This window comes from Malania oleifera, chromosome 4, assembly GCF_029873635.1.
Source record: "Malania oleifera isolate guangnan ecotype guangnan chromosome 4, ASM2987363v1, whole genome shotgun sequence".
Classification (NCBI taxonomy): Eukaryota; Viridiplantae; Streptophyta; class Magnoliopsida; order Santalales; family Ximeniaceae; genus Malania; species Malania oleifera.
The window spans coordinates 14,179,247-14,323,425 of record NC_080420.1 but is presented as its reverse complement, the minus strand read 5'-3'; the positions used below and the strand labels follow the sequence as shown (position 1 = coordinate 14,323,425).

The window sequence follows — 144,179 nt, the reverse complement described above, 5'->3', positions numbered from 1 at the left end:
CATCCTCTCAGTTCTTCAAAGATTGGGAGACTACAATCTCCAGCGGCAGTACCTTCAGATCGGGTTTCTTCAGTTCTGCAAATTCCACCAATCTCTATACTGGAACCTATTACAATCAGGTTTCAGTAATCATTTCTTATGGGTAAGTAACGAAGATAAACCTTTAGGATTCTTCTAGAATTCTGAATGTTTGTGAAGGTCGTTGTCTTGTGGTTTTGGATGGAAATTGAGAGGTTATTTCGTTATCAAATGGTACAAACTCTGGTAATAATTCAATTGTACGGCCTTTTTAGACACTGGAAACCTTGTTTTGATGTTGGTATCCAACTTGTCCTTGCGAAACAAGAAATCATGGGGAAGGTAACAGCTAACATCCTAGAAAAGCCCTATGGATCCATCCACAGGTGTAGACACTCCATTTTGGCGCATTAGCAAAATGTTGAATCACATTCTCATTGTGTTCGAAGGAGGCCAGCATGGATGTTGGATTATGAGGTAACCGGAATTGATCAATTTGAAGACCGAATCACTCCTTTTGCTCTATTTTCAAATTGTGATCCTACAATGTTTGAAAGTGCTGTCAAAGAATCAAAATGACGGAAGGCTATGGATGCTGAAACTGCAGTCATCGAAAAGAATGACACTTAGGAGTTATCTGATCTTCCAGAAGGGCACAAAACAATTGGCGTGAAGTGGGTTTACAAGACAAAGCTGAAGGAGAATGGTGAAGTAGACAAGTACAAGGTACGCTTGGTGGCCAAGGGCTACAAGCAAGAGTGCGGTGTTGATTATAAAGAATTCTTTGCTCTAGTTGCAAGACATGATGCAATCAAATTGGTGATCGCATTAGCAGCTCAGAACTCATGGCCTATCTTTCAGCTGGACATGAAGTCGGCATTCCTCCATGGAAATTTGACAGAACTAGTATTTATCAATCAACCTCCTAGTTATGTGAAACTTGGAAATGAGCATAAGGTGTATAGACTAGAGAGGACTTTGTATGGATTAAAACAAACCCCACGAGCTTGATATAATCGTATATAAACTTATTTTTTGAAGGAAGGATTTCAAAAATGTCCTTATGAACATACACTTTTCATAAAAGTTGAGGATGGAGGGAAAATGCTCATTGTTTGCTTATATGTAGATGATCTAATCTATACTAAAAGTAATACAAGCATGTTTGGAAGTTTTAAGAAATCCATGATGGCTGAATTTGAAATGTCTAATCTTGGCATGATGCATTACTTTCTTGGCATAGAAGTGTTGCAGTCTTCTACCGGCATTCTTATTTCTCAGAAGAAGTATGTGGGAAAAATCTTGGACAGGTTTCAGACGAAGGAATGTAATCCTATGAATACACCATCTGAGTTTGGTTTGAAGCTAAACAAAGATGATGGAGGAAAGGAGGTTAACAGTATTCTGTAAAAGCAAATTATGGGGAGCCTAATGTACTTGCAACAAGGACGGATATAATGCATGCTGTAAGTGTCATTAGTAGATACATGAAGTGTCAAATAGAGATTCATCTTTTGGCTGCAAAAAGAATTCTTAGGTACTTGAGAGGTACTAAGGGGTTTGAGTTGTTCTTCAAAAAGGGAGAAAAGTCAGATTTGTTTAGCTTTACAGATAGTGATTATGCAGGATATTCTGATGATCGTAAAAGCACATCTTGGTATGTTTTCATGTTGGGAACAGGAGTTGTTTCATGGTCATCAAAGAAGCAGCCAATCGTCACATTGTCAACCATTGAAGTTGAATTTGTTGCAGCAATAGCTTGTTCTTGTCAAGCTATTTGGTTGAAAAAGATTCTTGAAGAGATGTAGTTCAAAGAAGATGGGCCTACTCTCATTTACTATGACAATAGTTCAGCAATATAGCTCTCAAAGAATCTTGTTCTACATGGTCAAAGCAAGCATATAGATGTGAAGTATCATTTCTTGAGAGATCTCACAAATGATGGAGTTATTAATTTGGTTTACTACAAAAGTGAAGACCAAATTGCTGATATTCTAACAAAGCCTCTCAAATTTCCAGTATTTTAGAAGTTTAGGGAGTTACTTGGTGTTTGCAGTTCAAAGGACTTTATCTGAGGGATGACGCTATAAAGTTTAAGTCTTATTAAACTGATGTAATGTATGGAACATTAGTTTAAAGGAGAGTTTGTTGAAAAAATTAATAGCAGCAAATGTGTTTTATTTTCTGCCTAGTTTGTAGGAGTTAGTTAACATGATGTTAGTGGTGCCTAGAAGTTGTTTAGCATGATGTTAGTGGTGCCTAAGAGTTGTTATCATGATGTTAGTGGTGCTTATTTTTGTGCTTGTAACCATTTTTTTTTAGCCTATATAATGACCATTTCCTTATCAATGAAGTAGAAGAGTTTTCAATCCAATTTTGTTTCCTCTTGTTTTTAAATTTATTGTTTTCTTCTTCCATTTTACATCAAGATAGGCCCTGAGTTTTGAGCTGCTAATGCAATCACCAATCTGGTTGTGTCATTCCTTTCAACTAGAGCAAAGGCTTCTTTATAATAACACCGCACTCTTACTTATAGCCCTTGGCCACCAAGTGTGTCTTGTACTTGTCTACTTTACCATTCTCCGTCAGCTTTGTCTTGTAAACCCACTTCATGCCAATTGTTTTGTGCTCTTCTGGAAGATCAGATAACTCCCAAGTGTCATCCTTTCGTTGGCTGCAATTTCAACATTCATAGCCTTTCGCCATTTTGATTCTTTGACAACACTTTCAAACACTGTAGGATCAAAATCTGAAAATATAGCAAAATAAGTTATTTGGTCTTCAGATTGATCAATTATGGTTACCTCGTAATCTGACATCCATGCTGGCCTACTTCAAACACGATGAGAACATGATTCAGCTACTGCTTCTGGTGCTGTTGGAGTGACTTCAGAGGCTGCAGGAGTTTCATTTTGAGGATTCTCAAATGCATCAGTTGCTGGACCAAGGTGTTTCTGTGGCTGGTTTGCTTCATCACCATCTTCTCCATCAAAACTAGTTGGAATTGGATCTCAAACTTCATTTTTGCTCCATTCCCAGATATGATCTTCATAAAAAACAAAGTCTCAACTGATAAGTATTTTCTTAGTGTTAATATTATAAAGTTTCTAAGCTTTTGACTGATCACTAATACCAAGAAAAATACATTTTTCTCCCTTGTCATCCACTTCTTCCTCTTTTGATTTGGAATATGGGCATATGCAACACAACCAAAAATTCTGAAGTGATCAACAGCTAGTTTCCGTCCGCTCCATGCTTTCTCTAGTGTCTTATTTTGAACAGCAAGTGTGGGACTTTTATTCAATATATGAATGCTCTAGTTAACTGCTTCAGGCCACAAGCTCTTCGGAATACAGCTCCATATTAAAAGACTTATCACCATATTTAGAATAATACGATTCTTCCTTTTACAAACGTCATTTTGTTGGGGCGTATAAATTGCTGTAAGCTACCTCTTGATTCCATGAGTCTTACAGAAAGTTGCAAATTCATGCGAGTTATATTCTCCATCACGATCTATGTGAAGAATTTTTATGGGACTGCCAACTTCTTTCTCAACCAGCACTTTATAGCTTTTAAAGGCTAGAAAGACTTCAGACTTCTCTTGCAAAAAATAAACCCAGCTTTTACTACTAAAATCATCAATGAAAGTAAGTATATACCTCTTACCTCCATTAGAGCATGGAGTTATTGGCCCGCAAATGTCAGAATGAACAAGCTCCAGTGTAGTCTTTGCCCTCCATGATTTCCCTTGTGGGAATTTATTACAATGTTGTTTGCTAACAACGCATTCTTCACAAACTTTAGAAGGAGCTATAATTTGAGGAAGACCTGTCACCATATTCTTTTGTTGTAAAGTCTTCAACCCACCAAAGCTAAGATGCCTATAGCAAAAATGCCATAACCATTCCTTCTCTCCCAATCGTACAAAAAGACTTAAGTGAGCGGTGTCATGGAGATACAATGGAAACATTCGATTGGCTGTCATGTTGACTTTAGATATCAAGCCCAACTTCTCATCTTCAATTCTGCAGACTCCACTTTTTATCGAGATTCCATATCCTTTTTCTTGTAGCTAACCAACACTGAGTAAGTTTGTTCTCAAATCAGGAACAAAAGGAACGTTAGAAATAGTTTGAATAGAATTTTTGTTGGTTTGAATTGCTACCTTTCCCTTTCCCATAACAAAGATTGTAGAGCCATCACCGAACTTCACAACATCACGAAAAGCTTCATCCAATTCAAAAAATACATACTTCTCTCCACTCATATGGTTGCTGCAGCCAGTGTTTAAGTACCACAAGAATTTCTTGTGGGTTTCCTCCTTCATGTGACAAGCCATCAACAAAGACACTTCTTCTTCTTTCTAAGCAAAATTAGACTGCTTTCCACCTTCTCTCCTTAGATTAGTACGACACTCTGACTTGTAGTGGCCAAACTTGTGACACCTGTAGCATTCAACTCTTGATTTGTCTACTGACTTTGACTTGGAAGGTATTAAATGATTGTTGTGTTGTCATGGCCTTTTCCTCTCCCTTAAGAATCAGAATCTTCAGATTTCTGATTGGAGTGTCTACCATCATTGCCACCTCTGCCTCTGCCTCTTCCTCATCCATGACCTTCTCCTTTTGATGCCGAGGCTTGTAATGCTTGCTCCTCCTTGTTTTGCTGATTCATTTTCTGCTCATGAACCAACAAAGAACTCTACAATTCATCAATTGACATGCTGTCAATGTCTTTAGATTCCTCAATCAAACAAACAACATAGTTGAATTTTTTTGTCATCGAACGAAGAATCTTCTCAATGATAGTGAGATCTTTCATTTGGTCGCCATGGATTCTCATCTTATTTGCAATTGACATCGTCTTGGAGAAGTAATCTATCACCGATTCTCCATACTACATGTGTAAAGTTTCGAAATCACCTCGAAGTGCTTGCAGTTGTGCTCTCTTTGCCTTTGCTGTGCCCTCATCTTCTTCTTCATAGAGTCCCAGATTTGCTTGGAAGTTTCTTTACGAAGAATGATTTCTAGGATGAAACGATCAATTGCCTGGAAGAGATAATTCTTTGCATTGAGATCCTTCAACTTCTTCCCTACAAGTTCCACCATCTGTGCATCTGTCAGCACAACACCTGTTGCTGGTTCTGCTACTCTAGAAACAACAACTGTCCAATATTCTTTGGACCTCAAAAATTTTTCCATGAGCATGCTCCAATGGTTATATTGACCATCAAAGCATGGAATGGCTAGCTGTACAAAAGTTTCAGAAGCCATTGTGGAACTCTAACTTGGCTATGATACCACTAATGTAAAATGGAACAATAAAACGATAAATTTAAAAACATGGGGAAACAAAGTTGGATTGAAAATTCTACTACTTCATTGATAAGGAAATGGCGATTATGTTGGCTAAAAATGAAAGGTTACAAGCACAAAACTAGACACCACTAACATCATGCTAAACAACTCCTAGACATCACTAACATCATGCTAAACAACTTCTAGGCACCACTAACATCATGCTAGACGTGAAGTTGGCATTCCTCCATGGAGATTTGAAGGATCTGGTATTTATCAATCAACGTCCTGGTTATGTGAAATCTGGAAATGAGCATAAAGTGTATAGACTAAAAAGGCTCTATATGGATTAAAACCCCATGAGCTTGGTATTATTATATAGAAACTTATTTTTTGAAGGAAGGATTTCAAAAATGTCCTTATGAACATACACTTTTCATAAAAGTTGAGGATGGAGGGAAAATGCTCATTGTTTGCTTATATGTAGATGATCTAATCTATACTGGAAGTAATACAACCATGTTTAAGAAATCCATGATGACTGAATTTGAAATGTCTGATCTTGGCATGATGCATTACTTTCTTGGCAGAAATATGTGGGAAAAATCTTGGACAAGTTTTAGATGAAGGATTGTAATCCTGTGAATACACCATCTCAGTTTGGTTTGAAGCTAAACAAAGATGATGGAGGAAAGAAGGTTAACAGTACTCTTTACAAGCAAATTATAGGGAGCTTAATGTATCTGACTGCAACAAGACCTGATATAATGCATACTATAAGTGTCATTAGTAGATACATGGAGTGTCCAACAGAGATTCATCTTTTGGTTGCAGAAAGAATTCTTAGGTACTTGTAAGGTGCTAAGGAGTTTGAGTTGTTCTTCAAAAAGGGAGAAAAGTCAGATTTGTTTGGCTTTACAGATAGTAATTATCCAGGAGATTCTTATGATCGTAAAAGTACATTTGATATGTTTTCATGTTGGGAACAGGAGCTGTTTCATGGTCATCAAAGAAGCAGCCAATCGTCACATTGTTAACCACTGAAGCTGAATTTGTTGCAGCAATAGCTTGTGCTTGTCAAGCTATTTGGCTGAAGAAGATTCTTGAAGAGCTGCAGTTCAAAGAAGATGAGCCTACTCTCATTTACTGTGGCAACAATTCAGCAATAAAGCTCTCAAAGAATCTTGTTTTACATGGTCGAAGAAAGCATATAGATGTGATCATTTCTCGAGAGATCTCACAAATGATGGAGTTATTAATCTGGTTTACTGCATAAGTGAAGACCAGATTGCTGATATTTTGACAAAGCCTCTCAAATTTCCAGCATTTTAGAAGCTCAGAGAGTTACTTGGTGTTTGCAGTTCAAAGGACTTTATCTGAGGGATGACGTTTTAAAGTTTAAGCCTTATTAAACTGATGTTATGTATGGAACATTAGTTTAAGGGAGAGTTTGTTGAATAAATTAATAGCAGCAAATGTGTTTTATTTTTTGCCTAGTTTGTAGGAGTTAGTTAGCATGATATTAGTGGTGCCTAAAAGTTGTTAAGCATGATGTTAGTGGTGCCTAGGAGTATTTAGCATGATGTTAGTGGTAGCATGATGTTAGTGGTGCCTATTTTTGTGCTTGTAACCGTTTGTTTTTAGCCTATATAATGGTCATTTTCTTACCAATGAAGTAGTGGAGTTTTTAATCTAACTTTGTTTCCCCTTGTTTTAAATTTATCGTTTTCTTCTTTCATTTTACATCATTCTCTGCCAGATTCATTCATAGATTCATAGATGTACGAGGCAAGTAATATTTTGTTAGATGAAGAGCCTAATTGAGAAATTTTAGACTTTGGCATCGCTAGGATGCTTGGAGGCAATCAAGGTCAAGGCAATAAGATGAGGGTTTCAGGACCTAGTAAGTAACCACTTCTTGTAGATTTGCTTCATTCTGTTAGCCCATGTTCATCAATGAGAAAGCAAACTAAATAGTATAATTTTTATTATTCGCTTTCCAGTGCTTCTGATCTGTATATGAAATGATGAATATAGTGGGGGTATATGTCTCCTCAGTCCTGAATATGCAATGGGAGGCACTTTTCTAAGAAATCTGATGTCGTCAGCCTTGGCATCCTTGTATTAGAGATTATGAATGGAAGAAGACCTGCTGACTTTGACAATGATGTGCAGTCTTTGAACCGTAGAGGACTGGTAAGTTTGATTGTTCTATTGCCTCTTGTAATCTATGGTTACATTTATTTCTTAGTAGCAATGGAGCTTTTTTTTTTTTTTTTTGAATTATGCACCAGGTTTCCACGTGTCCGTTTTACGGTTCACGTGATTAATCCTGCGCCCCTTGAAGTCGACCCTATAACTCTAAAGGGAGGTAAATTTCAGGAATCCAGGGGCGGAAACGAACCCGGGAGGGTTTGAACACTTGACCTCGTGAGAAGCACCCCTGCAACCCGCACTACCACCTGAACCACACCCTAGGGGTCAGCAATAGAGCTTTTTTGTTTTTTTTGGATATCATCGGGTGTCCACGTCCATTTTACGGTTTGTGACTAATCCCACGCCTCGTGATACTGGCCCCACAACACCATGAGTATGTAAATTTAGGAGCCCAGAGGAAGACTCGAACCTGGGAGGCGCAAAGTCTGACCTCGTGAGAGGCATTCCCAGAGGACGAGCTTACCACTTGAACCACGCCCTGGGGGCTAGCAATGGAGCTTATTTATACATATAGAAAGGGGATTTCCACTCTTTTGGTGTTTATTTATTTATTTATTTATTTTAAATGGAAGCTAATGACAATATCTACAGGACAATATTAATTATCTCATGACTAATTCATAACTAATTGCTAATTTGTAATCATCTATAACTCTTTGTTGTCTACCTCTTAACATCCTAAAGTATTCTTATCCAAATTCTAAGTTTCAATAAAAAATTTATGGTCACTTGATTACATTTGTCCAACAGCATACAATAATTCAAGAGGACTAGAGATTGATTGTTGACTTAAAAGAAGAATTTAATTAAATTATAAAATTTACAAAATAAAAAGGTGTAGATTTGCTTAATTTTTTTAGGAAAAATAAAATGTGAAATGTTACATGTGCCTTTTTCGTATGCTTGATGGCGGGTAATTTTGAATTTCCAATATTTCATTCTATTGGTTGATTACATAGTCCTTTTCCAAGATTCTGTCTAGATTAAAGAATTTGTAGTAGAAGGAAAGGAGAAAATAAGAATGAAAATAGAATTTCATTCTTATTAAATACAGAATGAAAATTGACAATTTGAGATGCGGGTATTGTTTGGCAAGAATCTGTGTAAGAATTTTCCGCTATTTGTCAATGTGATTTTCGAAAAACAACGTTTGGTTCAATGGTTGGATTTAATTTGGTTTAGTCCATGGTTAAAAGACCCATTGTAGGAATTGAACAAGGGAAGATAACTATTTGTGTTCTTTTTTGGCCATGTATTTTGTTTTTTTCAAAATGATTTGTTATCAAATGGAAACACTTGGAAATGGGAAATTAATTATATATGCGTCAAAACGGATAATATTGAGAATAAAAATAATGGGCTGGTGACCAATATTTATAGCATTTTCTAAATCATGGCGACCAATATATTTTCACCAGCCCATTATTTTTATTTTATATATATATATATATATATATATATATATATTTATAGCATTTTCTAAATCATGGCGACCAATATATTTTCACCAGCCCATTATTTTTATTGTAAGAACTTTTAAAATCAAAATAAGAATGACTGATCATTGGAAATCTATAGCTATTCATAATAAGAATCTGCTTATCCTCAATGATACAAGAATTAGGTTTACTTATATATATATATAAAAAATGTCTAGGCCTTTCAAAGATTTTTTTATGCTCTCTTAGAATTTTAAAGAGAACTTACTCAACCACACATGAGGAATGCAACAGATGAGAGAATATTCTCAGTAAACATGTGTCATTTGATCCATAAATTGTGGAAAGCTGTTATTTGAATTTTGTGTTTATATAAGTTTGTATTTTGGCTCAATACATTGTGTAAGAAAATTCTGAATCAATGTAGATTCTTTGAGGCACTTTGTCAAACACTTGCTTTGCATTTTGTTATTTCTCCAATTGACCAGACACCAGACCATTGTGTCAAGTGTACTACAAACCTAGACATACCACCCTCTTTTGCTACCATAGATTTAATCAGAGTTATCAAGCACCAGCTCCATCTTCTTTGACAGCCATTTTTACGTTCGTGCCTATACCAGCACCTTAGTACAATGCTTGGTTCCTAGATACGGATGCTACTAATCACTTCACAACAGACTTCAACAACCTCCATTTGGACTCTTCTTCTTATCAAGGATCTAACCAAGTCAGTATTGGAGATGGTTCATCATTGTCAATTCAACACATGGGTTTAGCTCATCTTCGCTCCTCAATTGGCGATTTTCTTCTTTATCATATTCTTCATGTTCCTTCCATTGCTAAAAACTTACTCTCCGTTCGTCAATTCTGTCTTGATAATTCTGTTTACTTTGAATTTCACTCCAATTGTTTCTTTGTGAAGGATTTACACAACTAAAAGCACCATTGAAAATGGCTTGTATGTCCTGCCTCATGATGCCACGACCTCAACCCCTGCTCCTCCTCAAGCCTTCCTTGGTGAAACAACAAGCTCTCAAACATGGCATATGCGTCTTGGTTATCCCTAAAAAAAGATTACCTCTCTCACAACCCATCGGTTTCAACTCCTTGTGACTACTCCCAACACTGATCACTCGTGTGCATCATGTTTGCAATCTAAACCACATGCCTTACCTCACCCTTTATCGGCTTCTAGATCTACGAAATTGTTTGCATTACTTTTTCTTGATGTTTGGGGCCCTCCTCGTGTTATCCACAACTGAGTGTCGGTTATACTTATCCATTGTAGATGATTTTACCAAATTCATATGGTTATTTCCACTTCAATCAAAATATGATGTGTCTAATTTTTTCTTAGCCTTTTTATGTTATGTTAGTAATTATTTTTCAATAGATGTCTTGGCCGTGCAATCTGATTAGGGAGGGGAATTTTTCCCTCTTCAAAAATTACTTCAATCACATGGCATTGTTCATCACATTACATGTCCTTGTTCTTATGCCCAAAATGGAAGTGTAGAACGCTGTCAACGCCATATTGTTGAGACTGGCCTCTCACTTTTAACATAGGCATCAATGCCATCTCAATATTGGTCCGAGGAATTTCAAACAGTTGTATTTCTCATTAATCGAATGCCCACTCCAATTCTCAATCATAACTCACCTTTTCAAACTCTCTTTTGTCAACCACCTGATTACAAGTTCCTTCGCACATTTGGCTCGGCCTGTTGGCCCAACTTAAGGCCTTTCAACCGTCATAAAATGGATTTGCGATCCAAACTCTGTGTGTTTATGGGCTACAGTCCATACCACAAAGGCTATCATTGCCTTCATGTTTTGTCAAGCCATGTCTATGTCTCCCGAGATGTGCAATTCAATAAGGCCCATTTCCCCTTTGCTTCGCCCTGACCAGCTACTATTTCACAAACTGCCTATTCGAGCCTTCACATTCCTTCTTGGTCCACATCCACATGACCCATCTCCCCTCAATTGCCCATACCATGTGCTATGTCTTCTTTCAATCCCTCACATCCCGAGTCTAGCCCACCTACACCTACCCACTTCTCGTCAACTCCTTCCACCTCGTCACATTCACCCACTCAAATTTCAGAGTCTTTGACTTCATCTTCTAGGTCTGGGTCTTCATCGCCTCGCCATGATCGCTCATCTTCTACTGCCCCAACGTAGAATAATCACCCCATGGTTACCTGGTCTAAGTTAAATACTCACTGTCCCCTTACTTGCATAGATGGCACAACCCCTTGGCCCTTTAGTAAACCCTCCCTTGCTCTTACCACCTCCACAATTCTAGAAGAACCACAATCTTACACTGAAGCTTCCAAATGTCATGAATGGTGTGAAGCCATGAAAATTAAATTTCAAGCCTTGTTACAAAATCATACTTGAGATCTAGTCCCTCATTCATCTTCCTTCAATGTTTTGGGACCCAAGCGGATCCTCAAAACAAAAAGAAAGGCTGATGGTTCCTTGGAAGGGCGCAAGGCTCACCTTGTAGCCAAAGGTTTCCATCAGCAAGGAGGCCTAAACTACAATGAAACTTTTCCCCTGTTGTCAAACCAGTTACTATTCGGATTCTGCCCTCACTTGCTATTTCCTCAAACCGGTCGTTACATCAACTGGACACAAAAAAATGCCTTTTTACATGGTGATCTAGAGGAGGCCGTGTATATGCAACAACCACAAGGTTTTGTAAATCCTGACTTCCCCATTTATCTATGCAAATTGAAAACAGAAATTTCGGATCAAATTCTGCAATTGATTGAGATTTGAGAGAGAGAGAGAGAGAGAGAGAGAGAGAGAGAGAGAGAGAGAGAGAGAGAGAGAGAGAGAGAGAGAACGGGAGAGGAAGAAGGGAGGTTGATAAACAAAGTGAGATGACAAAAACCCAAGTTGCTTTCTTGCTCCCTCTCTTTCTTTCTTATCATTCATTTAATATAAAGCTATGAAACGGTATATGTGTGGCATGAACATTATTTTATGTGAAGTGAATCATGATATGAATGATTTTACGAGTAAAACATGTTTTCAGGTATTATGAAAAGATGAGTTATGTTGTGATGATTTTGACGAATATATGATAAATGATTTATTTTCAGAGCATATATATATATATATATATATATATATATATATATATATATATATATATATATATACCTGAAATGATGTTGGCGCGAGGCCATGTGTTTTATGTTATCGGCACGAGGGCATATTTATGTTTTGGCGCGAGGCCATATTTATGTTATCGGCGTGAGGCTGTACTTACGATTTTTGGCACGAGGCCAAATTTACTATGATTTCGGCATAAGGCCGTATGTATGATTTTGGGGCGAGGCCGTATTTATAAAATGTTCGGCACGAGGCCGTGTTTACGAAATTATGTACCATATGTTATCAGAACCCGGATGTTAGTTTAGTTCAGTTCAGGAGCTCGGTACCGTAGTTATATTGTAGATCAAATATCTACGTCAGATTAGTGCTAACCATCCCACGAGGAGATGAGAGATGGATAGTCGATGTAGCTTTCAGTAGAGTGTGGACGTCCACCTGGCAGTCCGGACTAGGGTGTGGCGGGCCCATCGTACTTACAGACATATTTGATTCGGCAGTGGTCTGCCAGCCATTGTCGGGTCCCGCCTTCGGGCTGCACAACCTGTCATGGGGGGTAATACATGACATTAGCTAGCTATTCGTCCTGGGTATGTTTTCAGTACTATTCATCTATAACAGATGTTTTATGTATGATATAACTTATTAGAAAATATGGAAGCATATGATTATTCAGTATGATATGATAAATTTTATAAAATATGAAATGCACTGTATATGTATAATTGCCTTAAATGTTCATGTTGCCACAGAGCTGTATTTAGTTTATTTTCCCTTACTGAGAAGTGTCTCACCCCCAAACTTAATTAATTTTTTAGGAGCCCCTAAGAGACCGGCGGGTCAAGGCCGCCATTAAGCTAGTAAGCTTACCCTATGAAAAGGGTAAGATTTTGTAATAGGGTCTGAGTTATTTTGTGTTCGACCCTAGAGATATTTTGATGTATATGAGAATGTATAGAAGTACAATTTTATAATGTTATAGAAAGCTATGGTATTATGCTTTATGGATGGATGTTCGGATTTTATGTTTACTGCTGCGTAGAATTCCGCTGTGTTTGACAGGTATCCCCGTTACCCACGGGTTCGGGTTGACCATTTTATCTATTATGTGACATTTTATATTTTGAAATTGAGGGACGTTACACGGTAAGGATTGTGTAAAGGTTGGGGTTAGCCTTGTGAATTTGACCTAGGGTCTTCTCCGCCCCGCAAGGAGAATTTGTAAAGGTTGAGATCAGTTTTGTGCTAATTGACCTGGTTGTAATTGGTGCCGCTCCACCCGTTAAGTGAGCATTAGTGGATCCCTCAGGCTTGCGAGCTAGAGGTGGAGACGTAGGCACAGTTGGCCAAACCCTGATAACATATCTTGTGTCGACTCTCTGTTTCCCTATACTCTTTATATTTCTGCAATTTAATTTATGCACATGTATGTTTATATTTGAATTTTTATATGAATGTTGTGCATGTTTTAAATAATTTGAATTGATTGGGAAATATTGAGTCTACAGCATCTGTTTTATATGTCTGCTCAGTATTATTTTGTTGGGGTATTGGTATGTGCTTAGACAGACCCTAGGTTGAGTAATACTTTTGTTAGATTAGTTGAACTTAGGAGATAATTTTTAAATACCCAATTCACCCCCTCTTGGGAATACACCAAAACTAACATAGGTGAAGCAAATTTATGATTTGAAAAGTTTAGGAAACGTCCCAAAACCCACGTAAGTGAGTTATTTTGAAGTTTTTGTGTTAAATATAGTTATTTAAAGCCTAGGAAACATTAAATGAGTATTTTTCTAAGATTTGAGTAAGTTAAGATTTTTTGGAATACAGGGTCTCATGTTTGTTCGATTTTAGGTAGAATCCTGAGGAGCAAGTAAGGGGAAATACTTTAAAACAATATTTTTATTAATTTTAAATATGCTAATTTTGGGTATAAATTCTATATATATTTAGGTATAATTTTATGAACAGTGCAGGTATTCTAAATATTGTTTTCGATTAAATATTATATTGAAAAAATCGTGTGGTATGAAAACAACTTTGACAATCAAATGGTTGCGAATACTGCAGAATTATGTTTTATTGTGTGTTTGCAATTGGGAGACATAGAAGTCAACAATGTTGTGATTATGAATGTGTTTTCTTGGCTGCTATTGATAGTGAAATGCAATTGTATGTATATTTTGTAATTATATTAAACACTTCAGCCATACACTGTTGTAACTTATTTCTTCATTACTGGGAGGTATCTCACCCCGTCGATTATTTAATCTTTTCAGGTCTTCTAGATGATCGAGCTTAGATAGCTCCAAGGCGAGGTTAGTTTTTGTGAGTGGATACTAGAATGGATATGTGTTTAGTTTTATGTTTAATATATTTTGTCCTAGTTATGTAATATAAAGACTAGATGTACCTTTTTATGGGTTTGCATATGTAAATATAGAACTTTGGTATTTTTTTAGGTTATTTAATTAATTCTACTACGTGAATGGTATCAGAGATGCATGATTGGTCTTACAACACTTCGGACCCCACGTAGCGGGTCTAAGGCATTATAGTTGGTATCAGAGCATAATAGTCTCACAGGCTTTAGGAGAATTAACATCAGAGTATAGGTTTGAGTTGGATAAGGGTAGGAATGGGTAGATTAGGGTGTTAACAAGAGTTTGAATTTGTTTCATAGCCTGGAGGTAGACATTCTTTGAAGGACTTCTGTGATTTTCTAAATCAGTCAACGGTTTTAGAAAACCACGGTAAATCCATCGACGGTGATGTTTCCAAGCGGAGAAACTGAAATTTGGAATTCGAATTTGAAGGTTAAAATGATTGTGGATAATTGAATATCGGATGTTTAATTTAGGATTTTAATATTAAAATGATTTCTTATTTTATGATTTTTGTCTGTTATATTAAGATGTAGAGATATTAAACTTACCTTTGTTATATATATATTCAGGGATGGATCCTAGAGGCAAAGGAGTTGATAAAGGAGGAGGAAGCGAGTTAGGAGCTTCCAGCAGGGATGAGATTGACATCTCTTGACTGTTGCGAGGAATAGCTCGTTGGGTTAGGGAAGAAATGAGACGGGACTTCAGGGGATCAAGCTACGCACCAGTGAATCAGGGTTGCACGATTGATCAATTCACTCGTCTGAAACCCTCATCTTTTGAGGGTGGTACTAACCCGATCAAGGCTAAAACGTGGATACAAGAGATGGAGAAGATAATGGCAGTGTTGAACTACACCGAGGAACAAAAGGTTCTTTTCGGCACTTTCAAGCTGGATGGAAAAGCTGAACGGTGGTGGCACGCAGTGAAGCTACTGGAAGAACAGCGAGTAGTACCTATAGCAATGACCTAGGGTTGTTTCGAGAAGGTCTTCTACGGCTGATACTTTCTTGCCACCACAGGAATGCTAAGGTGGAAGAATTTTTCAACCTGACTCAAGGGCGTCTCACTGTTCAGAAGTATGCTACTAGGTTCCTAGAACTATCTCGCTTTGCACCTTCCATGGTTCTAGATGAATAACAAAATGCGAGATGATTTGAAAGAGGTCTAAATCAAAGGATTCATGAACATATGGTGTGTTTGCAGATTCAGGATTTTGCAGAATTGGTGGAAAAAGCCAATGTTGCAAAGTCGAGTCTATAGAGAGGTGCGGAGGTGTCAGAACGAAGGAAAAGGCATGTGTCTCCTTGCTCCCAAGAAAATGTCAAACAAGGGTCGTGGAGGGGAGACAAAGATGTTATAGGTCAAGGGTTGGAAAAGAATGATCAAGGATGATAGGGCGATTCATCATACCCCCACTGCCCTAGATGTAACCAGCGACATTAGGGAGAATGTCAAAGTAGGGGTATTGTATGTTATTGATGTGGCAAATATGATCATATAGCCCCGGAATGTCAAGAACCGCCAAACAATGCACCAGCACCGAATCAGAACCAGAAGAACAACCCGGTGCCTCGCGGTGGTGATGCCCTAACACGTGTTTATATGTTGGGTACACCTGAGGAGGACAATGCTAAATGCGCAGGTAATTTGTCTACATTAGCATGAGTTTTAATTTTGTTTGAATTCACATAATTCAATTTTGCATATGTTTGAATTGATTGAAATGTATGAATGTGGTTAGTTAGTCTTTTTTTAGTTGTGAAAATGAGTGATTAATGAATTTTGAGAACGAAATTCTTTTAAGGAGAGGAAAATGTAACGACCTAGAAAATTTTAACTATTTAAAATTATAAGAAAGATAATAAAAGAAAAAAAGGAAATAGAAGAAAGGGAAAATAAATTTTAAAGGGTAATAAGCATACGCTCGTCGATGAACTTGATTTTCTCGTCGACAAGCGATCTTCTAAGCCTCATCACCGAGTATGCATGTCTCGTCGACGAGGGTTTACCAAGAGAGGTTCTCATATTTCTGAATTTTATCAACGAGCTCCTAGTTTCGTCCACGAACCGTGTTCTTGGGCTTGTCAACGAGCCCAGATATCTCGTCGATGAGGCCACGTGGGAAGTTGCCTATAAATAGGCAAAAATCAGAATTTTAGTGGAAGAATTCATTTTCCTTTTTGTTTCTCACTCTAAAAACGGCCTCTCTACTTTCTTTCTTCAAATCCGGCCCGGTTTTAGTCCGATTCGACGATCAGAAACTACCACGAGACTCTTGGGAAGATTCTCTACAACATAAACGAAGCAGAATTTTGATTTAAAAAGTTTGGGAAAGATCCCAAAACCAGAGTAAGTGAGTTATTTTGGAGTTTTTGTGTTAAATATAGTTATTTGGAGCCTAGGAAACATTAAATGAGTGTTTTTCTAATATTTGAGTAAGTTGGGATTTTTTGGAATACATGGTCTCGTGTTTGTTCGATTTTAGGCAGAATCCCGAGGAGCAGGTAAGGGGAAATACTTTATAAAAACATTTTTATTAATTTTAAACCGGCTAATTTTGGGTATAAATTCTATATATATTTAGGTATAATTTTCTGAACAGTGTGGGTATTGAAAATACTGTTTTCAATTATATATTATATTGGGAAAAAATATGTGGTTTGAAAACAACTTTGACAATCAAATGGTTGTGAATATTGCAGAATTATGTTTTATTGTGTGATTTTGAAAACTTTTTGGACTGCAAATTTTGTTTCGTTGAAAATACTGGTTGGTTGTGGATATAGTTTGATTGTGTATACTGCGAAAGATGTGTGGATATGCTTGAGTGGTTGGATTTGCTATTGATTCATGCTGTGGTTCATGTAAATTGCAATATAGCATTGACAGTGGTGTGAGGAGGTCGTTATATCGTACCTGATATAATCATCATATAATGTTAACAGTGGTATGAGGATGTCGTTATATGGACATTTATATTGGGGGGTAAATATTGGCAGTGGTATGAGGAGGTTGTTTTACCTATTTACCATGAATAGGGTGGTATGTGTTGTAATCTGTGTGATGATTAGTCATGTGTGGACCCTGTAACCTATGTGGTTGATTAGTCCTATGTGGACTAGTCCTGTGTGGATGTTGCATTCTGTGTGGATATGAACCCTGTGTGGGTGTGAATGAAAACTGTATAGATTATCCTGTGTGGATTGGTTGTGGTATGTGTATATGTTTGATACTCCGTAAAATGACGACACTAGATATGTGTAACTTTAATTACTTAACTGTTAGAAAAGGTGTATTCCTAAGAGGGGGGGGGTGAATTGGAAATTTTAAAATTTTCTCCAAGGTTAAGTCAGAAGTTAATATGATTTGGTAACCTAGGGTTTTTTTACACAATTCCAAATGTGTTGATAAATAAAATACGTGAAATTTAAATCAAGCACATCATTCATACTATAACATATACGTGTGGTAAATATAAAGTGCTGAAATGTAAATAGACACACGATATATTATCCAGGTTCAGCCAACTATGCCTACGTCCCCGCCTCTAACTCGCAAGCCAGAGGATTCCACTAATAGCTCACTTAAGGGTGGAGCGACACTGATTACAACTAGGTCAAATTAACACAGGGCTAACCTCAACCTTAACTAGGTCAATTAGCGGGGCTGACCTCAATTTACATGCCTTAACAGGACGACGCACCTAACTTTCCTAACTGAGTTTAAGCCAATTCGGGACTATTCCAGGGCTAGTCTCCCTCTTCAAGCACGTGCCTAGAAATACAACAAGTATGTATTTAAGATACAATCAAATGGTACAATGAGTATGCTTTCAAGTAAAGCAGATATGTACCCAAATACGCGCAATAACATACACAACAACATGATTCAATATGTAGCCTCGGTGTGGTCTAGATAGTTCAACTCTCAAAAGATGTTTTCTATCAGTGTAATACTTACATGAGAGTGTCAAAAAAGTATTCTTTATATCACAAGATATTTTCAATCTAATAGTTTACACAAAGATACTAGTAAGACAGTATATATAAATGTATATTTCAATGAGCGAGTTTTCTTAATCATATGATGCTCCAGTAATATATATATATATATATGTTCGATTTGCAAAAGATATTTAATCTTTGTATTTTGTAAAGGATATGTGAGTTGATGAATATTGCAACAAAGATTTTATCACACAAGCAAATATCTCTTTAAATGTTTTTCAAGATAAAAGCACAATAGATATTTGAAAATGTTTGAGAAGTTTTTGCAATCCAAAACAAATACAAACTTCTCGAGATATTTGCAATGAGTGTGCAATACTCAGAAGTTTTATAAAAGCCTTCTTAGGAGAGACTTATTAACAAAGTCTCCTAAGAATACTAAGGTTTAGCTCTCAATAAAATCAGATCAATCAAACAAAGTAAGGAAAGCAAACCTATGAAAACAAACACTCAATCCACTTACAAATGATGTAGGCACTAATAAATGATAAGCATGAGTGAATGAGGCCAAAAAATGAGGAGTATAGGCTTTTGAGTTTTCAGAGAATTCTCCCCTAATCAAAGTGGCTAATTTTTGCTAATTTGCACAAATGATCTCATATATATAGGCATAGGAGAAAATATGACCGTTGGGGGATCTATTAGGTATTATTAGGGAAGTTTAATGATGTTTAAACCATTTTAACCCTGTTTAAAAAATATTTAACTGCGGTAAAAATCAGGGCAACCCGAGAGGTCCGGTCGACTAGAAATGTTTCGGTCGACCAAGTCTCATATGGTATGGTCGACCAGGGTAATTTTGAATTAAGGGCTCGGTCGACCAGGAGAAGACAATTTCTCAATTTTTCGAGGTTTGGTCGACGAAGCCATTTTGAACTGACTAGTTCGGTCGACCAAACCGCTGGGATTTTTCTCAAGGACCCTCGGTCGACCAGGTAGTTGGAGTTTATTTTTGTCTCGATCGACCAGACGGTCAAATATTTGACCCCAAGGGGTTTCAGTCGACCAGGGCTTTTTGAACTATCTGGTTTGATCGACCAGGGCCTTGGTCAAATGTTGACCCAGGCCTAATTCGGTCGACCAGGGCAGAATGAACTGCCTGGTTAGGTCAACCGAAAGTGCACCAAGTATGCATTTCGATCCCATTTCCAAACATACAAATCCTATTCAACTGTCTAACAAATATATGTGCAAATGTGTGTGTCCTAGGGTCACTTGGGGTCCAATTTGAAGACATCGAAAAAGTTCGGTGTCGGTCAGCCTTCGGTTGACCGAAGGGAAAATCCTAAGGTCTTTCTAAGGTCATTTCTCATTCATGATTTTTTTGAGCTTATGAAATAAATCCTACATATGATATGTGTGAGCTTATTACAAACCAGAACCCTACTTACTATTACAGACCAATTTTCACAAATGAGTTATATTACAATTAAGATCGATAATCAGTCTTCAATCTTTACTTGCTTTGTGCCCATCTTGATCTTAACAATCTTAGTTCTTACACAAAACCTCAAATACTCATTAGATACAATGAGCATTTGTCATAATCAAAACCGAGCATGACCAATAAGGTCAACATTAATTATTTATGGTAAAGTAGAACACTCCACCCGAGAGCTTGCTGAGGAAGGCGGGTGCTCTGGTAATTATTTGTGGACACCAAAGTAGAGGGAAACCACTTGTATAGGCGGGTGACCTTCCCTATTTTCGGAGACTTTACTTGGATACATAACCCGAGGGCTTACTGAAATTGGAATAAGTTCCCAAAAGGGGGGGTGAATTGGGATTTAAAAATTTTATTCCCCTTTGTCTTATTTCTTTTGAGATATAACAATAATCAAAACTTAAACACAATCACAAAATTTATCTAGAGTAATTACAATCAAAACAATATAATCAATCACGCAATCCTTGTAACAATAGCCCTATAATAATATGAAAATTTGCTAAACTTGTATAAGCCCTATAACACAATTATACTTCTTCCCAATGTTCAGCTTTTAAATAAACTTTAAGATTAATGAGTCAAGGATGATCAACCAACGTAGTCCCTTTCGGTTTCCGCAATCAATGCTGATCAATCCAAAACAAATTACCTTCCGATCTATTTAACAACCAAACACTAAGAATTTATTAATTTTAAAACAACCACACAGATTATAACTTTTGCTGAAAAGTAAAGAGTAGGGAAGAGAAAGAAGGACACAGGGTTTTATGAGGTTCGGCTTCAACACAGCATATGTCCTCGCCCTTGGAAAAACCACTAAAGGATTCACTATCACCGTTCTTTTACCAGGTGAAACAATACCAATTACAACACTCCTTGGGTAAGGCTAGAGCCCGCCTTCTCCAAACAATATCCCCTTGTTTGGTCCAACGATTCAGCACTAGAACCATCAATCAATCTATTACAAAGATATAAAACAAGACGTACAAGAACTTGCTCCTCAAAGAGTTGATTAGTACAAATTGAAAAACTATGTACTTCATTAAATTCAGAATATGAATTTCAGAATAAAGCTCTAGAAATTTATCACCGTAGGTATCTTTCAATAGATGAAAGAATCAACAATTGATGCACAATATAGTGAGAAAACTCAGCAAGACTTCAAAGATTTTCCTGAGTGATGAGAGCAATAGAGAGCTTTCAGAATTTCAATAAGCTTTGAGAGAGTATGATAGCTGAATTGATTTCTTGGTGTCTAAATTAATGAACCTTGAGGGTATTTGTAGATGTTGAAAGACTTCTTGCTTGTTCCCCAAGTTTATTTGGAGTAGGGTCCAAGTTGTATATTTGTTTGGGCTTCAAATAATTTAAATTTCAAAAATATGCCCGTTGGAAATTTTAAAATCTGCCGCAAGCCAGACGACTGTGTAGTCACTGGCAATCGGCTGTCCATGTATTACAATTATAAAATTCACAAACAGAGAGGTGGTAGTCACCTGTTCTCAGGTTGGCAATCGTCTGTTATCAGAATAACTCAGTTTTAAAACAACTCAGAAGGGTGGTAGTCGGCTGGTAGAACACACACAGATGACTCACTGGTCACCGACAATCGCCTGTCAATTTGTTGACAGTCGTCTGTCAGGCTTCTGTTCTTCTTAGTTTAGGTCGTTTAACTTGCTAGTCGTCTGTCAGCTAGCTGTAAGTCATTTTTGATATCTCCCTCTTTTGTTTAATTAACCTTGGAATTTTAACTTGTTTTAACTTTTGAAAAACATGTTCCAAGATTTTAAAACTTCAGATTTCTAAGTGTCTTTGCCTAATTAACTTCAATATAAAAATTCATTTTTGAATAAACTTAGAGTACTTACAAAGCTTTGTTCTAAAAAAACAAATTTAACACTTCCTTGCTTTGAGTCCTTTTGTTGCTGCTCTTTAATCTTCCAGACTTCTATGTGCTTTCATTTTGGATCTCTGGTATTTATGTGTGACTTTTCTTGTTCTTTGATCCTTGTAAGCTTTCATGTCAGGGTATATGAATTTTGATCAAATCATCTTTGCCTGGAATAATATCACTTGAAAACACATGAGATAACTTTACTTTGTTATCATCAAAATCAAGAGTTTGTAAGCCTAACTAGGCCAACACTTACTAAGAAAGGTGAGTGCCCTAGTGTTAGCACTCTTGTATGGGTAGGTAGACTTCCCTATTCTTAGGAATTATTAGTAAAAATAATTATGTTTGTGTGTTTGTGATTGGGAGATAAAGAAGTCAACAATGTTGTGATTATGAATGTGTTTTCTTGGATGCTATTGATAGTGAAATGCTATTGTATGTATATTTTGTAATTATATTAAACACTTCAGCCATACACTATTGTAACTTAGTTCTTCCTTACTGAGAGGTGTCTCACCCCATCGATTATTTAATCTTTTCAAGTCTTCAAAGTGATCGAGCTTAGATAGCTCCAAAACGGGGTTAGTTTTTATGAGTGGATACTAGAACGGATATGCGTTTAGTTTTATGTTTAATATATTTTTTCCTGGTTATGTAATATAAAGAATGGATGTACCTTTTTTATGGGTTTGCATATGTAAATATAGAACTTTGGTATTTTGTTTGAGGTTATTTAATTAATTCTGCTACGTGAATGATATCAGAGACTATGATTGGTCTCATAACACTCCGGGCCCCACGTGGCGGGTCCGGGGCATTATTGCCCTACCTCGGGATTGTACTATATTTGTATTGAAAAATAATCAACAAATTTGAGTTTTTTCCCGGTTTGTGATTATTTTAAAATAATTTATTAAATAATAACCTATTTGGAAAAATATTTCCCAGAATGACGCCGACGTAATCTCGCTGCTTGGTCCAACAAGATTTAAACGAATCTCGCTGGACAAAGCAATGAGATTTACCACAGGCAGGGCTTCGGTGATGATGCGTGGCATTGTCTTCCTACAAATCTCGTTGGACGAAACAACGAGTTTTTCTTTGCAAATAATTCGTGAGCTGACATGTGGCAAATCTCGCTAGACGAAGCAACGAGTTTTGCTTCTGCCCTTCAACAACCCTTTCTTTGTCACTTTTGTGCGTGAACAGAGAGCAGAGGGCTAAGCAGACAGACGCAAAGAGACAGAGAGGATTGTACGTGAATGTTGCTGAAGGCAGAGGGTAAATTGCAGAGATCGGACATGTGGCAGGTGACAGTTGCTCATCGAACGGTCCTCGTGAACGTTCAGGAGGAGTCTTGTGATTATTTTAAAATAATATATTAAATAATACCATGTTCGGAAAAATATTTCCCAGAATGACACTAACATAATCTCTCTACTTGGTCCAGTGAGATTCTGCAGGTCATTTGCATAAAAACCAACCTCATCTAACAACACATGGTAATGTCTAGGCATTGTGGTCCCCTATAAATTAAGGCAAGTGATAAAATAATAACAATTGACATATATGGTTGAAAGGCGTAAATAAATCTAATTATCCCACCTCATTCACATGTGGAAAAGTAACTGGGATTCTGGATCATTAAATACCCAGTTTAAGAATTTGTTTATATCTCACTACCCACAAGACCCTAGAAGATGGAATAAGAAAGAAATAGTGGTGTTTTAGCTAGGGAGAGGTGTTCACATTTGAAAACATGGTATCTATAGCTACAACATTCCTTTAGACTATAGCAGAGTCCTCCCGAGTACATTTCATGTGGAGAAGACGTAGTTGATCTCACAGATAAAACATGGAAGGGCTTAAGATGCATTGATTTTAGTATTAATTAGAACCAATCCAACTAGTAGGTCAATATGAGAGGGGAAGATAAATGAAAACTGACGAGATAGTTCCTGTAAATTGGCAAGCTTTGTTGTCTATGACAGTTCCTGTAAAGTGAAAAACCAAAACAAAAAAAGAAACAAAATGAGGGACATGTATGCGCAATGTTGTAACGAATTTTCTAGCTAGAGCTTATAGAGTAGCTTACTAGGAGGATTGTCTGGACACCCACAAGGTTGGAAGAACTTGGTGTGATGATTCTTCTGAGCAACAATTACTACAAATTTGGGACATCACTTCTCATCAAGGAACTTACATGCCTACACATATGAAACATTGTTAAAAAAAATTTATGACCACAGATATATGTTAAATTAATCCAATGAAATAGTGGGGGTAATAAGTGTAAAAAAAGGACTTGTATAAACACAAACACCTCTATAATTTGATCTAACTCAATGCTTAAAACTTGGTTGAATTGGGATTCGCTAACCCCATCCCTGAATCAAACAGTTAATTAACTAATGAATGAAGATTAATCTAAGATAAATGAAGAAAATAATTGATAAGCAAATCATCTTTTTAATACTTGATATCATTAATACTTTGGATCCAAAAATATGGATATTGATGTTATCAAGTATTAAAAGCCATATTTTTGTTTCTATTTAGACGAATGATTCAAGCAACAAAGGGAATTTTTTTTGGGGATTTCCACATGTTAGTAAGGCCAAAAGATTATCTTTGTACAATGCTACAACTTCTCTAATATTTGCAAGATAGTAAATGAATCATGTAACGACCCGAAAAATAATGGTATTTAAATAATAAAATAAGGAAAATAGAAACATGAACAGAAGGAGGCAGTCAACGACATTGCATTTTGGATGGCATAATCCCGAGTAATTTTTCAGCTCCTTGTTGACGAACACATGGGACTCGTCGACAAGGATATAAGAGGAGCTCGTCGACGAGGACAAGATTCGTCGATGAGAAGATACCGAAAGAGAATTTAAGGAAACCTGAAATTCGTTGATGAGGGTTGAAATTCGTCGACGAACTTTCTATAAGACTCGTTAACGAGGTGATATGACTCGTCGACGAATCCTGTAGTATAAATAGAGTTAAACAATAATTTTCAGTCATTTTCCTGTGCCTAATCTCTCTCTCTCTCTCCTCATACGGTTTCTCCTCCTTCTCATTAAGATTTTGGGTTGGAGGTTGGATGTCTGCCAGTTCGACGATCTGAAGCCACCATGATGCTCCTGGGAAAGTTCTCTGCAAGTCTGCCAAAGCGGATTGTCGGTGGGGGCTGAGTTGGAAATCATCCCAAATCCAGGGTAAGAATTTCTACTCAGTATTTGGTTATTTGACAGTTGTAGGAAGTATTATACGCATAAAAATACTGAACTTTAGTTCTGAGGAATGTTGTTTCCGGGGTGTTGAGTTGGAAACCCTATGAGTGCGGGACAAATTTTCATAGGGGCTTTTCAAGAATCAAGTAAGGGGATAAACTAAGTTAGTATTTTATAAAAAATATGTATATTGTTATAGCATTTGATTTCAGGAAAATAAATATATTTATATATGATTTATATTTGGGAAAATACTGTTAAAAATGATGGTGTGTTAAATATGCGGAAAACCTGCTAGTGTGGCATGTGTAGAAATGGTTATGAAATATTGTTTTATGGGAATGTGTTAATGACACAGACTTTTATAATGGAAAATCGGCATACGGGCCGAGATTTTTATATGTTTTGCTAGCATACGAGACGTGCTATGTGTATGATTTGCTAGTGTACGAGCGGAGCTATGTATATGATTTGCCGGTGTACGGGCCGAGCTACGGATGTGATTTGCCAGTGTACGGGCTCTGCTATGATATGATTTACCAACGCACGGGCCGATGATTTTCATGATATACGTATATGTGCAAAATGATATGATTGATTTGATAATTAATGATATGAAATATCCATATATCACAGTTGCAATATATGTTATATGATATCAAAACTTGGTTGGTTTGGTCTAGACTAGCACTTGCACGGTACTGTTACTATGTGTCTATGGTCATCATGATCATGATATTTGTGTTAACGTCATTGTACGGAGTGGTGTGAGATTGGATGGTCGATGTGGTTTTTAAGAAGTGTGTGAGCGCCCCTGTTATGTGGACCAGGTCAGGCAGACCCATCAGACTTACAGACTGTACTTTTGACTTGACAGTGATCGGCAAACTATTGTCAGGTCTCGCCTTCAGGCCACACAACCCAGTTATGTGGGGGTAATGCATGACAACAACCAACTAACCTACCAGGAATATTTTTGTATTATTATTATATGAGATGAAATATGTTTATGAAAATGCAGTATGTTCTGCCATGTTTTGATGATATATATGTTTTCCCAAATTTGACAAAATAGTTACTGAATATGTTCTGTATGATATATGTATAACATGGAATACTCATGTTACTACACACTGGTATTAGTTTATTTCCCTTACTGAGAGGTGTCTCACCCCAAAATTTTATAAACTTTTTAGGAGCCCTAAATAGGAGAGCAGGAAAAGCCATGCTGATCTAGAGCTGTTTATCTGCCCTATTTGAAGGGTAAGTTTTAGTAGGGACAGTTGGATTTTGTGGGAAATGTCCCTAGATCTTGTTTTTGGGATGTATATACTGAAATACAGTGGATATAATGACTCTAATATTTATGATAATGTGATGGATGTCTTCGTATTTATAATATTATGATTGTATGTTTCCTACTGTTTAGGCTCCCGTTATGTGTTCTGATGTATCCCTAGTACCCGTGGGTCCAGGTGGATTATGATCTGCTGAGTTGAGGGTTGTGATTTTGTAATATGGAAAAAAAAAATGTGGAAATTAAGCAAGTCGTCACAAATCGTACAAGCCAAAGAGAAAAAAAAAAAAAAAAATCTCATACACACATGGCGTACAAATATAGAATACCACATCAAATGAGAAATGCAGTTTCAGGACCTCCAGAATGTATAGCCTGAAGGTAAGTTGGAGCTTTCAACTTTTCCAAACAATTAGGAGAAGAGAAGCATATATATATATACTTAAAACGACAAATAAGACAAGATCAAAACTAAATATAATTACTTGAACAATATTATAGGAAAAGGCTCCAATTTCATTGTCTTAGCTTGAGTGCCCAGAATTTAGAAAGATGTGTGGCTATACCATCCTAGTAGCCTCAATTTCTTCTTTCCTAACTATCGTTTCCCTTCTTCTTCTTCTTCTTTCTTTTGAAGATATAATTAATTAATGACTAAAATATACTAGTGGAGATCATCTGTAGTGGCTTTGATTAGAGCATTTTCTGGGTGCTTGATTCGTCTTGTTCAAGTAATTATATTCAGTTTTGATCTTGTCTTATTTGTCTTATTTGTCTTATTTGTCCTTTTAAGTATATATATGCTGAATAAAATTACTTGAACAAGACGAATCAAGCACCCAGAAAATGCTCTAATCAAAGCCACTGCAGATGATCTCCACTAGTACACTTTAGTCATTAATTAATTATATCTTCAAAAGAAAGAAGAAGAAGAAGAAGAAGAAGGAAACGATTGTTAGGAAAGAAGAAATTGAGGCTGCTAGGATGGTACAGCCACACATCTTTCTAAATTTTGGGCACTCAGGCCGAGACAGTGAAATTGGAGCCTTTTCCTATAATAAGCATATAATGACTACTACGTGACTTATTCTTATTGAAGGTTGGTCATTGTACTTAATAAGTGTTGATAACAAGTGTTCGATTGGAGAAGCCCCAAAAATTGTAAGTGACATTTGATTGTATTTAAATAAGCATTATTATTAGTTTTAAATATAATTTAAATTATAATTATTAATATTTTTAGTTAACAATTTCAATAATAATTATTTTTAATTAATATTTAAATATTTTCTACTAAATAAAATAATATAAGATTTTCCTTTTTAATTAAAAATAATCTTATTATTAGTGTATATTTGTATGATTGTTATATTAATTTATGATAAAAATAATATTTTAAATTAAATTAAAACATTTAATTTATTTTCTATGTGTAAATTTAAATTATTAAATAATTCTTTACTCAAAAAATTTAATTTATTATTATTATTATAAATAAATAAATAAATAAACATAAAAAATTACAAATTGCAGTTAAAAAGATTTTTGAAAATAGAATACTTAGGATTATTAATAAAATAAAATAAAATTTATATTAAATCTCGTTCCTTGAGCAAATTTAGTCAGATAACATTAGGGTCAATTTTTGACATCATGTCCATCGGCGTCGTTGTCACTGTCGGCAGCTCCGTCCTGCCCTAGTCCCTGAGGAACGCAGCAATAATGGTGGATAGGCTCAAATTCTTCATTCCTTCTGCTAAAAGTTATTTACTCTCCATCAACACGGCGCTCTGGTGTGGGTATGCTGCCTCCTTCCCATTTTGATTTTGTAACCTCCATTTATGATCTTGTTATTTTTGTCTTTTAATTTTATTTGCGTTTGATCTGCCGAAATTTTTTGAGCAAAGAAAACGATTTGCAGCTCAGTTCTTTCCCTAATTATTCATAGCTCAGAGTAATCTATGTAGTTTCAATGTACAAAAAAGTTGCTGCCTTGTTCATTTTCATTGATGCAGCAAAAGATTCTGCAACTTGCTAGATTTTTATTGGAATATCGTTTTCCTTCCTCTTATCTTTATACAGTAGTTGATGTCGAACAATAACAACGAAGAAAAGGACTTGCGGGCCAGTTGAAGGTTATGGGTTTGAAACTACAGAACTTGCCTATTTAGTAAATTTCACCAATATGGCTAATTGGAGTACTTGGAGCGACTGGTTGGAATGAGATATTTGGTGAAAGAAATATGTGGATGTGAATGTGAAATGACGGATGATGTGAAGATGCCATATAGTTCATAATGTGGTCCCGCACTCCAAATTCACGGACTGGATGGGCAGCTATGCCCAAGTATGTCGCTTGTTTCTTTCATTCTTTCTTTCTGGTTAAAGAAACTAAAAAATAAAAAATAAGTTAATGAACATAAATTTTATTTTGCATGTCATTAAGAGTTGATTTTTTTTTAAAATAATCATTCTTGAGCAATATTTGATTTTTAATAGGATTCAGACAATATTCCTTATTGTTTCCACTTTGGTTTTCTTTTCTTTCTTTTTTTTAACTAAATCTTTGATCCCAGTGGAGTCAAAAGTTTTTTTCTGCCGTAGGCACCAATCACATCCTCTCAGTTCTTCAGAGATTGGGAGACTACAATCTCCAGCGGCAGTACCTTCAGATCGGGTTTCTTCAGTTCTGCAAATTCCACCAATCTCTATACCGGAACCTATTACAATCAGGTTTCAGTAATCATTTCTTATGGGTAAGTAACGAAGATAAACCTTTAGGATTCTTCTGGAATTCTGAATGTTAGTGAAGCTCGTTGTCTTGTGGTTTTGGATGGAAATTGAGAGGTTATTTCGTTATCAAATGGTACAAACTCTGGTAATAATTCAATTGTACAGCCTTTTTAGACACTGGAAACCTTGTTTTGATGTTGGTATCCAACTTGTTCTTGCGAAACAAGAAATCATGGGGAAGGTAATAGCTAACATCGTAGAAAAGCCATATTGATCCATCCACAGGCGTAGACACTCCATTTTGGCGCGCATCCCCATAATCATGAGGTAATTTTCATATTTTCTTATGTGTGTCTTGAGCCATAAACATTAAAAATTGAAAGCTTGTGTAGCCCAAACCCATTAAAAGACCATTTATGTAATTAAATTAACCTCATACGTTATTTTGGACAAAAAATGAACAAAAACCTTAGTTTTAACCTCAAATTTGAGTGGCTTTGCATTGGAGCCGCATCGCATCTGATTTCAGAATAAGGTTGAAATTGGCTAAAACATCCTTTTTTTTTTTTTTGTTATTGTGGATAAGTTTTTGGGTAATTTTGAACCCTTGGATGGATACCAAGGCAAAGTCTTAACTCGATAGTTCCTTCTTTGCCTATCACCTCTCGGTGCATTTGATTTGCAAGTTAAGGCGGAATAAGCTTGGTGTCACGGACCCCCAAAATGGGACTCAAGTAAGAGCCGTGTGACACTCGTTAAGAGCTCTCCCTCGACAAGTCAGCCAAGTCTCACACGTTCAAGCCTGCAATCACGAGCACCTGGTGAGTCTCAATACTTAAGAAAACCAAGGAACAATAGGATATCACACGAGTAATATATTCTTATACACCGAATAAGACAATAACAATTAGAGACATCACAATCCAAGGCAACAAAACACCATAATGAAAATGACTACTTGTATTATTCAACAACAAGAGAATAATCATACAAACGATAACATAGATAATCATATATTCATTCCAAATCCCTGGAGAAGACAATTATAGTTGTATCTCTCTCCCCTTTTTCCCCATTACATTGTAACTCCCTAACATCCTCCCCCACTCATTTTATCGACGTCCTCATCGATGTGTTGTAGAAGGTCGTCTCACTCTTCTGATGTCGAAGTTGATGTCATTGTCTTCAAAGTCTGAAATCTTCAATCTTCTATATGGCATGTTGAAGGTTGTCTACAGTTTCCCAACTATTCTCTTCTTCCCCCAGCCCCAGCCACTGAACCAGAAATTGCTGTTGTTGACAACCTTCTGCATTGACGACTCTTTCTGCAATGATCGCCTGGACTTCTTTGTTGACAGGCTGCCTTCTGGAAATGGTTGATCTCCTTAGCTTTTGTCGGTGCGGATCTGCTTCATCTGTGTGGAATGGCTTTAAATTGCTTACATGAAACACAGGATGGACTGGACGTCTGTGGCTTTTCATCCACTCAAGCTGCTCAAGCAGATAAGATGCATGTCCCACCTTCTCGATCACTCTAATTGGACCCTCATAACGGCGTAATAGCCTTTTATCCTTACCGCGAAAAAGCAAAATGTCTCCGGTGGCACTTTTACAAGAACCGGATCTCCAGCTTCAAATTGTTGTGGTTGTCGCCCTTTGTCAGGCCATTTCTTCATGCGCTTCGATGCTTTTTCTAACTGAGCTCGAGTGACTTCGATGTTTTGCAACCAATGTTTCGTAAATTGGTATGCTTTTGGGTAATTTCCTTTGTATGGACCATCCAAAGTGTGCGGGAGAGTCGATTGTTGACTTGTCACGATCTCAAAAGGGCTTTTATTAATAGCAGAAGATTTCATAGAGTTAAAATAGAATTGTGCCGTGTTCAGTAAAGTAACCCAATTCTTCTGATTGGAGTTAACGAAATGTCGCAAGTATTCCTCCAGCATCCCATTAAAACGTTCGGTCTGACCATCTATCTGTGGGTGATAGCTGGTGGACAGATTAAGGTTTGAACCCATCAATCGAAAGAGTTCACCCTAAAATCCCCCTGTGAATCTAACATCCCTATCACTGATTAGGCTTTCTGGAACACCCTAATATTTCACCACATGCTAGAAGAATAGCTGAGCTGTCTTCTCTGCTGAACATAGCTTCGAGACTGGTACGAAAGTTGCATACTTTGAGAACCGATCAATCACCACCAAAATTGTGTCATACTCCTCTACTTTTGGTAATGAGGAAATGAAGTCCAAAGAGACACTCTCCCATGGCCTGGTAGGAACAAGCAATGGCTCTAATAAACCTGAGGTCTTCTTTCTTTCAACCTTGTCTTGTTGACAGATCAAGCAAGTTTCGGTATAACTCATCACATCATCTTGCATATTCGGCCAATAGTACCCTTGTGTAATCAATGCGTGAGTTCTTCGCCATCCCGGATGACCAGCCCACAATGTATCATGGCACTCTTTTAGTAGGGTTTTCCTCAAGTTTCCCGCTTTGGGCACATAGACTCTCCTGCCTTTAGTCATAATCAGTCCATCTTCTACCCAGAATGGTCGAGTCTTTCCTTCTTCTATTAGTGTGCTCAGGGACTGCGCCTGCTAGTCTGTACTTAAATGTTCCTTGATAAGATTCTTCAAAGATAATGCCACCCTACCAGTTGATAGATGACTGATGAGTTTCAATGCTGCCAACTCGGTTTTTCTACTTAAAGCATCGGCTACTTCATTCGTCTTCCCTACTTTATATTCAAAATCAAAATTAAATTCAGCTAGCTTCTCCTGCCAATGGGCTTGTTTTAACGTTAAGCCAGTTGTGACAAAAATGAGTAACCGCCACATTATCGGTTTTTACCACAAACTTGGACCCCAAGAGATAGTGCCTCCACACCCGAAGACAGTGTACCACTGCGAGAAGCTCCTTTTCCTGTGCTGTATAGTTTTGTTCAGCACCCGATAATTTTCTACTTTCAAAAGCAACTGGATGCCGTTCGACACCCAATAGTTCCTGCAAGGGAACTCCCTCTAATGCAAAGTCTGAGGCATCTACTTGCACTTCAAACGGTTTTGTCACATCAAAAAGGATTAGCACAGGATCTCCTACAACATTTCCTTTAATTCAACAAATGCTGATTGGCATTCTTCTGACCACCCCCATGGTACCCCTTTCCTCAGTATATTTGTTAACAATACAACTCTTCTGGAGTACCCCTCTATAAACTTTCGATAGTAGTTGGCTAGACGTAAGAAAGATCGCAGTTCTCTAACGGATGTAGGTGCTCGCCACTCCTTGATAGTTTTTACTTTAGTTGAATCCATCCGTATCTGGCTCTCCTCAATGATATGCCCCAAGAATTTAATACAATTTTGAGCGAAAGCACACTTCTCCCCTTTTACATATAACTAATTTTTTTTGAGTTTTTGAAAAACCTTTCGAAGATGATCTTTATGTTCTTCTAAGGATGCGCTGAAAACCATTATGTCATCAAGGTAAACAACCACAAACTGATCAAGATATTCCCGAAAACCTAATTCATTAGAGAACAAAAGGTAGCGGGTGCATTTGTTAGCCCAAAAGGCATGACAAGGAATTCAAATGCTCCATACCAGGTGACACAGGTGGTCTTCGGTTCATCTCCCTCAATAATGCGCACTTGATGATATCCCGACCTCAAGTCCAGTTTCGTGAAATATCTAACTGTACTTAACTGGTCAAAACTATCAGCAATCAGTGGAATAGGATACTTGTTGCGCACTGTCACCTTATTAAGGGCTCGATAATCTACACACAAGCGCAAACTACCATCTTGTTTCTTTTGAAATAACACTGGGGCCCCAAAAGGTGCTTTTGAAGGACGGATGAACCCTGCTGCAATAAGATCATTCAGTTGCCTTCTAAGTTCAGCTAACTCTGGCGGCGCCATTCGATAAGGGGCACGTGCTGGCGGCTTTACTCCTGACAAAAGTTCAATTTCGTGGTCAATCTGTCGTCAAGGTGGTAAAACCCTCAGTAGCTGTTCTGGGATCACCTCCTTGAACTCTTCTAAAACTTCCTTAATCTCAAGTGGATATTTCCCTACCTCTGCATCTTCTGAGACTATTGGTAGAACCACAAAAGAAGATTCTCCCCTTTTTACTCCTTTTTTGAATTGGAGGGCTGAAAGCAACTTTCTCTCATCGAAATTGTTGTAGGCTGCAGGGCTTGCACAAGGTGCACTTCCCATTATCACAAGACAATCTGCAGCTGAGATCGACATTGAGCGTGTCACTTTAAGAAAATTCATCCCCGATACCACATCAAAGTCGTCAAGGGGTGCCACAGTGAAATTAATTGTCCCAGACCATGATCCCATTTGGCATGCCACTTTAGGTACCACCCTCACCGTGGTTAACGGTGGAGAATTCACTGCTTTTATCTTACCCACATCTTTATCTACTTGCAATTCTAACCGTTGAGCTTCAGAATCAGTAATGAAATTTTGGGTGGCCCCTGTATCAATCATGGCCCTGATTTTCTTTCCATTCAAAAGTAGATCAACGTACATTAGTCTCTTCTCCTGAGATTTGTTGTTAATTACTTGACGCTCTAATGCCCCCAAAAATCTCAATGCTCCCACCATATTCGGTTGTTCTTCTGGAATTGCTGTCGTGGTTTCGGTTTCCCCTCGAAGGGCCTTTATAGCATTCAAAGCCTTACGTTCAGGGCACTCCGCCACTTGATGTGGTCCCATGCAAAGAAAACAAGAGATCGGTCAACACTCTCCACCCCCCGTTCGTCCGCCCCTCCACTCATTAACCATGGGCGCTCTTTTATCTTTCCAAGAACTATTTGTCTCCCTATCCCTTCCCCCATTTGTAGGCTTATACACTTTACTGGGCCTGAAATCATTATTAGCGGACGTAGGGAAATTTCGCTTCCCAAAATTATCTGAAAAATCATCCAACCATTCGGCAACAGCGAGGACAGAAAAGAGATCACCAGCACCCTGCCGACGCAATTCATTCCTTGGCCATGTCTTCAAACCCCGAAGAAAATGAATTAATTTGTCTAATTCGGTTATGTCTATAATGTCCAACATCAAGGCTTGGTATTCTCGTACATAGCTCCTTATTGAGCCAGTTTATTGCAATTCCATTACTTTGCACTTTGCTATGTACTCCACATTTTCGGGATAGAATTGAGTTTTCGACGCCTGTTTCAACCCCTCCCATGTGTTGATAACACATCTATTGTGCTGAATATCATTCCATTTAGTTTTCCACCACACTTTTGCATCCCCTACCAGGTATATCGTTGCCAGATTTACCCGGTCCACTTCTAGGTCCACTCCTGAGCACGTGATGTAGTGCTCCATATCAAAGAAGAAATTATCCAGCTCCTTGGCATCTCGCGTACTCCCAAAACTTTTAGGTTCCAGTACCTTCAATCAAAAACTCTCAATGGGATCTGCAACCGGCCTTCGGGCTATCTGTGCCACTGCATTCACTTTCGCAGTGATCTCTTGTAAATCCCTCTGGACTTGGACCACCACACTTCAGACATTGCCCATCTCCTTCAAATCTTCCTTCAAAGCAGTAATGGACTCTTTAACATCTTCTGTAAGGAAATCAAAATTATCCGTTAGCTCCCGTAAGGAGGCCTCAAGCTCTATTGGCTCTCCCCGTTGGGACGAAAGAGATGGCAATATGTCTTCAATATGTTCTAGCCTACTCTCAAAGGCTTCCAACTGCTCGATACTCTTCTAGAAAGCCTCAAGCTCTCTTAGCCGTTTCTCCAGGGATTTCACATATGGAATGAACTTTTCAAGTTCCTTAAGTCTCTCTACAACTTTTGATACCCTATAGAGAGTTTCTCTAGGGTTTTCTTCAGTGGCCTCAAGCTCTGTTGGCAAACTTTTCTCTTTTATCAATGTTGCCACCAACCCTTGGAGTTCACCGCACGTTCTCTCCAGGGTTACAAGTTTTGTCTCAAGCGCATCAATGCGCTCCACTTTTCCTGACTTGTTTCTCATATTACCACTCATGGTGCTCGCACACACTGTGCTTTGATACCAACTTTCACGGACCCCCAAAATGGGACTCAAGTAAGGGTCGTGGCACTCGTTGAGAGCTCTCCCTCGACAAGTCAGCCAAGTCTCACACGTTCAAGCCTGCAATCACGAGCACCTGGTGAGTCTCAATACTCAAGAAAACCAAGGAACAATAGGATATCACACGAGCAATATATTCTTATACACCGAATAAGACTATAACAATCAGAGACATCACAACCCAAGGCAACAAAACACCACAATGAAAAGGACTACTTGTATTATTCAACAACAAGAGAATAATCATACAAACGATAACATAGATAATCATATATTCATTCCAAATCTCTGGAGAATACAATTATAGTTGTATCTCTCTCCCCTTTTTCCCCATTACATTGTAACTCCCTAACACTTGGCTAAAACTCCTATAACCTATGTTTTATGTGGTCAAAGTGAGGAATTGGGCATGTTAGAATGGGAGTTCTTATTCCATGCAAAGGGTTTAGAATTGGTCAATTTCTCTCCCTCCACCAGCCAACAAAGGCAAAGGCACATGTGGCTATGTTATTGTAAGCATAAATAAGATCCCCTGATGTCCCTTATAAATTGTATGCCAAAGCATGGGATAGGCAACCTTGCAACAGCAACAAAACCAAATCTTAAGTCCCACTTGGTGAGGTCGACTATATGAATCATTTTTCGCCAATTTATGTGATCATGGACCATTTTTTTTTTTTTTTATATAGTTTTAGGGCTATTAAATCTTTTCTCACTATCTCATTCTAAGTTATTTTAAATCTACCCCTACACCTTCTACTGCGTCCCACAGTAACTAACTCACTCTTCCTCACTAGCGCACTATGTGGCCTACTTTGCAAGTGTCCATACCATCTAAGTCGTCTTTCTCTTATCTTATTTTCTATAGGAGTTACACCTAACATACCGCGAATACGTTCATTCCTTAATTTATCTTTCAATGTTATATCACTCATCCATCTAAGCATTCTCATTTGACAACTTTTACTTTTTGAATATTCCTTTTCTTTGTCACCTAGCATTCTGATCTGTATAGCATAGTTGGTCTTATAACCGTTCTATAAAACTTGCCTTTTAATTTTAAGGCTATTCTACGATCACAAAGTACACTTGAAGCATTTCTCCTTTTTACCCAACTTGCTTTAACTCTATGTATTACACCATCTTCAATTTCTCCTTTAGCTTGTATAATAGATCCAAGGTATCAAAATCTACGAGTGTTATTTATTTCTTCATCATCAAGTTTAACTTTGTCTCCAATATGCCTCCTACCATGACTGAAATTAAATTTCATATATTCTGTCTTATTTTTACTTATTCTAAAATCTTTAGATTCCAAAACTTCTCTCCATAATTCTAAGTCAATCTCTACCCCGCCCCTAGTTTCATAAATCAATACAATATCATCTGCAAATAACATACACTGTGAAACCTCATTTTGAAAACTCTTAGTGAGTTGGTCCATCACTAAAGCAAAAAAGATAAGGACTTAAAATAAATCCTTGATGTATACCTATAGTAACTGAAAATTCTCTAGTTTTTCCATCTATAGTTCTTACATTAGTCATTATTCCATCGTACATATCCAATCCAATAATATTTGATTGATTCCAATATTACAAAACTAGCCTTATGAAAGAAATGCACCCTCGAGTACTTGATGGACCACCATCATCATTTAGGCTGCCTATTCAATACATTTTTTAAGTGTAGATTTGGGACATTAGGATGCTTGTATAGCCTTTGGTGAGTGTAATTTCTGTTTCTTGTTATATTGAAGTTTATTTGTAATTATGTTTTTTAGTTAGTTTTAGAGTATAAATACATATGGTAGACATATGTTAGTTTTAGGTTTGTTTGAATGGAAATTCAGAATTTTCCACATACGTGTCTCTTTGCTTCCCCTAGGGTACAACCTCTTCTCCTTACTTCTTTGTCTTTCATATTCTCCCTTATTCTTTTTCCTCCCTTTTGCTCTTTCTTTTTCTATCCCTTTCCCTTCAATTCTTGCGGTTCAGCATAGGCACTTCTTTTCAAAGGGGAGAGAAAGAGATAAGGTGAGTGTGCTAATGTGAGGAGTGCAAGATTGCTAGCCAAACTCTATTCAGTTCATGTTGCGAATATTAGATATCTCTTGAAGCCTAAAATTCTCTTCCAAATTGTTCTCTTAATTTGGATCTCTTGCCCCTTCTTTTTCTTTATCTCATTCTCTTCTTCTTTCCCCCCTTTTCCCCTTTCCTTTATTCTCTCTTTTTTCTTTTTTATCTCCATGGCGCCCCATATAAAGTTGAACACGCATCATTTTGAACCATAAACAAACCTCAAGTGTGACTAGTAATATGAAACGTTTTAAGGATACATGTCAAACAGTCGCACGGTCACAATGCAATAGTAAATCTTCAATTTTGTGAGTTCACTTCACTGAATTTGTAATCAATTGTGAAATTCTTGTCAGTATGTTTTGGCCAAATTCATCTAATGTTTGTTCAGATTTGCAAAGGAAAAAAAATCCCCTAAAAAAAGTTTATCTGAAAAGAAGGGGAAAATGTGAGTAATTTTTTTGTCAAAGTTGTCATCACCATTTGCACATTGTCATCGCCATTTGCACATACTTGTATTTTAATGGCTGAAGAATGAGGTAACATGTCTTGGAATAGGAAATATTCAAAGTTTGCAGCTTATCATTGATACATTAACTTGTTTAAACTTATTACTGTATACTGAATTAGCAAAGCAGCAGAAAATGAAATAGATACTTTTGACCAAGAGGCAGAATATCTTCTTGGTTATGAATGAGCCAAGTCAAACTCCAAGTGCTACCAGTTTTAGAGTTTGAGAGCCTGAAAGCTGCAGAAGTCAACTTTCTTGTCACCAATATGCTTGGGCAGGTGGTTGTGGTTCAGCACACAGGGTACACCTTGCTTGTATGGCATATTGAATTGAATATCTTTCTAGTAATAATTAACTTGAATATTTGGTCTCTGATGTCATTGTTATCTTGAGAAAATGCAAGAGGGAGATCTGACGGGATTGAGAATTTATGAATGAGATTATGGTGATTTCTGGACTCCAACACAGAAGTCTTATTCAACTCCTTTGCTGCCTGCTATGCTGAAGTAGAAGAAAGATATTGATCTACTGATGCATGCCAAATAAGAGCTTACACTCATTTATGTTTGGTTAGTCCATGCTAATGCTCTGTTATTAGCGTTGTTATTTGCATTTGTTAATTTTGTAAGATCCCTTAAATTTTTAATCAAAGAATTGCATAAATTTTGTAAGCAGCCTTGAAGTCCCTTGTATAGGTTTGAGATACCTTATTATTGGAGAAGGGGCTTTTTCAGCTTGCTGACTTGGGTTAGCAGCTAAATGTCTTTGAGGCTCCATAACTTAAGAAAGTCCTGAAGTGCATGAGCCCTAATTTATACCTTATTTCTTTCCAAAAGAAGAATTTACCTAAACACTGTTTATTCACGGTGTGAACTTTGGTTTGATTATATTTCTATTTGCCTTTGTTTATCAGCTCTAATCGAACAAAAAAAATTATAGATTGGATGACACGCTTCAATATCATTGAAGAAATAGCTTGGGGTCTCCTATCTATTCACTGGGGTTCCAAATTAACAATCTCACATACTCTGTTGAATAAATTAATAGTAGCAAATGTGTTTTATTTTCTGCCTCGTTTGTAGGAGTTAGTTAGCATGATGTTAGTGGTGCCTAGGAGTTGTTTAACATGATGTTAGTGGTGCGTAGGAGTTGTTTAGCATGATGTTAGTGGTGCCTATTTTTGTGCTTGTAACCATTTGTTTTTAGTCTATATAATGACCACCATTTCCTTATCAATGATGAGTAGAGTTTTCAATCAAACATGGTTTCCCCTTGTTTTTAAATTTATCGTTTTTTTCTTCCATTTTACATTAGTGGTATCAGAGCTGAGTTAGAGTTCCACAATGGCTTCTAAAACTTTTGTGTAGCTAGCCATTCCATGCTTTGATGGTCACTATGACCATTGGAGCATGCTCATGGAAAATTTTTTGAGGTCCAAAGAATATTGGACAATTGTTGTTTCTGGAGTAGCAGAACTAGAAGCAGGTGTTGTGCTGATAGATGCACAGAAGGTGGAGCTTGCAGGGTAGAAGTTGAAGGATCTCAAAGCAAAGAATTATCTCTTCCAGGCAATTGATCGTTCCATCCTGGAAACCATTCTTTGTAAAGAAACTTCCAAGCAGATCTCGGACTCTATGAAGAAGAAATATGAGGGGATAGCAAAGGCAAAGAGGGCACAACTGCAAGAACTTTGAGGTGATTTCGAAACTTTACACATGAAGTCTAGAGAATCGATGACAGATTACTTCTCCAGGATGATGGCAATCGTAAATAAGATGAGAATCCATGTCGACCAAATGACAGATGCCTCTATCATTGAGAAGATTCTTCATTCAATGACAACAAAATTCAACTATGTTGTTTGTTTGATTAAGGAATCTAAAGACATTGCCAGCATGTCCATTGATGAATTGTAGAGTTCTTTATTGGTTCATGAGCAGAAAATGAATCGGCAAGACAAGGAGGAGCAAGCGTTACAAGCCTCGGCATTGAAAGGAGGAGGTCATGGACGAGGAAGAGGCAGAGGTGGCAATGATGGTAGACACTCAAATAAAAAATCAGAAGATTCTAATTCTCAAGGGAGAGGAAAAGGTCATGACAACAACAATTATTCAATGCCTTCCAAGTCAAAGTCAGCAGACAAATCAAGAGTTGAATGCTACAGGTGTCACAAGTTTGGCCACTACAACTTAGATTGCCGTACTAAACTAAGGAGAGATGGTTGAAAGCAGTCCAATTTTGCCCAAAAGGAAGAAGAAGTGTCTTTGTTGATGACTTGTCACGTGAAGGAGGAAACCCTCAATAAATTCTTGTGGTATTTAGACACTGGCTGCAGCAACCATATGAGTGGAGAGAAGTATATATTCTTTGAATTGGATGAAGTTTTTCGTGATGTTGTGAAGCTCGGTGATGACTCTACAGTCTCTGTTATGGGAAAGGGAAAGGTAGCAATTCAAACCAACAAAATTTCTATTCAAACTATTTCTAACGTTCTCTTTGTTCTAGTTTTGAGAACAAACTTACTCAGTGTTTGTTAGCCACAAGAAAAGGGATATGGAATCTCTATAAAAAATGGAGTCTGCAGAATTGAAGATGAGAAGTTGGGCTTGATATCTTAAGTCAACATGACAGTCAATCGAATGTTTCCATTGTATCTCCATGACACCGCTCACTCAAGTCTTTTTGTAAGATTGGGAGAGAAGGAATAACTATGGAATTTTTGCTATGGGCATCTTAGCTTTGGCGGGTTGAAGACTTTACAACAGAAGAATATGGTGACATGTCTTCCTTAAATTACAGCTCCTTTAGAAGTTTGTAAAGAATGCGTTGTTAGCAAACAACATTGTAATCAATTCCCATAAAGGAAATCATGGAGGGCGAAGGTTGCATTGGAGCTTGTTCATTCCGACATTGCGGGCCAATAACTTCATGCTTTAATGGAGGTAAGAGATATATACTTACTTTCATTGATGATTTTAGTCGTAAAAGCTGGGTTTATTTTTTGCAAGAGAATTTTGAAGCCTTTCTAGCCTTTAAAAGCTATAAAGTGCTGGTTGAGAAAGAAGTTGACAGTCCCACAAAAATTCTTCGCACAGATCGTGGTGGAGAATATAACTCACATGAATTTGCAAGTTTCTGTGAGACTCGTGGAATCAAGAGGCAGCTTACAACAGCTTATACGCCCCAACAAAATGGAGTTTATGAAAGGAAGAATCGTACTATTCTAAATATGGTGCAAAGTCTTTTAATAAGGAGTTGTATTTCGAAGAGCTTCTGGCATGAAGCAGTTAACTGAGCATTCATACATTGAATAGAAGTCTCACACTTGCTATTAAGACACTAGGGGAAGCATGGAGCAGACGAGAACCAGTTTTTGATCACTTCAAAATTTTTGGGTGTGTTGCATATGCCCATATTCCATATCAGAAGAGGAAGAAGTTTAATGACAAGGGAGAAAAATGTATTTTTCTTGGTGTTAGTGATCAATCAAAATCCTATAAGCTTTACAATCCTAACACTAAGAAAATACTTATCATTCGAGACGTTGTTTTTGATGAAGATCAAATCTGGGAATGGAGCAAAAATGTAGTTTGAGATCCAATTCCAACTAGTTTTGATGGAGAAGATGGTGATGAAGCAAACCAGGCACAGAAACACCTTGGTCCAGCAACTGATGCATTTGAGAATCCTCAAAATGAAACTCTTGTAGCCTCTGAAGTCACTCCAACAGCACTAGAAGTAGCAGCTGAATCATGTTCTCATCGTGTTCGAAGCAGGCCAACATGGATGTTAGATTATGAGGTAACCAGAATTGATCAATCTGAAGACCAAATAACTCATTTTTCTATATTTTCAAATTGTAATCCTATAGTGTTTGAAAGTGTTGTCAAAGAACCAAAATGGTGGAAGGCTATGGATGCTGAAATTGCAGCCAATGAAAAGAATGACACTTGGGAGTTATCTGATCTTCCAGAAGGGCACAAAACAATTGGCGTGAAGTGGGTTTAAAAGACAAAGCTGAAGGAGAATGGTGAAGTAGACAAGTACAAGACACGCTTGGTAGCCAAGGGCTATAAGTAAGAGTGTGGTGTTATTATAAAGAAGCCTTTGCTCTAGTTGCAAGGAATGACACAACCAGATTGGTGATAGCATTAGCAGCTCAAAACTCATGCCCTATCTTGATGTAAAATGGAAGAAGAAAATGATAAATTTAAAAACAAGAGGTAACAAAATTGGATTGAAAACTCTTCTACTTCATTGATAAGGAAATGGTTATTATATAGGCTAAAAAAAAAGGTTACAAGCACAAAAATAGGTACCACTAACATCATGTTAAACAACTCCTATGCACCACTAACATCATGCTAAACAACTTCTAGGCACCACTAACATCATGTTAACTAACTCCTACAAACTAGGTAGAAAATAAAACACATTTGCTACTATTAATTTATTCAACAAACCCTCCCTTAAACTAATGTTCCATACATAACATCAGTTTAATAAGACTTAAACTTTATAGTGTCATCCCTCAGATAAAGTCCTTTGAACTGCAAACACCAAGTAACTCCTTGAGCTTATGAAATATTGGAAATTTGAGAGGTTTTGATAGAATATCAGCAATCTGGTCTTCACCTCTACAGTAAACTAGATTAATAACTCCATCATTTGTGAGATCTCTCAAGAAATGATTCTTCACATCTATATGCTTGTTTTGACCATGTAGAACATGATTCTTTGAGAGCTATATTGCTGAACTATTGTCATAGTAAATGAGAGTAGGCCCATCTTCTTTGAACTACAACTTTTCAAGAATCTTTTTCAGCCAAATAGCTTGACAAGCACAAGCTATTGCTACAACAAATTCAACTTCAGTGGTTGACAATGTGACGATTGGCTACTTCTTTGATTACCATGAAACAACTTATGTTCCCAACATGAAAACATACCAAGATATGCTTTTACGATCATCATAATCTCCTGCATAATCACTATTTGTAAAGCCAAACAAATCTGACTTTTCTCTCTTTTTGAGGAACAACTCAAACTCCTTAATACCTCTCAAGTACCTAAGAATTCTTTTTGCAACCAAAAGATGAATCTCTGTTCGACACTCCATGTATCTACTAATGACACTTACAACATGCATTATATCAGTCCTTGTTGCAGATACATTAAGCTCCCCATAATTTGCTTTTAAAGAGTACTATTAACCTTCTTTCCTCCATCATCTTTGTTTAGCTTCAAACCAAACTCAGATGGTGTATTCACAGGATTACATTCCTTCATCTGAAACCTCTACAAGATTTTTCCCACATATTTCTTTTGAGAAATAAGAATGCCGGTGGAAGACTGCATAACTTCTATGCGAAGAAAGTAATGCATCATGCCAAGATCAAACATTTCAAATTCAGCCATCATGGATTTCTTAAAGCTTCCAAACATGCCCATATTACTTCTAGTATAGATTAGATCATCTACATATAAGCAAACAATGAGCATTTTTCCTCCATCCTCAACTTTTATGAAAAGTGTAGGTTCATAAGGACATTTTTGAAGTCCTTCATTCAAAAAATAAGTTTATATACGATTATACCAAGCTCGTGGGGTTTTTTTTAATCCATATGGAGTCCTCTTTAGTCTATACACTTTATGCTCATTTCTAGATTCCACATAACTAGGAGGTTGATTGATAAATACCAGTTCCATCAAATCTCCATGGAGGAACGCCGACTTCATGTCCAACTGAAAGATAGGCCATGAGTTCTGAGCTGTTAATGCAATCACCAATCTGATTGTGTCATGCCTTGCAACTGGAGCAAAGAATTCTTTATAATCAACACCACACTCTTGCTTATAGCCCTTGGCCACCAAGCGTGCCTTGTACTTGTCTACTTCACCATTCTCCTTCAGCTTTGTTTTGTAAACCCACTTCATGCCAATTGTTTTGTGCCTTTCTGGAAGATCAGATAACTCCTAAGTGTCATTCTCTTCGATGGCTGCAGTTTCAGCATCTATAGCCTTCCGTCATTTTGACTCTTTGACAGCACTTTCAAACACTGTAGGATCACAATTTGAAAATAGAGCAAAATGAGTGATTCGGTCTTCAGATTGGTCAATTTGGGTTACCTCATAATCTGACATCCATGCTAGCCTCCTTCAAACACGATGAGAATGTGATTCAACTGCTGCTTCTAGTGTTGTTGGAGTGACTTCAGAGGCTGCAGGAGTTTCATTTTAAGGATTCTCAAATGCATCAGTTGCTAGAGCAAGGTGTTGCTGCTGCTTGGTTTGCTTCATCACCATCTTCTCCATCAAAACCAGTTGGAATTGGCTCTCCAACTACATTTTTGCTCCATTCCCAGATTTGATCTTCATCAAAAAAACGTCTCCACTGATAAATATTTTCTTAGTGTTAGGATTGTAAAGCTTATAAGCGTTTGACTGATCACTAATACTAAGAAAAATACATTTTTCTCCCTTGTCATCCCGCTTCTTCCTCTTCTGATATGGAATATGGGCATATGCAACACACCCAAAAATTCTGAAGTGATCAACAACTGGTTCCGTACGCTCCATGCTTCCTTTAGTGTCTTATTTTGAACAACAAGTGTGAGACTTCTATTCAATATATGAATGCTCCAATTAACTGCTTTAGGCCAGAAGCTCTTCGGAATATAGCTCCATATTAAAAGACTTCGCACCATATTTAGAATAATACGATTCTTCCTTTCTCAAATGCCATTTTGTTGGGGCGTATAAATTGCTATAAGACGCCTTTTGATTCCGTGAGTCTCATAGAAACTTGCAAATTCATGTGAGTTATATTCTCCATCATGATCTATGCGAAGAATTTTTATGGAACTGCCAACTTCTTTCTCAACCAGCACTTTATATCTTTTAAAGGCTAGAAAGGCTTCAGGTTTCTCTTGCAAAAAATAAACCCAGCTTTTACAACTAAAATCATTGATGAAAGTAAGTATATATCTCTTACCTCCATTAGAGCATGGAGTTATTGGCCCGCAAATGTCAGAATGAAAAAGCTCCAGTGCAACCTTCGCCCTCCATGATTTCCTTTATGGGAATTGATTACGGTGTTGTTTGCTAACGATGCATTCTTCACAAACTTCAGAAGGAGCTGTAATTTTAGGAAGACCCGTCACCATATTCTTTTGTTGAAAAGTCTTCAACCCACCAAAGCTAAGATGCCCATAGCCAAAGTGCCATAGTCATTCCTTCTCTCCTAATCTTGTAGAAAGACATGAGTGAGCGGTGTCATGGAAATACAATGGAAACATTCAGTTGACTGTCATGTTGACTTGAGCTATCAAGCCCAACTTCTTATCTTCAATTATGCAGACTCCATTGTTTATGGAGATTCCATATCCCTTTTCTTGTAACTGACCAACGCTGAGTAAGTTTGTTCTCAAATCTGGAATAAAGAGAACGTTAGAAATAGTTTGAATAGAATTTTTGTTGGTTTGAATTGCTACCTTTCCCTTTCCCATAGTAGAGACTATAGAGCCATCACCGAACTTCACAACATCACGAAAAGCTTCATCCAATTCAAAGAATACATACTTCTCTTCACTCATATGGTTGCTACAGCCAGTGTCTAAGTACCACAAGAATTTCTTGTGGGTTTCCTCCTTCACGTGACAAGCCATCAACAAAGACACTTCTTCTTCCTTCTAAGAAAAATTGGACTGCTTTCCACCATCTCTCCTTAGATTAGTACAACACTCTGAGTTGTAGTGGCCAAACTTGTGACACCTGTAGCATTCAACTCTTGATTTGTCTGTTGACTTTGACTTGGAAGGTATTAAATGATTGTTGTGTTGTCATGGCCTTTTCCTCTCCCTTGAGAATTAGAATCTTCAGATTTCTGATTGGAGTGCCTACCATCATTGCCACCTCTGCCTCTGTCTCTTCCTCGTCCATAACCTCCTCCTTTTGATGCTGAGGCTTGTAATGCTTGCTCCTCCTTGTCTTGCCGATTCATTTTCTGCTCATGAACCAACAAAGAACTTTGCAATTCTCATCAATGGACATGCTGTCAGTGTCTTCAGATTCCTCAATCAAACAAACAACATAGTTGAATTTTTTTGTCATCGAACAAAGAATCTTCTCAATGATAGTGAGATCTGTCATTTGGTCGCCATGGATTCTCATCTTATTTGCAATTGACATCGTCCTAGAGAAGTAATTTGTCACCGATTTTCCATACTTCATGTGTAAAGTTTCAAAATCCCCTCGAAGTGCTTGCAGCTGTGCTCTCTGACTCACTCGAAAAATGAGCATCTCGGAAGCTATCCCAAGTATAGGAGTTATGTCGTGTAATATTAAGCCCAAGGGCTAGATCGTCTCCTCAGGGAATGCGTTTAATCTCAGATTTTACATTCGCCCAATTAAAAATACAAATGTACTGAACTCAGTTCAGATTCGGGTTTTCAGGATTGTTGAGATTTCTTTCAATAAATTAAACAAACAAACGAATTAAAACCCTAAACCTAGCATGCATTGAATTAAATAGTAAGGATAGAAACCCTAGTCTACTTAAGAAAATACTGAAACACGCGCAAAGTAAAGATGATAACTTTGAACCCAGAATTAAAACATGCAGACAAGGAAAACCTAAAGATGAACATTTTACTCAAGAACCAGCCTATTTTTTTACGCAATCAATAATTAGAATAGAAATTAGAACTCTAACAACTAAACAATAACGGGAACAAATAAAAAAATAAAAATAAATCTAATGCTAATATCAATTGCGAAGAGAAAGAAAATAAATAGAATTTAATACTAATCATCCAACAAAGATTCAAAACTTCAAAATATGAATAGAAATTTTACTAAAATTTAACAATAATTAATTAAAAACAAGAGTAAATAAAGAGAAAAGGAAAGAAGAGAGAGAGAGAGAGAGAGAGAGAGAGATAGAAACAGATCCTTGGGAGCTAGAGAATGCTTGGAGGAGCAACTGCTGCAATGGACCTCTCGGGTGTTGTCAGGCATGGCAGCAAGGCTGCTGTGTTTGTGGAGGTCTCGAGTGTTGCCTGTTGGTAGAGAAATTTTGGAGCAGTCGAGAGTTGCAACAGCTAGTTATGGGGCAGAGGCTTGTGGCTGGAACAGGGGTTGTGCTGGTTTGCTGTAATGGGTTCTCAGGTCTGCAAGTGCTGCTGGTGTGATGGCCGAAGGATGTAGTTGCTGGTAGTGGACTCCTGTTGTGCTGATGATGTGGTGCGGAGATGGATCTGTTGCAAATTCTAGAGGGCTTCCAGAGGGATGAAAGTTGTAGAGGATAGAGGAAGAGGAAAGAAGGAAAAGGAGATAGAGATAGCTAAGGAAAAGGAGAGACAGAGTAAGAAGAAGAAGAAAGGAGAAGAAGAACAAGAGAAGAAGGAGAAGGAAGAAGAAAGGAGAAGAAGAAGATGAAAGGGGTTCTCAGCTGGGGCAGCGCCCAACAGGAGAATAGGAAATTTAAATAAAAGAAAGGGGAGGCTTGCCCTAGACCCATGACCCGGATGACTCAACCTGACCCAATTGGAGCTGACCCGGCTTGCATGGCCGGGTCACATCACATATCCTTATGTATATATTTTTTTTATTTTTTTCGTTCTCTGTTCATCACCAAATTTGACCTTTTTGGAGTCCGTTTCTTGCAAAATTTAAAACACAAAAGTTGTAGATAATCTTTTCCTCTTTTTCCAGAAATTTGAATCGCCTTAATCGGAGCTCGGAAGAAAAAGTTATGTACGAAATACAAACAGGTGTTGGTTTTGGTTCCCGGGACAGAAAATTACAAAAAATTCATAATGGTGCAATAAAATTCAAGAATAATAAATTCAACACTCGATTAAAATATTGTACATATTTGGACATTTAATTAAAAATATAAGCCGTAAAGCCCGGATAACAATGCCCAATTACGCAGTTTTGACGCGTAATCACTCTCTTTGCCTTTGCTGTGCCCTCATCTTCTTCTTCATAGAGTCTCATATCTGCTTGGAAGTTTCTTTACAAAGAATGATTTATAGGATGGAATGATCAATTGCCTGGAAGAGATAATTCTTTACTTTGAGATCCTTCAACTTCTTCCCTACAAGCTCCACCATCTATGCATCTGTCAGCACAACACCTACCGCTAGTTCTACTACTCTAGAAACAACAACTGTCCAATATTCTTTGGACCTTAAAAATTTTTCCATGAGCGTGCTCCAATGGTCATATTGACCATCAAAGCGTGGAATGGCTAGCTGCACAAAAGTTTCAGAAGCCATTGTGGAACTCTAACTTGACTCTGATACCACTGATATAAAATGGAACAAGAAAACGATAAATTTAAAAACAAGGGGAAACAAAGTTGGATTGAAAACTCTACTACTTCATTGATAAGGAAATGACCATTATGTAGGCTAAAAACGAACGGTTACAAGCACAAAAATAGGTACCACTAACATCATGCTACCACTAACATCATGCTAAACAACTCCTAGACAGCACTAACATCATGCTAAACAACTTCTAGGCGCCATTAACATCATGCTAGACGTAAAGTTGGCATTCCTCCATGGAGATTTGAAGGATTTGGTATTTATCAATCAACCTCCTGGTTATGTGAAATCTGGAAATGAGCATAAAGTGTATAGAAAAAGGCTCTATACGGATTAAAACAAGCCCCACGAGCTTGGTATTATTATATAGAAATTTATTTTTTGAAGGAAGGATTTCAAAAATCTCCTTAAGAACATACCCTTTTCATAAAAGTTGAGGATGGAGGGAAAATGCTCATTGTTTGCTTATATGTAGATGATCTTATCTATACTGGAAGTAATACAACCATGTTTGGAAGCTTTAAGAAATCCATGATGATTGAATTTGAAATGTCTGATCTTGGCATGATGCATTACTTTCTTGGCATAGAAGTGTTGCAGTCTTCTACCGGCATTCTTATTTCTCAAAAGAAATATGTGGGAAAAATCTTGGACATGTTTCAAATGGAGGATTGTAATCTTGTGAATACACCATCTCAGTTTGGTTTGAAGCTAAACAAAGACGAAGGAGGAAGTTCGTTGAAGAAATTATTGAAGGACTTGTTGACGAGGTGATGTGGCTTGTTGACTCGTCGACGAATCCCACAGTATAAATAGTGCTTAAACTCAGTTTTACGCAGAATTTTAGCGCTGCTCACTTCTCTCTCTCTCTCTCTCTCTCTCTCTCTCTCTCTCTCTCTCTCTCTCTCTCTCTCCCCTACGACCTCTCCCTCTTCTCTCTTCGATTTTGGCCCCGTAAGTCGCCGGATCGAAGATCTAAGGCCATCACGACGCTCCTGGCAAAGTTCTCTCCAAGTCTACGAGAGTGGATCGTCGGTGGAACAAAGTTGGAATTCATCCCAAATTTAGAGTAAGACCTTTTAGTCAATTTTTGGCCTTCTGACAGTTGTAGGAAATGATGTAGGTAAAGAAATATTGATATTCTGTTCTGACAAATGTTGTTTTCAAGGTGTTGAGTGGAGAACCCTGAGGATGTAGTACTCATCTCAATAGGAGGATTTTTAGCAGGAAACAGGTAAGGGAAATATGCTATGCTATGCAATTTTACTATGTTTCAGTATAAACTATACGTTTTTATCAGATGATTATTTACGAGAAAAATTTATACAGTTTATCATTTATATATAATATATTTAAAATTACTGTGTGGCTTGAGAATATGAGTATAGTAAAGAAACATGTTTTACAGTATTTTCAGGATATGATTTACAGAATATACAGTCAATGGTTATGTTTTATAGTAATTACAGAATACTATGATTATACAGTTTTCAGTACCATGGCTTACAAATTACAGTTCAGTTTAGAAATAAAGATGATACAGTTACAGTTTATTACAGTGTCATGGTTAATACAATCATTACAGAATCATGGTAAAACAGTTAGTTGTATATAAAAATATATTATATAGTATCAGACCCTGTTGGACCATACAGCAGATCACGATACCATAGTTACAAATATTTCAGTTCAGAGTGCAACCACCTATTTAGATAATATGTGGTAGTAGGTCGATCATGCCCAGACGTGGACAGGCTCCCCATCAGATATGGGTTGAGGAGTGGCCGATCTTACTGGAGGAGTATAGTGGTTTACCCTAGTAAGCCAGCCAGGGTAGATCCAGCTTACGGGGCCGCACAAACCTGTTATGAAGGGTTAAATCATGACACACAGTTATCCACAGAGAAATTTTCAGTTACTATTACGTATATACAAATTTACAGAGACAGAAAGTATACTTATTTATATTAGAAGTATTTTGAATAAAAACCTAAAATATAGATATGTTAAGCAACATGGAAATGGTAGTAATTTCTATTACTTGTATTGTATTTATAGATCTAGTTATACATGATTATATAGAAACAGATTTTCATAGTATTGCAACTCATTTGCCACACACTAGCAATAACATATTTCGTCTTACTGAACGTTGAATCACTCCAATTACTTTAACATTTTTTCAGGTGATGCAAGTAGGCTCGCAGATAAGGCTCGTAGATAGAAAGGCCTCAATTTTGCCCTGATATTAGAGTGAGTATTTTTGGGAGTATTTTTGTATGACCCTAGCTAGTTGAGGATATTTATGGGGAACAGTATATATATGTGTATTTTGGAAAACAATTTAGCACTCTTGTATTGTATATAATTACATATAATTATGTTTATTTGATTTCTGCTTCTCACTGCTTAGGTTGATAATTGAGTTTAATCTAGTATGGTATTAGATCATATTAAATGTCATAGTATATATATAAAAAAAATCCATTTAAATAGCAGGTCGTTACAATTTAGTATCAGAGCCTAAGTTGTTCGGTTTTGTAGACTTTAAAGTGCAACAGAAGTAATACCAGAGTATAAGAAAGAATTTGAGGTTTGTTCTGTGTCTGGATATAAGATTACCGTGGTGGTTTCTGTGTTTTTCCTAGGGTGACAATTTCAGGAAAATCATAGTAAACTATTGTCGAGCCGTGTGTCTAGGTGACAGAACTGGATAATGAGTTAAGGTCAGGAAAGATAGTTAATTTTGAATTGGTATAGGATAGGTCAATATAGGAGATAAGGTACTTAAGTGTGTTTCTTGTTTTCAGGATGGATCTAGGAAATAATGACACGAATGCTGGGAAGGATAGGTCAGGACCTTCCAACATAGGTGGAGGAGATACAGATGCTGTACTATGTAGCTTCACTCAGCAGGTGATGGTTGAGATGGCTAGGAGCTTTGGGGAGCATAGCTGTTCGATCAAGCAGTTTACACTGATGAAGCCCTTATCTTTTGCTGGAGGAAACGACCCGATTGTAGCTGAGAATTGGGTCCAGGATATCGAAGAGACATTGACTGTGCTTCCTTGTACAGATGAGTAGAAGGTAGTATTTGCAGCATTTAAGTTGACAGGGGAGGCAAAGCGCTAGTGGAGATCAGCTCGCCTGACAGAGGAGTAGAGGCCGGCTCCAGTACTAGTGACATGGGACAGATTCAAGGAGTTGTTCTTCGAGCGATATTTTCCTATTATCGTTCGGAGCACGAAGGTAGCAGAGTTTATGCATCAGGTACAGGAGCAGATGACTATATCCCAGTACGCGGCTTGGTTTATCGAGTTGTCGCATTTTGGTCCGCATCTAACACCTGATGAAGAGAAAAAGGTAAAAAAGTTTGAAGAGGGACTGAAGCAGAATTTGTTTAAGTAGGTGATTGGTTTCAAGGTTAAGATATTCGTTGTAGATAGAGTTGCGATCATCGAGAGTGATATTCAGAGGGGTTTAGCAACTCAGAGTCAGAAGAAGAGGCCTGCACCTCAGAGTTTTCAGGCTGGCTCTAGTAGATGTCCATGGAGAGGAGGTCGTGATAGGAGAGATCAGAGGCAGTTGATAGGACCTTGTGGGAATCAGGGTACGTCGACTTATCCGGTATGTCAGACGTGTGGGAGACGTCATTTGGGGGAGTGTCAGGTAGGCAGAGGTGTATGTTATCGCTGTGGGAGGACCGACCACATGGTACGTGAATGTCCAGGTCAGTTAGATCAGGACCCAGCTCCCAGGCCCTATCGAGAAAGATATCAGGCAGTTCGGGGAGGATACCAGGCACCTCGTGGTGGCTAGCAAAGGAATGTGGCCCTAGCGCGAGTTTACGCTTTGACGCAGGGTGATGCAGAGGCTGCTACGGATGTGGTGACAGGTACATTTACTATTTTATTATATCGAGTTATTGTTCTTTTTTACTCGGGTGCTACTCATTTTTATATTTCTACATCTTATGTTAAATTATCTGAGAGTGAGACTCAGTCATTAGATATAGCGCTGTTAGTAACTACACCATCAGAGTCAGTGATCAGATGTTAGAGGGTACTTAGAGGCTATCTGATAGAAATTCAACGGAAAGTGTTACTAGTTAATTTGATTGTATTTGATATGCATGAGTTTGATATAATATTGGGTATAGACTGGTTGGCCGCCAATCACGCTAGTATTGACTGTTATCAAAAAGAAGTAATTTTCAGACCTCCTAGTACGCAGGAATTCAAATTCGTTGGTTTACGGGTACGTGCTCCAACGCAACTGGTGTCAACTGTGCAGGTGAGTAGATTACTTCTAGACAGAGGTCAAGGGTTTATAGCATTTTTGAAAGAAGTATCTGAAAATGAATTGAAGATTGACAGCACTCCAGTATTATGAGAATTTCCAAATATTCTTCCAGAGGAGTTACCTGGATTGCCTCCTGTGCGCGAAGTGGATTTTCTTATAAATTTACCTTTAAGGACCGCGCCGATTTCTAAGGTTCCTTACCATATGGCTCCAGCCGAATTGGGAGAATTAAAGGATTAGTTGCAAGACTTGCTGAACAAAGGATTTATACGGCCTAATGTATCGCCGTGGGGAGTTCCAGTGTTATTCGTAAAGATGAAAGACGAGTCTTTTAGGATCTGTATTGATTACAGAGCAATCAATAAAATTACTATTAAGAATAAATATCCTCTATCCTATATAGACGATTTGTTTGATCAGCTCCAGGGTACACGGGTGTATTCCAAGATCGACTTTAGATCAGGGTGTGATCAAGTAAGAGTGAAAGCAGAGGACGTCGCGAAGAAATCCTTCAGGACTAGGTATGGGTACTATGAATTCCTCGTTATGCCGTTGGTTTGACGAATGCCCCAGCTGTATTCATGGACTTGATGAACAGAGTTTTTTACCAATATTTAAATCAGTTTGTAGTAGTTTTTATTGATAATATACTGGTGTACTCGATGAGTTCTAAGGATCATAAGGTGCATTTGAGGCTAGTGCTGCAGACACTCAGAGAGAAGCTTTATGCCAAGTTTAGTAAGTGTGAGTTATAGCTTGAGAAAATTACATTTTTTAGGTCATGTAATCTCAGGAGACGATATAGCAGTGGATTCTAACAAAATTGACATGGTGGTGAATTAGGCCAGGCCGAAGAACGTACAGGAAGTCAGAAGTTTCTTGGGACTGACAAGTTATTACCGACGATTCGTTGAGGGGTTTTCAACTTTATCAGGACTTCTCACGCATTTGACTAGGAAAAATGCCAGATTTGTGTGGGATAAAGAGTGTGGACAAAGCTTCCAGGAATTAAAGCAGCAGCTCGTCATTGCTCCAGTTTTGACAATTCCATTGGGAGGTGATGGTTATGTTATCTACAGTGACGCGTCTTTGAAAGGGTTTGGTTGTGTACTGATGTAACACGGTGGGGTGGTAGCATATGCATCTAGACAGTTGAAAGAATATGAAAAGAACTATCATACTCACAATTTGGAATTGACTGTGGTTGTACACGCACTAAATATCTAAAGACATTATTTATATGGTGAGAAATGTGAAATATTTTCGGATTACAAGAGTCAAATACTTCTTTACATAGAAAGAGTTGAATATGTGCCAGAGGGGATGGTTAGAATTCATTAAGTATTATGACTGCACCATCAGTTACCACATAGGTAAAGCAAATGTGGTAACTGATGCATTGAGTCGTAAATCAGAAAATATAGCATAACTAGCCGTAGTTATTCAGCACCCGATTCAAATAGACTTAGAAAGACTCGGTGTAGAATTAGTGGAGGATGATCCTCAAGCGCTTATTGTCAGTATGGTTGTACAACCCACATTATATGAAAAGATTAAAGCTGCTCAGAGGGATGATCCAGAATTGGTAGAAATGATAACTAGAATACAAGATGGTTAGGGGGAAGAATTCAGCATTTCTGACAATGGGGCTTTGAGATTTCGCACCAGATTGTGTGTGTCTGCAGATGACAGCATCAGGAGAACAAATCTAAATGAGGCACATAGATCTCTATACACTGTTCATCCTGGAAGTACAAAAATGTATAGGGATCTACAAGAGTATTTCTGGTGGAGTGGCATGAAGAGGGAAATAGCAGAGTTCGTGCAACAGTTTTTGACGTGCCAGCAGGTTAAGACTGAGCACCAGAGACCGGCTAGTCAATTGCAGCAACTTTTCATTCCTGAGTGGAAGTGGGACCACATATCCATGGATTTTGTTATTGGGCTACCACCAGCGCCGCATGGTCAAAATGCCATTTGGGTAGTGATTGATAGGTTGACTAAGACAACATACTTTCTGCCCATTAAAATCAGCTACCCCATGAACAAGTTAGCAGAAATTTATATATAGGAGATTGTTCGACCCCATAGAGTGCTGGTATCTATAGTCTCAGACCGTGATCCTCATTTTATATCATAGTTTTGGAAGAGTTTATAGGAGGCACTAGGGATTTAACTAGCATTCAACACTGCTTTCCATCTTCAAACTGATGGTTAGATAGAGAGGACCGTTCAGGTACTCGAGGATATGTTGCGAGGGTGTGTTTTGGATTTTGGGGGTAGCTGGACTCAGTATATGTCATTGGTGAAATTTGCTCACAATAATAGCTATCAGGCTAGCATAGGTATGACTCCTTATGAGGCATTTTACGGTAGGAAGTGTCGTTCCCCTTTATACTGGAGTGAGTTGGGTGAAAGGTGAGTTTTGGGACCAGAGATAGTTCAGCAGGCATACGGTAAAGTTCGACTCATTTGAGATCGAATCAATGCAGCACAGAATCAGCAGAAAAGTTACGCAGATACTCGCCGCCGGGAACTGGAATTTGGAGTAGGTGATCATGTATTTCTGAAAATAGCACCGTTGAAGGGAATCATGAGGTTTGGGAAAAAGAGTAAGTTGAGTCCTAGGTTCATTGGCCCATTTGTAATACTCGAGAATATTGGGTCAGTTGCCTATCGGCTGGCTTTACCACCATCTCTATCCAAGATTCATGACGTGTTTCATATTTTTATGTTAAGGAAATACGTCTCAGATCCTTCTTATATCATCAACTATGCGAAATTGGAACTCAGTGGTGATCTAGTATAGGAGGAAGCTCCAGTACAAATTCTAGATAGAAAAGAACAGGAATTGCGTAATAAAAAGATACAGTTGGTAAAAGTCCTATGGAGGAATCACACAATAGAAGAAGCTTCGTGGGAGCTTGAAAGCGAGATTAGACAGAAATACCTCCTCTTGTTTAATGGGTTATAACAGTGATGTATAATTAAAGTAATAGTAATTTTATTTTGTTTAGCATAGTGGGATTGCAATGTAGTGTATAGGATATGTAGTATTTTGTTTTTGAGGGAATTTTTTTTTATACTTGTAATCTCTCAGAACTACCTATGTAACCACGGTATTCCTCTACCATAAGTGAGGGTAGATAATAAAATAAGTAGACTCTTTTCCTTTACTGGATGATGGAGTGTATAGATAAAGATACAGATAGTAAATTTCGAGGACAAAATTTTATAAAGGGGGGGGGGGGAGAATGTAACAATCCAAAAAAAATAATGGTAAAGAGAGAGGGAAATGAAATCAGTAACAAAAGGAGGCAGCCGACTTCGTCGACGAACGCGAAGTGATAATTCCAAGAAATTTCCCCAGGCCTCGTCGACGAACATAGGGGTTTCGTCGACGAGAAGATACCGAGAGGGGTTTTTGGGACAGACTAAAATTTGTTGATGAAGGAGGAAGTTCGTCGACGAAATTATTGAAGGACTCGTCGACGAGGTGACGTAGCTCTTCGACGAATCCTGTAGTATAAATAGTGCTTAAACTCAGTTTTACGCAAAATTTCAGTGCCGCTCACTTCTCTCTCTCTCTCTCTCTCTCTCTCTCTCTCTCTCCTGTGGCCTCTCCTTCTTCTCTCTTCGATTTCGACCCTGTCAGTCGCCGGATCGACGATCTGAGGCCACCACGACGCTCTTGGTGGAGTTCTCTCTAATTCTATCGGAGTGGATCATCAATGGAATAAAGTTGGAATTTATCACAAATTCAGGGTAAGGTCTTTTAGTCATTTTTTGACCTTCTGACAGTTGTAGGAAATGATGTAGGTAAAGAAATATTGATATTCCGTTTTGACAAATGTTGTTTTCAGGGTGTTGAGTGGAGAACCCTGTGTGTGTAGGACTCATCTCAGTAGGGAGATTTTTAGCAGGAAACAGGTAAGGGAAATATGCTATGTTAGACAATTTTATTATGTTTCAGTATAAACTATACGTTTATATTAGATGATTATTCACAATAAAAATTTATGCAGTTTATTATTTATATATAATATGTTTAAAATTACTGTGTGGCTTGAGAATATGGGTATAGTAAAGAAACATGTTTTACAGTATTTTCAAGATATGATTTACTGAATATACAGCTAATGGTTATGTTTTATAGTAATTACAAAATACCATGATTATGCAGTTTTCAGTACCATGGCTTACAAATTACAGTTCAGTTTAGAAATAAAGATGATACAGTTACAGTTTATTACAATGTCATGGTTAATACAATCATTACAAAATCATGATAAAACAGTTGTATATAAAAATATATTATATAGTATCAGACCCTGTTGGACTATACAGCAGATCATGATACCATAGTTATAAATATTTCAGTTCAGAGTGCAACCACCTATTTAGATAATACGTGGTAGTAGGTCGATCGTGCTCAGACATGGACATGCTCCCCATCAGATATGGGTTGAGGAGTGGCTGATCTGACTGAGGGAGTATAGTAGCTTACCCTGGTCGGCCAGCCAGGGTAGATCCCGCCTACGGGCCGCACAATCCTGTCATGAAGGGTTAAATTATGACACACAGTTATCCACAGGGAAATTTCAGTTACTATTACGTATATATAGATTTGCAGAGACAGAAAGTATACTTATTTATGTAGAAGTATTTTGAATAAAAACCTAAAATACAGATATGTTAAGCAACATGGAAATGATAGTAGTTTCTATTGTACTGTATTTACAGATCCTGTTATACATGATTATATAGAAACAAATTTTCATAGTATTAGAACTCATTTGCCATACACTAGCAATGGTATATTTCGCTTTACTGAGCGTTGGCTCACCCCAAGTGATCTAGGTAGGCGAGCAAATCAAGCTTGTAGATAAAGGGGTTTCAGTATTGCCTTGATATTAGAGTGAGTATTTTTGTATAGCCCTATCTAATTGAGGATGTTTATGGGGAACAATTATATATGTGTATTTTGGGAAACAATTTAGCACTCTGATATTGTATATAATTACATATGGTTATGTTTATTTGATTTCTACTTCTCGCTGCTTAGGTTGATGATTGAGTTTGATCCAGTATGGTATCAGAGCATGTTAAATGTCATAGTATATAAAAAAAATCCATTTAAATAGCAGGTCGTTACAATCTCTACTCAGGATTTTCTCACACTAAAAAGTCTTCAAGTATCTACAAAATAATTATAAGCTGATGTGGACATATGGGGGTCGTCCATGTGTCAGCATATCATTAAAGGATATGTGGACATCTGAAGGTCGTCATCGTGTCACAATTTCTAAAAATGACATAGGTAAGGCACGTTGATCCCCATCACTAATCTAATGATAAGAAAATAAAATAAAAGACAATGACACTAATTAAATCCATAATAAACTATTCAAAACAATAACTAAACGTATGCTAAAACTAAAAGAACTAATTAACCCAGCCTTGAATCATTCTAAACATTAAACTACAAGACAAGAAACTAATTAAGCTAATAATAAACTATTCAACTAATAAAATAAAATACAACTTAATCCAACAATAAAATATTCAAAATAATGTATTAAAATTAACTTTGAAATGAAGAAACAAATAAGAGAGAGAGAGAGAGAGAGAGAGAGAGAGAGAGAGAGAGAGAGAGAGAGAGTCTAATAAGACTCCTTCAATAATAAAATAAACTCAACACACTAATAACTTTAAAAAAAAAAATTAATTCCAACAATAGCTTAATCAAAATAAACTAAACTCAACAATGGCTTAAATAAAAATAAACTCAAACAAGATGTTGACATAACAATGAAGTAAAAATAAATAAACAAAGGGAGGGGAGAGAGAGAGAGAGAGATGGGAGAGAGTGTGAGAGAATGAGAGAGTGAAAGATGGCTGAATACATAGCCCTGCGCACAGTAGCTTTAGCTGCTGTGTTCTTCCTCTTGTCCCCAGCCAAACACACTTGGTCCTCCTTGGTCTTTCTCTCCTTTTGAACCCTTACGGCATGCTTCTCAAAACCCTATTCTTTTCCCCCTCTTTTTCTTTCTTTTCCTACACACACTATTGTCCCATAAAGCTAAAGCTGCTGTTGCTGCTGCTGCCTTAAATCCCTACGAGCACCTTGCTTCCCAGCCTTATGACTTCTTTTTAGTTTCAACGCATGGCCTCCTTGCTTCTAATGCTTACACAAACATCATATGCTATCAATGCAAGAAAAAGGGGCATATAAAGTTTGAATGTCTTTTTAAGAGGAAAAGTGTTAAAACCAAACAAGTATGGAAAATAAAAGAAACCTTCCTTGAAAAATCCTCCGGACCCAAGAAAATATGGGTACCAAAAATGAAATAATGACTTCACACATATATAAATTAGAAAATGGCATTGTTGGCCAAAATCATAGGATGACTTTTTACAAGGCTTAACTTAAGAAAATATAGAGAAAATATCAAATCTGAGCTTATTATATAAGCGCCTCGCTGTTACATGCTACATGCTTGCTTGCCTACATGTGATGTGTTGATATGCTATATACTACATGTGTAATAACTAACTTGACTTGATTTATATTCAAAAGTATGGTTCACTATGTTGAAAATTGAAAATGAGATTATTGAGCTTAAGCATAAATTTTTTATATAAGGATAATTCTTGAACATGCATGATTTTAAATGAATCACATGGATAATCATACTGCTCTTTATCTATGAGTTATGAAAGATATAGTAGTTATATTGGTATTTATGAACTATACATTATGTGATATTAAGCTTTGGTATCTATAAAGTATTTTTGGTTTCACATGTTAAAAATTTCAATAGATATCAAATCAAAAAGCTCACTTGGTATCACAAAGTCAAATTATTTATGAGCATGATTATGTCTATGAGCATGATGTGACATTGATGATCTTAGCATGATATTGATATTTGATACATGATATGATTCAGTATTTTACATGGGATGATAAAAGCAAAATTAATAACAAAATTGAATGTATTGAATTCAGGGGGAGTGTCATGAATCATTAATCAATCGATATCATGAATTAAATTTTAAATTTTAAATTGGTATCATAAAAACCATCAAATTAATATCAGCTGGTATCTTGAATAAATGTTGTGAGCTACACACTACCCATGCTATATTGAAAAAACAATATCTTGAGTATGTACATATGTTTGGAATACATGGTTATTGATATGCTTAAAATGATTTGTATTTGAATTTAAACTTTTTCGTTTCTTTTTGATTGATGTCAAAAGGGGGAGAAGTTGTTAAGCAAAAATTGAGCATGAACATTGTATTTATTCAAAAGAAGTATTTAAGTATTTAATATTGATTGAAAAAGCTTGTAAAACCAAAAGAAAGTGATGAGCATGATTGATGAAACTAATATTGATTTTATTAAGATGAAACTTATTGAAAGGGGGAGTCTTTTTTAAGGCTTACTCAAATTTTTGCTCCTTGTTTGTCATCATAAAAAATGGGGAGATTGTTGGCCTTACAAGGTTTAAAATCTTGTTATCTTGTTTTGATGCTAACAAACAAGTGAAATTTAATGTATTTGTATGAGTAATGATACTTTAGGGTTCGTATATGTGAAAGTAAGGTCAAAGTGCCCACAAGGATCAAATATGATGGAAGCAAGGTCAAAGTGCTCACAAGGATCAAATGAAACTTAAATGAGCCAAAGCATGAATTACTTATTGAAGAATATGAGGACATGAATGAGTTGTTGAAAGTTAAGGCATATTAAATTCAAAAGAGTCAAAGAAATGCAAAGTAAGAAAGTTCAAAGAATATGAAAGCTTGAAGAAAAGATGGATTCAATCCAAGGACAAAGCATGAAGACTCAAGAACTTAGAATGTTAATATTTTAGAAGTCTCATGTAAGTGTTTTAATGTTTAAAATATCGTTTAAAATATTTTGAAACTCTTAGGTTAATTTCTTAGACCTAGATACTTTTTAAAATACCTGAAAAATATTTTTATAAGGTCAAAAATTATTTTAAAAAGGTTAGAATCATTTTTGGAATAAAGAGCACCGAAAAGAGTTTTTCCCAAATGCTGTCAGTTTTTATACAGCTGCATTGAGGTGAATTTTTCTCTATCAAAGCCTCATTATTTTAAAGAGTGGTAAACATGGAAGTTGTAAGATTTTCTCTTAGCTTTCTTTTGACACCAAGAACACCTAATTTGGAGTTACACAGAAAAAGTTATGGCCAAAACACTGAAACAAGGTCACTGTTGTCAGACATTTAAAAACTGTTCAATGGGCAAATTTTTAAAATTCTAATGTTTTAAATTATGGCCGTTTGAACCTTAAATATTATAATAAATAGGGAAACTTTTTAAGGAAACTTTTATAAGTTTGAAAGCCTATAAATACATGGTTTTGTAAATCAAAAAAAAAAAAGAATTGAAAAATCTGTTTTGAGAAGCTGAAAGTACTCTTGTTCTTTCTAAGTTCTCTTGCTCACTCATTGAAAAATTCTTTTGCTGAGAACTCTGAAGTGCTGATCCTTCTTCCTTTGAATTCATACTGCTAATCCTCTTCTAAGAAGGATATTGGTGAATTCTACACTTGAACTTCATTCTATTTCCTATTGATATTTTACATTGAAGTATATAGTGCTGAAATTGTACTAACTTGCTCTTTTGAGAGAGTATACTTGTACGCCGATTTTATCTTGTGTTTCTTGTAGTTCATTGATGTTCCAAGGTGTTTGGATTGTTGGCTAAGCAAGGGGATATTACTTAGAGAGGCGGACTCTAGCCTATGTAAGGAGTGACCAAACGAGGGAATATCATTTGGGGAAGGCAGGCTCTAGCCTTAACCAAGGAATGTTGTAATCGGTTTTGTTCCACCTGTCAACGGAACAAGTTTAGTGAATCCTTTGGTGGTTTGCCAAAGGCGAGGACGTAGGCTGGGTATAAGCCGAACCTCATAAAAATCTCCGTCTCACTCTCTTTTTCCCTATTCTTTATTTTCAGTTCATATACAACTGCGTGGATGATTTAAATATCTAAATTATACATACTACACATATTTGGAAATCAAGTAAACTTAAACTCCAATTTTGATTTGGGTTGCGAAAACTAAAAGGGAGTACGTTGGTTACACCATATCTTGCAGAATCCATACGGGAGTACATTACTTGGTTAATACCCCAAAGATAAATTTACCAAGAGTTTATTTGAATTCTAAATATTTGGAAAGAGTGATTGGATTTATTTATACAGGGCTTTACTTCAGTAAGCATAAATTATAATTCATAATCACAGGGCTTATATAAACAAACAAACTATCTCAAGATCTTATATTACTAAAGTGCTAAATACTTTATATCTTGGTTTGATTGTTTGTTGTTTAACTTGTACTTGACAAATAAATTAATTGTTTGGTTTGAAGATTGTGTTTAATTGGTTGGATAAAAGAATTAAGTTATTGATTGATTAAGGAATTAAAAAAACAAGTCAAGAATTGGTTAAAAGAAATAAAAAAAGTTTAAGGTATTTTAAAAGGAATCAAAAGAAATTTTTAGAATCCAATTCACCCCCCCTCTTGGGAAGCTATTCCTAATTTCATTGACCTTAGATCAAGCTATCATCAAGTAAAGGTAAGGGCAGAAGACGTATTGAAAACGATTTTTCGGACCAGGTATGGGCATTACGAGTTTCTTGTTATGCCTTTTGGTCTAACGAATGTTCCTACAATATTCATGGATTTGATGAATAGAATTTTCCACCAATATTTAGATCAGTTTGTTGTTGTTTTTATTGATGTTGTATTGGTCTATTTGGGGAGTTATGAGAAGCATGAGACGCATTTAAGGTAGGTCTTACAGACGCTCAGGGAAAAGAAGTTGTATGCCAAGTTCAGTAAATGTGAATTCTGACTCGAGAAGGTTATATTTTTGGGGCACATCATCTCAAGGGATGAAATTTCTATGGATCTTAGTAAAATTGACACAGTAGTGAATTGGGTTAAACCGAGGAAAGTTCAGGAGATCAGGAGTTTCTTAAGGCTGACTGGTTATTACTGTTATTTTGTTGAAGGATTCTTAGCATTATCAGGGTTTCTAACACGACTGACTAAAAAAAACATCAAGTTTGAATGGGATGACAACTATGAGTAAAGTTTTTAGGAATTGAAACAAAGGCTTGTCACAACACCAGTGTTCATCATCCCGTCAGGGGTTGAGGGTTATGTTATCTATAGTGATGTATCCTTGAAGGGATTAGGTTGTGTATTGATGCAGCATGGTAGGGTGGTAGCGTATGCTTCCAGGTAGTTGAAAGAGTATGAAAAGAACTACCCTACCCATGATCTTGAATTGGCTGTAGTAGTACATGCATTGAAGATTTGGAAGCATTACTTGTATGGCGAGCGATGCGAAATTTTCTCCGATCATAAGAGTTTAAAGTACGTTTTCACTCAAAAGGAACTGAATATGAGGCAAAGAAAGTGGTTGGAACTTATTAAAGCCTTTGATTGTACTATCATTTACCACCCAGGGAAAGCAAACGTGGTAGCTGATGCATTAAGTAGGAAGTCTGTGGGACCAGCACTAGCAGTCATGAAGATTCAGTATCCGATCATGATGGATTTGGAGAGAGTCAACATAGATTTGGTCAAGAGTGATCCTTAGGTATGTATTGCCAGTTTAGTAGTGCAGCCAACTCTGTAAGAGAGGATTAAAGTTGCTCAGAAGGAGGATCCATAATTAGTAGGGATGATGGTCAAAGTACAAGGTGGTCAGGGAGAAGAGTTTTGTATTACATATGACAGAACTTTGTGGTTCCGTTTTAGATTATGTGTTTCTGTGATGTTGATATCAGGAAAACCATCCTAAAGGAGATTTACAGATCTTTATACATAGTTCATCCCGGCAGTACAAAAATGTATAGGGATCTGCGAGAGTCTTATTGGTGGAGTGACATGAAGAAGAAGATTGCTAAATATGTAGCATAGTGTTTGATGTGTCAGCATGTAAAGGCTGAGCACCAAAGGCTGGAAGGTCAGTTGCAGCCACTTTTTATACCATAATGGAAATGGAATCATATATCTATGGATTTTGTTTCATGACTGTCGTCCGCATTGCATGGCCAAAATGCAATTTGGGTGATTGTAGATCGTTTGATTAAGACCGCCCATTTTCTTCCTATCAAGATCAGCTACTCTCTTAATAGACTGGCAAAGATTTATATTCAGGAGATAGCCCGTTCTCATGATGCCAGTGTCTATAATGTCAGATCGGGACCGCTTTCACGTCACGATTTTGGAGAAGCTTATAGGAAGCTCTATGGTCTTAATTATCTTTGAGTGTGACATTCCATCCTTAGTCAGACGAGTAGACTGAGATAACGATTCCGATATGAGAAGATATGTTTTGAGCATACGTACTGGACTTTAGGGGTAGTTGGACACAGTTCATGTCGTTAGTGGAATTTGCGTACAATAACATTTATTAGACCAACATTGACATGTCACCATTTGAGGCATTTTATGGTAGGAGATGTCGTTCTCCTTTATATTGGGACGAGATGGGTGAGTGGCAAGTTGTGGGACTAGAGTTAGTATAACAAGCATATGATAAGGTTCGGCTCATCAGAGATAGAATTAGCGCAGCTCAGAGCCGATAGAAGAGTAACGCCGATAACCGCCACAGAAAATTGAAATTTGATATTGGTGATCATGTGTTTTTGAAAATAACTTCTTTAAAAGGGGCTATGAGATTTGGAAGGAAAGGTAAACTTAGCCCTAGGTTCATTGGCCCGTTTGAAATTCTAGAGAAAGTGGGGCCGGTTGCCTATAGATTAGCTTTGCCACCTGTGTTGTCTAGGATACATGACTTATTCCATATCTCCATGTTGAGGAAATGCGTTCTCGACCTTTCTCACATAATTAGTTATGATTAATTAGAGTTCAGTGATTCACTAGTTTATGAGGAGGTACCAATATAGATTCTGGACGGGAAAGAGCAAGATTTACGTAATAAGAAGATTTCTCTAGTAATAGTCCTGTGGAGAAATCACGCAATAGAAGAAGTTTCTTAGGAACTCGAAAAACAAATAAGACAGAAATACCCGCAATTGTTCCATGGGATTCAGTTGTAATCAGGTAAAGTATAAGTAATTATATAATGTTTCTTTTGTAGGTTAGTCAGTGTATGTATTAGATTAGTTAGTAAGTAATATTTTAGTTTTGGGGGAATTTATTTTGCATATGTAATCTCCCAAAACTTTGGATGTAACCACGGTATTCCTCCGCCATAAGTGAGGGTAAGTAATAAAATAAGTAGATTGTTTGTTTTCAGAGGATGGTGAATCATAAGGGTATTAAATTTCGAGGATGAAATTTTATAAGGAGAGGAGAATGTAGAGACCCGAAGAAATTATAATGATTAAATAATAAAGAGTGAGAAAAAGGAAATTGTAAAGGGGGTTGCGTTCGTTGACGAAGTGGCTTATTGGGATCGTTGACAAGGACACGTGTCTTGTCGACGAGAAGATACTGAGAGACTATTTTCAACTATGAATTTCATCAATGAGGAATGAGCATTCGTCGACGAACTTCCTTCATGGCCTCATCGACGAAGTGACGTGACTCGTCGACGAGTGCAAGTGTATAAATAGCTTAAACTTGATTTTTCTGCATAAAATTTCACGAAAAATCACTCACTCACTCACTCTCTCTCTCTCTCTCTCTCTCTCTCTCTCTCTCTCTCTCTCTCTTCTTTTCGTCCCCTCCCCCTTCTCTCTAAGATTTTGGGTGGATTGTTGCCGATTCGACGATCTGAGACTGCCATGACACTCCTGGGAAAATTTTCTTCAAGTCTACTGAAGTGAATCGTTGGTGGGGCTAACGTGAACTCCATTCCAAATTCAGGGTAAGGTTTTTTATTTAGTATGTGGCTTTCCCACAATTGTAAAAAATGTAGTACTCGAAGAAATACTAAAGTTTTGTTCAGGAAAATGTTATTTTTAGAGTGTTGAATGGGGAACTCTGCAGGTGTATGACTAGACACTATAGGGTCTTTTCAGTGCAGTAATTTTCCATGAAAATTATTATTATTTAATAGCAGGTTTATGTTTAGAAAAGCATGTATTATATAAGCAGATTTGTGAAAATATATATTTGGGAAAATATTGTTGTTATACAGGAATATGTATTTTTAGTATGAAATGTTAGGAAATATGATTTCAGAACAGAATTCATGATTTTATTCAGTATTGTGTGTCATGAATATTATTTTACGCATATCGTATTATGTTAAGTCAATTTTACAGAAAAAACATGTTTTAGTTATTTTCAGGAATAACATGATAATGCAGTAAACTATGATTTCAGAATATATGATAAACAATACATTTATTCAGATCAGTATGTATAATATGTTTGGCGCAAAGCCGTAGTTATGCATGTTTTCGGTGTAAGGCCGTATTTATGAATATATTCGGCACAAGTCCGTAATTATTTATATTATTATAGAATTCAAAAGTGCTATTAATCTATTTACGTTAAACAATATATTATCATGTACTATATGTTATCAGAACTCGAATGATAGTTCAGATCAGTTTCAGGAGCACGGTACCGTAACTATACAGTTCAGTTCAGACTTGTGCTAACTGCCCTACTAATAGAGGTGATGGGAGATGTATAGTCGATGTAACTTTCAGTATAGAGTTGTAAACTTCCACCTGACAGTCCAGACCAGGGTGCGGCGGGCCCATCGTACTTACAGGCATTTTTAATTCGGCAGTGGTCTGCCAGCCATTGTCGGGTCCCGCCTTTTGGCTGCATAACCCGTCATGGGGGGTAATACATGACATCAGTTAGCTATTCATCCTGAGTAAATTTTAGAATTACTAGTTATATGAGATGATTTTATTAATAGTGAAATACAGTATAATTTAGTAAACTATGAAATTGTATATTATTCAGTTATGATATGCTCAATATTTTTAAGCATGCTCAGTATTTCCTTTACTAAGAGGTGTATCACCCCAGTTTAAACCATTTCAGGGAACCTAGAAAGACATGCAGACCAAGCCCTTTGTTGAGACAATTTTTATTACCCCGCTGGAGGGTAAGTTTTGAGTTAGGATCAGCTGATTTTTGGTATTAGATCCTAGTTTCATTTTTTTTTTTTTTTTTTTTTTTGTGATTTTGAGGATTGTATATTTAAACAATATATGGTGAAATGTAGGTACTCTGGTATATTGTGTTATATGATTTAGTGGTTGAAATTTATGTTTACTGCTACTTAAATTTCCGCTGTGTATGACAAGTGTATCCCCATTACCCACGAGTGTAGGTTGACTTTATTTTGTTTTAAGTTAATGATGTTTAATATGGTTAATAATGTGGTAAATTAGGCAAGTCGTTATAGCTCATCACTAACACGTCTCAACCACTCAACATGTCTCAACCACTCAACAGGTCGTCGATCTCTTTACAAAGCAAATGTCTAAGTTAGCTCTTCATTATTTTCGTACCAAACTTTGCCTTCAGACCTAACAAGGTTTGTAGGAGGATATTAGCAACACACTCCCCTCAATCAATTTCATTCATGAATACATCAATTTCACTCATGAAAACACTTCAGCAAAACATGAAGAAATCAATTGCACCCATGAAGATACTTCTGCAAATCTCTCACCAATTAAAGAAGAATTCAAACCGTTGCGGCACACTTATTGAATATTTGATTCAAATCTTTAAGGAGTCTCAATGAACCGAATTTTTGAAATTCAAAATATCACAATTGTATCATTTATCCTCTATAAATGCTACCCATTGTATAGCATAAATATTCACGTTGCTACATTCTGAAATAAAATTGTTTTTTTCTTCTAAATTTATTATGTTTTTAATTCTCTTTTGGAATTATTACATTTAATATAATATGCACGGCCAATCCGCATGCGTGAAAAAAGGAAATAGAGGGATGGGGTTTCTCTAGCTTTTGACATAGCGGACTCTAGTGGGAGGCTCGCACGATGGGCTATTAACTCAGAGCGTTGTGCTGGACCGGTGAGCGGTGCAAAATGAACATCAACAAAAAGGATTAGTGACTAGTCAGTGGGGAACAGCAGAAGACCGGCACAGACGGTGTGATGTAAGCTTCCTCATACTAATTATTGGCTATTAAACGGCCCTGGTGGGAGGTGAGATAATGAGAGGGTGCTGGGGTGCTTCAATTTCAATTGGCCGTCAATGCGACCTCCTCCGGTCCTTCCTAGTCCAATTTGGAAAATGGTCAGATTCCCAAGTTAGTCTATGCGTCTTAAAGCCGCTGGAGATCCACTTCCATGCTGTGAGTCTCTCATCCTACTCAACATTTTGTAAATAATACTAAAAGTAATAATAAAAACTAAAAATTAAAAGTTATTTACTTCCTGCCTAAAATTTTGGCCCCATCTCTATTTATTTTTTTTACATCTTTTATAACATGATATTTTATTTTATTTTTTTCGATATAATCTGCTCTTTTAAAATTTATGGACCATGTTCGCTTAATTTATGAATTAGGCCCTTTTGATTAATGGTCTTCCTCTCAAAAGAAAGGAAATTCAAAACAAACACAAACAATTGGCGTTGATTTCATTCTCGAAGGGCCGGAGGAGAAAATCCAAAAAATTGGTGGGAGTCTGCATTTGGAAATCCAAAAAATTGGTCGGAGTCTGCATTTGCGTGAGTGGTACGTTCTGGGTCTTTTTTGTTAAAGAAACCCTTCCTCTTCCTTCCCTTCTGGAGCTGAGACTGGTTCATCAATAAAATAGTGACAGTGACAAGTCAGTTGGCAACAGCACCACAGACGGAGTGATGTAAGCTTCCTCATACTAATTGTTATCTATTGAACGGCCCTGGTGGAAGGTGAGTTAATTGATGAGAGGGTTGGTGGGGTGCTTCAATTTCAATTGGCCGTCGATGTCTCCTGCTCCAGTCCTCGTAGTCCAGCTTTGAAAATGGTCAGACTCCTAGTTACAGTCTTTGCGTCTAAAAGCCGCTGGAAATCAACTCCCATGCTCTGAGTCTCTCATCCTACTCAACATTTTGTAAATAATACTAATCATAATAATAATAATTAAAACTTAAAAGTTATTAATCTTCATTGAGATTTGATAAAAAAATAAGTAATTGTTTGAAATTTTAAAAAATCTTATATTTTTCTATTCATGTTTCAAAATTTTTAGAAGTCTCTCCTAACATTTGAATTTTTAGACACTTTATCTTAAAAAAAAAAAAAAAAACTATCTTTTGTTAATTATAAGCAAATGTATGTATTTTTTAATTTTTTGATAAATTTTAAGATAAATCTGTAAAAATTTTAAAATCTCAATTGGAGGTCAATGCGATTTTTGAAACTTCACAAGAGAATTTTTACTCTTCAAATTCTAAGTTATAATGTTTAAACTTTTCCAAATCCAAATCCTAAAAAATTACAATATAATACTGTGCACAAATGAGGGTGGATATTTTTTTTAGCTCTGTTTAAGCTATTTTATGAGATAGTTTTTTAGCTTTTAGTGGCTTTATTTAATGATTGTTCTATTGGGCCTAGTAGAGGCAGAAGTACTATTTTGTTTTTTTGGTTGGATCTTTGCTTGGCTTAAAAAAAAAAATATTACAATATAACACTGAGCCCAAATTAGGGTGGATATTGTTTTAGCTCTGTTTAAGCTATTTTATGAGATGGTTTTTTAGCTTTCAGTGACTTTATTTAATGATTGTTCTCTTGGGCCTAACAGGGGCAGAAGTACTATTTTTTTGTTGGATCTTTGCTTTGTTTAAATGTCTCTTTGCACCATTTGTTTTTTGCCCCCGCGGGCATGACGCGATGGAAAGACGCTGGCACTCTAGTAGGAGCATTGGGTGTTTGATCCTTATTAGACACACAATGTGTGGTTTGGGTTTCAGATTTGCCGAATGTCCAATTGGGGCCTGGAGACCATGACCGCAATCGGATTTAGTTGGGCGGCGTATTAGGGGGGAAGGTAGCTGCTCACAGGGATTTAGTGTCGCACCGGTGTGTCCAAAGGTTCATCGATGGTTGGAGTTCCCACATCATCCAAAAAAAAGAGTTGCACCATATTGTTTAGGACCCAAAAATAATTCATTTACAAAATTGAGTTGTGTGTTAATCAAATGAGTCATTGGAAATTAGAAAGTTGAAACTAAATTTGGACGGGAGCAGCTTGGGGAATCCAGGGCCGACGGGTGGTTGTGGCATCCTTAGAAATTGTACAAGTTCTTTTATTTTTAGTTTTTCAAAATATTTTGGTTCTTATTCTAATAATGAAACTGAATTGAAAGCAGTGATGGAAGGAATAAAATTTTACAAATAATTGGGTCGTACTAGTATTGGCATTAAATGTGATTTGAATATTATAATAAATTAGATAAGATCTAGTAAATACTCTTTGTGGTATTTGTGAAATTTTTGAGAGCAAATTATTGATTTAATGGAGGGAGTAGATTGTTTTATAAATCATTTGTATAGAAAATGGAATAAAGTGGCAGATGTTTTGGTTCAATAAGGTGTTATGAGGAGGAATAATTTGTTTACAAATAATAGTCAATTTCTTAGAGTTATCGAACGTTTATATAGATTTTATAAGATGAGTACGACTTATATGAGATATGCTTAGTTAGTTTTTTTTTTTTTTTCATATTGATATATGTTTGTTTTTTTCTTTTATTTGGTTTGATGCATGAGATGTTTTATTGGTGATTATGTAAGTTCTAAGTGTTCTTTTATTTTCATGGTATTCCTTCATTATAAATGAGAATTATTAATAAACTTGAGACGAGACCGTTATGTGGGTGGCTTTCAGTTTTTTTCCCAAAAAAAAAATAAAAAAAAGATTGTTGATCATTTACTCTGACCTTATTATTATTTTTTGGTACGCTTATAGAAGGAGAAATATCATGATTAGGGTTTAGTGGCATTATAAAGAGGACTAATTGTGTAATTTATCTGTCAAAAAAAGAAGACAAATTCTTGATATTTTAGGTCATATAATGATATTCTCCACCATTTTTTGTCTAATCAGGATATCGTCTTCCACGCAAATCAAAATCAGCGACTCCTATTTCTCGGCATTCACATCGCGAAGAAAACGGATGTCTAATTTGGTTAATAATTGTATTGGAGATTCATCTATAGCCACTCGTGCTTTTGACTTGCAGCCTCAATTTAGATTAAAAAAGGGAATAGTAGATCGCTCTTAAGCTGTCGTTTAGTGTCAAGTGCTCATCAACTTGGGTCCTCTCTGCTTTCCAAAATCCCCTTTTTGGTGTTAGTAGTTGCACCTTCGCCGTCCTGCTACTGTTCTTGATGAGAACTTATTAATGTTAGAACCACCTTTACACACCCCCACGTGGCCATGCATTACACGCTGAGCGGTGAAATGATAAGCTTGCATTTTGAAACTTGGCTACAAGGCTTGGCAAAGTGAGGATTAGACTTAGGGTAGTTGAACATCGGTGATCACAAAGTCCTATATTTGATTCTTCACTCTCATGTCTTTGAGTGAATTGAAGTGCTCATCAAACTTAGTATTTTGGATCATTTAAAAAAAAAAATATTTTTGAGGCACTTTAGCTTTGTGCACAAAAGGTCTGGTAATATGAAAGGTACTTTGTGCTTTGAAATATGAGCACTTTGTAAGATACTTGTAGGAGATTGTAGGCAGAGTAGTGTGTACTTGTGTACTGAACTTGCAAAAAGCCTAAGGAAGTCCCTACAAATGCTTTTTGTTCTGTCTTTGTGTCCACTGAGATGATTAACCCAACCGATTTTTTTTTTTTTTTTTTTTTGAAGTTAAATAAAGTTGGACTAAAAGTTACAAATTAGTAACTTTAGGTTATTGGTAGGTGTGGAAGAAGAAAAATGAAATCACAAAATCATCCGCTTTAAATACGGATCTTCCACGAATCTTACAAGCTATGAAGGAGCTGATTGAAAAATTATAAAATATGTTTGTCCTTTTATGTTGCCTACGTGTTGTGCTTGTTGTCACTTATGATAAATATGTTGTTTTAAACATCAAAATAACATGCATATGGAAGGGACAGACACATTTTATAATTTTTTGAAAATAATTTTCTTATTATTGAATATTAATAAATATTATTTGACTATGCATTATGCGTTTCAAAAATATGTTACCTATGTACTTTGATAATTTTTTTTTATTTAGATGCTTTTTTTTTTTATTAGATGCACTTAATTAATATAATTCTATTATCTTTTTATGTATAGAATTTAAATCCAAGACTCCCAATCCACACTCCAAATAATTTTATGTAGTTGGAAACCAACAAATATTTTGATATGAAAATTACTTTATAAAAAATAAATATATATGTGTGTGTGTGTGTGTATGTATATATATATATATATAAAATAAAAAATGTTTATTGTGCTTTTTCCATAATTTATTTGGCATTTAGTGGCTAATGGACCTTATAGGGCCACTAAATTGACCCATATTCCCATCCCCTCTTAACAGGCTTGTGTAGGAGTTGAATTCTAACTTTTCCTTATGGAAGTCGGGCGGCAAACCAATGCTTTAACGTGAAGTTTGTTTCTCGATGATTCAAGTCTTTCTCATTTTTTTTTCCATTTTGAATAAAAATTATGACTTAAACATTTTAATATGGTTTATATGATTTTGTATCTGTTCATTTCAAAATTTTGTGTTTTTGTAGATCGTAGTTAATTAAGCCTGTAAGCGGCTAGTGGCTAGTGGCAAGTTGTAAGTGTTCCATCATAAGTGTTTTAATGGCTATGAGATTGGACATGATTAAATAGTATTGGACTAAAATGATTACGATAGTTATCAGTACTTGAATTTTTACCTATAAAAAATATACTAATCATTCAAAGTACTAAAATACTCTCAATAAAAAATAATAAGACAAAATGCATTAACCTTTTCTGAAATTTGATTGAAAGATAATTATTTCTTTTGAGGTTTTAAAAATTTTATAAACCTTTTGTGGGATTTCAAAATAACACAAGCCACATTTTAATTTTTAGACACCCCTCAAAAGTCAAATGTAGGGGAGGTTCGTGTAATTTTTGAGACACTCCTTAAAAGATTGGTTTTTTTTTTTTGTAAAATATAAGAAAAAATTTGTATCTTTTTAATAAACTTCATGGAGAAGAGATGAGTATCCTTTTTAGGTTAATATCTTTTATCCAATATAATTATTCTCTAATTGTGTTTTGCAAACATAAGCTAAAGGTACTTAATTCAAGCAAATCAAGCTACAAAATTAAATAAACCCATAGAAAAAAGAAAGCTTTGTTCTAAATTAGGAGATCTTAAAAGTTTCTTAGATGAAAACACTTGCTATAACAAATCCGTGCATGTATACAATAAGCCTATACTCTTAATCAACAGCCATTAGCTAAGATACTCTTTGACATTTCATCAAAATGAAAATAAATCATTGCAATTCTTGATGCTCACAAGATTACATCTTTATTCTTCCTACAAACTTCCGAAACCCCTATCATCAATTTAACCATCCGTTTAAGTGTTCAAGGAGTGGAATGGCTGATCACGCAACGATCAGACACAGAAGAGAGAGGGCATTACTCTTTTTTAAGTGCGGTAACATTTTGATCCATTCAATGCAATTAACCATCCCTACCAGGGTTTCTATCACCGTCGTTATCGTAGCAACGTGCGATTACCCTGAACGCGGAAGGACCAGCGGAGGCGGGCGGGAGCTTCGTCAAATTCCCTTCCCAATAGGGAAACACTGTCGTGTGGCTCTGGTTTTGGAATGATACGGCCATGGCCCCCTGCGGTCCCATTTTTGGTTCTATAATTTGAGCTACCATGGACTTATTTAATTTCTTCTTTGACTTTTCTTCTCCTTACCCATTTCCCTCTTCTTAGAAAAAGGAAAAAGACGTACTTCGCTTTCCTTTCCCATCAAATTCTCTGGCCCATCTTTTGGAATTTGGGAGGGGATGAAAGACCCTTGTTCGGTCTTTTAAGTTGCCCATTTTTAGACTAATCAATTGTGATTGGAAAATTTGTAAGAAAGGAATATGATTGTGGAAAACTATAGAAACTCTTTTTGTAATCGTTGTTTGATGTAGGAATAAGAAAATATCATGTGGTCTCATCACGAGTATTGACGAGAGAGGAGATTATTTAAGATTAATATAAAGTCGTTTTGTATTATATGGACTAAAAAGAAGTGGTTCAAAATGAAGATCTAATTCTAAGTGTTTGTGAGACATTCTATCCCTAGAATCTTTAACACGCATAAAAGAAATGTCATTTTGAATAGATTTGTTTATATGATTGGCTTGACTTAAATTTTTAACCAATCCGATTAGATTAGTTTAGAGAAGATAAAATTAAAAAAATCAAATCAAAGTTGAACTATATTGGATACAGTTTGAATTGGTTTAGATCAATTTGATATTTGGGTGAATTTGCCTAATGCACAAAACACCCGCAATATGTGAGGTTTAAGAAAAGAGAGGACCATGATAGGTCTACAATGCCCAACATTACCTTACATTTTATAAGAGACTGTTTCCATACCTTGAATCCATGATTTTTAGGTCATAAGTAACTTAACTATCTAATGGTTTGAAGCATAGAGACAAAAATGGGAAGAGTTTCTTTAAGCAACCTTAACCTCATAACAACTACCACAATATGCTATGTTTAATATTTTCTTTCTTTATTTTTGTAATTTCTTTTACCTTTTCTGCCACTGTATTCGGATTAGGTTGGGTTAGTTTATTTGCTCCCTCAGGTCATTCGACCCACTTCTTGTATTTATACGAAATTATACTCCACAATACAAATCAGACACTTTTAAAACTATTGTTAGTAAGTGGTTTGAATACAATTAGGTTAGGTTGGTCAAGTTAGATAATTCTATGAACACCCTTAATTTTAAAATATCTAATTAATCTATAAATAAACTTGCAATATTTGAAAAAAAAATTAAGAATATGCATGAAATATGAAACATGAAATATGTAGTATGTTAGAAAAATTTAACCTTTGGCTTTCATTACAATAAATAAACTATTTCACAAAATTATGAAAATCATTTAAATTAAGTAAATTTAAACAATAGAAAATTTAAAAAATCAAAATATCCACAAAAATAATTAATCAAAATAAATGAATTGATATCATACAAACTTAAAAGCTTAATTAAACTTTCTCACATTTGAGCACATCCTCATAGCTATAGGTGGATCACAAACCTTCTAATTGCAGATCATTCTATCAATAAATATTTTCTTGTTGCTTCAGTCTTTATAGACTCTTTTATTTTCTTATTTTTAAGAAATTATGGTCTTATTGTCACAACTAAGTGTTTGGGTTAGAACAATCTAGGGTGTGTGCTATACCTAGCGTGTAAGATTGTGCCAATCAAATAGATTTAATTGATTGAATTGAACCACTTTGGTTTGAATAGTTTGGTGTCTTCAAACTTTTGAAACTGAATTCAAATGAATTCGGTTTAACTTTGATTTTGGTAGTCAAAAAAATAAATGGACTATTTTTTGTTATTTTATACTTTTGTAAAAATAGTTGTAGACACTCCATTTTATTCCAAGTTTATATAACATGATTTATTTTTTAGCCTAATTCTAGTGCCCATTTGGGTCTCTTAGTTTAATTTTTAAAAATTTTATACATAATTATGTAAATATTTGTTAATTCAACATAATGAGAAAATATAGAAAAAAAATTGAATACAAGAAAAATGAAAAAAAAAATACATGGAAAATAAAATTTTGACATTGAAAAAAAAAAAAACAGAAAAGGAAAAAATGAAGCAAAAATTTAGTGGGCCAACATCTTCATATTTAAACATGCAAATACAAAAGGAAGATATGCAATTAGATATGTTAGAATTGTAAATTAAACATGTCATTCAAATTAAATATTCATTAATATTCAAATTAACCTTCTCATTCTCATTTTGCTATAACTTCTCCTCTTTTTGACATCAACAAAAAGGAATAATATATAAAATTTAGCATGCAAATCTCAATATGACAGTGTATCAACATTCAGTCATAAATGAAAAAGTCCAACAATCAGCATGCGATTCTCAAACCATATATCCAGCAAGATGGTCATCAATATATCCATCATCAGCATGCAAAAATATAATCCATATAGTCCATGTCCAGCATGCATTTCTCAAAGTGCAGAAGCAAAAACAAATAAGAAAATTACAAAGAGTTTAAAAAACAAATAAAATGTCAAGTATCACAATATTACAACCCAAATTGTTTTTTAGTTAGAAATTTCAAATCACGCAACTAGTCTGCATCAACATCATCACCACCAAAAGATGTTTCCTCCTCCTCCTCATCATCATCATCGTCCTTCTTGCTTAAGCTCGCCTTCATGGGAGCTTTCTCTTTCGAATAGGAAGAACCACCTATATGACTTTCAATACACGCAAGCTTTTGGTCGAATGAACTGAAACTAGATTGAAGTGCATCATACTTCATATTCATATCACCATGAAACGCACTCAGTTGTGAGTCCATATGTTGACGATAATCAATAAACCATGAAGGAGCAACAATATTTGGAACTGCTGGAGTAGGTGGTGCATCTAGATGTGGATTTTGATCTTGATCCCGATCTACCTATAATCCTACATTTTCTTGAGGAGCTCAATTTGGCTTTGGTATCCAACCATGTACTCCCTCAAATAAGTATCCCATGAGTTTTACAGTAGTAAAGGAAAATAGGTCATAGGAGGTGCTCTTGATGAATAATGTGGACAAGTTTGCAACCCTAAGATGGTCAAATATGAGGTTCAAGATGCCTTCACAGGGAAGAATAACTCACCTCGTTTCCTCTCTTAAGATCATCCATTTTAGGATTAAGATTGGAAGATCCAAGCGTTATAGGTAATGAGGAGATGAATAATTTTGGCCTCAAGATTCAGTTATCTATGTTAAAGCTTGATATACATTGTTAGCTCACAACCTAACAGTTTAAGCTTTTAAGTGAAGTAGTGATGTAACATGGTATCAAAACTGGTTACCAAGAGGTCCTAGCCGCAATTTAAAAAAAAAAAAATATTGCATTTTCTATTATGGCTACTATTTATCATATGTTTATCTCTCCACGTGTTGTCGGGCTGCATGTGTGGGCGAGTGTTAAAGCTTGATATACATTGTTGGCCCACAACCTAATAACTTAAACTTTTAGGTAAAATGGTGATCTAACAATCTATACAAAGGTGGGTGGCCAAAATACATAGGTTGTTCAGTCATTATTAAGGGTAGGAACTTATGTGGGGTAAAGTCTTATTCCATAATCTAGGATTGTCCTAATTTAGGACACTCAAACTCGCCGACACGAATCTTAAATCTGGTCGTGATTGTCTGTTGGGTGAGTGCAAAAGCTTTATCCATAATAGTGCTCATATACATGTTTTCACCCTTTTCTAAATTTGCATAAAACAACCTAACCAAATTTGGATAAACACCCCTTGGTTGATATGTGATAAATCTTTCCCATCCTAAAACATTAAACATATGAAGGATATTGGGTAACCTCTCTTGCATGAATGAAAGATTCAAAATCTTACCAAGGATAGGTTCTGTTGATCTGATATGCTCATTATACATCCTCCTTGCCACAAGAGAGGCCGACCATTTCTGAACAACCTCATAATCATCCTTCCCTGAGGTTGCACTCTTTTTTTTTTTTTTATTATTACATAGGAACTCCAGCCACCAACATGCCCTTTGAACCCCCTGGTGCGGCACCAAACCTATGGATCAACATCCTCCCCTGGGTCTCGCTGATCAGGTAAAGTCCAGAATGTGGACATGGTTTCTGTGTATCAGTTGGACATTCGGCTAACCCGACCACCAAGACACATCTCCATTACCATCCACGGTCCTCGCGGGCTCACAGAAAACTCTCACCATCCACGGTCCCAGCTGGCTCACAGAGCGAACTCTCACCATCCACAGTTCCCGCTGGCTCACAGAGTAAATTCTCACCATCCATAGGTTCGGCTGGCTCTGTGAGTGTATCTACCTACAATTGAACCCCCAATGCTCCTTCTTATGTGTTGATGTCTTTCCACCGCGCCATGCCTGTGGGGGCTCCTTGAGGTTGCACTCTTGTTAGCCCTAGACTTCATTCTAGGCATGGTTTAGGAGAAAATGTTCGTTAAATAAGCTAAATACTATAAAAAATCAGAGTATTAGTGATGAATTTATAAGTATTAGTGACAGTTTTAAATTAGTTTTTATATCTGTTGTTACTACTAATTATTAGTGACGAATTTTAAATTCGTCACTAATAATACAGTATTAGTAACAAATTATAACTATTACTAAAATTCTAATACCGTCACTATAAATTTTACATTGGCTCTACTCAAATTCGTCACTAATAGTACAGTATTAGTGAATGATTTAAATTCGTCACTAATACCCTACTATTAATGACAAATTTTAATCATTCACTAATACCCTACTATTAGTGACGAATTTTAATCCTTCACTAATAATTAAAAAATTAAAAAAAATTAATACTAATTTTTTTAATCATCATTTCCTGTAAAAATCTATAATTACATTTTTACATACATAACTTGAAACCATAATTACTAAAAAATTTTTGAATTCAAATACAAATTCAATTACAATAAAGAAATACCATCTGTTCAGATAACAAAATAAATTTCAAAAAATTTAAAATTCAAATACAAATATATTATACAAATTAAAATTAAAATACAAAAATTCCATTTGTTCAAATAACAATAAAAATTACAAAAAAATAATCAACAGTTGCATCCGAAGACTGTAGTGCATGCATGCGATCATGCTGATGTCATAACAGTCGCGAGCCCTACAAATTAAGAATCATAAAATAAAAATTAGTATACAAATGGTGAGCATAATGGAGAGCTGACGCACAGTATAATCAGGAGGAAAAATATAGAGAGTGCATCGTACAATAATTTTCAACCCTAAACGAATAACTAAAATGAATGTGAATGACGTACGTATGAATATATATAGTTGCATGCATCAAACCACGCATATAAACACTTTAACTCATTCTCAAAATAGAATATCTATACTCGTGGACAAATGATAATGCTTATCCATAGTTAAAAGCAAATTATATGCCATGTATGTTAATATATGCAAATTCAGGGTTTAATGAAATGACTTTTCGTTTAATTTTCACTCATCCTTTCAAAAATATTTTAACATTCATTTTATCATAATTATCTTTATACATGGCTTTTTTTTTGGAAAAATTTTAACGAAATTTCAGTTGCATGTCGTCTGTAAATTGAATATTTTCTCATAAAACTTGTACCTGAAACATGGTTGTTTTCACAAAATAAAACATTTCAAGCATGCAACAACCTAAATCCACTACCAACATGCAATTTACAATATACTGCATCAACCTGGCAGTTGACGTTCAACACAAGCATGTATTCCAGTAGTTTAATATACAATTCATATAATATAATACCATCCATCAAGAAAATATTACCAAGAAAAAGTTAAAACACAATTCAACTAACCTTGAACCTTATCAACAAACTCGTATCCTATTCCAAGCAGAAATCACCCTAGCCTCTAATTCCACAAACCGCTTCTTCCAAGCCTCAACCCTCGCCTCGGCTCTCACCTTTGTGAGAACTTCGAATTGTTCAGCTTATTCTTCACATAAGCAATAGGCTCCTTCTCACCTTCATGAGAACTCCTCGAAGGCCACAATAACCTCTCACATCCCTCCTTCCTCATCTTTTCCCTATAGCTCGTTACTCTGTTTTCCTCTCACAAACGAATGATCATCTCTTTAGTATCTTTGTACTTTTTTTCCAAGTCTTCCTATTGATCTTCAAGCAAGGGTTTACTAAGCGCCAGCTCTCCATTCTGCTTTCCATTCATGAGTAAACTTCACCAAAAGAGCATATACAATCGAATAGCAGAATGGAGAGTTGGCGCTCAGTAAACCCTTACTTGAAGATCAATTGGAAGGTTAGGAGAAAAAGTACAAAGACACTAAAGATACGATCATTCATTTGCAAGAGAATAATATAGTAATGAGCTATAGGGAAAAGAGGAGGAAGGAGGGATGCTAGAGGTTAATGTAGCCTTTGAGGAGTTCTCCTGAAGGTGAGAAGGCTCGTGAGAGCTAAGGTGAGGGTTGAGGCTTGGAAGAAGCTATTTGTGGAATTAAAGGGTAGGGTGATTTTTTTAAGTGGCGACTGGTGAGTGGGTGATTTGTTTAAACCATTTTTGGTGAAGGGAATAGACAAAGGAATGAAAGGCCCAATCAACTAATTCAATTTATGTTTGAATGATATAAGTGGTAGAAAACAAACAAAAAGAAGATATAAGTAAGCTTTGAAACACTATGATCTCTTTAAATATGTATACACACACATACATACATCCATAGATACACATACATACATTTATATACATACATACATATATATATATATATATATAGACACACACACACACACATAAATATATATATATATATATATATATATATATATATATATATATATATATACATATACAGATTAAGATTGAATGCTTTCCCGTCGATAACATGTGATGGGTGATGACTAACGACACTACTAGCTTAAGTGTGGGTTACGAGCGAAACTTTCAAAGTTAGAATTAGAACTTAGCCATTACAAGAACATTTTAGTATAAATCCATGGAGCCGATCAACATCATAGTAACTGATAAATGGGACCCTTACTACCGTTGTTCCACCTTCAACCAAGTTGACATGGCTTTAACAGTTGAAGAATGCACTCCTTTACTATCTTTATGATTAAAGATGCCTCACAAAGTGTCCAAAGTTGGCGTCACTTGTTTTTCCGGCAATATATAAATTAGGATTTGGAGATTGAGAATGGTAAGATTGCCCTGCCCTTGGGATTGTAGTCTTTTGCAATTCCTTCATCATATGGCTAGTCTAAGGAAGCATATGAATCTGATTTGGGAGTTGGACATTTTGAATAGTGAGTTTGTCAAATTTGTAGTTATTGTAAAGGAGGTAAGCAATATTTTTTTAAGGTTGGATTTTGAGGAAAATTGATTTAGGCCTATGAATAAAAGGTTTGGAATGGAATTTTATTTCTGAGCAGCTAAGTGGTGGTTAGAGAGCACTTTTGTAATTGCAAAGGTATGGGAGTGTATCTTTCAGTTGGAGAGATGAAGCTCCTGGACCTAATGTGTTTGTGATGGACTTTATCCTAAGTTGGGAAAGTGTCAAGGATGTTATACAAAGGTTTCGTCCCTCCTACCGGAGTTTCATGCTAATGATGATGTAGCTAAGAGTCCTACTTTTATAAGTGCCTAAGAAGGATGGATATATAAAGGATTTTAGACCTACTACTTTTGTGACTACAGTTGACAAGATTTTGACTAAGGTTTTCTAATTTTGTCCTGAAGGTTGCCAGCTTGGGTTGTGCATGAAGTTGTTACTTAGATTGTGAGAAGACTTGTGATAGATTGAGTTGAGGTTTCTTGGATTCAGTTATGGACATAAAAATCTTTGGTTATAGATTGAGGAAATGGATTATGGTTTTTTTTTCTTCTATTCAATGATAGTGGTGGAATCCTGATTTACATCTTCCGTTTTCTTCATGGCAGTATGTTATTTCATTTTTTTGTTCATTTTGGTGGTAAATGTATTAATTAGAGTTTATTAGGTATGAGGCTTATGGTCTTGTGGAAGGCTTGTTGCTTGGCAGGAATGAAATATGTTTCTTATGTACACTTTACTGATGATTTTTAGAAGGTTTTAAGATTGCATTTTGTAGTTTGTTGGAGATTTTTTAGCTTGCCTTTGGTCCTTAGGATTTAATTTGCTAACTTGAGTTTGACTAGAAAAGTTTTCAATATATAGGAGGTGTGATTATTTAATGGGTTTTAATGTCCATAAGTGGCTAAGTTATAGTGTTCAAAAGATTTATTTGGGAGGAGGTTAAGAAAGCATTTGGAATTTAACAAAATTTCGGCAGCATGCCGCCTGTAAATAGAACATTTCCCAAACCTGCAAATCACAAAAGTCATTCCTAAGTTTAGTTAAGCCAACGGTAGTAGTACACAACCTAGGGTCTATTAACGCATTTATGATATTGCAAAAAAGATAAATCAAGTCGTAATAGCACAATCAATGCAGTTCCAGTATCTCCAAACAAATAAGAATAGTTTCAAAAAGGAAACCAAAAATGAACTCCAAGAAATTATCTCTAAGATTTATAGACCTAGCTTCACTAGATGGAGCTGAGCTCCTCTAACTATTCGATGATTATGTTAGGATGAAATTTAATTTTCAATTAGTTTTCACCCATATTTTCAAAAATATTTTATCATTTATTTTAACATAATCATTTTTGTAAAAGGTTTTAATTTGGGTAAAAAATCTACCGAAATTTCGGTAGCATGTCGTTTGTAAATTGGTCATTTTCCATAAAACTTGTACCTGATAGGTTTAAATAAGCAATTTATTATTTAGTTCAAGGCACACAAGAACCTATATCCACTACTAGCATGCAATTCACATCCACTGCATCCGTCATGCAGGAGGCATTTTAGACTACGCATGTAATCAAGTAGCATAATTAAACAAGTAGCTGAACTACCGGCATAATATTGAAATTATGTTTTACATACTTTCTAATGAGAGGAGCCACCTGCATCATTTGGTCAAGATCGACACATCATTTTTTTGAACTGCACTTGTCCGCTCAAAATTATGGCGAGCGTGGCTTCAACAGTAGAGACCTTGTCTTTCAATTGCTGGTTCTCCATCGAGATGTTAGACATCATGTCTTTCAAACTCTGGTTCTCCGTCGAGACATTAGACACCATGTCTCTCAATTTCTGGTTCTCCATTTCCATCGTATGCATCTGCTGAACCATCTTCTTCGACCGAGACTCGATGTCTCAGCGCGCTTGTTCTATCTCAGCATGAGCCGCCGCACCCATCGAAGATGATGTTTTTGGGGCAATGTATCCACTTCCAAGACCTTTCACCCAGTCCCCCAGTCGTTCCCCAAGCATCTGAGTCGTTATCTGGTAATCCGTCATTTGCTGGCTCCCCTCTGCAACAAGTGCATCCCTCAACTCAACCATCATTGCCTATTTTTAGTCATGAAAATGAAAAACTGGAAGAAATAAGAATACAACTTCGATGTTTTGAATAAAATTAGAAACTATTAATTCTCTTTGACTTATATGTTTGTCCTACGCACCGTCGCACCACTCTCCCGAGCGCTTTTGGTGTGTTCTCTGATAAAGATTTGGTAGCGGCTCCTCTGCGCCCGTCTTGGGATCACGCTACATTATCATATAAAACATCATTACTATTAATTCAGGTAATGGTTAGATATTCTAATATATAGCAATTACCCTTTGATGATTTACGAATAACTTTGAGCCACCGCAATGCGTCGTAGGGAGTTTGCTGCGGTTCGTAGCATTTTTTTCACATTTAGCCTACAAAATGATGTAATGACTTCTTATTAGCCACATCAAAGCTTAAAGTAGTCATTATAATATAAACACATTATCTGATAGTTATCGAGGTAAAGTAAAGTAAAGTAAAAGTGACACACAGAGATGTTATCGAGGTTCGGCCAATTGCATACGTCCCCGCCTTGGCTAATAAGCACAAGGATTACCACTATACTTGCTTACTTAAACGGGGAGAGCAGCATCTACACAAACCAGGTCAATTAGCACATGACTGACCTCAACCTTTACAACCAATCCTTACCGGGTTGGATTACCACCCCCTCAGACCACGCTTGGAAACACTCAGATTTTACAATCAAATAATATCGGTACAGTGATTGTGCTTTCATTTAAAGCAAATATGTACCCCAAATGCACTCAGTCACATACACCACAAGATGATTCAATATGTAAGCTCAGTGTGGTCTAATATTTCAACTCTCAAATATATTTGCTATCAGTGTAATGAGCGCGTGAGAGTGTCAACAAACAATCTTTGTATCTCAAGATATTCAATTAATCGTGTTCACACAAAGATGTCAAGCAAGTCTCAAGAATATTAATCAGTAGGATATCTCAATCTCATGAATATTAGATAATGTATATGCTTGGTTTGTAAAAGATGTATAATCTTTGTATTCAATACATGATATGTAAATAAATATTGCAACAAAGATTAGTATCACAACAAATATCCTTTCAAGAATATGTTGAAATAAGTCACCTAAGATATTTGAGAATGTTTTTTAAAATGTTTTGCAACCCAAAAAACAAATACAAGTTTCCTAAGATATTGCAACACAAATGCAATACTCAGAAGCTTAATGCAAATCTTCTTAGAATAGACTTATTGGCAAAGCCCCCTAAGAACACTTAGGTTTAGCTCTCGTTAAAATTGATTCAATCAAACACGAATGGGAGAGCAAACCTATTAAAAAAAACACTCAATTAACTTACAAAGGTTTTAAGCAATCAAAGAGGATAAGTATGAGTGATTTGAGTATGAAAATGAGTAGTAGGATTTTTCAGAATGATAGAGAATTTCTTAATCTATTTTGCTAATCTGGTTACTAATTTTTCCTAATGAAGTGGTATATATAGACACCCTATGAATTATAATCGTTGGGGACATAGCCGAGATTATTAGAAAAGATTTAATGACATTTAGTAATTTTAACCCTATTAAAAAATAGTTAACCACGGTAAAAATGCAGGGCAACTCGAGAGCACTGGTCAACCAAGATGGGTTCGGTCGACCGAAGTTCTTATTGCTCGATCGATCGGGCCAAAAATGAACTTTAGGGTTGGTCGACCGAACAAATATGTCCGAGGTGATTTTTCTAAATTAGCGAGGTTCGGTCGACCAAGGCTAGAATGAACTAAGCTGGTTGGTCGACCAGGGTGTTGGATTCCCACACGTGGGAACTCGGTCGACTAGGTTGGTGTAGTTTAAAAGTCTCTCAGTTGACCAGGAAGTCAAACTGTTGACTTCAGGGTGGTTCTGTAGTGACTAGAGAATTTATAATATTCAAATAATAAAAGGAAGGGAGAAAAGGAAATTAAAAGGAGGTAAAGCATTCGTCGACAACGCGACGATTGGGCTCGTCAACGAGGGTACTCTTTGTCAACCAGAAAATACTGAAAGAGGTTTTGGGTGCTTTTGAATTTCATCGACGAGGAGAGAGCTCATCGACGAGTTGTCTTCATGACCTCGTCGACGAGGTGACGTGGCTCGTCGACGAAAGCTCCAGTATAAATAGTGGTTACACACGATTTACAACTTATTTTGGCTGCAGCATTCTTTCTTTCTCTATCCCTTCGATTTATCCTCCTCTTTAAGTTTCTGGGCTGGATTTCCGCTGGTTCGACGATCCGAAGCCACCACGACACTCTTGGGAGAGTTCTCTTCAAATCTGTTGGAGTGGATCGTCGGTATGGCTGAGCTGGAAACCATCCCAGGGTAAGGCTTTTTACTAAGTATTTGGTTATTTGACAGTTGTAGAAAGAGTAGTACGCGTAGAAATACTGAACTTTAGTTTTGCAAAATGTCTTTTTCAGGGTGTTGAGCGGGGAATTCTACGGGTGCAGGAGTATTTCTCTTAGAGACTTTTCAGGAATCAGGTAAGTGAATAAACTAAACTAGTTATTTTATGAAAAGTATGTATATTATTACAGTATTTGATTTCAGGAAAATAAATATGTTTATACATGTTTTATATTTGGGAAATACGGCTGAAAATGATGGTATGTTAAATATACAAAAACCCTATTTCGTGTGGCATGAGTAGAAATTATTATGAAATACTGTTTTATGGGAATATGATAAAGATATGAATATATTTTGCCGACGTATGGACCATGCTATGTATATGATTTGTCGGCATACGGGCCGAGCTATGGATATGATTTGCTAGCGTACGAGCTGTGCTATGGATATGATTTGCCGGCGTATGAGCCAAGTTATGGTAAAATGTGAAATATCAGCGTACGGGCCGATGATTTTCCTAATATATGTGTATATGTAAAACAATATGATGATATTGATCTGGTAATTAATGGTATGAAATATTCATGTATCACAGTTTCATTATATGTTATATGTTATCAGAACCTAGTTGGCTTGATCTAGGTTAGCACTTACACGGTACCGATGCTATGTGTTCATGATTTATCATCATATTTGTGTTAATACCGCTGTACAGAGTGGTGTGAGATTGGATGGTCGATGTAGTTTTAAGAAGTGTGAGCCCCTTGGTGTACGAACCAGGTCTGGTAGACCTATCGGACTTACAGACTGTACTTTTTACCTTGCAGTAGTCGGCCAACCATTTTCAGGTTCCGCCTTTGGGCCACATAACCCAGTTATGTGGGGATAATACATGACAACGACCAGCTAACATACCAGGAATGTTTTTGTATTATTATTATATGAGATGAGTTATGCTGTGAGCATACAGTATGTTCTGTCATGTTGTGATTATACATGTTTTTCCCAGAAATATATATATATATATATATATATATATATATAGTTTTACTAGTTATGTTCATGATTATATATATATATATATCACATAAATGCTCATGTTGCCATACACTAGTATTAGTTTATTTCCCTTACTGAGAGGTGTCTCACCACGAATTTCATAAACATTTCAGGAGCTCCTGATAGGAGAGCGGGTAAAGCTTCACTGATTTAGTACTGTTGATCCACCCTCTCTGAAGGGTAAGTTTTGGTAGGGACGGTTGAATTTTGTGGAAAATATCCCTTGGTCTTTCTTTTGGGATGTATATACTTAAATACAGTGGATGTTAGTAATTTTGGTATTGTGATGAATGGTTTTACATTTATGATATTATGATTGTATGATTCCTAGTGCTTAGGCTTCCATTATGTGTTTCTGATGTATCCTAGGTACCCACGGGTTTAGGTGGATTATGATCTGTAAGATTTATTAATTTGGAAAAAAAATGATAAAATAGGCAGGTCGTTATAGGTTCGGTCGACCAGGGTTAAATAATCTTTAGGGGCTCAGTCGACCGGGATAAAAATGAACTCCCTAGGTCGGTCGACCAAAGGTGCACAAAATGTGCATTTCGGTCGTAATTCATTTCACATTCACCCTATTAGAGTGCCTAACACACACAAGTATAATGGTGAGTATCCTAAGGTCTTTTCTAGGTCCAGTTTTAGTTATTTTTCAATTTTAGTTTGAGCTTACCTATTAGACCATGCATGTGATGTGTGTGATGATTATTACATGTAAAACCCTAATTACTATTACAGACCAATTACACAAATGAACTATATATAACAACATAAAATGAATTTGGTCTTGACTCTTCACTTTCTCTATGTGCATCTTGATCTGACAATGTAGGTTCCTGCACATGATCTTAAACACTCATTAGATAGAATAAGTATTTGTCATAATCAAAACCGGACGTGACCTATAGGTCTACAAATGAGTTAATTTAAATCATTAAATTCAATTTAGGGATAATTCATTGTTAATTAGATGTCATTCATAGAATGAGTGTGTAGGGGGTGTTAGCACCTTCTTCTCGCATAACTGAACTCTTGATCACAACTCAGGTAAATGTAAACCGAGACTACTCATTCCTTGACCTAAGTTTAATTTAAAGACCAATCAACAAGTAGTAATTAGGTGAACAAACTACACGTAAGAAAATAACATATTAGTAGCTATTCCATCAAATCTTTTTAACATTATTATTTCTCACCATTTCAAACTCTTCTTCGAAATGTTGTGACAATAATAATAGAAATTTTTGAGGAAAGAAAAGAGACACAAAAAATCTAAAATTCAATTTGCTTCAATTATCGTCATTGTCGAACCAACAAGTTCAATTGGAACTTGTTGATTTAATTTTACATCCTACAAAATTAAAATATATATTTTGATTATTTACTTTTCATTTCCAAACTGATGGATTGGAGGATCAAACAACTCGAACACCATGCTCCTACTCGTATCACTCTTAGCTATGGCAACAAGGCCACCTATTTTGATTTGGAAAATGAGTTCCTTTTTTTTTTTTTTCTAAAATAGAAAACATATTTATTATTTTCTAAAAGAAATGAATGTGATCAAAATTTTTAGGTAGAAGCCGTTCTCAAGGTAATATAATCTTTTATTTTTAAAAACAAATAGAAATGTATTTGTTTATAAAATATTTATAAAAAAGTGCATTCTATATGCAGTATAACTAGTAAATAAATCACAATTAATTTATGGATAAATTTTTTTGACATTTAAAAATCTTTAAATGAATCTTTACTTATAAAGCAAACAAAATTTCTACATTGGTTATATTTTAATATTCAATTTACTCTACAAGGCTATTTAAAATTATTTTTAAAATCCTATTTCTTCATATTAAATCTTATATTTGCATTAAAAAAATTTCAAACTCTTTGTAAATAATTTGTATGCACGATTATAATTTCTAATCATTCAAATAATTGAGTAATTTTAAAAATGACTATATACTATATAAAAAATATTGGAATCAACTTAAAATTAATTAAGACTTGTGAATTAGTTATAAATTTAATTAAATAATATTTCCATGCATTGCATGCATCATACAAGATTGCGAGTGCTAATAATTGTCCACATAATTATTTTCTTTGGAAATTTAAATTTATTAAAATACAAGAATGATTCATTGTACCTTTCTACGGCTCTCGGGTTCAAATGATTTAATTAATTGATAAATCATATGTTAAAATGGAGCTAAGAATTAAATATTGTATAGGAATATATAGCATGGATGAAAATTCTTTAAAATTATAATAATATAAGATAAGCTTTGAAGAAAAATAGAAACCATCGAGAAGCTTCTTATAATTTGTATAAAAATTAATTTAATTTGTGATTTTAAATTAAAAATGGCCCACCTAAATTTTAATACTTCTCTTGCATGTGCAACAGTGCATGGATAAATTTAATATCACTTTGTATTATATTTTATAAATACTAATCAAAACACTATTGTGAATAGAAAGAAAACAGAGCTTGGGCATTGGGGAGGTTGGTTGAAGTTTCTCGAGTTGGAAAGTTAAGCGTCCGCCTATCGATCAGAAGTTGACCGGAGGGTTTAGTGGAGGACTTGGAGAAACTGGTTCGATCACGACAGTCGCCACAGAACTACCTTCACAAACAATTCAATATAGGCATAGTCTGCAGAGGATGATGAGAACGCATCACTGAGTTTCAATTTTTCTGATGGCCGCTCACTCCATGGTCGCCGGCGAGAAGTTGTCACCTGGTCTACGGAGTCTAATGCTTCTTTTACTGCTTTTTGGCTTTTGCTTCAAGTTCTGCGCTGCCGGAGATACCATCACGGCGACTCAGTACATCACAGATCCTGAGACCATACTCTCCGCCGGCGGCGACTTCAGATTGGGCTTCTTCAGCGTTGGTAATTCCCCCAATCGCTATCTTGGGATCTGGTACAATAAGGTTTCTAATTTTACCGTGGTGTGGTTAGCGAACAGAGACCGGCCTCTCACCAATTCTTCCGGGTCCTTCACCGTCGCCAAAGACGGTAACCTCGTGGTTTTGGACCAGAACAATCAAGTTCTCTGGACATCAAATGTCACAAATTCTACAAATACTAATACTACCGCGCAGCTTTTGCCTTCAGGAAACCTTGAGTTGAGAGATCCCGACAGAAACACCATTTGGCAAAGCTTCGAACACCTTACGGACAGGCAATTGCCGAATTTGAAACTCTGTGCGAATCCAAAAACTGGGTGGAGGCAGCTGGCGAAGGCGTGGAAGAGCACTACGGATCCGTCCAGCGGAAGCTTCTCTTGCGGGCTCGATGCGAAGGAAGCCCAGACGGTGGTATGGAAGGACGGCGAGATATTCTGGCGGAGCGGGCCGTGGAACGGTCAGGTCTATATTGGCGTACATTATGTGTATTCTATAAATGTTGATAGATTCTATATTACAGAGGGTATCCAAGGAAGCACTTGCTATAGTTTTGATCATTTGACTGCGTCCTACAGCAATTTTTACCTGAATCCTCAAGGGAAATTAGCTCAAGTTCAGTGGGATGATGGGGCGAAGGCTTGGAATGAGTACTGGACGCCTATGCAGACACAGTGCGATGTGTATGGCACGTGTGGTCCTTTTGGGGTTTGCAATGCGCAGGCTTCACCGATGTGTAGCTGTTTGAGAGGGCATGAGCCAAGGAAAGCGGAAGAATGGAACAGTGGGAACTGGACTAGTGGGTGTGTGAGGCGGAGGCAGTTGCAGTGTGAGAGAGGTAACAGCAGTGGAGACGGGGAGAAAGCAGACGGGTTCTTGACTCTGAACATGATGAAGGTGCCACACTTTGCAGACATATCAACTGCTCTAGAGGATGACTGTCAGAAGCAGTGCTTGGGAAATTGTTCGTGTTTAGCATATGCATACAGTAATGGGGTTGGTTGCATGAAATGGACCGGAACCTTGATTGATGTGCAGCAGTTCTTGAGCGGTGGGACGGATCTTCACGTCCGTTTGGCATATTCAGAACTGGGTAATCTTTTCCTCTTTGCATAATCTTGTGGTTCATTCACATAAATTGGATTGAGCAGGGCTTGTTAGGCTTATTTTTCCTCAAGAAGAGCATACTTCTTGGACTTAGATCCCAATACTGTTTGGAATAATCCACTGTTTCTCAGAAAGTGCAGGAGGTGCACTGTGTTACATGCTGAATAATCTAGCTATTAAGTTTGATTACAGTGTCTTAAGGAGATTCCTGAATGATCTTCAATTCTCTTATGAAAGGAATCGGGATTACTGTTCATAATTGAACAATTCAATGCACAGGCCCATTCATTGTATTTGAGTAAAAAAATTTGCATAGATCTTCAATGCCTGTTCGCTGTGTGAAATTTTTGCAATCAATTTTTGTGATCCACATAAGTTATTTAGGACACTTTAGCTTAATATTTCTTCAGATTCAACAACTAAAAGAAGCTCATAAAGTAACTTACAATTAAACTTCGAATTCCCTGGTCTCTTCTGACTGCCTTGCATTTGTTATCATTTACAGATAAGGAGGAGAATGTGAAAGCACTTATTGCAATTCCAGTGACTATTGGAGGACTTGTCATTGCCATTTGTGCATACTTTGCGTGGAGGTGGATGGCTAAACGAAAAGGTGATGAGTCCATTGAGATTGGCTTTAGCACATGTAGTTGTAAATATTCAAATTAAACTGCATTTCACTCATTAACTTATTCCTGTATCCTGAATCAGCAAAGAAGCAGATAAGTAGGCAGCTATTTTTGTTTGATGGAGGGGAACCACACCAAAACAATTCCAGTGAAATTGTGCTTGGGGGCAGCATGAACCAAGCTAAACTCCAAGAGCTACCACTTTTTGATTTTGAGAGGGTGGCAACTGCAACAAACAACTTTTATATCAGCAATAAGCTTGGACAGGGAGGTTTTGGTCTTGTATACAAGGTACTTGCTACTCGAGCAGAGTTTCATTGCATGTTAGCATGAACTTTTCTTTTCAATAAAATTAATAATTGGCTTGAATGTTGATGAAACTGGTTTTTTTTTTGTTTTTTTGTTTCCAGGGGACATTGCCTGATGGACAAGAAATAGCGGTGAAAAGACTTTCAAGAGCTTCTGGGCAAGGGATTGAAGAATTTATGAATGAGGTTGTTGTGATTTCTCGGCTCCAGCACCGAAACCTTGTTAGACTCCTTGGTTGCTGTATTGAAGGAGAAGAAAAGATGTTGATCTATGAATACATGCCAAATAAGAGCTTGGACTCATTTCTGTTTGGTAGACTCTTGCTAACCATCTTTCCCTTATTTGTTTTGTCACCATTCATGACATCCTGCTACTGCTTTGTACATGCTTTTCTTTTACCACAAGATCTATTTTGTTAATTTTAAACAAGTTTAGATTGGACTGCCAAAACAATAATTTTAACTCAATGTTATCTCCATAGGTTATGTGAATTTTTTCTTTGAACTTTTTTTGCATTCATTTATTTACCTATTTATTTATTTGCTCAGATCCAATCAAACAAAAAGTTCTAGATTGGAGGAAACGTTTCAACATTATTGAAGGAATTGCTCGAGGTCTCCTCTACCTTCATAGAGATTCTAGATTGAAAATTATTCATAGAGATCTGAAAGCAAGTAATATTTTGTTGGATGAAGACCTAAATCCAAAAATTTCAGACTTTGGTATGGCTAGGATTTTTGGGGGCGATCAAGATCAAGCAAATACAAGGAGGGTTGTTGGGACCTAGTAAGTAGCTAGCTTTGTCATTTTTCTCCATTCTTTTGATTCATGTCAATATGCGATATACTGAACTAAATTATAATGTTTTTATTATTTGATTTCTAAAGATTCAATCAGTGTTTGAAATGATGAAAATGCAGTGGTTATATGTCCCCTGAGTATGCAATGGAAGGCCGCTTTTCAGAGAAATCTGATGTCTTCAGCTTCGGAGTGCTTTTATTAGAGATTGTGAGTGGAAAGAAAAACTCTGGCTTTTACCATGACAAGAATTCCTGGAGCCTTATGGGATATGTAAGTGTTATCTGAGAACTGCCTCAGTAATCTAAAGCTTCATTCCTTAGCAGAATAGCATTGACGGTTTAATATTGAATTCCAATTTTTCATTGTTGTTTTAATGTTTGCAGGCATGGAAATTATGGAACGATGACAATGTTGTAGAATTTTTAGATCCTAATATATCCGATCCATGCATCCGAATGGAGGTTTTGAGATGCATACATGTTGGGCTGTTGTGTGTGCAAGAATTCCCTCAAGATAGGCCCTCTACTTCGACTGTTATTTCCATGGTCAATAGTGACATTGTTGATCTTCCTACTCCAAAGCAACCTGCATTTGCCACTGATAGGAAACTGGATTCGGATACCGAGTCCTCTCAACAGGGACAGAAGAGTGTTTCTATAAACGAACTCACAATTACCATGGCGGAAGGCCGCTAGCAAGTGTGTTCTCAGGATTTTTTTTTTAAATTTTTTTTTGTTAAATTTACCATGTGGTGTGATTTTGATTTTGTAAATGATAAATTGGTTTATAGATGGATCCTAATTAGTGAAAGATGCCCTGGCATAAGGGTTTTTTTGAGTTGATTCTTCTGATCTTCTTGAAGCAACATACCCAAACGCTATGGCTTTTGCAAGTAAACGGTGTGTAAATTATAGTTTGTTTTTTTACCTTCAATCTTCACTGGAATTGTGGGAATTGGAGTTTTTTTCCCAATTTATCCTTTTAAAAAAAATATATATATTAAATAATACCTTTCTCGGGTAAATAATTTCCGGAATAACCCTGACATAATCTCGCTACTTCAAGTAGTGAGATTTGCCACATGTCATTTCAGGAATTATTTTTTCAAAAAAGATGTTATTTAATATATATATATTTAAAAATGATAAATGAGGAAATGAATTTTTCTGTGTAATAAATAGGGAAATAAATTCTTTTGATATATATTTTTTAAAAATGATAAATCGGGAAATAAATCTCCTGCGTAATAAATTCTTCTACGTAATAAATCGGGAAATAAATTCTTTCTGTAAATTTTTATATGCTATAATATAATTATTTATAATAAAAATATTAATAATGATATCATAATATTAATATAATTTTTAAAATTTATGATATATATTATATATAAATTGTCATATTAATATATTTGATTACTAATTTTGGATTTGAATTCACAAATCAAAATTTAATATATGAATGCATGCTCTAGAGTCTTAATTAACAAAATAAGAGTTAGAAATCTAAAAAACAGTAAAGAATTTCATTTTTAATTATTTAAAAAATAAAAAATAAAAATAGAACTATTTCTACAAGAAAATAGTGTCAAATTTTTAAAAATAACATTCTTTATTTTTTTAAATTCATATAGAAAAGGTAACAAATATTTTTTTACTGTTTTTTAGATTTCTAACTCTTGTTTTGTTAATTAAGACTTGAGAGCATGCACTCATATATTAAATTTTGATTTGTGAATTCAAATCCAAAATTAGTGATCAAATATATTAATATGAAAATTTATATATAATATATATTACATAAATTTTAAAAATAATATTAATATTATGATATCATTATTAATATTTTTATTATATATAATTATATTATAGCATAAAAAAATTTATAGAAAGAATTTATTTCCCGATTTATTACACAGAAAAATTTATTACGCAAAAGATTTATTTCCCGATTTATATTTTTAAAAAAAATATATTAAAGGAAATGATTTTCCTATTTATTGCGCAGAAAAATTCCCGATTTATCATTTTTAAAAATATATATATTAAATAATTTTTTTTTTGAAAAAATAATTCCGGAAATGATACGTGGCAAATCTCGCTACTTAAAGTAGCGAGATTTGTTTAAATCTCACTATTTCAAGTAGTGAGATTACGTCAGGATTATCGGAAATTATTTTTTTGAGAAAGGTATTATTTAATATATTTAAAAAAAAAAAGATAAATTGAGAAAAAAACTCGTGGGAATTGAGCATTTGGCTACTTTTGTCCACTTCTGCTTCCTGCCATCTCATGGTTGATAATGGAAAAAACAGATGCTATTCCCTACAAGCAAGGGTGACATTGTGATTTGGCGAATAAATATAATACAAAGACCTTCATGCATACTCAATTTGAACGCCTACCTTAACCTTAGACTGCTGTGTTTTGGAGCATGATTTGTCACACGGTCTTATGGCGGCAGAGAGTTCAAATATGGCTTGAGTTCAAGCTTTCTCAATTTCAGCAGTCCTCAACAATGAGCATAGCAGCACCGCCATTGTTGACTCCTTTCCTGGGGGTGGTATAAGGTGCACAAGTATTGTTCTTTCCCTCATGGGCTACCTTCACAATTGCATGTTGATCCGTGCGTGCCGCAGCCAAGCTAGAAGCTGAAATATGCATTCAAGAAAGAAATGGTTGTGGCAACGTCCCCCCCGGAGTTAGGTCCAAAACGACAATGAATAATAATACTGGAAATTTGATGCAATCGTTATTAATCTGTTATTTTTTTAGATGTGGTTAGTTCACCTAATTACACTTGTTGATAGGTCTAATTCCAAATCAAGGAACCAGTTATCTCGGTCTAATTCTGAAAATTTGTCAATTGTTGATAGGTCTAATTCTAAACCAAGGACCCAAGTCATCTTGGTCTATATTTATCAAAATTGGGATTGAGATTGAGAGTTTAGTTATGCGAGAGGGAGGTACTAACATCCCTTACATACATATTTTACGAACGATACATAATTAATCATGAATTATCCCTAGATTGAATCTAATTATTTAATTAATTTCATTTGAAAAAATAAAATAAATATTAAAATTTTAAAATAAAATATTAAATAAAGTACGATTTACGAATATTTAATAAGACCCCCAAAAGAGAGAATATTTTAAATAATCTCTCTCAAAATTAATATAGGTGAGGTATAAAAACACCTCTTTACCCATTATTTAAAGACTTTTTCTTCATTTTTTTTTGGTATTTTTATTTTCCATTTTTTTGCTATTTGAGTTAAAATAACTCAAATATTTTTTATTTATTTTATCCTTATTTTTTAAAAACTTTACTGTTTTTTTTTTAAATTTTAAAATTATAAATTAATTTTGAAATAAAATAAATAAATTAACGGTTCAAAAATCAGACCGATTCTTTGAACCCAATTTGTTCCATTATTAGGGTGCGTGGGCCACGTATCCCAGTGGTGGAGACATGTAACTTTAATTTTATTTTTATCTTCTTATTTTTTGAATTTATTGTTGTAGGATGACGTGAGTATGATGTTTGCAAATATGTTATTCCTAGTTTTTGACAGTTAATGTTTAGTTGTTTATGTTGTCCTTGGGAGCAGTGGGAGCAGTTTGAGTGTCAGTAGCTGCTGTACTTGGACAGCTCTTGTTTAGTAGTTAATGAGGGGTGAGCATCTTCTTTTTGGAACGTTTTTGGTTGGGAAGAACCCTTTCTTCCTTCCATAGTAGCTTCAAAAAGTCCAGCTCCATCTTCTGGTTAGGTAGCATTCTTCAAATGCAGATGCAGACATACCCACTCATTTATTGGATCATTGGCAACGGTGGGAGGGAATCAATTTGAAAAAGAATTAAAATAATTTTTTAATAAAAAAAGTTTTGAGAACAGCCTAGATTATTTTATAAAATTTCCTTTATTTTTAATTGTGATATATTTAAATAAGTCCTTGATTAGGTATCTCAATGATAAATTTAAGTCAATTTCATTCATATGTTCGAATGCTGAAAGCAAATTAAAAATATTGAATTATAGATCTTAGAATTTAAGTCAAAAAAGCATATGTATAAAAATAAACTAAAAATGAAAAGTAACATAAACATAAATCTTATGTTTGGAGAGATGCTGAATTTGGACTCAATATAAATTTAGATAAGATGTAATATAAAATTATATTAAATTTTTCTAAATTCACTCAAACCCAAATCAAAGGTTTGAAATTCATACTTTCAAATGTAGCAAAAAATTAACAAGAATGGGGGTTTATTGGATCTCTTATGTCATTGGAATTTTTTATCTTCTGAAAATTTGTCAATGTGATTTTGTAAGTAGTTAATTAGTTTATAGATGGATTCTAGCTGACATTGTTAAAAGAATATTGTTTAAACTTAGCCTTGGTATTATGCTCATAGGCGAGTTCCATTGACGTATTGCCTATTTTGACCTATTGGTCTCACCTTTTGTCTTATAAAAGGAGTCTCACTTAGTTAGAGCCTAAATCATCAGCATAAAATCAAGATCTCTCTAATATACATCTGATATAAGATCGTGATGGACTCTTCCATCTAATTTTTGATACACTTGTCAAAGTAATCCACACATTTACGTAAGATTCATCCACATGATAGTATACTAGGGTGACTCTGATGCTAAATGTAATAATTTTGATCCAATTCTAGTGAGGTTTTATCTGTTTTGGTCCATTAATCTCATAGTTTTGTAGTATAAAAGACGTCTCACTTAGTTGGAGCCCAAATCATCTTTATCAACCCAATATCTCCTTGTACATATATGTGACACTTGGCATATGGCTTTTTGAATTGATTCTTTCGATGTTTTTGAAGTAATACACTCAAATGCAATGACTTTTGCAAGAGAAATAACTTATAAGTAATATAATGTCTTTTCTTTCTCTCTTCCAAATCACGGTGAACTCAAATCGCATGGATCCCAATTATTTATCTTCCAGTTTGTATAAAATGTTGAGTTGTATGTGTCTCGTATTAAGAAAGGCTATTCACTCAAAATAAGAAAAGTGAAAGATTTTGCGTGGAGGGTAAGGCGGCTATTTTGAATCTAATAGCAAAAACTTAACTGTGAATTAGGGGATGCCATGATACAATATGCCAAGTCATAGTGTAACATACTTCAATTTAATACGAATAATTTTTATTCAGTAGACAACTCTGGACATGGACTATCTAGTAAGAGATTGCTCATCAATAATACAATATGTATCTTTATTAATATTTGACTTTAAACCATTGAAACATGAAACTTTCATAATATTAATAGTTAAAATGTGCCCTAAAAAAAATACTTTCTTTAGTTTAAAAGTTCCAAAAATAAGTGGCCACCCCTCACAAGTCGATAGCAATAGAATATTTTAGTAATAATAGAGTACTATGCTAAAATTAAAACCTCACTATAACTTTAGACTACCATATATGTGTTTTGGCAAGAATTCCACAACTTAAGTTCATAGTAGTCATTTTCAACTAATATACAAAAGATTATAGAATAAGTCGACCTTAAAACGACAGTACATTAATGTTTATGAATTCATCATACGACTATAATGGATCATACTTTTTTGTTGAATGTAATTTATATTAAAAAAATATTATTTAAGTAAAAATAATAAAACCTAGCTATCCTCACATGCAATGAAACCAAAATGAGCGTAGATATCACTAGTTTACCGTATAACTCATCCTTAATTGGTATGTGCGTCACAGTTTCAACGGCGACGATGAGTAAGCTTTGCAATATATTGTTTTTCTTCCTCACATGGGCTGCGGGGTATACCAGCTAGCTAGAAGCCAAGCAATTATATTGCCCTTTGTCATCATGAAGTACCCCACAGCCCACACCACAATAATATTATTTATTTGAATGAAATATAAATATTAATGGATCAGCCATGCGTAAAAATGACATCTCATTCCTTAATTTATAAATAATCCCATATATTGGTTTGGTAGAAGGTTTGCTTGTTGGATTTGGAAAAGGGTATGAGGGGAATAATGTGTCTTTGGTTTCGTAGGTTCTGTCATAGAGGTCATATATATATATATATATATATATATATATAAGGGGTTTGGTTTTGGTTGCGTGTACAAAATTTAATTGTTGTTGTTATTGCAATCTAGTTGTTTGTTAATTGTTTCATTGTATTTTTTTTTAATAGTTGCTTGTTTAATTTTTTGTTTTATGTTGGTTGGCATTAGTCAAGCATTTGGTATGTAAAAATAAAATGGCATATACATTAAAAAAAATTTAATTTAATTAAAAAGATAAATTATTGATTTAGACTAACCATGTTCGGGTCATGGTCATGTGTGATTTTTTTTTTGGGTATACACAATCCCCTATTTTGGTCTCCAAAGAAAGTGATTTTGGTCTTTTTTAAAGGGAGCGACCACATAAATTTGGGATACTAACGGTTGTAAACCATTCGAGAAAGATAGCAGAACCCCTACTTATTTGGTTATAGTAGGATGTTACAGACATGCAGAACTATTAAGGCCACAAGAAACCACCCTTGCCTTTATCTGCCTAAAGTATCTACCTAAAGTGTGATAGAGTCACACCTACGTGCGATAACAAGACTATACCAAGTTCTATCCAACTGTTCTCATCTTTATCTATGGAGACATTAATGTTGATCTAATAGTTAAGTCTCACGATTTGAAAGTCTTTATCCTAATTGACGAATCGTGATTCGAATGGTAAGGGAGAAACTTATATTTTACCAATATTGAGGGTAGCTCTTATTTCCAAGCACAAATCCTTGTGCCAGGGTATCTATTACTTATCACCCACCGGCATGAGTTGAGGGAAGTGACACCACATACTTCTTGAGTAAGACATACAAAGGATTGACATCCTTGGATAGTCTAATTAGCTTTGAGATGACATTGCCCAAGAATATAGGTTGTACAATGGAGGACCAACAAGGGCGAACATCACAACCTTTGGATTGAGAGTGATGCCCGACTTCATTCTCAAATCAGTCATCCATAGGCCTTTTAATCCCACACAAAAGCTCATCACACCTCTCGAATATGTCAAGAGCCCACCCCTAAGCTTTACTTAAGGTGCTCACTTATTGCTTAACAAGATACTAGGGTAGGTAGGTCGCTCACCTGGTATTCCCCTAAAAGTAGTATCTCCAAAGCTTTCTCATTTAGATACAAGTAATCAACCATGGATATAATGACAACACATCATAGCCTAAGAATGCCACTATAAAAACTTCTCGAATCCACCACTATGTCATAGTGACATAAAGAATTCTTCTCATGAAATCTCCATAATTCCATGTTAATCAAAGTTCTTTCAAGGAAGAACAAGCCAAAGACATGTGTCACAATTACAAGAATCGCAGCACCATGTCATCTTCCCCCACTCCATCTTATCAAGGATCTTGTTGCTTAACATGTACATTCTTCTTCCAATTAAGCTCCTAAAAAACCCAAAGTATGAGATATTGGACCAGATTTTCTTGGCTTCTTTTGTTTATGCTAAATGTCGTCAAACAGATCGCCGGGAACTTTGGAATGATTTGGAGTTTGTAAAGAGGGATAATTTCCCTTGGTTAGTGGCAGGAGATTTTAATATTATCCGTTCAGATTCGGAACGTGCTGGTGGTCATATGAGGCCGTTATCGGCTATGGAGGAATTTAACAATTGCTTGGACAACTATGGTCTTATGGATTTGGTTGGTACTGGCAACAACATGTCTTGGTGTAAGGGTCACAGTGGTAATTCTCGAAGTTAGGCAAAACTAGATAGGGTGCTCTATAATTCGAATCTTCTCCAAGTTTTTCCAAATATTTATTTTGAGTATGGAAAGAGGAGGACTTCAGATCATAACCCACTGATTATTCGATTTCATAGAAATATGCATCGGTATGGTCCTTCTCCCTTCAGGTATCAGAATATGTAGGGCACGCACCAGTCTTTTAAGTCTTGCGTGGAGGAAGCTTGGAGGGAGGAGTCTTGCGTGAACAAACAGGTTTTTGGACATGTACAATAGAACATTAAAAAATTGGAGGAAAGTATGGAGGCTCTAGAGGCTCAACTTTAGGAAGGGTATTCGCTTGAATTGGAGGAAGATTTTTTCCTTACTAAACTCAAGCTGGAAGCATGGGAAAAGAGGGAGGAGATTCATATTTCTCAGCTAGCCAAAAAGAAATGGTTGGAGGCGGGGGATAACAATACAAAGTTCTTTCATGCTTTTGTGAACCAAAGGAGGAAGAAGACTATGATTCATTCATTGAAACTTCTAAATGGAGAAGTGTTGGATTCTATGGAAGCTGCTCATAAGGGTGCAATAAGGTATTTTTGAATGTTCTTAATAGGTGTAGGATCCAATCGAACAACTAACCTTGTTGATATAATATCTCCTATGGTTTCTGAAGAGGAGAATATTGATCTTTGTCGTGAACCGTTTGAGGTGGAGATAAGGGATGCTATTTTTTCTATCCCGAGAAATAGTAGCCCAGGTCCGAATGGTTTTGGCTCGTCTTTTTTCCAGGATTGCTGGGATATTGTCAAAGAAGACGTGATCGATGCAGTTAGAGATTTTTTTGCCGGGTCCCCTCTTCCTAGATTTTATTCTGCATCTTACATTATTCTAATCCCAAAAGTGCAGAATCCTTAGAGTTTTGACAAGTTTAGGCCTATTAGTCTTTGTAGTGTTATCTACAAAATTTTTTCAAAAATTATTGTTGCAAGGATGACAGGTTTATTGTTTGCTTTGATTTCTCCGGAACAAGGAGCTTTCATTCCTGGTAGAAGTATATTTGAAAATATTTCTTTGGCACAAGAAATGGTTCATTCTTTGCATAAGAAGTCTAATGGTGGAAATGTAATGATCAAAGTGGACATGGCTAAGGCATATAATAGAGTCGATTGGGATTTTTTAAACTTGGTTCTGGAAAGCTTTGGTTTCTCTCGAAGATTCTGTGGTTTAGTGGCGGAATGTGTTTCCGCTCCTTGGTTCTCCATTATGATGAATGGCACTTATAAAGGGTTCTTTAAACCTTCTCGAGGGCTTCACCAAGGAGATCCTTTATCTCCTTATCTATTTATTATTTTACAAGAAGTTCTCTCTCGACTTCTAAAGAAAAATTTTATGGAGAATAAGATAGGGGCTTACTATCATCCTCGTGGGGCGCCTTTGGTATCTCACCTTCTCTATGCGGATGACATTCTTATTTTTTCTAATGGTAAGAGAAGTTCCATTCAAATGCTTATTAAGACTTTGAAGAAGTATGAGGATTGGTCTGGTTAATTGATAAATAAAGAAAAGTCAAGTATTTTTTTGTCAAAGAGAATTACTTTTGCTCGGAAGAGATCTCTGTTAAAGACGACTGACTTTGCGGGAGGAGGTTTTCCTGCTACATATTTGGGTGTTCCTTTGGTATCGGGTTGCCTTATGGCCCGTATTTTAGAGCCCCTAGTTGATGAATTGAGGAAAAAGATAGCAGGTTGGAAATTTAAGCTTTTATCTCAAGGGGGCCGCCTAATTTTAATTAAGCATGTATTATCATCAATGACGGTTCATCAATTGGTGGTATTGGAAATTCCTACTAATGTCTTCAAAAAGATAAATTCTATGTTATCAAAATTTTTTTGGAGTTGAGTAAATGATAAAAGGAAAAGGAATTGGTGTTCCTGGTCTAATATTTGTAAGCCTGTTTGTGAGGGTGGTTTGGGTGTTAGGGATTTGGAGGAGGTAAAAAAATCATTGCATATGAAGTTTGTGTGGAGATTGTTAACTATGGATAATCTGTGAACTCAATTCTTTAAAGCCAAGTATTTGTATAAGAAACACCACTTGAGAGAAATGAAACTAAAGAAAGGAACCAGATTTTGGAGATCGATTTTTCGTGTGATTCCTGAAGTTTTAGAGCATGTCCGTGTACGAATTAAAGAAGGGTCGGCTTCTTTTTGGTTTGATCGTTGCTTAGCCTCCGAACCCCTTTGTGCCAAGGTTCAGGAAATCAGTAACCATAAGCTTCAAACTTGAGATTGTTGGGATAGAGATGGATGGAATGTTGATTTATTAGTGGAACTGTTGGGTGAAGATCAGGCTGAGGAAGTAATGAACTCTGCTATTTCTTGCAAGGAGGGTCCTGATACAGTAATTTAGGAACCTTCAACAGATGGAAAATTCACTACGGCAAGTGCTTGGGAAATTATAAGGGAGCATAAAGACGAATTCTCAGTTGCAAAATGGATCTGGCATCCTATGTTGCCAAAAAGGGTGTCAATTTGTATGTGGAAGTCTTGGTTCACTTGTCTTCCAGTTGATACTCGTATTAAAGAAGTAGGTGTCCAGATGGCCTCTCGATGTGATTGTTGTTCAAATGCCAAGATTGAATCTTTAGACTATGTGTTTTGCACCAGATCTTTTGCTCAGGAGGTATGAAAAAAAGCAGCAGTGGCGTTGGGTGTTAGTTGTATGGCAACAAGTACTTGGAAAGGTAGAGTTAATGTCTGGTTTAGTTGTGAAAGATGGGCTTCACAGTTAGGCATTTTGGTAGGTCTTATACCTAGTCTCACCATTTGGAGACTCTGGACTCGTCGATGTAGAGTCAGGATGGAATCAATTCATGATTCGGTGAGAACTGTGTGGCTTGATATTAAATATTGGCTGAGATCCATTTCAGACAAGTTAAATAAATGTGCACCTACTTCTTGCACGGATATTGTAGTCTTTCGTGCTTTGGATATTCAAGTAAAAAATGTGGGGGTTCGTCTTCCTCGTGTAGTCAGATGGTGTAAACCTGGGATAGTTTGGGTTAAGCTGAATGTGGATGGGAGCTGTAGAGGTAACTCAGGGAATTGTGGTTGTGGAGGCGTGATAAGAGATGAAAAAGGTTTATTTAAAGCAGCTTTTTCCTCATTATTGGGTTATGGAACAAATAACATGGCTGAATTGAAGGAGATTATTTTAGGAATTAATTTGTGCAAAGATCTCGGATTTGATCAAGTGGAGATTGCATGTGACTCGGCTTTGTTGGATTAGTGGATAAATTCTGGAAAGTGTTCGGTTTGGAACTTATGCGATTTGTGGGAAGAACTTATTCTAGCATTAAGAGGCATACAGTTCAAAGTGGAACATGTTTACAGGGAGGCAAATAAAAGTGCAGATTTCTTTGTCAAACAGGGTGAATCTGGTTTTTCTCGATCATATAGTTGTCAAGATGATCTTCCTCAGCAAGTCAGGGGAATGATTCGATTGGACTTGTTGGGTTTTCCTTCTTTGCGCTCATGATGTTTTGTGTTAATTCACTTTTAGTGGTTTAGTTTCTTAGTTTTTTGGTTGCTGGTGTTTGGTTTTTTGGTTTGGTTTACGTTGGTTAAGTTAGTTTTAGAGTCTTGGAATTTTGTTTTTATTGTCCCAAAGTCTTAAAATTGTAACCACGGTTTTCCCCGGCCATAAGTGAGGGGTTTTCTAATAAAGTTTAGGAGGTACCGCCCTCTTTTACCAAAAAAAAAAAGAAGCACCAAAGATCCATCTTTTAATGACACTTAAACTTGTATTAATCCTTAGAATTTTCACTTTTTTTTTTAATGTTCTTTTATAACATGGTGAACATATTCTTAGAGTTATATTAACATTACAATCAATGGGGACCCAAAAATTTTTCTTAGTTGGGGCAAATATATATATAGATAAAAAATAGATATATATTGTTTTTCATATTTCCCTAGACTAATAATTGAAAAACATATACATTCATATTTAGCACTAGTAAAAATTGATACCATTTACTAAAAATTCAAGTTTTGCATGTTTTTTGTCTTTGAAAATGAGGACAAATGAGTATCTTTAGTGGGTGAACTTTCTTAATTAACTTAAAATATCTCTTTATTTTGAAAATTTCAGTGGGGTGCCTACCCCAACTCACATATACATAGGTCCACCACTTATTACAATCAAAATAATAATAACCAATACATATACTAAAATGTCTTGAAAAAGTCTTCAAACTCTCTTGAATTGTTCAACTCTAAAACCTGTTTAAACATAACTTAACAATAAAATCACTAATACCAATTTAATGAAATTTTGGGGCTAATCTTCTCTTTTCTTTTGATAATGACAAGCTATTTTTTTTATAAAAAAAAGGAATAAATATCAAAATAGGAGTTTTGAAAAGACTCCCTCTTAAATAATGCATATCAATTCAAATTTAAGTCAAAGTTTCTATTTTTCATACTTTTTGTAGACACCCCATTTTGTCTAGAGGCAAATAAAACAAATAGTATAAATACAAAAAAAAAAAAAAAAAATGATTGCAAATGTACAGAGAAAAGTCTGCATACAACAAAAAAATACAAAAAAAAAAAAGCACAGAAAAGCAAAAGGGATATTCGGGTCCTCTAAAGTCCATGCTACACACATGCACAAATCAAGTGATTAGGGATAATCAGCAATAAAGATATGGTGATTTGTTTCTTAAGTTGATTAAATCGGTAATAAAAGGTTGGGTGATTTATTTCTTTATTTGATTGATCTGCAATAAATATTGGTTGATTTGTTTCCTAATCTGAGTGATCTGCGATAAAGGCCAAATGATTTGTTCCCTAATTTGACAGATCTGTTTGTGTAGAGACCCAAAAAATTAAATTAGTGAGATAATAAAGAAAATAAGAAAATTTGGTTTGGTGTAAACCAAATTGTCTACGGTTTGGTGGGAGGCCAGAAAATCGTTGGCGCCCCAATAATGGTATAACAGTGAAAAAACATAAGGTTATCTCAAAACTGTCTGAGTAATCTAAAGCTCCACTCCTTAGCAGAATAGCATTGACGGTAACGGAGCTTGCCGTCGGGGTAGCGCGGGAGGATTTTGCCGCCGTAGCTGCAGAGGAACTTGATGGTGGGAGGGTTTGACGGCGTCGGGGGAGGCTCCAAACTCCATGGTCCTGGGGGTTTTCCCGGAGACGAGGGAAATGGAGTCCAGTTTAGCTGCGGAGAGAAAAAGAAAGGGAGTAGAAATTGTTGGGAGGAGGAAGAAAGGAGGGAGAGGGGTGGTTCAAGCCAATGCAAGGTGCCATTGGGGGCTTATTTATAGAAGGGGTTGTGGTTTAATTTATCGCAGGAAGAAAAGAAAAGAAAAGAAAAGGAGAGAACCACCGTACGTCAGCAAGATTCCTCTTAACACTGGCCGGCGGTTACCTGTTAAAGCCCCTCCAAACTCAAAGAATAATACAACATTATTCTTATAATAACAAGGAAAATAATAAAAATTTCCCAAATTTCAATCCTAGGGAGAGCACCTCAAAGATACTTACAAAATTAATTTTCCACAAGTCTATAAATATTTTCTTTGAGAAAATACTAAGGAGCGCGATACCATAATATTACAAACTCACGTAACAAAGAGAAATTAAATATAATGTGTGAAACTCACAAGATTATTACTAATTACTTCCAAATGATCGCGGGTTTATAGTATTTTTCATTTATACATATGAAATTTTAGTTGTATTTAATATAAAGAGAAATATAATAAAAATATATATTTTATTTTATTTTTTTTCTTTTCCCAACTAAGAACCTTATCCAACCCATGATATAAATATGGGGTTTAAACCTCCAATCATCTGCTTTATTTAATTTATTATTAATATATTTGAATTTTAATTCTTTTTAAAGAGAAAAAAATAGGTCAAGAAGGGTTTATTTCTTAATTAGTTAATAAAAGTTTAGATAAAAAAGTACAAACTTTTGTTTTTATTAATGCAAAAATTATTTTTTTAGAGTTACTAAATATATTTTGTGCGTATAAACTGAACAATAATGAGTACATTTTATTTATAAAAAAAAATTGAGAAATTGTTTAGTTGTAAAGAAATAATTTTATTCTTATAAAATTGAAAAAATATAATTTCTTTTCTTATTTTTTCATATGTGCATATCAATAGAAGATTTTATACTTTTCTTCTATTTGATTCGAGTCTTATTTGTAAAGCATGTTCAAGATTATTAGTTCACATAAAAAAAAAAAAAAAATAGTAAGTTGGATTGAATGGAGTCATTCTGTACAGTGCTTTAGAAATGGACGCTGTTCCCGGAGATAGGTCGATAGTAAACTCGACCTCACGATCAGGAGGCAATCTCGGCATATCCTTCGGAAACACGTTAGGAAAATCTTTCACTATCAGAATATCTTCTAATTTGGATTCTCCTTTCGGTGCTTCTTTTATACAAGTTAGGTACCCATGACATTCTTCCAAAAGCAATCTCCTTGCTGGAACAACTGACAAAATCTGTGGTGGGGAACACACACATGTCCCCAAAATAGGTAATCTTGCTCTCCTGCAGGTCTAAATACCATTTCTCTCTGATGACAATCAATACTGACATAGTTGGCAGCTAGCCAATTCATTCCCAGAATTACCTTGAAACCATGCATATCTAGAACTACAAAGTTCACTGACAAAGACCTCCCCTGAATACTGAGTGGACAATCTTTAAGTACCTTCCTACACAACACTCTGGTCTTGGTCGGCGTAGCTACTGATAAACTGATACCTAAAGATTAAGTTTCTATAACCCTATAATTTAATAAATTCATGGGTTATGAAATAGTGAGTAGCTCTTGAATCAAATAAAATAGTAACTATATATGAAAATATAGAAATGGTACCTGTCACCACATCACCTGCTGCCTCAGCGTCTCCCGGTGTTAAAACATAGAGTCGTGCTGGGGCGGTGTTCCTCTGCTGATTTCCTTGGGATGCTTGATTGGTTCCCCATATTTGTCTAGGATCGAGTGGATTAACTGGCTGAGCTCGAAAGTCTCTCGCAATATATCTGGGTCTCCCATAGTGATAGCAAACATTCTCTTCCACACAACATTCCCCCACGTGCCTCCTATTACATCTGGGACAAATCGGGCATGTCTGAGATCCCTGATACACCCATCTTCCTATCTTCTGTCTTTATCCCTCACTGTATCTTCTCCTCAGACCTTGGCTAGGACTCGCCTGAAACCCAGTAGGCGTAACTATTAATTTAAACTGTAACTAAGATAGCAATTTAATGTATATACGTGCCATAACTCACACCCATGCCATTTAAAATACACATTTTCAAAATTCAAATTCAAATTCAAATATGAATGCATTATTCAAATTCAAATTCAAATTAAAATAAAGAAATTCCATCTGTTCAGATAAAAAAAATAGTTCAAAAAAATCAAAAGCTACATTTGACTATGGTGCATGACATCGTGCTGATGTTGTGACAGTCACAAAACCCTACAAATTAAGAATTATAAAAATATTAGTATACAATTTTTGAACATATATGTATACATATTATAAGTATCAATGATTTGATAGCAAAATAATCAGACATTCAGACATAGAATTTTATGATAACATTCATGTTATCATAATTATCGTTGCATGTGGTTTTATTTGGGAAACTTTTAACGAAATTTCGACAGCATGTCATATGTAAATTAGACATTTTCCTATAAAATATACCTAAAACCTGGTTGTTTTCAACAAATAAATCATTTCAAGCATGCAACAACCTAAATGCACTACCAGCATGCAATTCACAATATATTGCATCAGCCATGCAGTTGGCATTCAACACAAGCATGTATTCCAGTAGTTCAATCTTCAATTCATATAACATAATACCATCGTATCTTATATTGTAGAAAACATAATATTAAAACTAACAATTCCTTTCATTTCTCCACATTTGATTAGATCACTCAGAAAACCACGGATATCACATCAAGCTGAGAAATTCACTACACCCCAATGTTCAATCTTGACTAGTTCCACTAGTTTCTAAAACAAAGCACAAAAAATTTTGCGAGATCAGTTGAACTAAGATGCTAACATGACAATGTACAAGAAGAAACACCTTATTATTGCGAGGAGGGGCCACCGTTTGTAAATTGGACATTTTCCCATAAAATATGTACCTGAAACCTGGTTGTTTTCAGCAAATAAATTATTTCAAGCATGTAACAACCTAAATCCACTACCAATATGCAATTCACAAATACTGTATCAGCCATGTAGTTGGCATTCAACACAAGCATGTATTCGAGTAGTTCAATTGACAATTCTTTTTACTTTGAAACATCTCCTATTAATAGTCTTAGACAATTAATTTCCAAACCATTAGTTACCTCTGGTTTCAAGTTGACATCTAATTCCATATACACCACAAAACATTAAAAATTATTAAGTTAAAAAAACGAAACTAAATGATTCTTGCCTTTATTAATTCTGAATAATGAGCTACAAAACCAAAGCTAGCAAATATTTTAAAATGGGGAAAAAATAGTTATGCTTCCAATTTATTGTGATTTATTATTTAAAAATCGTTAATGCCTTAGAAAATGAAAACAGATATTATGTATGGACTTATATAAAACAAAACAGCCCGTGAAATCCTGGTGAATAAATGAAAATCATAGTGTGCAGGTTGTCCTAGGTTTTCTTTGAGAAGATGTTCTTGAGGTAGTTCATAGTTTTTACAAAAGGTTTATAGATCACTGAAGATGAGGTAGTTGTTGATCTACATGCTCTACACATGTAGCAGATGTGGTTGTTGGTCTAACAAGACTTACAATTCTTATTTTGATGATAACAAATCACGATATGTTTAATATGGTTTGTTTCAAGTGAAATTCTTTCAGGAAGAAGGCAAAGCTTAAAGATGGTTCAAAGCTCAAAAGGATGATAAAGCTTACAGTGAAAATACTATTCGAAAAGATCAAGAAAGAAAGATGATCAGAAGCTCAAAGATGATAGAAGAACAAGGACTTACTTGAAGATCAAAAGAATATAGTTTAAAGGATGTTTGAATGTAAGTACTTCATGTAAACTTCAAATATAAACTGAATTGAAGCTCTTATAAATCAAAAGAAACTTAAAAATGTATTTTTAGAAAAACCCCAAAGTATGTTTTAAAATCAAAGTAAATAAGGGTTCAAAAGAAGAAAAGTTTTTTTGGTGAAGCTGAAGGGCCAGGCGATTGCCCAAGTTAGAAAAGGAATTTTTAAAGAGGCAGTAGGGTGCCAAGTGACTGCCTGAGCACAACTAGGCGCCTGGGTGGTCAAGCCAGGAGACTGCTTGGATTCTAGCAGGCGACTGTCAGGTCGTGGCAAGCGACTGCCACTTGAATAGAATTTTAAAATTCTCAATTGGAAGATTTTTTAAATGTATTTCTTAGGCACTACTCTTTTGAAAAACTTGACGAATACTCCAAGTATACTTGGGGGGCAAGGTATTACTTTTAAACATCTATAAATAGCCCCAAACTTCAAAGATCTCAAACACCAAGAAATTTTTCGGCAATCAAAGTTCTCTAAAAGCTCTCAAGCTCTCTTGTGTTCATCTTACTTCAACTACTGAATTGCTGCTAATACAAATTCCGAAGTAGAGCCTTCAAAGTCTGAATCTTTCAATACTAGGAAGATCTATTTTGTAACGACCTGCTTCATTTGCATGTTTTTTTTTTTATACTATATACTATGACATTCTACATGCTCTGATACTATACTGGGGGTAAACCCAATCATTAACCTAAGCAGCAAGAAGCAGAGATCACATAACATTCATAACCATAGGTAAATATATACAATACCATACAATACCAGAGTACTAACATGTTTCCCAAAATATACAAATATATCTATTCCCCAAAATGCCCTCAACTATGCTGGAATATACAAAAATCCTCCACAATACTCACTTCACTGATAGGGCACTACTGAAGCCCCTCTATCTGCGAGCCTGGTCTACTTACCTACCTGGATCACCTGAAAAATAATTCAACACTGGGATGAGCCATCGCTCAGTAAGACGAAATATTCTACTAGTGTGTGGCAAATGAACTACTATATTATAAAAATATGTTTTCATAAAATCATGTATAACTGAATATGTAAATACAATACAAGTAATAAAATCCACGACCCTTTCCATGTTACTTAACATAACAGTATTATAGGTTACTATTCAAAATATTTCTATTATACATAAATATGTTCCTTGTTTCTGTAAATCTGTACATACGTAATAGTAACTGAAAACTTTCCTTGTGGATAACTGTGTGTCATGATTTAACCCCTCATGAGAGGGTTGTGCGGCCCGTAGGTGGGCTCTACACTGGTTGGCCGACCAGGGTAAATCTCTATACTCCATCGGTCTGATCCGCCCACCTCAACCCATATCTGATGGGGAGCCTGTCCACATTAAGGACTTAGGTGATCGATTTACTATTATCTAAATAGGTGGTTGCACTTATAACATAACATAATATCTGTAGCAACGGTATCATGCTCTGTAACTGCATAGTCCAATAGGGTCTGATACTATATAATATATTTCTATATACAGCTATCTGATTTACCATGATTCTGAAATAGCCGTAATTACCATGATACTGAATAAACTGTAACTGTAATCCATATGTCATAGTACTGAGAACTGTATATTCATAACACTGAGAACTGCATAATCATAATACTAAAATTCGTATAATCATGGTACTATAATTCATATAATCATGATACTGAAATTCGTAAAATCATGGTACTGAAATTCATAAAACATATCTCTGTACTATATTCATATTCTCAAGCCACACCATACTTTAATACCTAATTTTCATAATTTAATAAACTGTATCATATTTTAAAAATACCTAACATAACATATTTCCCTTACCTGACTATTGGAAAGCCCCTATTATATATTGGCCTAACACCCGTAGGGCCTCCTATATAACACCCTGAAAACAATATTTTTCAGAACAAAATATCAGTATTTCTTGGCATACATCATTTCCTATAACTGTCATAAGGCTAAAAACGGACTAAAAGGCCTTACCCTGAATTTGGGATGAATTCCAACTCAATCCCACCAATGATCTATCTTAGCAAACTTGAAGAGAACTTCGCTAAGAATTTCATGGTGGCTTTAGATCTTCGATCCGGCAAGGAATAGACTCAGAAACGAAGAGAGAAGTGAGAGAGATATGTAGAGAGAGAGAGAGAGAGAGGAGAGAGAGCGGCGTTGAAAATGGATAAAAATCCGATTTTTAGCTATTTATAGGGCCAGATATGTCGAAGTGACACGTCACCTCGTCGACGAGTCCTTCATTAAATTCATCGATGAAACCCTGTATTCATCGACGAAATTCAGAGCAGCCCATCCTTCTCTCGGTAGTTTCTCGTTGCTGAAATCTTGCTTCGTCGATGAGGTCCTGAAGACCTTCATCGACAAAACCCTGTATTCATCGACGAATTTCCTTATGCACTCGTCAACGAACCCCTGTATTCGTCGACGAGTCCTAGAAATTCCTTGAAATTATTATTATTATTATTATTATTATTATTATTATTATTATTATTATTATTATTATTATTATTATCTCCAAAATGCGATGTCATCGACGAAGTCTACGGCCTCCTTCTGTTAATGTTTCCATTTTCTCTCCCTCTTTATTATTATTATTCTTTAGGTCACTACATTCTCCTCTCCTTATAAAATTTCGTCCTCGAAATTTACTATCTGTATTCCCTTCTATCATTTCATAAGACAAAATGATCTACTTATTTTATTACCTGCCCTCACTTATGGCGGAGGAATACCATAGTTACATGGGTAGTTATGGGAGATTACAACCATAAAAGAAAATTTCCCCCAAAACCAAGATACTACCTAACCTAAACTCTACATTACAATTACACTGGACTCAACAAAATAAAATTACCATTTGAGCATATACATCAGTACTATAATTCATTAAATAAATAGGGATATTTCCGTCTGATTTCATCTTCAAGCTCCCATAAGGCTTCCTCAATCGCGTGGTTTCTCCATAGAACTTTCACCAGTGGTATCTTCTTATTGTGCAATTCTTGTTTTTTTTTTTTTATCTAAGATCTGTACTGGAGCTTCTTCATATGCTAAAGCCTCACTGACTTCCAGTTCTGCATGACTGATGATATGGGAAGGATTCGAGATGTATTTCCTTAACATAGAAACATGAAATACGTCATGAACTCGAAATAGCGATGGCGGTAAAGCTAACCAATAGGCCACTAACCCAATCTTCTCAAGTATCTCAAATGGGCCAATAAACCTAGGGCTTAGCTTACCCTTCTTCCCAAATCTCAAGATCCCCTTCAGTGGAGTTATTCTCAGAAATACATGATCACCCACTTCAAATTCCAGTTCTTGGCAGCGAGTATCCTTGTAGCTTTTCTACCAACTTTGTGCTGCACTGATATTATTTCGAATAAGTTAGACTATATCATATGCTTGCTGAATTATCTCTGGACCCAAAACTTGCCTTTCACCTACTTCATCCCAGAAAAGAGGAGATCTACATCTCCTACCATATAATGCCTCGTAGGGTGCCATGTCGATGCTAGTCTGATAACTGTTGTTGTAAGCAAATTCAACTAGCGGCAAAAACTGAATCTAGCTACCTCCAAAGTCTAGCACACAGGCATGAAGCATATCTTCTATTACCTGGATTGTTCTCTTAGTCTGACCATCGGTCTGAGGGTGGAAAGTTGTGCTGAATGCTATCTGAGTCTCTAGTGCCTCCTGCAAACTCCTCCAGAACCGTGATGTAAAACGTGGATCACAGTCCGAGACTATGGACACTAGCACTCCATGGGGTCAAAAAATGTCTTGTATGTAAATGTCTGCTAAGCTGTTCATAGGGTAGCTAATCTTAATAGGCAGAAAGTGCGTTGTCTTTGTCAACCTATCAACCACCACCAAAATGGCATTTTGACCATGCGACGCCGGTGGCAGCCTAGTAACAAAATTCATGGACACGTGGTCCCACTTTCACTTAGGAATAAAAAGTGGCTGTAGTTGACCAGCCGGCCTCTGGTGCTCAGCCTTAACCTGCTGGCACGTCAAACACTGCCGCATAAATTCTGCTATCTCCCTCTTCATACCACTCCACCAGAAATACTCCCGTAGATCCTTATACATTTTCATATTTCCAGGATGAACATTGTATAGAGATCTATGTGTCTCCTCTAAAATTGCCTTCCTGATACTATCATCTGCAGGCACACACAATCTGGTGCAAAATCTCAGAATCCCATCATCAGAAATGTTGAACTCCTCTCCCTGACCATCCTGTACTCTAGCAACCACCTCCACTAACTATAAATCATTTCTCTGAGCAGCTTTAATCTTTTTATATAATGTGGGCTGTACGACCAAAATGGAAATAAGCGCCTGAGAATCATCCTTACTAATTCCACACTGAGTCTTTCTAAGTCCATCTGAGTCCGATGCAGAACTACCGCTGCTAGCGGTGCTGTGTCTCCTGATTTACGGCTTAGTGCATCAGCTACCACATTTGCTTTGCCTGGGTGGTAACTGATGGTGCAGTCGTAATCCTTGATAAGTTCCAACCACCTCCTCTATCGCATATTCAACTCTTTCTATGTAAAGAAGTACTTTAGGCTCTTGTGATTTGAAAATATTTCACACCTCTTACCATATAAGTAATGCCTCCAGATCTTCAGTGCATGTACAACCGCGGCCAATTCTAGATCGTGAGTAGGGTTCTTTTCATACTCTTGCAACTGTCGATACGCATATGCGACCACCCTACCATGCTGCATCAGCACACAACCCAGCCCTTTTAAAGACGCGTCATTGTAGATAACATAACCATCACCTCCTGATGGAATCATCAAAACTGGTGCAGTGATGAGTCGCTGCTTTAATTCCTGGAAGCTCTACTCACATTCTTCATCCAACACAAATCTGGCATTCTTCCTGGTCAAACGTGTGAGAGGTCCTGACAAAGTCGAAAACCCCTCTACAAATCGATGGTAATAACCAGCCAGTCCTAAGAAGCTCATGACTTCCTTCACATTATTTGGCCTAGCCCAATTTACCATCGCATCAATCTTGCTGGGATCCACTGAAATATCATCCCCTGAGATCACATGGCCTAAAAATGCCACCCTCTCCAGCTAGAACTTACACTTGCTAAACTTAGCATAAAGCTTCTCCTCTCTGAGTGTCTGCAGCACTTGCCTCAAATGCACCTCATGATCCTCAAAATTCCTTGAGTACACCAATATATCATCAATGAAAACTATCACAAACTGATCTAGACACTAGTGGAAAACTCTGTTCATTAAGTCCATGAACACGGCCAGGGCATTCGTCAGACCAAACGGCATAACGAGAAATTCATAGTGCCCGTACTTGGTCCTAAAAGTTGTCTTCGCGACATCCTCTGCTTTTGCTATCACTTGATGATACTTGGATTTGAGGTCAATCTTGGAATATACCCGTGTACCCTGGAGCTAATCAAACAAATCGTTTATATGGGGTAAAGGTTATTTATTCTTAATAGTAACTTTATTTATCTTCCTGTAATCAATGCACATCCTCATGGACCCATCTTTCTTCTTTACAAACAACATTGGAGCTCCCCACGGTGATACACTGGGTTGTATAAACCCCTTATTCAGCAAGTCTTGCAACTGCTCTTTTAATTCTCCTAATTCGGTTGGAGCCATACGATACGGGAACTTAGAGATCGGCGCGGTCCTTGGAGGTAAATCTATAGGAAAATCTACCTCGCGCACAGGAGGCAACCTTGGTAACTCCTCTGGAAAAACATATGGAAATTCTCGTACTATTGGAGTGCTGTCAATCTTCAATTAATTTTCAAATACTTCTTTCACAAATGCTATAAACCCCTGACCTCCATCCTGGAGTAATCTGCTCACCTGCACGACGGATACTAACTGCGTTGGAGCACGTACCCGTGAACTAACGAATCCGAATTCCTGCTCTCTAGGAGGTCTGAAAATTACTTCTTTCTATAAACAATCGATGTTGGCATGATTGACAGCCAACCAGTCCATACCCAATATTATATCGAACCCACACATGTCAGACCCAATAAGATCTGCTGGTAGTACTTTCTCCTGAATTTCTATCGGATAACCCCTAAGTACCCTTTGACATCTGATTACTAATCCTGATGGTGTAGCTACCGACAGTGCTATATCTAATGACTGGGTCTCACTCTCAGATAATTTAACATAAGATGCAGAAATGAAAGAATGAGTAGCATCCGAGTAAAAAAGAATAGTAACTGGGTATGATAGAACAGTAAATATACCTTTCACCACATTCGTGGCAGCCTCTACATCACCTGCCGTCAAAGCGTATACTCGTGCTGGGGCCACAATCCTTTGTTGGCCACCAAGAGGTGCCTGGTATCCTCTTCGAGTTGCCTGATGTCCTCCCTAATAGGGTTTAGGAGCTAGGACCTGGTCCTGCTGACCTAGGCATTCATATACCACGTGATTGGGTCTCCCACAACGATAACATACACCTCTGCCTACCCGGAACTCTCCCAAATGATGTCTCCCACATGTCTGACACACCGGATACGTCAGTGCACCCTGGTTCCCACGACGTTCTGCCATTTGCCTCTGGTCTCCCTATCGCGACCTCCTCTCCATGGACCCCTACTGGTGCCAGCCTGAAAACCCTGAGGCATAGGCCTCTTCCTCTGACTCTGAGCTGCTACACCCCTCTGATTTCCACTCTCAATAATCGCAGCTCTATCTACAACCTCTGTGAATGTTTGAGCCCTGAAACCAATTACTTGCTCAAACAAAGTCTGCCTCAATCCCTCTTCAATCTTTCTCACCGTTTTCTCTTCATCAGGTTCCAGGTGTGGAGAAAAACGCGACAACTCAACAAACTGAGCCGCGTACTGGGATACAGTCATCTGCTCCTATACCAAATGTAGAAACTCTATTGCCTTCACACTCCGAACGATAGTAGGAAAATACCGCTCGAAGAACAGATCCTTGAATCGGTCCTATGTCACTGGCACTAGAACCAGCCTCTGCTTCTCTATTAGACACACTGCTCTCCACTAGTGCTTCGCCTCCCCTATTAACTTGAATGTTGCAAATGCTACCTTTTGTTCATCCGTACAAGGAAGCACTGCCAACGTCTCTTCGATATCCTGGACCCAATTCTCAGCTACAATCGGGTCATCTCCTCCAGTAAAGGATGGGGGCTTCATTTGCGTAAACTACTCAAACGAACAGCCACGCTCCCCAGAGCTCCTGGCCACCTCAGCTATCACCTGCTGAGTGACGTTACATAGTACAAAATCTGTATCTCCTCCATCCCTAGCATTCGTGCCACTGCTTCCTGGGTCCATCCTGAAAACAAGAAACACACTTAAGCACTTTATCTCCAATACGGACGTATCTTGTACCAACTCAAAATTAACTGCCTTCCCTAACCTTAACCCAATATCCAGTTTTGTCACCTAGAGACACGACCCGACAATAGTTTATTATGGTTTTCCTGAAATCGTCACCCCAGGAAAAACACATAAACCACCACGGTAATCCTGTACCCAGACACAGAACAAACCTCAAATCCCTTTTCCTATACTCTGATATTACTTGTGCTGCACTCTAAAGTCTACAGAACCTAGCAACCTAGGCTTTGATACCAAAATATAACGACCTGCTTAATTTACATGTTTTTTTTTTTTTTTATACTATATACTATGACATTCTACATGCTCTGATACCATATTAGAGGTAAACCCAATCATTAACCTAAGCAGCAAGAAGCAGAGATCACATAACATTCATAACCATAGGTAAATATATACAATACCATACAATACCAGAGTACTAACATGTTTCCCAAAATATACACATATATCTGTTGCCCAAAATACCCTCAACTATGTTGGAATATACAAAAATCCCCCACAATACTCACTTCACTAACAGGGCACTACTGAAGCCCCTTTATCTGTGAGTTTGGTCTGCTCGCCTACCTGGATCACTTGAAAAATGATTCAACATTGGGATGAGCCATTGCTCAGTGAGATGAAATATTCTACTAGTGTGTGGCAAATGAGCTACTATATTATAAAAATATGTTTTCATATAATCATGTATAACTGAATATGTAAATACAGTACAAGTAATAAAATCCACGACCCTTTCCATGTTACTTAACATAACAGTATTATAGGTTACTATTTAAAATACTTCTATTATACATAAATATGTTTCCTGTTTCTGTAAATCTGTACATACGTAATAGTAACTGAAAACTTTCCTTGTGGATAACTGTGTGTTATGATTTAACCCCTCATGACAGGGTTGTGCGGTTTGTAGGTGAGATCTGCACTGGCTAGCCAACTAGGGTAAATAACTATACTCTATCGGTCTGATCTGCCCACCTCAACCCATTTCTGATGGGGAGTTTGTCCACGTCAAGGGCCTAGGTGATTGACCTAATACCACGTATTATCTAAATACGTGATTGCACTCATAACATAACATAATATTTGTAGCAATGGCACCGTGCTCTGTAATTGCATAGTCCAACAAGGCCTGATATTATATAATATATTTCTATATACAACTATCTGATTTACCATGATTCTGAAATAACCGTAATTACCATGATACTGAATAAACTGTAACTGTAATCCATATGTCATAGTACTGAGAACTGCATAATCATAATACTAAAATTCGTATAATCATGGTATTGAAATTCTTAAAATCATGGTACTGAAATTCATAAAACATATCTCTGTACTATATTCATATTCTTAAGCCACACCATACTTTAATACCTAATTTTCATAATTTAATAAACTGTATCATATTTTAAAAATACCTAACATAACATATTTTCTTTACCTAACTACTAGAAAGCCCCTATGGTATACTAGCCTAACACCCGTAGGGCCTCCTACATAACACCCTGAAAACAACGTTTGCCAGAATAAAATATCAGTATTTCTTGGCCTACATCATTTCCTATAACTGTCATAAGGCCAAAAACGAACTAAAAGGCCTTACCCTAAATTTGGGATGAATTCCAACTCAATCCCACCAATGATCTGTCCTAGCAAACTTGAAGAGAACTCCGCTAGGAATGTCGTGGTGGCTTTAGATCTTCAATCCGACGAGGAATAGGCCAGGAAATGAAGAGAGAAGTGAGAGAGGGACGTAGAGAGAGAGAGAGAGAGAGAGAGAGAGAGAGGAGAGCGGCGTTGAAAATGGATAAAAATCCGGTTTTTAGCTATTTATAGGGCCATATTCGTCAACGAGACACGTCACCTCGTCGACAAGTCCTTCATTAAATTCATCGACGAAACCCTATATTCGTCGATGAAATTCAAAGCAGCCCATCATTCTCTTGGTAGTTTCTTGTCGACAAAATCTTGCTTTGTCGATGAGGTCCTGAAGACCTTCATCAATGAAACCCTGTATTCGTCGACGAATTTCCTTATGCACTCATCAACGAATTCTTGTATTCGTTGACGAGTCTTGGAAATTCTTTGAAATTATTATTATTATTACTATCTCCAAAATGCAATGCGTTCGTCGACGAAGTCTACGACCTTCTTCTGTTCATGTTTCCATTTTCTCTCCGTCTTTATTATTAAAATAATATTATTCTTCTGGTGACTACATATTTGGTGATCTAAATTCAGTTTGAGCTTCAATATTTTTATATTGACTTTGAAGTATATTTGTACTAAATCTTGTATTAATCAACTCTACTGTGAGAGTGTCTTTTGTACACAAATCTTTCTTTATCTTATTTCTTGTTTATAGACAATTCAAGGTTGTAGAATCGTTGGAACGAACGAGGGAATATCGTTTGGAGAGGCGGACTCTAGCCTAAATGAAGGAGTGGTTGTAATCGGTATTGTTCCACCCATCAACGGAACTGAACTAGTGAATCCTTTGGTAGTTTTCCAAAGGCAAGGACGTAGGTTGGGTATAAGCCAGACCTCGTAAAACCTTGTGTCTCTCTCTTCTTCCTTACTCTTTATTTTTCAACAAAATTTACAACCTGTGTGTATGTTTTAAAATTTATAAATTCTGAGTGTATGGTTGTTAAATAGATCGAAAGATAATTCATTTTGGCTTGATCATCATTGATTGCAGAAATTGAAAGGGACTACATTGGTTGATCATCCTAAACTTATTAAACTGAAAGTTTATTTAATAACTAAACACTAGGAAAAAGTGTGATTGTGAAATAACACGGGGCTTATATAAATTATGCGTGCTTTACACTTTGATACAGGGCTTTTGATACAAAGATCAAGATATTGATTACTTTGTTGATTGGTTGTGGTTGACTTGATTTAATTTGGTGATTGTGTTGTAGGTGTACTTGTTGTGCTTGTTTTTATAAACCAAAAACATTAAAAATGAAATAGTTTTAAAAACCTAATTCACCCCCCTCTTGGGAAGCTATCCTAATTTCAGTGGCATAAAAATTAATTACATTCATCACAAAACACTATATGCCTTTATGAGATTGTACTAATTGCATTTATCTAAATGCGCTGCATATGCAACAAATGCTGTACACAAATTACATTTATCACAAAACACTTCATACCTTTATGAGATTGTGTTAATTGCATATGGTTGATTTTAATTTCCTAGTGATGTAGGAAATTTATAGAAAGCATAAAGATGAAATTCAAGTATTCATTTATTCACTCATCCTTTCAAAATATACAGGACATTGTAATCATTTTAGCACACATTTTAATGATTGTAGTCATGTATGGGATTTCTAGTGACATTTGGGCAGCATGCCGTCTATAAATAGAACATTTTTCAAACTTGCAAAATTACGAAAACAATAAAAATACAATTCATTTGAATCCCTAGGATAGTTAAATTTAGGCCAGCTCACTAAGGATGGAGCTCAGCTCCCTTGTGTTTTTTTACATGCATTCAATTCAAACATGAAACAACCTAAGCAACTACCAGCATGCAGTTCATATTATTATTTACCAGTCTTGAATAATGCATTTCCTTCTTCTTTCTCTCTACCAGTAGCTTCAATCTTCTTTTGAGTGCTCATATCCCAAGACTCCTTCTCCTAAAGACAAATAAAAATCAAATACTTGAGAACACAATTTCCATTTGTCCTCCTTAAAAAAAAAAGAGGAAAATATGCCACAAGAAGGAGAAAAAAAAGTAAATACTTATCTGTCTACCTTAACTGTGTAAGTAATATCCATATAAAATCCAGAATTAGCAAAAAAAAACGTAATGATATAGTGAAGCACAAAATACAGCTAGAAACCAAAAGCACCATGTATTTTCATTAATTTCAGAGGCAATACAATGTAGATAGAAACATCGAAGCATGCGTACAACCATTCAAAAACATGCTAAAATAGAATACAGGAAAAACAAATAAAAGAAAATAAAATAAAATAAAAGCAAAGGGTGCATGAACACAGTACATAAGAAAAAGAGAAAGCGCATCAAAAGATCCCAAGCATCCAGCCTATCCTAATCAGAATCAAAATCAAAATCAGAACGGGCCGAGCAAGGCAAGGCGACTACTGCTCTAGCGGCATCTTAGTCCCGTGCCATTTCCTCCAGAATACGATGCAAGTTAGGGGTAAGAGGGGAGGGTGGTGGTTTGTGTGGCTTGAGGATACAGAGTGGCACCAACTGGTCAGGCGTGTCTGCTAGAGGCCCCGCAGAAACATCTAGTGGCATGATTGGCCTAATCATACGGAACAACACTGGCTAAGTGGGCATGTCCTCTATAAGCCTTGGGGCAACATTCGGGGACTACTCTCTAATAGGTGGTGTAGTAGAACATGGCGTGGGCAACTGCACATCTTCAAGAGTCACCCTTGGTGCTCTCATCTCATCTGAAATCTATTCGTGCTCATTGAGGGTCGCTTGACCCTTGGAAGAAGACTCTCCCCTTGGCGGGTCCTGGACCATCTGCTTTAAGGCAGCCCAAGGCTTTGGTCACGAAGGCATTGGCCAGGAAAGACGAAACCCTAAGATTTATGTTGAGAACAAAATTTTTTTTAGAGGGGCATACTTAACAATAACATTAAGAGAAAATATTCACCCCTGCTTATTAAAAAAGTTCAACATAAATTTAATTTTAAAACTCATTTACTAAATAAGTAAAGTATGTTAAAAGTCTACTCGATTGGGACTGACTTGATTGTAATCTTACCTAATAATAACATTAAAAGAAAATATTCAATTAATAGGCAGATGTATATAACTCACCCCTTTCATACCATTGGAGACACGTGTGGATGTGGTCAAGTGATCAACTGTGGCCAGCTCAAATTGATTGTATTCAATATAAAACTATGGCCCTACCTAATTCCATTTTCTATGTTGGGCCATTGGCCCAAGATATAGGAGGCCCATATTTTTGCCTTCTTTTCGTAGTTTGTCACTGTCAAGAGCATAAGGTTCTCCAAAGTGGTGTTTGGTTTGTGAAATTAACCAATAATTATAAACACTTTTCATTAATTTTTTTTATAGTCCTACATTCATGTTTCATAACTAAAGATTTTATTTGTGGGAATGATTATTTCCACATGCCCTTACCTTATTGACATCCCTATATAAAGTTACATCTCTATTCTTACTTTAATAGACTAGTCAAAGCCAAACTTGCCTTAAGAAAATATAGTTATATTTCACATTCAAAAAATTGATATAAATGAAATAAACTCATTTGTTTTCATAGTTATAACCAAAATGTCAAGTTGCAAACATTTCTACCATATTTAATCAAACATAGACATGCATACAGTTGTCATTTTTAACTTTGACAAATACAATGTGCTTAACATAATTTTTCGAAAATAAAAACAAGAAAATTGTAACAACCTACCTATTTTTCCATATAAATTTTTTTTTCTCTTTCCCATATAATGACATACATAATAATCTTGCTAAATTGTCATAATCATAATCCACCTGTACCCATAGGTACTAGGGAAATATTTGTCACACAACTCTGATACCTAAGCAGCGAGAAACATAAAATCATATACATGCCATAAATAGTAGAAACCATACCAGAGTTCTATTAAATCTGTCATATACCTATACATACAGTCATCCACAAAAGACCAAAAAAACTCCTAGGGTCTCAACCCAAAAATCCATCCAACCCTAACTTATCCACTTACCCTATAGACAGGGTAGCTCAAACTACTTCTACTGCTGCGGGGCTCTATCCACCCTTCTACCTGAATTTCTTGAAATATTTGTAATGCTGAGGTGAGACACCTTTAATTAAGGAAGACAAATTAATATCAGTGTGTGGCAATATGAGTATTTTTCATGATATACATATAAACTGTACATAATTCGTAACTCGTATAAAAGTTGTTTCATATTTGAATATATCATGGTTTATCATAACATAATGTATCATGCTAAATTTCTATACTAACAAATCATCTTATATAATCATATCATACTTGAATTGTTACCCATGAAAGATAGTTAGTTAGCTATCGTCATGTCTTACTCCCCCATATGACAGGGTTATGCAGTCCGAAGGCGGGACCTAGCAATGGATGGCCAACCATGCTAAATCAAACATAAGTCTGTACGTACGATGGGTCTGTTCCATATGTGCCGGTCTACCAAGGGAACTACAACACTCCCATAGATCAACTGCCATCTCGCACACTTTACATAAGATGTGTGGTAGCACTAACATATTCAGAATCATAAACATATAGCTACGGTACCATACGTCATAAAACTAAACTAAGCTATCCGGGTTTTGATAACATATAGTACATTCCATATTAAAACATGGCTATTTTGTAATTCATAGTAATATCTGAAATAAACATATTTCATGATTTCTTGCATATTGTACGTGATCACGACATCAACGCTAGCATAATTCATAACATAAGAATCACGGCATTTATGTAGTGACCCGGATGAATTATAAAATTTAAATAATAAACGAAGAGGAAAAAAGAAAAGGGAAAACAGGGTTTCGTTGACGAATTCAGGGGGTTCGTCGACAAGAGAGCACGAGGGGTTCGTCGACGAGGGAGCGTTTCGTCGACGAGAAAATACAGAGGGAATGTTTTGGGCATCTTTGAATTTCATTGATGAAAGAAGAGTTTGTCGACGAACTATCTTCTTGACCTCGTCGATGAGGTGACGTGGCTCATTGACAAAGGCTAGTGTATAAGTAGTCCTAAATGCCATTTCTTGGCTAATTTTTGTTGCAGAACTTCTCTCTCTTCCTCCCTTTTGTTCTTATTTATCTCTAAGATTTCGGGCCGATCTTTCACCGGTTTGATGATCTGAAGCCATCGTGACGCTTCTGGGAAATTTTTTACAAATTTGCCGGAGCGGATCGTTTGTGGGTCAAGTTCGGAATTCATTCCAAATTCAAGGTAAGACTTTTATTCAGTATTTGGCCTTCCATGTAGTTGTAGGAAACATATTACGTGTAGAAATATTGAAATTTGGTTCTGGGAAATATCATTTTCAGGGTATTGATCGGGGAACCCTGCAGGTGCAGGACTATTTTTCTTAGCGGTTTTTCAGGAATCAAGTAAGGGGATAAATTAAGTTAGACGTTTTATGAAAATATAAGTATAATTTTATAGCATTTGATTTTAGAGAAATGTTTGTATGTAAATATGTATTATGTTGGAAAATACTGTTGGAAATGATGAGGTATTATGAATATATGTAAAACTCGCTCTGTGTGGCATGAGTAGAATTAATGGTAAATTACTGTTTTCTAGGAATATGTTGATGGTACAAATTTTTATAATGAAAAACCGACGTACGGGTGGAGAGTTTAATGTGATCTGCCGGCGTATGGGCCAAGCTATGGATATGGTTTGCCGACGTACGGGCCAAACTATGGATATGATTTGCCGGCATACGGGCCAAACTATGGATATGATTTGACAGCGTATAGGCCGAGCTATGGATATGATTTTTTGGCGTACGGGCCGAGCTATGGATATGTTTTGCTAGCATACGGGCCAAGAAATGTATAAGTTTTGCCGGTGTACGGGCTGAACTATGATAAAATATGGAATACCGACGTATAGGTCGATGATTTATATATATGCAAAATGATGCGATGATATTGATTTGGAAACTAATAGTATGAAATATCCATGTATCACAATTTGATTATATGCTATACATTATCAAAACCTGGTTGGCTTGGTTTAGGCTAACACTTGCACTATACCGCTGCTATGTGTTCATGATTATCATGATATTGTGTTAAGGCTGCTGTACGAAGTAGCGTGAGGATAGATAGTTGATGTGGTTTATAAGAAGTGTTGACGCCCTTGGTGTACGCACCAAGTCTATCAGATCCATTTGGACTTACAGACTGTACTTTTGACTTGGCAGTGGTCGGCCAACCATTGTTAAGTCTCGCCTTCGGACTACACAACCTAGTCATATGAGGGTAATACATGACAAAAACTGGCTAACCTACCAGGATTGGTTTTGTATTATTATTATTATTATTATTATTATTATTATTATTATTATTATTATTATTATTATTATTATTATTATTATTATTATTATTATTATTATTATTATTATATGAGATGAAATATGCTATGAAAATCTATTATGTTTTGTCATGTTATGATTATACATGTTTTTCTCAGAAATGATATATACAGTTTTACTGGTTATGTTTGTGTATATAATTATATGTATATCACAGAAATGCTCATGTTGCCACACACTAGTTTTAGTTTATTTCCCTTACTGAGAGGTGTCTCACCCAAAAATTTCATAAACATTTCAGGAGCTCCTGATAGGAGAGTGGATAAAGCTCCACTGAGATAGTATTGTAGATCTGCCCCCTCTGAAGGGTAAGTTTTGGTGGGGATGGTTGGATTTTGTGGGAATTGTCCCTAGGACTTTCTTTTTGGGATGTATATACCTAAATACAATGGATGTAGTAACTCTGGTGTTAGGATGGATGATTTTGTATTTATGATATTATAATTTTATGTTTCCTACTGCTTAGGCTTCCATTTTGTATTTTTGTTATATCCTTGGTACCCACAGGTTCAAGTTGATTATGATATGCTGGATTTATTATATTGATTTGTTTCATTTAAGAAAAAAAAAAATGTATGCGTTGGCCTAATAAGACTTACAGTTCTTATTTTGATGATAACAAATCATGGTATGTTTAATGTGGTTCAAGTGAAAGTTTTTCAGGAAAAAGACAAAGCTTAAAGGAAGTGACAAAGCTCAAGAGCATGAGGAAGCTTATGGATTAAAAAGAAATCTTGAAGAGCATAATAAAGCTTGTGGATTACAAAGAAAGCTTAAAGAGCATGAGGATTAAGATAATATGGTGAAAGCTTAAAGAGAAGATCAAATACTCAAAGATGATGGAAGAACAAGATTGAAGATCAAAGGATCATTTTTTTAAGGATGTTCTAAATGTAAGTACTTCAAGTTAATTTCAAATATAAATTGAATTGAAGCTCTCAAAATATTCAGAAATATATTTTTATACTCTAAAGAATATTTTTATAATCAATGAAAAGAAAGTTTTTTTTGAAAAAGAAAAACTTTTGAAATAAAAGAAGGGCCAGGCGACTGTCATATTGAGGCAGGTGACTGCCACATTAAGTAAAGGTTTTTTCAAAGAGACAGTAGCAAGACAAGCCACTGCCTGAACATGCCAGGCGCCTGAGTGAACATGCCAGGCGACTGCCTTGGTTCTGGCAAATGACTGCCAGTGTTCTGTGTTGTGAGTTTGTTCTATGACAGACGACTGCCACCCGAACGCTGACTTAAAAACTCTCAACGGGAAGATTTTTTAAATGAAGTTTTTGGACACTATTATTTTAAAAAACTTGAAAACTATTTCAAGGAAACTTTGGGGGTAAGGAATTACTTTTAAACATCTATAAATAGCCCTAATCTTAAAAGGTTTGAGACACTCAAGAAATGTTCAAGCAATCAAAGTTATCAAAGGCTCTCAAACTCTTTTGTGTTCAACTACTGAATTGCTATTGATTCAAACTTCGAAGCAAAGCTTTCAAAGTCAGAATATTTCATATTTTGGAAGATATTTGGTGATTCATATTAAGTATTGAGCTTCAAATTCCTTTATATTTGGCTTACTTTGAAGTATTATTGTGCTAAATGTTGTACTAACCTACTCTACTGTGAGAGTGTTTTCTTGTACACAAAATCTCTTTATCTTGATTCTTATTCATAGACGATTCAGAGCTGTAGAATCATTGGACCAAACGAGGGTATATCGTTTGAAGAGGCGAGCTCTAGCCTAACGGAAGAAGTATTTGTAATCGATATTGTTCCACCTGTCAACGGAACTAAACTAGTGAATCCTTTGGTGGTTTGCCAAAGGCGAGAACGTAGGCTGGGTATAAGCCGAACCTCGTAAAATCTTGTGTTCCTCTTCTTCCTTACTCTTTACTTTTTCAGCAAAGACTTATAATCTGTGTGTATGTTTTTAAATTTTTAATTCTGAGTGTTTAGTTGTTAAATAGATGTTTTTAAATTGTTAATTCTGAGTGTTTAGTTGTTAAATAGACCGGAGGATAATTTGTTTTGGTTTGATCAGCATTTATTGCGGAAACCGAAAGGGACTACGTTGGTTGATCAACCTAAACTTATTAATATGAAAGTTTGTTTAAAAGCTAAACATAAAGAAGACTTGTGAGTTTGGAATAAACACAGGGCTTACATAAATTCAGCTTGATTTACAAATCATTGCAGGGCTATTGAGACAAAGATCGAGTTCTTGATTATCTTGATTAGTTATGATTGAATTGTTTTATATTTACTTATTGTGGTTGTTGATATTAAACAAAGAATTAAACTTGAATTAAAAATTTCAATTCATCCCCACTCTTGGGAAGCTATCCTAATTTCAATAGGTATTAGAGCTTAGTTATAGCAAATTCCTAACAAGAAGCTATAAAAAGATCTAAATGGCTAACATAGGAGTAGCTCCTTTTGGAGAGGGCCAATCCTCAACTCTTCCACCAATCTTTTGTGGACACAAGTACATCTTTTGGAAAAAGAAAATGCAAATTTACCTCCAACACATGGATTGGAAAGCATGGGAAGTAGTTGTGGATAGTGACCTTGTTCCCACCAAAATTATAGATGGAAAACATATTCCAAAAGAGAAAAAGGGTATGATTGATTCAGATTATAAGATGCTTTAAATAAACTCAAGTGCTATAAACACTTTGTATTGTGCTTTAGACGCTAATGAATTCAATAGGGTAATGGCTTGTAAAACTACCAAAGAAATATGGGACAAATTAAAAGTCACATATGAAGGAACCATTGATGTTAGGGACAACAGAATAGACATGTTAACTAGTGAATATGAAGCATTCAAAATGAATTTAGATGAATCCATATCAAGTATGTACACAAGATTCACCCACATAATTAACTCTTTAAATGCCTTAGGAAAAACATATACCATCTACAAAATGATTAGGAAAATTTTGAGAGGCCTTCCCTCAATATGGGAACCTAAGGCTACAGCAATTACCGAAGGAAGAAACCTTAATACCACCTCCTTAGACGAACTCATAGGATCACTTCTTACTTATGAAATGGCTTTAAAAGAAAGAAATCCTGAACCAAAGCATAAGAAATCTATTGCACTAAAAGCATCAAGCCACAGCTCAAGCGAAGAAGAAAGTGAATCAAGTGACTTAAATCAAGATGAATTAGCATTCATCACTAAGAGACTAGGGAAGTTTTATAGAAGGAATAAAAGATTTCCTAAGAAGTTCAACAAAAGAAAAACTGAAAAGGTAGAATCAAGTTGAAAAGAAAATAAAAGTAAAAATGAACCTCCTATATGCTATCATTGTAAGAAACTAGAACATATTAAACCGGACTGCCCTTTGCTCAAGAAAGACAAGAAGAAAAAGAAAGAAGCTATGAAGGCTACCTGGGATGACTCAAGCTCCAGCGAAACTGAAAACGAATCAAGTGGACAAGAGATGGCAAACGTATGCTTCATGGAAAATGATGAAGAGGTAAACTCCTACTACTCTTCAACCAAATCTAGCAATGAATCTTATGATGAGTCATGTGATAGTATGGCCTCATACAAAGAATTACAAGTTGAATTATTTTCTTTATATAAAAGATTTAAAAAAATTTTCAAAAGAAATATAACCTTGAAAGATCAAAATAAAGAACTTCTGAAGCAACTTGAATCATTTAAAACTATTGAAGAAGAAAAAAAATCTTGTATGAAGAAGTTAGAGGAGGAATTAAGTAAAGTGACTCAAGAATTAGCCCAAAATCATAAATAAAACTTAAGTAAAAAGGATCAAGAAATAAATGAACTAAAGAAATTAGTAGAAGATAAAGAACAAGTTATATATATAATTTTACTAAAGGGAAAGATAATTTTGAAAAAATGATTGGACAGCGAAGGCTACATGGGAACAAAGAAGGAATAGGTTACAATAGCAAACCAAACAAAAAGAATAAGAAATTATACATGAGATATTTTGTAAAGGAAGCCAAGCACTATGCTAGCACTTCCTCTCACAACAAACATGAACACACTACTTGTTATATGTGCAAGACCAAAGGTCATGTAATGTTTGATTGCCCACTAAAAAGGAAGTATGTTAAAATATAAGGAGAATGGAAAGTCAATAATGGATATAACAACAAAATAAAGAAAGTTAAAAGGATTTAGGTTCCTAAAACTAACCAAATGAATCCTCCATTGTAGGTATGTTTTAGGACAACATAATCAACGGACAAGTGGTACTTGGACAGGGGGTGTTCAAGACACATGATCGGCAATAAGACCAAGTTTACATCTTTAAAAAAAAGGATAGAGGAAATGTCACCTTCGGTGACAATGCCAAAGGAAAGATTATTGGCATCGGGAGAATAGGTAAAGAACCTTCTATTACTATTGATAATGTATTATTGGTAAAAGGTTTAAAACACAATCTTTTAAGCATAAGCCAATTGAGTGATAAAGGGTTTGAAATAATCTTTAAGAAAGAAAAATGCGTTATTCAAAATCCTAAAGAAAATAAAATCTTATTTATAACTCTTAGGATAAATAATGTTTATTGTATAAATCTTGAGAATCTAACAAATCAAAACGTAACTTGTTTGGCAGTCATGAATGATATAAGTTGGCTATGACATAGGAAGTTAAGACATACTAGCATGAACTTATTATCCAAATTATCAAACAAAAATATTGTAAAAGGATTACCAAATACCAAATTCATAAAAGACAAGATATGTGACGCATGCCAAAAAGGAAAGCAAGTTAAAACCAGCTTTAAAAAGAAAAAGTATATATCTACGAAAAGACCCCTAGAACATTTACATCTAGACTAATTTGGTCCAACTAGAACCTTAAGCCTAGGAGGAAAACAATATGCTTTTGTAATAGTGGATGATTATTCAAGATTTACTTGGGTATTATTTCTATCTAATAAAGATGAAGCTTGTAACATGCTAATTTCCTTAGGTAAGAAATTACAAAATGAGAAGGGCTACAATGTAACAAGTTTTAGAAGTGACCAAGGAAAAGAGTTTAAAAACAAGGAAGTCGATAAATTTTGTAATGAACATGGAATATCTCATAAATTTTCAGCACCTAGAACTCCACAACAAAATGGAGTTGTAGAAAAAAAAAATAGAACTCTATAAGAAATGGCAAGAACTATGCTTAATGAGAATAATTTACCTAAATACTTTTGGACCGAAGCAGTAAACACAGCATGTTATATTATAAATAGGGTATCTATAAGATCAAGTATAGATAAAACACCATATGAATTATGGAAAGGAAGAAAACCTAATATCTCTTACTTTCATGTATTTGGGTGCAAATGCTTCATTCTTAACACTAAAGATGATTTAGGAAAGTTTGATGCAAAATATGATGAAAGTATCTTTTTAGGCTATTCTACAAATAGCAAAGCCTACAGGGTCTATAATGTATTTAGCACGTGAGTAGGTTTATTAATTTAACACACATATAAGGGAACGAAATTGGAAGCCATAAAGACGCATAAAGCTCATACATCTGGTGTTTTCCATGAAAAGGAGCAAAGAAGATAAAAACCATATTTAGTTTTATTTGTTATGCATTTAAGTTTTTATTACTTTGGTCTGTAATAATGCATGCATCTTCATGATATGTTTAAATGCTCAGATGACCATAGGACACCTATCATTTCACCAAAAACCTTTTTCTAAAAAGACTAAAATCATAAAAAAAAAAAAAAAACATGGGAATAACTTTAGGGTCAAATTAGGGCTTACAAAGTCGATTGAAGTTGGATTTTTAGGCTTAATTTAAAAGACCGATCAATCGAACCCTTCCAGTATTAATTAGCTCAGTCGACCGAACACACTGTAGGTTGAAATTCCAATGTTTGACTAAGCCTCGGTCGGCCAACCTTTGGCGTCATAAATGCTTCGGTTGACCGACCTGGTAGGAAGTCAAATCGTTGACTTGGCTCAGACAACCGACCCAGATTTGAACTAATCATCCACGCTCGAGCGAACCCTTAAGCTTGTAATTTTCACTACCTTCAACTAACTGACTGAATGAGCTAAAAATAGCTCAGTCGACCGAACCAACGAAGGTATGAAAAATCGCCTTTGGCTCAGCCAATTGGCCATTTGCTTAATAGCCCAAAATCTTAAATTGTTTTAATGCTTTTTAGGGCTCAACCGACCAAAGCATTTACTTAGAAAACCGAATTGCATGATCAGTCAACCAAACCATATTTCGGTCGACCGAACCTTATTCTTTGGCCGAATAACTAAGTTCTTAAACTTAATTAATTTTATATTAATCTTTTTCAGAAATACCAAGTGTGTCCCTAACGGTCATAATTTCCTGAAAAACTATAAATACCCCATCATTACTCCAGATTAGTAACTTTGATTAACACTGAATTCTCTCTAAACCTTTTGTTAATCAAAGTTTCCCCAAAACAATTTTATTGATAAAATCATTTCTCTGAGACATACTTTTATCAAATCTCTTCCACTCTCTTTCCGTTTATTTATTTCAAAATTTATTTTGAAGGAGAGCATATTTATTTTGGGCATTTATTTTATATTCATTTACATTTACTCTTATTTGCATCTTCATTTATTAAAATCATTTTTGAGAGTAGCCTCAAGATTTCTTTCGATTAATTTTCTTGATAAACATTTTTAGAAGAAAGCCTTTATTGCACAAATATTTTTCTTGGGCTTAAACTCAAAATTCTCCAAACATTTTTATTAGCAAAAATCTTTGTTGAAGAACATAATAATCATTTTGATATTTTCATATGCTTTATTTGTGCATTAATTATTTAGATAAGCACCCTTACTCCATTGAGCTTAACTATATCATATCAGAGTTCATATATTTAGAGCTTAAACGTTGTATATCTCTGCTTGTATTTAGAAGTATTTTATCATGTATAAAAATGTTTTTATTAAACCAGTTGGGTTCAGCCTGGAATTGAATTGGGAAGTCTCAACCACGTAAATGAGACCAATTTGGTTCAGTTCGGTAAATTGAACTGGGGAGTCTCTGCCTCATAAGGGAGATCAGTTGGGCTTAGCCTAGTAATTAAGATGGGGTTTACCTTACCTCGTAAGGAGAGGTTGTAGCGACTTCTGCTCCTCCCGTTTAAGTAAGTAGGGATAGTACAATCCTTAGGGGGTATGCCCAAGGTGGGGATATATGCTAGTTTGGCCGCACCTCGATAACAAATCTTGTGTCGCTTTCTCTCTATCTCGTTTAAATTTTCGCACCTTTAATTTCCATATGTGTATGCTCGTTTATTCTCTGATATATCTAGCATGCACACATTTAATTTGATATGCTGCACTCGTGTATGTCTGCATTAATTGTTCAATTGTTTTTACATACTCACATGTATTTCGAATGGGATATGTTATGAGGTGAATCGAAGAAATGTTTAATTTAGCCAAAAAGTTTTAAAACCCAATTCACCCCCTCTCTTGGGAATACACTAATTCCAATATAAAGGCTAAAATGTGAAAGTGTGAATTGTGAATCTATGATTCTAAATTCTGTGAAAAGATAAATGAAGACAAAGGCTTGAGACTCCAAAGGAGCAAGCGCCAGACAGCTAGCAAATTAGGGTTCTCCATTCTAGCCTTCTGGGTTGTGCACTTGCGCTGCGAAGTGTGATCAGCCATCATCCATCTCTCTTTTTCCCTCAACTCTCTCAGATTCTCACCAATCGACCATTATTTATCTCTCTTCGTCTCTCAATTCTCTTAAACTCTCACCGATCGACCATCATCCATCTCACTCCACTCATCTCAAACTTTGCCAACTCCTCTGACTCCTCAACTCCAACTCAATGATTCAAACACTACAAAAAATAAGGTTATTAGTGAAGGATCAAAACTGTCACAAATACTTATAAATTCATCACTAATAGTAGTACTGACGAATTTATAAGTATTAGTGATGGTTTTAAATTAGTTGTTATATCCATCGTTACTACTAATTATTAGTGACGAATTCTGAAATCGTCACTAATAATGTCGTATTAGTGACGGATATAAAACTCCAATACCGTGACTATAAATTTTATATTGGCTCGGCACAAATTTGTCATTAATAGTAGGGTATTAGTAACGAATTCCAAAACCGTCACTAATACTGTAGTATTAGTGAATGATCAAAATTGTCACTAATAATCCACTATTAGTGACGAATTCTGTAACCGTCACTAATAGTAGAGTATCAGTGAAGGATTAAAACCGTCACTAATACTTTTTAACCGTTAGTGAAGGATCATAATTCGTCACTAGTAGTATAGTATTAGTGAGGGTTTTAAATTCGTCACTAATAGTTGTGTATTGGTGACAGTTTTGATCCTTCACTAATATCTATAGATACCGTCATTAATTAATTAAAAATTAATATTTTTTTAAATCATTAATTCCTGTGAAAATCTATAATTACATTTTTGCATAGATAACATTAAACCATAAATATTAAAAATTCATAAATTAATAAAAATTATAATTCAAAATCAAATACAAATATATTATACAAATTCTGAATGTTTTATACATGAATCTCATATGTTTAGATAACAAAAAATATATATACAAAAAAAAAATCAAAAGTTGTATCCTTTTGTAGCATGGGATGGTGTGACGGTCGGAAACCCTACAAATTAAGAATTATAAAAAAAAAAAAAATTACTATACGATTTTGATCATATACGTACTATAAGTATCAATAATTTGATAGAAAAATAAACGGACATTTAGACAAAGTTAAAAAAAAAAAATGATACTATTTTAAATTGCAAAATTTTATCAATTTTGAAAAATTTTGGCAGCATTTCCGTTGTAAATAGGACATTTTCCATAGAGATATGTTTGAAACCTGGGTGTTTACACTAATAGTTCACAAGAATCCAACAAGTAATTAATGAATTTTATTAGTGCACAAGATCTTCATATAATTAGCATTAAATAATGTAATATGTTTATGCATTCCACAAACAATCTATATCAGACTATAGTTCTATGAAAAAAATAAAATGTGATGTTGAGGTTTTCATGGCTTCTTTAGGACTAAACAAAAAACTATAATAATCAAATAATGCAAATGAGTCCATTATTGATAGAATTTTCACTTAGCATAAGTAAAAGTAAATTTAGAGATGAAGTTCACAATTCATTTGAACTTCATTCATCCTTTCAAAAAAGTTTTAACATTCAGCACACTATAATCATTCTCACAAATATGGTATCTGGTTTTGATTCTTCTACATTGGAATTTAATAAATTTTCGGTAGCATGCTGTTTGTAAATAGAACATTTGTCAAACTCGCAAGTCACAAACTTTACCAGTTGACAATATTTAAGCATATTTCTTACATGATTAGTTTTCCCAAGTATACCCATTCATGAATGTCTTTATCAAGCTCACGTGTATTAGACTTAAAAGTATGAGGTATAGATGCTGAATTTTCTATGCACAAAAATAGAACAATTATATACTAAGATTTGATAGCTTACCTAAAAAAAAAAATCATTATCATGAGGTAAATGACTTTAAAATTGTAACCTATCATCCTCTTAACCACTTGGTAGTGAACCATTAACTACCAAGCCACTAACCCCAACAATGATACTGTGGGGGTAACTCAATACCTCATTTTTTATTCTAAAATGCAAATAGTAGAACACCCCCCCCCCCTCCCCCCAAGAATAAGAAAGCAAAAAATCACATCATTGCGCCAAGAAGAAAATGACGAGCTAAAAAACAGATAATGCAATCCCCACCCTACCCTCCCCCCCCCCTCGGTAAAAAAAAAAACCCAATTAATAAAAAAATCCTTCCCAAAATTGAATACAATTATCTCTAACCAATTGACAAATAGAAATTTTTTGGAGGAAGAAAAAGAAAGGGGTAAACCTGCAAAATGAACCTCCAAGGACTCTTCGAAGACTACTAAAGCCCAAATTAGCATCCACCCATAATTTTGCAAGCCAAATTTACTCTTTATAACTTTGTGCTGGAGGGAATTCACCTACAAGAAAAACCACTACAACCACTTAACCAAAAGGGCAGTGACTTTTGACACCATATAGCCAAGACCCAACCCTTCCTCATTCAACCTGCACACCACCTCCCACTTAACCAAACTCTCACCTCTTTCTCTTTCACCTGACCAAAGAAAATTCCTCATAACCCTCCTAAGTTTTTGAGTTACCCCTCCAGGAATCCTTAAAGGAAAGAAAAAGTAAAGCATGATGCATATGATTTCTTTATGTTCTTTCTTTAGGGATGAAGTTGAGCTCTTCTGACTATTCAATAATTATGCTAGGATGAAATTTAATATTAAATTAGTTTTCACTCATCCTTTCAAAAATATTTTATCATTTATTTTATCATAATCATCTTTGTACAAGGTTTTACTTTGAAAAAAAAAATCTACCGAAATTTCGGCAGCATGCCGTCTATAAATTATATGTTTTCCCATCAAACTTGTACCTGATAGGTTCAAATAAGAAATTTATCATTCAGTTCAAGACACACGAGAACCTATATCCACTACTGGTATGCAATTCATATCCACTGCATTCGTCATGCAGGAGACATTTTATAATACGCATGCAATCAGGAAGCACAATTAACTATTCATATAACATATAAATCATCCATAAAAGAGATTCGATCATTTAATGCATTATGGCAATCAATTTGCAAAGCTGTTTATAAGGACATATCACCACCTCCTGCTTAACCAAACTCTCTCTCCTCTCCCCTTTGCTTGACCAAAGAAAATTCCTCATTACCCTCCTAAGTTTTTGAGTTACCTCTTGAGAAATCCTTAAAGGAAAGAAAAAGTAAAGCATGATGCATATGATTTCTTTATGCTCTTTCTCTAGGGATGGAACTGAGCTCCTCTAACTATTTGATGATTATGTTAGGATGAAAATTAATATTCAATTAGTTTTCACCCATCATTTAAAAAATATTTTATCATTTATTTTATCATAATCATCTTTGTATAAAGCTTTACTTTGGGAAAAAAACTAACGAAATTTTGGCAAGATGTCGTCTGTGAATTGGACATTTTCCCATAAAACTTGTACCTGATAGGTTCAAATAAGCAATTATCATGTTCAAGGCATACGAGAACTTATATCCACTACCAGCATGCAATTCACATCCACTGCATCTGCCATGCAGAAGGAATTCTAGACTACGCATACAATCAAGAAACACAATTAACAATTCACATAACATATAAATTATCCATAAAAGAGATTCAATCATTTAATGCATTATGGAAATGAGTTTGCAATGTTGTTTATAATGACATATCACCATCTCCCACTTAACCAAACTCTTTGTCCTCTCCGCTTCGCCTGACCAAAGAAAATTCCTTATAACCCTCCTAAATTTTTGAGTTACCCCTCCAAGAATCCTTAAAGGAAAGAAAAAGTAAAGCATGATGCATATGATTTCTTTATGCTTTTTCTCTAGGGATGGAGCTGAGCTCCTCTAACTATTCGATGATTATGTTAGGATGAATTTTAATATTCAATTAGATTTCACTCATCCTTTCAAAAATATTTTATCATTTATTTTATCATAATCATTTTGTACAAGGTTTTACTTTGGGAAAAAAATCTATCAAAATTTCGGCAGCATACCATCTGTAAATTAGACGTTTTCCCATAAAACTTGAACCTGATAGGTTCAAATAAGAAATTTATCATTCATTTTAAGGCAGATAAGAACCTATATACACTACCAGCATATAATTCACATCCACCGCATCCGTCATGTAGAAGACATTCTAGACTACGCATGTAATTAGGTAGCACAATTAAAAATTCACATAACATATGAATAGAATTAAACAAGCAATAGAACTACCAGAATGCAGTTCAAACTATGTTTTACAAACCTTCTAATAAGAGGAGCCACCTACACCATCTGGTCGAGATCGGCGTATCATTTTTTCAAACTGCGCTTGCCTGTTCAGAATTGCGACGAGCGTGGCTTCAACGGTGGAAACCTTGACTTTCAAACTCTATTTCTCTGTTGAAATGTTAGACACCATGTCTTTCAAACTTTGGTTCTCCACTGTGATGTTGGACACCATGTCTTTCAAATTCAGGTTCTCCATTTCCATCGTGTGCATCCCTTGAATCAACTTGTCCACCCGAGACTCGGCGTCTTGATGCGCTCGTTCCATCTCAACACGAGCTGCCCCACCCATAGAAGATGATGCTATAGGGGCAATGTATCCACTTCCAAGACCTTTCACCCAGCACCCCGTTCATTCCCCAAGCACTTGAGTGGTTATTTGGTAATCCGTCATTTGCTAGCTCCCCTCTACAACAAGTGCATCCCTCAACTCGACCATCCTCGCCTATTTTCAGTCATGAAAATGATAAAAAGGAAGAAATAAGAATACAAATTTGATGTTTTGAATCAAATTATAAACTAAATATTTTCTTTAACTTACATGTTTGCCCTACACACCGTCGCACCACTCCCTCCGACGCCTTTGGTGTGTTCTCTGATAAAGATCCAAAGCAACTCCTTTACGCTAGTCTCGGGATCACGCTACATTAGCATATAAAACATCATTAATATTAATTTAGGTAATGGTCAGATAGTCTAATATATAGCAATTACCCTTCAATGATTTACGAATAACTTCAACCCACCGCAATGCGTCGTAGGGAGTTTGTTGCTGTTCATAGCATTTTTTTCACATATAGCCTACAAAAAAGATGTAAGGACTTATTATTAGCCACATCAAAGCTTAAAGTAGTTATTATAATACAAACACATCACCTGATAGTGTGGATTGCGGAAATGGCGACACACCACCTCCCAATCCTCTTGGGATATCTTATCGTATGGGTGGGTTTCTGCTTGATCTCCCATCGCACGAAAATGTTCATGTATTTTCGCACAATAGGTCTTAAATTTAGTGCACAGTTAGACGTCCACCGCCCTCTTCACATGGTCTGTGTGGAGAATAACCATATCGAACTCCTCCTATATAGGTAATACAGTTAGAATGTTAGAAAGTTGTTTGGCTAATATATAAAGTCAAAAAAAAAAAAAAGGTTTGGGATTACTTACCAAGATGCGCATGTAAAGAACCATGCGCTGCGCCTCAGTCACCTGCAGCCAGCTGAAGGCGGTGACTGGAGCATACTGTCGGCATAAAATGCCAAGCTCCCGTGTCCATGCTAGACACCAATCCTCACGCGAGGTGGTGAAGCCTGAAGGAATGTCAATCCTAATGTGCTGGAAGAAGAGTTAAATTAAGAACAATATTTTAATCATACATGTGAATAACCATCAATAGTTTACATCAAAATATATTAATCATAACCTTACCAACATTGCTTATCATGGTGGGTAACTCACCCTGTGTGTGATCCCTAGCTGAGGTATCCATGTTTGGCTGAGGTCCCAATGGCTCAGACAATGATGGTGCCGCATCAAAACCGACAGGCTCCGCCGGTCTCGAGGACATCGGATCATCCTCCTACGATGTAGTTAGGAGCCTAGAAGGAAGTTGACCACGAAGACCTCCTAGTGCCATATCTACAAAATATTAGACAAGTAAATATAAGAAGTACGAATATTAGATGGATGCATAATAAATATATTTTTAGTTATTTACACATGTCAGATACATAGTGACAAATATAACATACTTACCCCTATACGTCCTCAATATCGGTATCGTCCTCACTTTCTAAAGTGTCATTCTCTTCACTACAGTATTTGACCCCTGTTTCATCTTCCCCATCAGTTTCCTCATCGTCGATGAAGAGAACATCAACAGAAGGTTTAATTGTAATGTCAGAAGTCCCTATGTGTTCTGTCATGGCACCTACCCTATTCAATGGTATAGGATTGGCTCCTTCTTCAACAACATTGAAAGCATATTGCGCTGCTGCACTGACAAATGGTTCATCTTCTTGGAATCCAGCCTCACTAGCACTCTTTTCCCCATCTGCAACTTCTATAATAGCATACAAACTTCAGGAAGGAATCTTTTGGGCCACATGCATTCACTCTTCAATTTTGTGTCTTTAAGGTAAAACACTTGTTCTTTTTGCGTCGCTAGCACAAAGGGTCATTTTGATACCATGTCTTACTAAAATTGACATTGGTAAAGTAGGCATCCATGTTTATCCTAGTCTTTTTATTGCCAATGTCCCACCACAGGTACACTTGAACAGGTGGACGAGTCTATTGGCTCCATAATTAAGCTCTATAATGTCATCCAAAACGCCAAAGTAGTCAATTTCTTCATCTCTTTCTGTGCCTAGCACCGCAACCCCACAATTTTGGGTTCTTCTATTTAGTTTGAGCAACTTTGTATGAAATTGTAACATATTCACAATGCAACCGCTGTAGCGGTTAACTCGTTGATTGGAGCCACATGCCAATGCGTACAAATCTGTACTTGCCATTGGTTGTTTATTGTAATACATGACTTTCATCTATTAAATAAACAGGAGTTTAGATGAGTAAACCTTCAATATTGAAAATGTACATTGCTTCATACTCAGGAAGTATTTGTTACTTACACGACTCCTAAATCAATTGACAAATTCCTTCTTGTGTCTTTTGTCAACTTTCATTTCATTTTGGGCTAGAAGTTCAGCTTTATGTTTGCTATATGCAACAATAGTACATGTTAATGTCAAGTAAGTATATAAATATGCATATGTAAATAAAATGCAAAGTAAGGAGTTTTGAACCACGTACTCGATATATGGAATAGTTTCATCACAATTATTGAGGATGTAAAAATGGGCCTTTTGTAGGTCGTCCATATCAATGAAATCATAAACTCGTGCACTGAATGGCTGAACATTTTCTCGAAATATAAATCTCCTCGATTCTTCATCTTCGGCATTAATAGCATGAATGTCTACATTTCTCTCCTCACGAGTGAACCTTGTGTCAATATTATGTAGATATATTGAGCAAAATGTAAGACATTCACTGTCAATGTAAGCCTCAATGATTGAATCTTCTGGTTGTACCTTATTGCGTACATACACGTTGACCTTATAGGTCACGCCCGGTTTTGGTAATGACAAATACTCCTATATTTAATGAGTATCTAGTTCATGTGCAGGTCTATATCAGTAGACACATTAATAGCATGTGAAAGCTCAAAGCTTGAAGACCAGTCCGTGTTTTTCAATTGTAATATATCTTTTAGTGGTCAAAATTGGTCTGTAATAGTAATTAGGATATTTGGTTTGTAATAAGCACATACAACACATGCATGGTTTATTTTGTAAGCTTAAACCAAAAAGTGACCATAGAATGACCTGAGGGCTTTCCCTTCGGTCAACCTCCGGTCAACCAACACCGAACTTTTTCGGTGTATTTATAATCATAAATGACCCTAGGATACACACATTTGCACCCATGTTTGTTAGGCACTTCATTAGGATTTATATGTGTTAAAACGGGACTGAAATGCACACTTTGTGTACTTTCAGTCGACTGAACCAGGCAGTTCATTCTGCCTTGGTCGACCGAACCACGCCTGGGTCAACAGTTGACCAAAGCCCTGGTCGACCAAACTAGGTAGTTCAAAAAGCTTCAGTTGACTGAAACCTCCCTAGGTCAACATTTTGACCATCTAGTCAACTAACCCTTTTTGTACTCGAACTACCTGGTCGACCTAGGGTCCTCGGGAGCAATCACAGCAGTCTGGTCAACCGAACCAGCCAGTTCAAAATGGTCCGGTCGACCGAACCTCAAAAAATTGAAAAATCGCCCTCTCCTGGTCAACTGAGCCCTTAGTTCAAAATTCCCTTAGTCGACCGAACCATTTAAGACTTGGTCGACCGAAACATTTCTAGTTAACCGAACCTCTCGAGTTGCCCTGAATTTTTTACCGCAGTTAATATTTTTAAACAGGGTTAAAATGTCTTAAACATCATTAAATTTTTCTAACAATCCCTTATAGGTCCCCAACGGTCAAAAATTCTGGTATGTCTATATATACTCTTTCATTTGGGAGAATTAAGGATCGATTAGAAAAAACAAAAATTAAATTTCTCTCTCAAGCTAAATACTTCCTATTGCTCATAATATTTCCCAATCCACTCAAACTTACCTACTTCATCTCAGTATCATTTGTAAGTGTATTTGAGTGTTATTGGTTAGAGGTTTACTCTCTTATTTCGTGAGTGCGTTAATTGATTTTTTCATGAGAGCATAACCTAAGTATTCTTAGGAGGCTTTTCTGATAAGCCTATCCTAAGAAGACTTGTGTTGAACTTCCAAGTGTTGCATTCTCTTTACAACATCTTAGGAATTTTGTATTGGTTTTTGGCTTGCAAAAATACTTTCAAACTTACTCAAATATCTTGTGGAACCTTTATTGAACTATTTGTGAAAAGATATTTGTGTTTATTACATTAATCTTTGTGGCAATATTTATTCAAGTATATATATCATTTACTGAATACAAAGATTATCTATTTTGCAATCCAAGCATATACATATTCATGTGATTAAGATATTCTACTGATTGATATTCTTGAGGCTTGCTTGGTATTCTGTGTGAACACATTTGATTGAAACATTTTGAAATACACAGATTGTTATTGATACTCTCACGTACTCACTACACTGATAGAAAATATCTTTGAAAGTTGAACTATCTAGACCACACCGAGCTTACATTTTAAATCATTTGTGATGTTTGTGATTGTGCGCATTTGGGGTACAATTCTGTTTTACGTGAAAGCACCCTTATACTGTACCTTTTGTTTGTATATCTGAGAGATTCCAAGCGTCGCCTGAGGGGGCGGTAATCCAGCCCGGTAAGGATTGGTGTAAAGGTTGAGGTCAGCCCTGTGTTAATTTGACCTGGTTTGTATAGGTGCCGCTCCACCCGTTTAAGTGAGCAAGTTATTGTGATAATCCTTGTGCTGGTTATCCAAGGCGGGGACGTAGGCAGTTGGCCAAACCTCGATAACATATTTGAGTGTCACCCTCTCTTTATTGCTTTCTGGTGCTTGTATGATTATTTAAACTGCTTTGCTTAATCTCTGATATATTTATATTACTTGCACTAGATTGACAATAGGTTTGTGAACATACTGCTGTTAGGAGGAATACCTAGGGGATAAATTTTAAAAATACCAATTCACCCCCCACTCTTGGGATCACGGTAAAGCTAACAATACCCCTTCAAAGTGGACAAGAACCTGTGCATTTTACATAGCGTTATTAACTTAAAGACAAAAAGGAAAAAAAAAATGAGGAAATCACGTGACCATTATAGAAGGACTTTATACTTTACCTCTCAATAGGATACATCCAACGATATTGGACCGGTCCTCCAATTATGGCCTCCCTTAGTAAATGGATGACTAGGTGGACCATCACATCGAAGAATGCTGGCAGAAATATTTTTTCCAACTTACATAGTATGATCATGATGTCATCCTCTAACTATTCAAGTATGTTTATGCTCAATTTTTTGGAGCACAACTATCTAAAAAATATCCCCAACTCAATCAGCACCGAGCGAACATCTTCGGTCAAGTGTCCACAAAATAAAACAGGTAGAACTCGTTGTAGAAAGACATGACAGTCATGACTTTTCATTCCTAACATCTTTCCTTCATTCGTGTTTATGCATCGAGCTATGTCGTTGCATATCTATCAGGATACTTCACTGATTTCAACCATTCAAAGAATTTATTATTCTCATCTTTCAAAAATGTGTAACAAGCTGATGGAATGAGAAGTTTGTCCCCATCACAAAACAGGTGCAACGCATACTGTACTCCCATATCTTCCATATCCCAGCGAGCATTTTTGGTGTCCTTTGTCTTCCCATTCATATCCAGCAATGTACAAATGACATTCTCACAAATGTTCTTTTCGATGTGCATGACATCCAAGTTGTGGCATAGTGGAAGATCTTTCCAGTATGGAAACTCGAAGAAGATACTTTTCTTTGTCCAATTCAACTCCCACTCAGCACATTTTCTTTTTCTAGTGGTTGGTGGTTTTCCAAATTTCACATCTTCGCTCAACTTGAGCTGGTTTAATATCTCTTCCTCATGTAGTCACTTTGGTTGCAACCTTCATTCAAGTTTTCTATTAAAGCTTTTGATGCCATGAGTCCTCCAAGGATGTCCAAGTCATAGAAAACGACGATGACACACAAAGCATAACTTGTGTCCATGCTTTAAGGATAAGGACCCGGCATCCTTATTACAAATTGGGTATGCTAAGTAACCTTTTGTGCTCCAACCCAGCAAGTTGCCGTAAGTAGGAAAATCATTAATTGTCCACAACACTGCAATATGCATTTGAAATGTTGTATCGAATTCCACATCGAATGTCTCCACTTCTTTTTACCATTGTTCTTTCAACTCGCCAATTAACGGATGTAGGTAAACATCAATATCATTACCAGGTGCCCTCGGTCCGAGAATAAGCAGAGACATATAAATGAAGGGTTCTTTCATACATCACTATGGCGGCATATTGTATGACATCATCATAATTGGCCACATGCTATACGAGTTGTTCATGTTACTGAAAGAATTGAACCCATCTGAAGCAAGGTCAAGTCTGATGTTTGGAGAATTACTAGCAAACCACGGATGCATTTTATCAAAATTGGCCCAAGCTTCAGAGTTCGCTGGATGGCTAAGGGTGTTTCCTTCTTGAAGACGTTTCTTTTGATGCCATCTTATAGCAATCTTTCTGTATATGTACAATCGTTGCAGATGTAGGATTAATGGACAATATCGCAAAACTTTTTGGGGGATCTTTTTACCCTTCTTCTAATTAGTTGTATACCTCGGTTCACCACATTCTGGGCACTCGTTCACATTTTCATGTTCATCATAAAAAAGTGCACAATCATACCTACATGCATATTGGAGTGTAACGAAGACCCAATTCATGCATGTATGTCTTTGCCTCACAAAAATACTTCGGAAGTCTTTCACCATCAGACAGTGCCGCCTTAATAAGGCTTAAATCCATGTTGAATGTGCTTTGAGATAACCCATGCATTGTCCTTGCACGAAGCAACTTTTTCAAGAACTTTAATTTTGAGAACTTTGTACAGTTTGGATATAGGGGCACCCATGCATCTCTCACAAGATGAACAAATGGTTTACTGAGTCGATTTAACATACTAGGATCGCAAGGTATGGTACCTTCTGAAGTAGATCCATAACCAGTACACACCATATCGACGTCACACGTGTCCACTGTAATCCGCCATTGCAAGTCACCTAACATTTCGATTAACCCTTCAGAATGTGTATCACCACCTACTATATTTTCCCCTTCATCTTCATCGTTATCATCATCGCTCTGAACTGGTAATCTTCACCATGGAACACCCATATTGTGTACCTTTTCTCCATTCCAAAATCTAATAAATGTGAATGGACCAGATCAATGTGTTTGAATGTTATGTTTTGGCATTTCTTTCAAGGACACCTTATTCTACTGGCTTTGTCTGCACGAGGACATGCGAACTCTATGAAATTATGTACCCTTTTCACATATTCTGGAAAGAACCTACCTTGAGCGTTCATCCAAGTCTTACCCATGTTCATTAATTACCCTATAATAAGTTCAAGTAAATAATCTTGATTACATTCTCATAATATTTATAACTCATGCATCGTGAATCCTAAAATCAACAAGCTTCCGCCTAAAGGGTACGGATCCTACCCCATTCAGGAATGTTGCATTTGCATTGCAATTAATCGTTCAAATTCCTTTGTCATAGTCATTAAAAATTTTGGCAGCATTTTCGCATGGCTCTCCAAGTACACGAGATGGGGGAAGTGAACATATTGCTAGTTTTCCATCACTAATAAATTGTCAC

At 36.0% G+C, this 144,179-nt stretch overlaps 1 protein-coding gene and 2 long non-coding RNA genes across 3 annotated transcripts in view; all 3 read left to right on the top strand.

Annotated features, from left to right (window-relative positions):
- LOC131152744 (uncharacterized) overlaps window positions 1-14,589 on the top strand; it is a 15,834-nt gene extending 1,245 nt beyond the window's left edge. The window contains exon 2 of the long non-coding RNA XR_009136093.1: window positions 14,386-14,589. This is a non-coding gene — a long non-coding RNA (uncharacterized LOC131152744). The remainder of the gene's footprint in view (window positions 1-14,385) is intronic.
- Window positions 14,590-28,003: 13,414 nt separating this feature from the next.
- Window positions 28,004-50,507, top strand: LOC131152743 (uncharacterized). The gene is made up of 4 exons (XR_009136092.1): window positions 28,004-28,182; window positions 28,466-29,443; window positions 37,913-38,362; window positions 50,317-50,507. It is a non-coding gene; the product is annotated as an uncharacterized LOC131152743 (long non-coding RNA).
- A 37,966-nt stretch (window positions 50,508-88,473) lies between these two features.
- LOC131152742 (G-type lectin S-receptor-like serine/threonine-protein kinase At1g11330) lies at window positions 88,474-92,661 on the top strand. The gene is made up of 7 exons (XM_058104595.1): window positions 88,474-90,066; window positions 90,586-90,693; window positions 90,792-91,000; window positions 91,120-91,330; window positions 91,567-91,804; window positions 91,939-92,089; window positions 92,203-92,661. The coding sequence occupies exons 1-7, from the start codon at window positions 88,764-88,766 to the stop codon at window positions 92,512-92,514; spliced, it is 2,532 nt and encodes an 843-aa protein (XP_057960578.1). The 5' UTR covers window positions 88,474-88,763; the 3' UTR covers window positions 92,515-92,661.
- The last annotated feature ends 51,518 nt before the right edge of the window (window positions 92,662-144,179 follow it).

What these genes read in the sequence shown, in the direction of transcription:
- LOC131152742 (XM_058104595.1), top strand. Translation starts at nt 88,764, where the DNA reads ATGGCCGCTCACTCCATGGTCGCCGGCGAGAAGTTGTCACCTGGTCTA. An exon ending in GTGGATGGCTAAACGAAAAG is followed by an intron (nt 90,694 to 90,791) that starts GTGATGAGTCCA and finishes ATCCTGAATCAG; the next exon opens with CAAAGAAGCAGATAAGTAGG. An exon ending in GTTTTGGTCTTGTATACAAG is followed by an intron (nt 91,001 to 91,119) that starts GTACTTGCTACT and finishes TTTTGTTTCCAG; the next exon opens with GGGACATTGCCTGATGGACA.